The 118,575-nt window shown below is 45.8% G+C and overlaps 1 long non-coding RNA gene across 1 annotated transcript; it reads right to left on the bottom strand.

Moving 5' to 3' along the window:
• Positions 1-491: 491 nt before the first annotated feature.
• On the bottom strand, positions 492-62,604 carry LOC139274879 (uncharacterized). The gene is made up of 3 exons (XR_011595633.1): positions 62,524-62,604; positions 27,884-28,048; positions 492-668 (listed from the first exon to the last, which is right to left on the bottom strand). It is a non-coding gene; the product is annotated as an uncharacterized lncRNA (long non-coding RNA).
• Between the last annotated feature and the right edge of the window lie 55,971 nt (positions 62,605-118,575).

The following is a 118,575-nucleotide window of genomic DNA, read 5'->3' as shown; positions in this document are numbered from 1 at the left end:
CACCTGACCAGGCAGATAGGTTTATCATCATCCAATGGTGCAGAGCTCTCTCAGTATTGGAATGGCAGCCTAATTATGTACTCAAGTGGTGATGAGGGGCTTGAAACCACTGTCTTTTGACTCCTATGAAGCTGCTACCAACTGAACCAAGTTGATTATCAGATCTGCAAAAATAAATTTTCAAAGCATTCAAAATTACTTTTACAAAGAAAATTCCAGAAAATATCTTGAAATGCGTTTTTTTTTTACTTATATTAACAGCTTACATAAATCTATATTCACATTGAAAATATAATTCTAATCAATATCTATTAACTCTAAACCATCATTTTCATTAACGTAGGATACAGATTCCACCATCTTCTCTCCAAATACTCCTGAATATAAATCAGTGTTTGGCTTGGCGATGGTCGATTCTGCTGTGCTACTACCACGTGACAGTTTGACTTCTAATTTCAGAGGTTTTTCTTCAGCCAAACTGTCCATGTCTCCTGCACTTTCTACATCCTCCACCTTCATATCCTCTTTATTCAAGCCTGAAGCAACAGTACTGGATGATTTCCCAGAACACAGCCCCATCAGGTAGTGATGCAGTCCGTTGCCTCGTTTGTTCAAATAAGTTTCTTTGAAAAGTGCTGTATTTTTCAACTGAAATCCCATAAGAAAATCTATTTTTGAAGCAAAAAGAAAAGCAATACATAAGTATTTTTTTTACAATGATTAAATTGTGTATTATGCATAATTAAGAACACGAAAGCAGCAAAATTACATCAGATCATTTATGAATATAAAATTTCTCTTCCTATGGCTAATAGTTAGCGACCCAAAGATAAAAGGTCCCCACCCATCCAATAAATAGCTGAGTGTATCATCATCATCGGCAGTCCCTCGAAATAGAGGAGGACTTGCTTCTAAAAGTGAGTTCTCAAGTGACTGAACAGTCTCTCTCACAGGTGGGACAGACAGTCATTGGAGGAAAGGGTGGATGGGGAGTCTGGTTTGCCGCATGCTCCTTCCGCTGCCTGCGCGTGTTTTCTGCATGCTCTTGACGATGAGACTCGAGGTGCTCAGCGCCCTCCCGGATACTCTTCCTCCACTTAGGGCGGTCTTTGGCCAAGGTCTTCCAGGTGTCGCTGGACTTTGCACTTTATCAAGGAGGCTTTGAGGGTGTAATTGAAATGTTTCCTCTGCCCACCTGGAGCTTGCTTGCCGTGTAGAAGTTCCGAGTAGAGCACTTGCTTGGGAGTCTTGTGTCGGGCATGCGAACAATGTGGCCCGCCCAACGGAGTTGGTCGAGTGTGGTCAGTGCTTCGATGCTAGGGATGTTGGTCTGATCGAGAACACTAATGTTGGTGCATCTGTGTTCCCACAGGATTTGCAGGATCTTGCAGAGACATCATTGGTGGTATTTCTCCAGCGATTTGAGGTGTCTACTGTATATGGTCCACATCTCTGAGCCATATCAGGCACTGAGTAGGCCTCATGAGTAGGCATCAGATAATGCTGGAAGCATTACAGCACTTCAGACACTTGAGATTGCATTACAGGCTCTATTATGTCATCGGCCAATCACCTCAGCATCGCTTCATGTTGAAGAACTTATTTTTACTGAAGAGAAGATGAAGATCTTTAAAGGTCTTTTAAGTCTAATTTAGGTCTTTAAAGTGCTGTGATGTATAGATGATGCATATTTAAGCAAGGTTAATTTGACTGTTAGCACACAATTAAAAAAAAATTTCTATAGTGCATTATAATGCATCTTCATATCCGAAGTATTACTTTGAAGTGTAACCATTTTTACATAACAAGGTCACATGATAAGATGCATGACCAGTTAATTTTTTTGTTCTGTTGGAGAACCTTTGCTCTTTTTTGAGTACTGCCATGGCATTGTTGATATTAATCTAAATAAGCAGGCACGACATAGGTTTAATATCTCATTCCAGGAGAGTCCAAACTGCAATCCATGAGCCACATGTGGCCTCTGAGGCCTATCAATATGGCCCTTGAAGAACAGGCAACTCCATCCTATTTGCACTTGTATTTCTTGTCTATTGGTTGTTCCTGTTTGAATTTTTTAGGAATTTTGGAACATAGAAACATAGAAAATAGGTGCAGGAGTAGGCCATTCGGCCCTTCGAGCCTGCACCGCCATTCAATGAGTTCACGGCTGAACATGCAACTTCAGTACCCCATTCCTGCTTTCTCTCCATACCCCTTGATCCCCCTAGTAGTAAGGACTACATATAACTCCTTTTTGAATATATTTAGTGAATTGGCCTCAACAACTTTCTGTGGTAGAGAATTCCACAGGTTTACCACTCTCTGGGTGAAGAAGTTTCTCCTCATCTCGGTCCTAAATGGCTTACCCCTTATCGTTAGACTGTGACCCCTGGTTCTGGACTTCCCCAACATTAATAAGAACATAAGAATTAGGAACAGAAGTAGGCCATCGAGCCCCTCGAGCCTGCTCCGCCACCCGACAAGATCACGGCTGATCTGGCCGTGGACTCAGCTCCACTTAACCGCCCGCTCCCCATAACCCTTAATTCCCTTATTGGTTAAAAATCTATCTATCAGTGATTTGAATATATTCAATGAGCTAGCCTCAACTGCTTCCTTGGGCAGAGAATTCCACAGATTCACAACCCTCTGGGAGAAGAAATTCCTTCTCAACTCGGTTTTAAATTGGCTCCTCCGTATTTTGAGGCTGTGCCCCCTAGTTCTAGTCTCCCCGACCAGTGGAAACAACCTCTCTGCCTTTATCCTGTCTATCCCCTTCATTATTTTAAATGTTTCTATAAGATCACCCCTGATTCTTCTGAACTCCAACGAATAAAGACCCAGTCTACTCAATCTATCATCATAAGGTAAACCCCTCATCTTCGGAATCAGCCTAGTGAATCGTCTCTGTACCCCTTCCAAAGTCTATCCTTCCTTAAGTAAGATGACCAAAACTGAACGCAGTACTCCAGGTGCGGCCTCACCAATACCCTGTACAGTTGCAGCAGGACCTCCCTGCTTTTGTACTCCATCTCTCTCGCAATGAAGGCCAACATTCCATTCGCCTTCCTGATTACCTGCTGCACCTGCAAACTAACTTTTTGGGATTCATGCACAAGGAACTCCAGGTCCCTCTGCACTGCAGCATGTTGTAATTTCTCCCCATTCAAATAATATTCCCTTTTACTGTTTTTTTTCCCCAAGGTGGATGACCTCACATTTTCCGACATTGTATTCCATCTGCCAAACCTTAGCCCATTCGCTTAACCTATCTAAATCTCCTTGCAGCCTCTCTGTGTCCTCTACACAACCCGCTTTCCCACTAATCTTTGTGTCATCTGCAAATGTTGTTGCACTACACTCTGTCCCCTCTTCCAGGTCATCTATGTATATTGTAAACAGTTGTGGTCCCAGCACCGATCCCTGTGGCACACCACTAACCACCGATTTCCAACCCGAAAAGGACCCATTTATCCCGACTCTCTGCTTTCTGTTAGCCAGCCAATTCTCGCTCCATGCTAATACATTTCCTCTGACTTCGCGTACCTTTATCTTCTGCAATAACCTTATGTGTGGCACCTTATCGAATGCCTTTTGGAAATCTAAATACACCACATCCATCGGTATACCTCTATCCACCATGCTCATTATATCCTCAAAGAATTCCAGTAAATTAGTTAGACATGATTTCCCCTTCATGAATCCATGTTGCGTCTGCTTGATTGTACTATTCCTATCTAGATGTCCCGCTATTTCTTCCTTATTGATAGCTTCAAGCATTTTCCCCACTACAGATGTTAAACTAACCGGCCTATAGTTACCTGCCTTTTGTCTGCCCCCTTTTTTAAACAAAGGCGTTACATTAGCTGCTTTCCAATCCTTTGGCATCTCCCCAGAGTCCAGAGCATTTTGGTAGATTATAACGAATGCATCTGCTATAACTTCCGCCATCTCTTTTAATACCCTGCGATGCATTTCATCAGGACCAGGGGACTTGTCTACCTTGAGTCCCATTAGCCTGTCCAGCACTACCCCCCTAGTGATAGTGATTATCTCAAGGTCCTCCCTTCCCACATTCCCGTGACCAGCAATTTTTGGCATGGTCTTTGTGTCTTCCACTGTGAAGACCGAAGCAAAATAATTGTTTAAGGTCTCAGCCATTTCCATATTTCCCATTATTAAATCCCCTTTCTCATCTTCTAAGGGACCAACATTTACTTTCGTCACTCTTTTCCATTTTATATATTGGTAAAAGCTTTTACTATCTGTTTTTATGTTTTGCGCAAGTTTACATTTTAATCTATCTTCCCCTTCTTTATTGCTTTCTTAGTCATTCTTTGCTGTCGTTTAAAATTTTCCCAATCTTCTAGTTTCCCATTAACCTTGGCCACGTTATACGCATTGGTTTTTAATTTGACACTCTCCTTTATTTCCTTGGTTATCCATGGCTGGTTATCCCTTCTCTTACCGCCCTTCTTTTTCACTGGAATATATTTTTGTTGAGCACTATGAAAGAGCTCCTTAAAAGTCCTCCACTGTTCCTCAATTGTGCCACCGTTTAGTCTGTGTTCCCAGTCTACTTTAGCCAACTCTGCCCTCACCCCACTGTAGTCTCCTTTGTTTAAGCATAGTATGCTCGTTTGAGACACAACTTCCTCACCCTCAATCTGTATTACAAATTCAACAAAAAAACTGTAGGCATGAGTTCAGATCTTGTGGATATCTGAACGGAATATATGGAATTAAGGACAGTAAGGTAAACGGGATATATGAAAATGTATAAGCCATGGAAGAATAGCTGGGAGAATGTCAGATTGCAAATAGTGCAACATCAGCATAGCTAACAGTCTTTCTCAAGGTTTCAAGTCACTAATCCTGCCAATAATATATAATTGTAACATGAAATACATCTGCAGAATTGCAAGGTCTCAGTTAATAGTCACACCATTAGATTGAAACACTTAGAGGCAATGCTTGAGCTTTCAAGAAGAACATCTCATATAGATTGACTAATGAGTGGCTGAGTTGGACTGTCAATCCATTTGTATTTTGTTATCTGATTTCAAAACTGTATAACTGTTAACGCTTTACGATGTAACTTCACCGATCCGTAGGGAGTGTGTACGCTCTATCCAGAGAGTATATCTTCTGTCTGATAGGTCTTACTGGCCGGTAAAGACTGCTTTGTTCAAAGCACAAGAGGTATTCGACTCAGTAATTTTACTGAACCAGATTGAGGTAAAAGAATCCAGGAATTTACATTTGGTGTCAGAAGTGGGATCTCAACGGACGAAAACTTGCGAATTAAGAGCCAGACTAGCCTTGGACGAGACGAGGGGAAAGTGGCCACTGGAGTGAGTATGATTTCAATACTGCTCCAGTTTCCCCCGGTTTCAAAAGTCTGAGGAAAGTTTAGCCACTCGCTGGTTCTCAGGTAGTGTCTGAACGAGATCCAGGACAATCTGGTGAATACCTTTCAAACTTAGAATAGGGATAGAGATAGGGAAATTGCGCGATGACGCAAACCAAGTGGCGACTTGGAAAGATAGGTTATAGTTAGAGCTAGATAGGGATAGATGATCAATCATGGATCCAAAAATTAATAGGAAAGAAAAGAGACTCTTGTGAATGTCTGTTTAAATGAGAAATGCTTATGTGATTTTTACTGTAGAAAAAAAGCCGGGGAGTTGTGGTTTGTTTTATCTCAAACAGAATGAAAGTTTGTTTTAACCCTTCGTAGTGTTGTCCTGTATGTGGGAAGTTTAAGAGTGTGAACCTTATTGAATTACGTATATTCGGATGATAAGTTACGGAGCCAGGAAATGCCCAAAGGATAGGTTTGTTGGAAAAAAAAAGAAAAAATTACATGGTCCCGGTGGTTAAAAAAAAAAGAGAAAAACTTGTTGAAAGAAAACATTCAGAGAAGGCACAGCAAAACAACTGAGATGGATTCAAAAGGATTCAAAAAAAAAAATTATATTAAATAACACGACCTTGAGGCTGGAACAATTGAGATAACGAAAAGCAGTCCACAGCCTACGTGCCAGACTTCTCTCTAGTTATGAAAAAAAATGACGTACTAAATAGGTGCTAAAAAAAAATGTTCTGAGATTTTAAATTATGAGAAAAATTCCACTGCAGTAAAAAAAAATAAAATCAGTCCTGTCCAGTTGGCAGAAAAACTCCATTAAATTAGGACTTTCATTGGATTTAAACTGCGCAGTAACGCGAAAGGATAGGGAAATTTGGAGACTGAAAGAAATTAATTGAGGCTCATAAGAAATCAAATTTAGAAACTTAGGCTCACAGGGAATAAAATGGGGATTTAAATAGAGGATAGGTGTTCAACTCAGGTACGACGAAGGGACCTTGAATATCACTTGGCCCGTCTAGGCTCTGATTGAATTTTTTTTTTTAAAACCCCGCAGCAACTCGGAAGGTAGGGCCGACGCGAACGCGCAGCGGCGCGAGCGCGCGGCCGAGAGGAGAAGGGCCGAAGCGAACTTCGCAGTGACGTAAACGCGCAGTGAAGCGAACGCGCAGTGACGTCAACGCGCAGTGACGTAGACGCGCAGTGACGTAAACGCGCAGTGACGCAGAGGCGCAGCAACGCGAATCGCGAAAGTCAGTGCTAATGTCAGTAAGTCTTTGTAAGTCTTAAGTGTTTAGAGTTTTAAGTAAAGTTTTAAGTATCCTAAATCGCGCGGCGACGCGAACCGCGCGGCGACGCGGGTAAGTGTTAGAAGTCTTTGTCTATCTTGTATTGAAATCGCGCGGCGACGCGGGTAAGTGTTAGAAGTCCTTGTTTATCTTTTAAAGTTTTAAGTATCTTAACTCGCGCGGCGACGCGAGCCACGGGTCGACGTGGATTGCGTGGCGACGTGAACTGCGAGGCAACGCGGATTGCGCGGCGACGTGAACTGCGGGGCGACGTGGGAGTTTTAAGTATCGCGGCGACGCGGGTAAGTGTTAGCATTAGTAAAGTTTGTTTATTTGGAGTTAGTTAAAGTCAGTGTTAGTTTCTGTAAAGTCTGTGTCTATTTTTAAGTTTGTTTAAATTGCACGACGACACGAATGCGTAACGACACAGTAATACGAGGGGCAGCGTGAAAATGGGTAATCAGTTAGATAAAACCACGGATGTGGATAGTCCGCTACAAAAGTTATGTGAGGAATTCCCTGAAAGAGCTGAAGACTTTAGAAAATTATCAGGAGCCCTGAATAAATTATTGGGAGATGATCAATGGCCTCTAGGTGGCACTAGAAGCGTAGAGGTAGTAAAAAAAAAAGCACAGGGATTGTTAAAAAAAAAAATAATTAAAAGATGCATCACTTCTGTCAAGTTGGCAAACAAATGCTATTAAATTAGGACTTGCATTGACAGAGGGAACACATGTTAAAACTGTAGACGTCTTAAAGAAAGAATGTGCGCACAAGAAACTTATTAAGAGATCCTCTGGGACCTCTAAGAAAGGTATTGATCAACTACGAGTTAAAATGGCTGGCATTGTGTTAACCGAGGCTGATGATGAAATTGATGAGTGGCCACTGACTCAGCGTCCAACGGCGCCTCCCGCACCCCCTGGCCTCTTGCTCCAGTCCTCTTCCCAACACCCTCCACCTTACACTCCGGCGAGAGGAGTTAGGAACAACCCCATACCACCAAAGCAACAAACCCGAACTGACTCCTCATCCTCTGATAGCGATTCGGATCCCCAGTTTACAAGCAATATAGCCGAAAGGACCAGATCTCACACTCGAAAGGGCAGAACTATATCTCGACATCACAAACAGTCCCGTAAATCTTCTAGTCAATCTACCAGTCCAAGTTGTGAAAGACATAGCAAACACCCTCGCCGATCGAGACGCAGAACTGTCAAGCAGTCAGACAGCTCCGAAACATCCTCCGACCTAGAAATGATTTCCAAGATCCCAAAGTCCCAACACCAATTCCCTGTCAGACCAATGCCAAACCCTGATGCACAATAAGCTGCAGACCACCTCTCTATAGATGTCTGTGATCTTCAAACAACTATTTGATTGCTCACGCTATCCGGACAGATGGAGAGGACAGTTAGATATTATTGGCAGGAAAAGAAAGGGGAGGGGGGAGGTGCGCCACCAACCCGGGTCAAGACTGAATACGTGACTAGAAAGGAAGAGCCATCTCGGGAGGAAGGATCAATAGAACCGTAGTGTTGCATACAGGATTGGATGGATAAGCAAGGATACGGTTATACTAAACAATCAAACGGCCCGAGCCCTGCTAATAAACCTCCCTATTGTCCCCGGCATGGTATGGGAAGAGGCCGGGACTGGGTAAGAGGAATTGACTGTTTTAATTGTGGGCAGGAAGGACATTGGAATAAAAATTGCCCCTACCGTCAGCATGGAAAAGGAAGAGGAGGGGGGCAAGGGGGGAGAGGAGGATCTTACACTAACTTCTCCCAGAAACAACCCCTTTGGTCAATTGTCCCCCGATTGACTACGCAGCTTGATTGTGCAGGGATCCTCCCCGGACGACGAACCCATTCTGAATGAGTGGCAACCCTTTTTGATAGATACGGGAGCCTTCATGTCTTCTGTACAATCAAAGCTTAAACTCCCTGCCTCTACTGAAACACAGGAACTTTCAGGATTCCTGGGACAAATCTCGACATTCCCAGTGTCAGAACCGGTTAAAATGGGTTACCAGGAAGAATCGGTGGAACATCGAGTTGTTATCACAACCAATCTGGACTGTAACTTGATGGCTAGAGACCTTCTTTGCAAATTCCAGTTGCATTTGGAGTATGGAGATAATGGGATTATTGTAAAACAGGAAACCCTTAAGCGGCAGTATTATACCACTAGAACCCCTCAGTGGTGGTCTCTGGACCTGCCGCAGGCACCCTATCACGTGACCCTAGCATACGATCCCAGTGGAAAGAATCAGGACCTGCAGAACTTTTATCAGGATCACGAAGGGGAAGTGAAGGGAATTCTATTAAGGGCTAGAGTGACTGGACTGGAAAGAGAGGCAGATTTTGTGGAAGTGGATAAGAATCTGTGGAAACAGCCCCTAACAATGGCACCGCATATTGCTCGTGAAGTATTAGCCCCTCACCATGCTAAAGATTTGGGAGTTATGGTACGCAAGGCCATAGATGAGGCTGACCCTACCAGCTGGGATGTGCAAATCGTAAAACATGGCTGAACAGTCCAATTTCATGGGGACCCCGAGAAGGTCTTAAGGACTCTACAGCATCATACTGGCTCCGGCATACCTGACTATGTGGATCCTCATGTGTGGGCAGAGAACCCCTCCCAAGTGGGTTATACTCCCACTGATCCGATTGAGATCCCAGTGCAGGGCTGTGTGGACTGGCCCTCTATCCGACAGAACCCACTGAAATCACAGGCAATCCTAAACTGACCTTTCGGCACTGTACTGCAATTAATTCGGCCTGTTTCCTTACTGAGCCACCCCAAGATGAGGAAGAACCCAGTCATGATTGCTTGTCTTTAATTTAAGAGGCCACATCAGTCAGGGAAGATTTAGTTGATGTACCAATGGAAGATCCAGACTGTATTCTTACTGAGCCACCCCAAGATGAGGAAGAACCCAGTCATGATTGTTTATGTATGTTGACGGAAGTACTTCTATTAATCCAGAAGATACACGAATCTCAGGATACGCCATAGTAAACCAGGAGAATCAGGTCTTGGAATCTGCCGCTTTGAAACCGCCTATTCTGCTCAACAAGCTGAACTATTCGCCCTCACCCGAGCCTGTATCTTGGCCAAAGATCTCAAAGTTAATATCTATACCGACTCTAGGTATGCCTTTGGGGTGGCCCATGATTTCAGACAATTATGGAAAAATAGGGGATTCCTAACCTCACAGGGGAATGAGATATCTCATAAACAGTTAGTATCTGATTTGTTGCAAGCCCTCATGTTCCCCAAACGCATTGCCATTGTCAAATGTACCGCCCATACTACCGGAAATTCTTTGGTTGATATAGGGAATCGTTGTCCTGACCAAGAGGCCAAACAGGCCTCTCGTGACCAACAGATGGTAGTGCCCAAAATTATGAGTCAGACTAAAAATCCTGCGAAGGATAAATTAGCCTCGGAAAAACCAATGCCAACCATCCAACTTGTTATAAAAGCACAGGAGGACGCTCCTGAAAAAGATAAACTGTTGTGGAAATATTATGCATGTACTTATGACAATGTTTCTAAACTCTGGACCACTCCCGCGGAACAGACTTGCATGTCTGACGAGTTGGCCTCATGGGTTATAGAATGTCTGCATTTTGCTACTCATTGTGGAGCAAGGGCAACAAGTGATACGCTTTTGGCTACTTGGTGGCACCCTAGACTTCAGGCGCTCACCCAGAACATCAGTAGTCGTTGCCTGGTTGGCCAGCAACATAATTCAGGGAAGGGAGTCCCCTGTGATTGGGGTAAAAAGCCCCTACCTGAAGGTCCCTTTGAGACATTTCAGTTGGACTACATTGAGTTGCAAAAAGTTCAGTGTTACAAATATGTGTTAGTAATAGTAGATGTGTTTAGCAGATGGATTGAAGCCGACCCTAACCTGGACAATAAGACTCAGACTGTTGTTAAGGTGTTAATGAGGGAAATTGTTCCTAGATATGAGATCTCAGCTAGACTGATGACCACCTATGTTCTTTCTCTGACTCAGGCTCTACGACTAGTTCACAACCAGGTTCAAGATGCTCACCTCGACCTCCCAGTTTTACCCGAATTGTCCCTCGTGGCACCAGGGAAGTATGGATTCGGAAGGGATTAGAGCCACAATGGGAGGGGCCTTTTTAGGTGTCACTCACTACCCCCACTGCAGCCAAGGTTGAGGGGAAAAGTGCCTGGGTACACCTGCACCATTGCAAATCACCATTTAAACAAATTTTGCTGGTTAGTCTAATTCCTGTTTCTGTTCCAGATCTCCTCTTCCCCATAGCTGAACAAGGCAGTTGAAGGAGGATCAGTTTGAACTTTTACCCGTAAGACAGCCAAATACACTGACGGAGACCTGAAGAAGGGAAACGGGAAAACAGAACTCTTTTTATCAGCTAAATAATTGGACTATTTATAAGATGAGACTGTGTCTGTATGCTACTGTCTGCATAATAGTGTTGATATATGACAGTTTTGGTGCACGGGAAGGAACACAAAGGCGAGAGCTCCATGTAAACACCTTTTTGTATATGTCTTACGTTTATGCGGAAAAAGGGCACTTCACTAGATGCTGGGTGTGTTCACATATCCCTATACATTCCAAAGGGGGAATTCCTTTGCGCGCCGTTCCACTGACCCTAACTGAGACTGTTAGATGGATTCAAAGAAACGATATTGGAACAGGTAGCTAACCGCACTGCTGAGGCTCTGGAGGGCATCACAGCTGAAATGGTAGCGATAAGGACCGTAGCATTACAAAACCGAATGGCCCTCGATTACCTGTTAGCTGAGAAAGGGGGAACGTGTGCCCTGATAGGATCTGAATGTTGCACTTACATTCCTGATAGTTCAGAAAACATAACCCACCTTGCCGATCACATAAGGAGGGAGGTGAAAAAGTTATCCACACCAGCAAAAGAACTTAGCAGGTTTGATTGGTTTCTGGGTGGATCTTGGAGATCCTATCTAATTACCTGCTGTTTGATTGTTGGTTGCCTTAACCTCTGCTGTAAAGTAATGACAAGGTTAGCAGACCCTCTTGTGGTCAAGGGTTCCCGGGTTATGATCCAACAAACTAGAGAACTACTCAACAATGCAATACTCATAGAATGATCCTAAATGTTATCATAGAATGATAAAAGGGGGGATGTGGATATCTGAATGGAATATATGGAATTAAGGACAGTAAGGTAAACGGGATATATGAAAATGTATAAGCCATGGAAGAATAGCTGGGAGAATGTCAGATTGCAAATAGTGCAACATCAGCATAGCTAACAGTCTTTCTCAAGGTTTCAAGTCACTAATCCTGCCAATAATATATAATTGTAACATGAAATACATCTGCAGAATTGCAAGGTCTCAGTTAATAGTCACACCATTAGATTGAAACATTTAGAGGCAATGCTTGAGCTTTCAAGAAGAACATCTCATATAGATTGACTAATGAGTGGCTGAGTTGGACTGTCAATCCATTTGTATTTTGTTATCTGATTTCAAAACTGTATAACTGTTAACGCTTTACGATGTAACTTCACCTATCCATAGGGAGTGTGTACGCTCTATCCAGAGAGTATATCTTCTGTCTGATAGGTCTTACTGGCCGGTAATAAAGACTGCTTTGTTCAAAGCACAAGAGGTATTCGACTCAGTAATTTTACTGAACCAGATTGAGGTAAAAGAATCCAGGAATTTACAATCTCACCATGGCAGCTAGAGAATTAAAATTATATTAAATAGGGAGCAGCATTTACAGCACTAAACCTCTGAAAAGCAAGGTATGTGCATCTTTAGCTATATTAAATAAATAAATCTGGAATAAATTACCATTATTAGTAATGGTGACCATGGTTAATATAGTTACCGATTACTGTAATTAAGGTAACCTGCAAGGGGTTTAAAGTAAATTGCATTTTTTTAAATTATTTACATAATTGTTGTGCTGTGATTTGGAGATGCTGAACACTTGAAAAAATTAAATCAGTGCATTTTCAGATAAGGTCACTGGGGCAGACATTCAACAAGCAATGTTCCATTTGAATGCATCCAGCAAAGAATTAGGCAATTCGATGTCAGTAGTTCAAGGCATAAAATTGAATTGTAGCCATCTGGTCAGTCTGATGGAACTGAGTGCTTGATTTGTGATTAGCATCCTGAAATTGCTGTGAACTGGTAAACTTGATCAGGTATGCTGATAATTTACTGCTAGGCACAGGTACTTTAAATACACAGTGCGAGGAGCCACCGTTAATTTAAGAATTTACAGTAACCATGGATTAAAAATGAGTGCACAAAACAAAATGAGTGATTTACATTTTAAACAATTTAATTCATATGTATGAAAGATTTTAAAATGTAAATACAGCCCATGCATTAAAGTCAAATGTAGAGATCATTAAATATTGGGCTGGATTTTCAGCCTCTGGTAGCACCCCGGAGGGGTGTTTTAAGGCATAACGGTGGGCGGCCAGCATTAATGTCGGTCGGCAAATTTGGCTCAGGGTTTGCGGCGGCACAAAAACTTACCGCCCCGCCCTCTAGTTTCAATTAGATCATGATGGCAATGCTAGTGCCCCAGATGCAAAATTAGGCTCTAACGCCACATTATACGCCCGCCCTAAGAGGTGCCTGAAAAACCAGGCGGTCCCACGGTCCAGTAGGCGGTATTTGCGGCTGATTTAATTTGAGAGAGGAGAATCCTACATCTCAGGTCACATTGACTGCAATGTTTGCACACAGCACACTGCATGAAGCTCTGACTCGAAAGCGGTACTTTTATCTGCCATTACAGTGTCCTTACATCTTCAGTGAAATAATTTAATGGGGGCATTGCTAGTTCGCCAGCATATCATCCTCCATGCTATTGCAAGGTGACGTCAGGATACAACAAGGTCTCTTGGCCATGTCAGGCCACGGATGAGGAGAGGTCAAAGACATCTGGGAGGAGGGCTTACCTACCACGGGTTCACAGGCACCAACGCTCATACCTCCAGCTCTCTGAGGAGCAGTGTGTGAGAAGGCTGTGCTTCCAAAAGGAGGGGCTGACAGAGATATGCCATCTCCTACAGGCAGACTGATGCTTGGACTGCTCTGGAGGCAGCCTTCAATACTCTCCTCAACAGGTATCTGAATTCATTGTGGTGTGCTGCATGCTGCACAACTTAGCCATCATGAGGGGCCAGGCATTGCCAGTGTTGCAGCCCCACCTCAGGAGGAGGAGGATGACGAAGAGGAGCCTAGTGAGGCCCCGATTGGATAGCCCACCATCCATGGAAGAGTAGCGTGGAGATGCTGCCGAACCAAGAGCCACATGTTGCCAGCTCATAATGGACCGGTTCTCCTAAATGGAGGAAGCTGAGGAATGGAGCTAATATTGGCCATGCTATGTATCCCCATAAAGGCACATCTCTGGTGAACATTGGAATGATACACAAGCCACCAATGGCAAAGGATCAAAGTAATATTTTACTGCAACAAAGTAACAAACACTCCCCCCACCAAAAGAAAACCATACAATATACAATGTTCTGTTGCAGGGCACTGACCAACAATGAAGTGCATTAAATCAACGTAACTATTTACAGGCGTAATAAACAAAAATCAGGGCATCTCCACAACCTTGTTCTACACATTATTTGGACTTTCCCTGCACTTTGCCCCCCCTGCCCTTTAACCCATCTCTCACGCTTGTTGCTCCTCCTCAAATGAGGTCTTAGTGCCTACAGCAAGGCTGCTTGAGGGCTCCTGTGTTGGGGGTCAGAAAGGACAGATGGTCTGGGACAATGCCCTGGACGAGCTCAGGATCTGGAATGCCCGGCTGCGGGTTGCCGCACCTCAGCATCGGCAGCAGCAGTCTCTGATGGATCAGGAGTGGACCATGATAAGTGCATGGTCAGAGAGTCAGTAGTGGGAGCCGGAATGCTGTAATCTTGAGGAAGGACAACATCTTCCATTTCCTGGGGACCACTGACACTCGCACGGGGCCGGGCCTCAACATCCGGAGCATGATGTGTGACCACAACTTGCTGGCCTGTTTCAGCACCGTCACTTCTCCATTGGACAGTGGGGAACATAGAGAGGATGTCATCAGTCAGTGATTGCATGACATCACCAAGCTGGAGCATAGCTTGTGCCTGCGATGCAATCGCTGCTGTAACCTCACCCATGGCATGCATCACACACTCTGGAACACCACTGTCGCTGCTGGAGTCCATCTGCCTCTGTGAGTGGGCAAGGATGGGCTCGCTGGTGTCCTCAGATGCACGTGCAATTCATGAGGCGGCCTCCACCACACTCACAGCAAGTGCGTTTATGCTCTGCAGGACCCTACCCAATGCACCCATGAGCTTGCGGTGCATTTCCGTGTTCTCCCTAAACATAGCCAGGTCCTTTTCTGCCTGTCTCTCAGCAGGACCACTGTGACGACTCACCCTCCAGGGAGCTGGCCCACGAGCTTCCCCTCCCACTGGTCGTTGCTGAAGGCTACTGGGGCCAGGAGCCTCAGAGTCCTCAAACCCCTCGAAGTCACTGTCCTCCACCGGTGTAGTTTCCCCACATAGTGGGACTGATGGGGTCTGACGCTCAGGTAGCAGACTGTCCTCCCCTCCCTCATCATCTCCCCCATGGTCAGATATCAATGGCTCACGGGAAGGCTGGTGTGCTTCTGGCTGGTCATCTGTAAGCACAAAACAATAGAAGGGGCTAGGCAATTTGATATTAGGGATCAAGGAAGTCACATCAATCGCAAATGCAATTAGCATACTGTCACTGCCCGAAGGGGGCTCGAACTTGCCGTCAGCCACCGCACGAACTGGGGTCCCATGAGGGCCGACACTCTCTGCTCCACCTCTGTCAGCTCCTGCAGTTCAGGCTGTCTGCCTCAGGTGTGATGCTGCTCCCTCCTATTATGCGATAGCTTGACCTGCAATAAGAGCAAGAAGAAGGGTTGAGAACGTGTCCACCTCTTCTTGTGCCACATGGGCCTTCCATAGTTCAATAGCTGCTACTGTGTGGAAGTGCAAATGTGTTTAGTTCAATCTGTGCAGCTGGTAACTGTGGATGTGGAAAGACTGGGTGGAGAGGAGATCCAGGTAGCATAGTGACTCAGGGTGTCCTTTGGACAACAGTGGAAGGGGAGTGTGAGGAGGGTTGACAATGATTAGAGGACAAGAGAGTACATGCATCCTGAATGCAGAGGGCATGGCTGGAGAAGTGAGCCTCCAGCTTTCAGGTGGCTTCAACAACCCACACCATGGCCTGGAACACATAGAGAAGGGGCAACTCCATCAAAGACATAACATTGTGTGAGACACTGATCTTGCAACCATGACAGGCCGACATAAATGTGAGGGTACAAACCCTAATGACTCTTGTGAGGTCGTTAAACATCTTGTGGCATTGGGTGCCAGTTCTGGCCACCGTGTCTGCTGCTGACACCTCCTGGGCTATCTCTCTCCATATCCTCTTGAAGACACTGGGCACGAGCCTCCTTCCACCCACTAGATGCAATGCAGGCCACCTCCTCTCTATGGCCTGCACTAACGCCTCAGCAGCCGCTGGAGAGAAGCGCCGTGCAGGTTGTCTTCCCTCCTGCTGTGCCATCTCTCCCACTGTGATGGAAGTGGGCCGGTTCATCTGCACGTGCGCAAAGGAAATCGCCCCATCCTAAAGTTTCACCTGCATCCAGGAAGATTGGAACGCATCTGCGCATGCGCGAAATGTTGATCATTTTTAACACCGCGATTTTCAGCTGGGATGGAAAAAACTCCATCGTGTAACGTCTGATTTTGTGTCCCCGATCATGGAACCTCACTTTTTGCTGAATTTTGCTGACGAGGGTGCAAATTTTTTCCAGGTGGTATCAGGACTGCCCCGCCATTATAACCTGCTGCAAAATCTCAAAAGCCGAAAATTCAGCCCTTTATCTCTAGGCTAAACACGGTCTTTTCCAATGTAGAGTTTCTGGATCATAATATATTGGGATTTGTTTTTTTTTATTCTTTATAAGCACATTCATAAAATGATTAAAGGGAAGGACAGTCTACCAAATTTTCACAGAATCTGTCATCAAATCATAGTGCAGCACAGAAAGTAGGCTATTTTACCCATTGGGCCTTTGACAGCCGTTGGAGCAATTCACACTGATCTCATTTCCCTGCTCATTTCCCTTATCCTTCAATATTTGCTTTCAAATTGCTGGTGAGAAGGATCCTGGGAACAGACATTTTATGTAGAATCCCCTTTCTGATGACATCACATGATGTCACTGAACTGGGAATTTCATGGAAAATATTTACTCCCAGGCAAATTAGTTGGAAAGCAGAGAAACAGAACAATGAATGCAGTATTGAGAGGCACCAGTAGCTCTCTCTGTTTATGCATTAATTACTGCATGCTTCCTGCTCTCTCCATTCCAACATCAAAGACTGTCAATATATGCCCATCTTCTCTGGAAATCTCTCTCAAAGCCATTTCATCTGGCTACGTGTCTCCCTGCCTTCACAAGTCTCCTAACACATGAGTTCTTTGACAACACCTTGGGTCACTCCCTTAATTCTTCTTTTCTTGCTTAGCGTCCACCTCTCCTGCAAAGCACTCTAAGGGCCCGAACTTGGTCGAGGTTCCGCCCACAGCCGCCGAACTTCTGCCGGAAAGAGTTTTTTTGGGGCGATTCCTCCGGCCCCGCCCATCTGCCGCCCAGGTGCCGCCCGCCAGGAGATTCCTCGCGGAGGTTTCTCCGGCACTACTTGCTGCCGCCCGCACATGCCGGAGGTTGGAAATCCGGGATGTTCCTCAGGCACCATGGAGTAAGATCGCCCTGCTGCCCGCCAGAAGGATCGCTGGCAAAAAGCTGGTCTGAACTGGCTGTGAGTCGGGCAGCAGTGAGAATCGCTCAACACACTGCAGCGTTTCACATCCCGGGCATTGTGCGCATGCAGCAGCATTAACAGTGGCACAGGAATAGTAACATGATGGACCTCAAGCCGCACACAAAGATTTGTGATATGTAATTCCAAATTAGACTGTTGAAGGGAAGGTGTGGTAGAGGAAGCGGCAATGAATGTTGAAAGATGATAAAGCCTCAATGGAGATGCCCTACAAGAGTCTTGAAACAATTTCAGCCGGACGATTTTTAGTGACAGATTGTGACTACACAGATGGAATGATCTTAGGTCAGAGAAAATGGGCGAGAGTTAGAAGATGTAAAGCTCTGGCAGGTCTCGGCATAGGAGAGTGAGAACAGCATGACATGAGGTATGGAAGATGGAAAAATACATATAATGGACTGCAATTTCACTGATGCACATGTCATCTCGGGGGTCCCACTACATAATGCTTGGCATGAGAAAAAGTTGGGTGAAGTGCAAGCCTTAATGTGTGCCCTGCAAGGAGTTCAACTGACTCTCATTGAATGGAAGCCTTCCTGCATTGGTGACCCTTACTTGTTGTGGCAAGGTGGCCTGATGGAAGGACCCCATTATACAGTAGAATCATGGGTGGAGGGCAAGATATCCCTCATACAGGGGAACACCAGAGCGAGAGCTGTGTTTTTCTCAGAAGGCATCACACATTATGTAAAAATGAGACACTGAACAAGGTGTCCCATTATTGAAAAGTGCAGCATTCCTAACGTGACAGAACATTATACCATTAACGAGCATATACACCACCTCCCTTCCCTCCCCTCGATGTGAGGCCCATCGTCCTCTTCTTCGCTCCGCCTTCAACACGGTGCGCCACACCCTTCCCTCTCACCGCCTCTGCTTGATCAGGTGGGAGGGCAGACGGATCTCTGCGAAAAGGTAGGGGCGTGATTGATGGAGCCGGCATGTCCGGCTCCTCGAGATCTGTGTGCTTTGAGAGTGGGCTCGGGGGCTTGCACGACTTGCCCAGCAGCCATCGCTTGCCTCATCGCCTCGACAGACTCTGCGTTGCACTCTGCCGCACTAATGAGCCGCTCCATGCTGTCAGTATGGTGTTGAGCAAAGGTCGCGATGCTGGCAGCTATCCCAGCCATGGTCTACAGCAGATCGCAACCTAGCTCGGCATTCGTCCTCGATAGCTGGACTTTCTTGTTAATGGCCGCGAGCCGTCCTGCATCCTCAGGTGATTCTTAGATCTATGTGGGACACGACTGAGCAATGAGGGGTCCGGTCACCTTTACCCAGACTGTGTCAGTCTCTCCGGCTTCTGTCACTTACACAGTGAGCCAGCCTGGACTGGGGGAGAGCTGCCCTGGCTCACCGTCTGCCCTGGGACACTTTTGGACATTAGCTCCTGTCATTGCCGAGCTCACCAGCGGTCCTGATTTCCCCCCCCCCCACCCCCATCCCCTGGGGGCCCTCATGAAGATTGTAGTCGAGATGTTTTGTGTCAAGCATTAGATCCTAAATATGATCTTATGAAATATTTTATCTGAACGTAGATGTTATAATCATGCATCAATTGTTAATAGAAACCATATTAGCATATAACATTGGAACCTGTTGTCTTTCCATGATAGTACCTAGTCAATTAGCTTATCCCATGCTCTTGTCACGTTTGCAGAGGAAGATCTCTAAGAATCGCAGTGAGCAGAGGCCCTGCTCAGCTCGTCCTGCTCAGCGACCTTGAGGAACGAGCGGCAGCACTTATAGGCACCCACAGTCACTCGGCCATCACCCTTGCGTCCCTCCCTTGCGTCACGTGAGTAATGTGTAAAGCAGTGTTAATTCAAAGTAATGTAACGGCATTTCATTCTAATATACGAATCATGTCATGTTATGCTTGCAGCTTCTGTGCTACTCTCAGGTTAACAACATAAGAACATAAGAAATAGGAGCAGGAGCAGGCCATCTGGCCCCTCGAGCCTGCTCCGCCATTTAATAAGATCATGGCTGATCTGATGTAGGGCTCAGCTCCCCTTCCCTGCCCGCTCCCCATAACCCTTCAATCCCTTATCATTCTGAAGTCTATCTATCTCCGACTCAAATATAGTCACTGATCCAGCCTCCACAGCTCTCTGGGGCAGTGAATTCCACATAGATGTACTACCAAAGAACATAAGAAATAGGGGCAGGAGTAGGCCATACGGCCCCTCGAGCCTGCTCCGCCATTTAATATGATCATGGCTGATCCGATCATGGACTCAAGTCCACTTCCCTGCCAGCGCCCCATAACCCCTTAATCCCTGTCTATCTCTGTCTTAAATTTATTCAATATCCCAGCTTCCACAGCTCTTTGAGGCAGCGAATTCCACAGATTTACAACCCTCTGAGAGAAGAAATTCCTCCTCATCTCAGTTTTAAATGGGCAGCCCCTTATTCTAAGATTATGCCCCCTAGTTCAAGTCTCCCCTATCAGTACCATATGTACAACCATATGATGCATTAATATGTAACGTCTCTCGATCACATTTATTGTAGTAGTGCTGCTCCTCCTTCATATGCCAGCGCAGCGCAAGAATCATGTCTACTCTTCTGTTCTAATAAACTCAATTGTTTTTTGCAGGTCCAACTCCGCAGGCGCAAAGGGAGACTGCACCTGTCCCTGTCCCCTTACAGATGATTATCACCATGGGTGCTGAGGAGGAGACCACAGAGGGAGAGGAGGAAATGATGGAAAATACCGAGGAGGATGCCCCTGCGTACCTGCGGCCAGTTCGTCATCTTCGACGGAAGACGTAGCGGGCCCAAGCGGCTTGCAGCACGCGACCCCAAGGCATCCAACAGTGTCCACGCCGACCTCATGGAGGTGGAGTCAGCGAGGTCGGCACGCGCTGCGATGGGCAGGTCCAAACGAGGACATGGTTGCGCTGTGCAGGGAGAGCGTTGACCTCAGTCGAGAACTCCTCCAGGCATTTGGCGGGTTGACCAGGAACATTGGCAGAATGTCCGCTCGCATATTGGAGGGTATGGAGAGCATGATTATGGCAATGGGCCAACAGACCGCCGCCGTCCATGCCTTGCGGCATGCGTTAGTGACGCGAGATGGCACAGTACTCCAAGGTGCTGTCCCACCAACCGCCAGCACAGATGCGAGTCAGGAGGAAGAACTTCCTTCTGACTCGGAAGACGTTTCTTCCGAAACATCTTCTCCCCCTCCACCCCCTGAGAGTAGCTGCCACCATCACCATCCCCACAGCAGCAGGCCTTGAGGTCCCCTGCTGCAAGTCGTCCTGGTCCTGTTACTCGATTACAACGGGGGGCTAGGACACGGGCGGGGGGGGGCTGGTGTTGTTATTGTTATTATTGTTGTACTTTACATTTATTGTTGGGTGACTGTTGGGGGTGTGGTGTTATTTTACAGTAAAAAAAAATGTTAAATTATTAAAATATTTTATTGTATTTTACAATTGTTGTAAAGTGTCTTCTAGTAAGGTAATATAAAACATGAATACAGTTGTTGGAAAACAATGACTAGGCAAGGATGAAACATAACGCAATTGCACTGTTATCTTTCTGTATCTGTAACTTTAACTGTCACCAATGTAGGTTCATACAAAGCATTCATTTATAAGCTTCTGACGCAAGAGTTTTGCAGCTGCGTAACTCCCATGGGGCTTTTCCAGTCTTGCGGGGAGACGTGGGGGCATGGGTTCATTGCCAGGCTGATTGTCCTCCCCAGGTCCTCGTCATCCTCCTCCTCATCTTCCACTTGTCCTCTCTCCTGAGGTGGACCGGCGGTCCCATCTGGCAATTGTTGTCATCTCCTTATAGCTAGGTTATATAACATGCAGCACACCGCAATAAACTCAGCAACCTGGTCAGGGTGGTATTGTAGGTTGCCTCAAGAGTGGTCCAGGCATCTGAAGCGCTACTTCATCACTGCAATTGTCTTATCAACGATATTGCCTGTAGCTATATAGCTTTCATTGTAGCGCTTCTCGGCGTCCATCTGGGGATTACGCAGTGGGGTCATGAGTCAACTGGCAAGGCCATATCCTTTATTCCCCAGCATCCAACCATTACCTTGTGGCTGACTGTTAAACAGGTCAGAGACAGTGCTCTCACACAAGATGTGCGCATTATGGATGCTGCCTGGAAAATTACTGCCATGATTTACTGCCATGATTATTTGGTTGTGGTCAACCATGAGCTACACATTCAGGGAGTGGAATCCCTTTCGGTTACGAAACTCCTCCACATCCTGTAATGGTGCTCGCAATAGATGTGCATACCTGCACCTTGGGGAAGTTTTATATTCGCGAGAAACCCAAAGCCCTCCCAGTCTGTGCCTCCCTGGTCATAGGGAAGGTTATAAAGTCCAGCCTGCAAGTGTAAAGGGCTTTAGTCACCTGTCGAATGGAGCAATGTGTGGCGTGCTGAGAGATACCACAAATGTCGCCAGCTGATGCCTGAAAGGAGCCCAAGGCATAGAAGGAAAGTGCTGCAGTAACCTTTACCTCAACAGGCAGTGCGGTCCTGATGGTGCTGGTAGGCTGCAGATCTCCCTTGATGAGCTGGCATATCTCAGCGATGATCTCCTTTCGGAAGCGCAGCCTCCAAAGGCAAGTGTTATCGGACAAGTTCAGGTATGATTGCTTATCCCTGTAAGTGCGTCGGGTGTAAGGTCTCCTCCTCCGCAGCAGTCTGCCATCTCTTTGATTGGGCACATAATGCTCTTCAATGTACCTTCTTCAGTCTAAAGCATGTGATTATTGACCAATACTGACAGAGAAATTACAGACCCCATCACTACAAATCGCTCTAAATGCCCTTAGATTTGTCCTCAACACTGAAAGGTGATTAGATGATTGCCAAGAGTCATTACGGCCCTTAAAATCACTCACAAGTTAAATCTCCTCATAAGCCACAAGTTGAAGCAGCCTCTTTCAGTACCCCCGACGTTCAAAATGGCATCCATAGTGCTGAGTTCTGCCGAGTAGTGCCAGTGGGAAGCAGCTTTTCTCCAGCGACCTTCTCGGTGAGTGATCAGCCCGGCGATGTGTGGGCGATGTGACAAAAGTTGCGGTGAGCGATCACCTTGGTGATAGCAGATTCATGTGTGCCGAAAATTGGACCGGCGATCAGTGGGCGATGTTCAGGCCCAACTTTCCACTTTTAAGCTAAAATGGGTGATAGCCTGCCTATTTGGGCGATAGATGGGCAATAGCCCGGCGAGCATCAGTGGAAAGTCTAGCCCTATGACTTTGATTTTATGCAACGAACCTTAAATAAATGGAAGTTATTGCTCCCTTGATACTGATTTCCTCCACTATCCCATTCCAAGTGGAGAAAATTGGATGACGAAGCCTACTGCCACCTCCCTGCCTCAACCTTGGTTTCCCCCACGTGCCCATTGGGACCATTCCTGACTGCCAAGCACTGGTGATGATTTCTGCACAGCAGCAGATGGCAGATCACTTGGAGGACTCTAGTGCTCACATCTGTGGTATCTTGATGGATGGCTTTACAATACTGTATAAGAATGCAGGGCGCCTGTAACCTTCATGGCCACTGGCCAATGTTGGAGGTGGGCTGCAGGTTGATTTGAAGCATGTGGCTCACTCACTGATGGCTTTCTTTTGTGAAGTCCAGCCTCTGCAAGCGCTGTTCTGAGGTCAATTAGAGGTAGAAGTGTGAATGTTTAAAAATGTATAGAGACATTGAAGTTGAGAACGTGGGAATTGTATAGGGACAGTATAAGCTAACAAACAATTCATGGAGGAATAGCCATGACATCTCAGACTCGAGACTGCGAAATATATTGAACTAACACATATTGAAACAAAACCCACAGCTTGCAGAAAAACCTCAAGGTCGTATTAAATCATGTTATTAACCTGAAACATTGACAGAAGGTCTTTGTTTAAAATCGGACCATGCTTGGGTCGGCTTATGAGTGGACAAAGGGAAGGAGGGATCAAAAGAGATGGGCTGAGCTGGGATGTCACTCTAGCCCTATCTTGTTATCTTTTGCCGAAAATGTATAACCATTGTGCCTTGACAATGTAACGTTACTTATCCGTAGGGAGTGTGTACGCTCGATCGAGAAAGTATATCTTCTGTCTGATAAGTCTTGCCGGCCGGTAAAATAAAGACTGCTTTGTTCAAAGCACAAGAGGTATTCGACTCAGTAATTTTACTGAACCAGATTGAAAGAAAAGAATCTACATTTACATTAGCACCTTGGTCTGTATATTCTGGTTTGGGGGTACCGTGGCTGGGTGCCTCCCCAGCATGGTCTCCCTCTGCTTCTTTTCTTTCTCTATAAACAAATATGCAGGGTATTCCCAATAGCAGACTCTTTGTAGCTCCTTTACAATTGGTTGTGGCAGGGGGAGAGGGGAATTGGGAAGTCCTACCGCAGTAAGCACATAGCATATGGTAAAGAAGTTTTCGGCAGTGGAAAAAAAGTCAAAATTGGCTGAGAAATCAGATTCCTGTGAATCGTGGTTAAAGGAGCTATCTACTGGGCATTTTAAATCAGCTTGCTTTTTTTCACCAGCATTGCCACTGCCTGTTTCTTACAGGCATGATGGATGCTCAGTTATAGAAAAAGATGGTAATGATGAAAAATGGAACAGTTGACGTCAGCACATTATTACTGCCTCATTTAAATATGCCTTAAGGGCAGGCACTTTCACTGTCTGCTGGAATTGACAATGAAAAATTGGGTGGGAATCAAAAAATAAGCAGGGATCCAAACATTATGGAACCTACTCGCCCAAATGTGAGGCTGTGTTAATAAGAAGAGCTAAGGGAGGATTTTACTCTTGATGTTTCCCTGCTGGACACTAGAGAGGTGCAGTGTGCCAGAGGTATGATTTGCCTATGATGGGAGGAGGAACTCCTTCAATTTTTCTAGCCCGAGCACCCTTCCAACGCAAGAGCCCCTGACAGAACCGTGCTCGGTGTTAGAAACATAGAAACATAGAAAATAGGTACAGGAGTAGGCCATTCGGCCCTTCGAGCCTGCAACGTCATTCAATGAGTTCACGGCTGAACATGCAAATTCAGTACCCCATTCCTGCTTTCTCGCCATACCCCTTGATCCCCCTAGTAGTAAGGACAACATCTAACTCCTTTTTGAATATATTTAGACAATTGGCCTCAACAACTTTCTGTGGTAGAGAATTCCACAGGTTCACCACACTCTGGGTGAAGAAGTTTCTCTTCATCTCGGTCCTAAATGGCTTACCCCTTATCGTTAGACTGTGACCCCTGGTTCTGGACTTCCTCAACATTGGGAACATTCTTCCTGCATCTAACCTGTCTAAACCCGTCAGAATTTTAAACGTTTCAATGAGATCCCCTTTCATTCTTCTGAACTCCAATGAATACAAGCCCAGTTGATCCAGTCTTTCTTGAAATGTCAGTCCCGCCATCCTGGGAATCAGTCTGGTGAACCTTCGCTGCACTCCCTCAATAGCAAGAATGTCCTTCCTCAAGTTAGGAGACCAAACCTGTACACAATACTCCAGGTGTGGCCTCATCAAGGCCCTGTACAACTGTCGTAACACCTCCCTGCCCCTGTACTCAAATCCCTTCACTATGAAGGCCAACATGCCATTTGCTTTCTTAACCGCCTGCTGTACCTGCATGCCAACCTTCAATGACTGATGTACCATGACACCCAGGTATCGTTGCACCTCCCCTTTTCCTAATCTGTCACCATTCAGATAATAGTCTGTCTCTCTGTTTTTATCACCAAAGTGGATAACCTCACATTTATCCACATTATACTTCATCTGCCATGCATTTGCCCACTCACCTAACCTAACCAAGTCACTCTGCAGCCTCCTCGCAGCTCGCACTGCCACCCAACTTAGTGTCATCCACAAATTTGGAGACACTATATTTAATCCCCTCGTCTAAATCATTAATGTACAATGTAAACAGCTGGGGCCCCAGCACAGAACCTTGCGGTCCCCCATTAGTCACTGCCTGCCATTCTGAAAAGTACCCATCTACTCCTACTCTTTGCTTCCTGTCTGCCAACCAGTTCACAATCCATGTCAGCACACTACCCCCAATCCCATGTGCTTTAACTTTGCACATTAATCTCTTGTGTGGGACCTTGTCGAAAGCCTTCTGAAAGTCCAAATACACTACATCAACTGGTTCTCCCTTGTCCACTCTACTGGAAACTCCTCAAAAAATTCCAGAAGATTTGTCAAGCATGATTTCCCTTTTACAAATCCATGCTGACTTGAACCTATCATGTCACCTCTTTCCAAATGCACTGCTGTGACATCCTTAATAATTGATTCCATCATTTTACCCACTACCGATGTCAGGCTGACCGGTCTATAATTCCCTGTTTGCTCTCTCCCTCCTTTTTTAAAAAGTGGGGTTACATTGGCTACCCTCCACTCCATAGGAACTGATCCAGAGTCTATGGAATGTTGGAAAATGACTGTCAATGCATCCGCTATTTCCAAGGCCACCTCCTTATGTACTCTGGGATGCAGTCCATCAATTTATCGGCCTTCATTCCCATCAATTTCCCCAACACAATTTCCCGACTAATAAGGATTTCCCTCAGTTCCTCCTTCTTACTAGACCCTCTGACCTCTTTTATATCTGGAAGGTTGTTTGTGTCCTCCTTAGTGAATACCGAACCAAAGTACTTGTTCAATTGGTCTGCCATTTCTTTGTTCCCCGTTATGACTTCCCCTGATTCTGACTGCAGGGGACCTAAGTTTGTCTTTACTAACATTTTTCTCTTTACATATCTATAGAAGCTTTTGCAGTCCGTCTTAATGTTCCCTGCAATCTTCCTCTCGTACTCTATTTTCCTTCTCTAATCAAACCCTTTGTCCTCCTCTGCTGAGTTCCAAATTTCTATCAGTCCCCGGGTTTGCTGCTATTTCTGGCCAATTTGTATGCCACTTCCTTGGCTTTAATACTATCCCTTGATAGCCATGGTTGAGCCACCTTCCCTTTTTTATTTTCACGGCAGACAGGGATGTACAATTGTTGTAGTTCATCCATGCGGTCTCTAAATGTCTGCCATTGCCCATCCACTGTCATCCCCTTAAGTATCATTCGCCAATCTATCCTAGCCAATTCATGCCTCATGCCTTCAAAGTTACCCTTCTTTAAGTTCTTTAATGTAGAATTCCACCATATTATGGTCACTCTTCCCCAAGGGGCCTCGCACAACGAGATTGCTAATTAATCCTCTCTCATTACACAACACCCAGTCTAAGATGGCCTCCCCCCTAGTTGGTTCCTCAACATATTGGTCTAGAAAACCATCCTTTATGCACTACAGGAAATCCTCCTCCACCGTATTGCTTCCAGTTTGGTTAGCCCAATCTATATGTATAGTAAAGTCACCCATGATAACTGCTGCACCTTTATTGCATACACCCCTACTTTCCTGTTTGATGCCCTCCCCAACATCACTACTATTGTTTGGAGGTCTGTACACAACTCCCACTAACGTTTTTTGCCCTTTGGTGTTCTGCAGCTCTACCCATATAGATTCCACATCATCCAAGCTAATGTCCTTCCTAACTATTGCATTAATCTCCTCTTTAACCAGCAATGCTACCCCACCTCCTTTTCCTTTTATTCTATCCTTCCTGAATGTTGAATACCCTTGGATGTTGAGTTCCCAGCCCTGATCATCCTGGAGCCACGTCTCCGTAATCCCAATCACATCATATCTGTTAACATCTATTTGCACAGTTAATTCATCCACCTTATTACGGATACTCCTTGCATTAAGACACAAAGTCTTCAGGCTTGATTTTTGTAACACCCTTTGTCCTTTTAGAATTATGATGTAGTGTGGCCCTTTTTGTTTCTTGCCTTTGTTTACTCGGTCTTCCACTATTGCTTTTTACCTTTCTACCATCTGCTTCTGACTCCATATTACTTCGCCCTGTCTCGTTGCATAGGTTCCCATCCCCCTGCCATATTAGTTTAAACACTCCCGAACTGCATTAGCAAATGTTACCCCCAGGACATCAGTTCCAGTCCTGCTCAAGTGCAAACCGTCCCTTTTGTACAGGTCCCACTTCCCCCAGTTGCTTGTTGTTTGCTACATCTCATGGGCCATAGGGCAAGTGCATTATGATGGCAGCACTGCACAGTGACCTGGTAAAACAGGGATATCCCGCGGCATTTTAAAAATAGATAAACCGCTACTAGAGTGCAGTGCATTGTCTCTTTTTAATGCTGCAACACTTTTACATTCAAGTGCTAATAAGATGCCTTGTAAGATAACAGTGTTAAATTATACAAAGTGCCTTTGCACTTACCTTGCATGGGCCAGTAAATTTCTCCTTTGCCTGCTTCCAGGTTCGAGTCACAGGTGAAGCAGCATTAAATCTCTGTGCTACTTCCATCTAGGCTGCTCTGGCAATACTGTTGACTGGACGGTACTCCTCCACTCAGAAAGGATCAACCCTTCTCTGTCGTATCTCCTACAGAAGCAAAGCCAAAACAGTGTTTTGAAATGGTGCTGTTCTGCCTCTGTGTTTTCTTTCTGACATTTTCCAAATTTGGATCAGTTTTAGGGTGACCATCAGCCCTTTGACAGCTACTAACACTATATTCCACCCCCTGACACCTATGTGTTTCGAACATATCCTACATTATTCATTGATAATTTATTTTAAAAGAGCTGACCTTGCTTTCTGGAACAAGGTCAGCAATAAATGCTGCAGGTGAATGCAGTGCGCTCAAAGGAGCACTAGCCCTAGTGCGTCTGTGACAGAACAGCATTATCATCTACAGATAAGATATTGAACAAAGATATTAAAGGGTATGAGGAAAGAGCAGGGAATTGAGATTAGAACAGATGGGATGAAATTGTTCTTGGGTAGTATCACAAAACTGAAAACGCCCCTTTTACACCCTGCTCGATTTCTTTTCCATTAACTTCCAAAGTGTGGGGGATGTAAAACGAGCTGCCAATTCGCTATCGGCCATTTTGCACGACTGCCAACCAAGGTTTCACCTTCGATAACTCTCCAATTGTTTTTCCCTCCCCAAAGTGCTGATTGCTGCTGGGTTGTGATTTCACTGGTGCCGTCATTCTTCTGCGACCTTACTGGAGTGACCTTACTGGAGTTACATAAGACCATAAGAATTAGGAGCAGGAGTAGTCCATGCGGCCCCTCGAGCCTGCTCCGCTATTCAGTAAGCTCATTGTTGATCTTCGACCTCAACTCCACTTTCCCGCCCAATCCCCATATCCCTTGATTCCCCTAGAGTCCAAAAATCTATCTAACTCCAACCTTGAATATACACAATAGCTTAGCATCCACAACTCGTTGGGGTAGAGAATTCAAAAGATTCACAATCCTCTGAGTAAAGACATTTCTCCTCATCTTAGTCTTAAATGGCAGACCCTTTATCCTGAGACTATGGCCCCTAGCTCTAGACATTCTTCTAAACTCCAGAGAGTATAAGCCCATTCTACTCAATCTCTCCTCATATGACAACCCTCTCATCCCAGGGATTAGTCTAGTGAACCTTCATCGCATCGCCTCCAAGGCAAGTATGCCCTTCCTCAGATAATGAGACCAATACTGTGTACAGCACAGCAGGTGTGGTATCACCAAAGCCCTGTACAATTGTAGTAAGGCTTCCTTACTCTTGTACTCCAACCCCCTTGCAATAAAGGCCAATATGCCATTTGCTTTCCTAATTGCTTGCTGTATCTGCATACTAACTTTCTGTGTTTCCTGTATGAGGACACCTAAATCACTTTTCATTTGTCTTCTGCTTCCCAGTGGGAGGAGGAAGTGAGGTAGATATCTGCTGCTTCTCAATGTATTACTTAGAGATGGATGTGGCCAGGACTTTTTTGTGCTGGATTAGTCGTTGACCATGTAACTGCAGGTGCCACAGATATTGATGCAGTAGCTGACCAGGCCTGTATGTTACATCGGTATCCAATTGAACAGAGTGGTTGGATGTTATTGAGATGGACTTAATCTGTGAGACATCTCCATCATCCGGGACAGATCCTGCCATTCCTCTGCTGCTTGGCACTATGCAGAACATCTAAATATCTGTGTGAGAGCAGGCCACTGAACAGCAATGAAGCCTGCATTATGCTGTCTCAATCTGATTCCACAATCGACAGCATCTGGTTTAGTATTGAGCTGTACAAAGCAGGAAGATCCCAAATTCAATCCCTGATCTACAGTGAATTAGCCAATCTCCACTTAGAGGGAGGGGTGCAAAGCATTAGCAACTCTGCCAGAAAGTTCAAAGGAATCAGCCCAGTTTAACAGCAAAGATCCAACGTTGGGAAGGGGAGTCCCTCGCTGCTCTCATTTCATACAGACACCGAGCACTGTTCAAAGCTTTTCAACCATATTATGGGGCCTTAATGAATCTAGCATACAACATATGTATACAGTCTGAGTGCCAAGATTGCTTCTGGAGCGCATCGGACACTCAGCAGACCACAGCATCCCATAATTCAGATGCTGATGTCAGAGGCACAGCAATGCTATGGGGACCAAGATTGCATTATAAGTCTACTGTTCCCTGTCCAACATCGACTCAGCTTCCACTTTCAGTAATGCATTCCATATCGTAATCGCCCTCTTCATGAAAACAGTTCTCCTCATGTCTTCCTTTATGCTTTTAGTACTAATCGACAATTTATGCCCCCTTGTTCCTAATCACTGACCAGTGAAAGTATTTGTGGCCTACTTGCTCTCATGAATTCAAAATTTTGATAATTTCTATTAAGCGCTCCATTAAGCTACACTGCTACCTTGACATCCTGATATAAGAGAAACATAGAAAATACTTGCAGGAGCAGGCCATTCGGCCCTTCGAGCCTGCACCACCATTCAATATGATCATGGCTGATCATGCAACTTCAGTACCCCACTCTTCCCTTCTCTCCATACCCTCTGATCCCTTTAGCCATAAGAGCGACATCTAACTCCCTTTTGAATATATCCAACGAACTGGCCTCAACAATTTTCTGTGATAGAGAATTCCATAGGTTCACAATTCTCTGGGTGAAAAAGTTTTTTCTCATCTTGGTCCTAGATGGCTTACCCCTTATCCTTAGACTGTAACCCCTGGTTCTGGACTTCCCCAACATCGGGAACATTCTTCCTGCATCTAATCTGTCCAATCCTGTCAGAATTTTATATGCTTCTATGAGATCCTCTCTCATTCTTCTAAATTCCAGTGAACATAAGCCTAGTTGATCAAGTCTTTCTTCATATGCCAGTCTTGCCATCCCGGGAATCAGTCTGGTGAAACTTTGCTGCACTCCCTCAATAGCAAGAATGTCCTTCCTCAGATTAGGAGACCAAAACTGTACACAATATTCAAGGTGTGGCCTCACCAAGGCCCTGTACAACTGTAGCAAGACCTCCCTGCACTTATACGCAAATCCCCTAGCTATGAAGGCTAACATGCCATTTGCCTTCTTCACCGCCTGCTATACCTGTATGCCAACTTTCAATGACTGATGTACCATGACACCCAGGACTCATTGCACCTCCACTTTTCCTAATCTGTCACCATTCAGATAATCTGCCTTCCTGTTTTTGCCACCAAAGTGGATAACCTCACATTTATCCACATTATACTGCATCTGCCATGCATTTGCCCACTTATCTAACCTGTCCAAGTCACCTTGCAGCCTCTTAGCATCCTCCTCACAGCAAACACTGCCACCCAGCTTAGTGTCATCTGCAAACTTGGAGATATTACATTCAATTCCTTCATCCAAATCATTAATGTATATAGTAAATAGCTGGGGGACCAGCACTGAACCTTGCGATACCCCACGAATCACTGCCTGCCATTCTGAAAAGGACCCATTTATTCCTACTCTTTGCTTCCTGTCTGCCAACCAGTTCTCTATCCGCGTCAACATATTACCCCCCAAATACCATGTGCTTTACTTTTGCACACTAATCTCTTGAGTGGGACCTTGTCAAAAGCGTTTTGAAAGTCCAGATATACTACATCCACTGGTTCTCCCTTGTCCACTCTACTAGTTACATCCTCAAAAAATTCTGGAAGATTTGTCAAGCGTGATTTCCCTTTCATAAATCCATGCTGACTTGGACCGATCCTGTCACTGCTTTCCAAATGCGCTGCTATTACATCTTTAATAATTCCAACATTTTCCCTAATACCGTTGTCAAGCTAACCGGTCTATAATTCCCTGTTTTTGCTCTCCCTCCTTTTTTAAAATATGGGGTTACATTGGCTAGCCTCCAATCCATAGGAACTGATACAGAGTCTATAGAATGTTGGAAAATGACCACCAATGCATCCACTATTTCAAGGGCCACTTCCTTAAGTACTCTGGAATGCAGACTATCAATCCCATCAATTTCCCTAACACAATTTCCTGTCTAATAAGGATTTCCTTCAGTTCATCCTCGCTAGACCCTCGGTCCCCTAGTATTTCCGGAAGGTTATTTGTGTCTTCCTTAGTGAAGACAGAACCAAAGTATTTGTTCAATTGGTCTGCCATTTCTTTGTTCCCCATTATAAATTCACCTGATTCTGACTGCAAGGGACCTACATTTGTCTTCACTAATCTTTTTCTCTTCACATATCTGTAGAAGCTTTTGCAGTCAAATTTTATGTTCCCTGCAAGCTTACTCTGACACTCTATTTTCCCCCTCCTAATTAAACCGTTTGTCTTCCTCTGTTGAATTCTAAAATTCTCCCAGTCCTCAGGTATGCTGCTTTTTCTGGCCAATTAATATGCCTCTTCCTTGGATTTAACACTCCCTTATTTCCCTTGTTAGCCACGGTTGAGCGACTTTCCCCATTTTATTTTTACGCCAGACAGGGATGTACAATTGTTGAAGTTCATCCATGTGATCTTTAAATGTCTGCCATTGCCTATCCACCGTCAACCCTTTAAGTATCATTCACCAGTCTATTCTAGTCAATTCACGTCTCATACCATCGAAGTTACCTTTCCTTAAGTTCAGGACCCGAGTCTCTGAATTAACTGTGTCACTCTCCATCTTAATAAAGAATTCTACCATATTATGGTTACTCTTCCCCAAAGGGCCTCGCACAACAAGATTGCTAATTAATCCTGTCTCATTACACAACACCCAGTCTAGGATGACCAGCTCTCTAGTTGGTTCGTCGACATATTGGTCTCAAAAACCATCCCTTATACACTCCAGGAAATCCTCCTCCACCGTATTGCTACCAGTTTGGTTAGCCCAATCTATATGTAGATTAAAGTCACCCATGATAACTGTTGTACCTTCATTGCACGCATCCCTAATTTCCTGTTTTATGCCATCCCCAACCTCACTACCACTGTTTGGTGGTCTGTACACAACTCCCAGTGACGTTTTCTGCCTTTTGCTGTTCGACAGCTCTACGCATACAGATTCCACATATCCAAGCTAATGTCCTTCCTTACTATTGCGTTAATCTCCTCTTTAACCAGCAACACTACTCCATCCCTTTTCCTTCCTGTCTATCCTTCCTGAATATTGAATACGCTTGGATGTTGAGTTCCCAGCCTTGGTCACCCTGGAGCCATGTCTCCGGAATCCCAATTACATCATACCCATTAACAGCTATCTGTGCAGTTAGTTACATAGAAACATAGAAAATAAGTGCAGGAGCAGGCCATTCGGCCCTTCAAGCATGCACCACCATTCAATAAGATCATGGCTGATCATTCACCTTATTGCCCCTTTCCTGCTTTCTCTCTATACCCCTTGATCCCTTTAGCCATAAGGGCCATATCTAACTCCCTCTTGAATATATCCAATGAACTGGCATCAACAACTCTCTGCAGTAGGGAATTCCACAGGTTAACAACTCTCTGAGTGAAGAAGTTTCTCCTCATCTCAGTCCTAAATGGCTTACCCCTTATCCTTAGAATGTGCCCTCTGGTTCTGGACTTCCCCAACATCGGGAACATTCTTCCTGCATCTAACCTGTCCAGTCCTGTCAGAATTTTATATGTTTCTATGAGATCCCCTCTCATCCTTCTAAACTCCAGTGAATACAGGCCCAGTCGATCCAATCTCTCCTCATATGTCAGTCTGGCCATCCCGGGAATCAGTCTAGTGAACCTTCGCTGCACTCCCTCAATAGCAAGAATGTCCTTCCTCAGATTAAGAGACCAAAAACTGAACACAATATTATAGGTGAGGCCTCACCAAGGCCCTGTACAACTGCAGTAAGACCTCCCTGCTCTTATACGCAAATCCCCTAGCTATGAAGGCCAACATACCATTTGTCTTCTTCACCGCCTGTTGTACCTGCATGCCAACTTTCAATGACTGATGTACCATGACACCCAGGTTTCATTGCACATCCCCTTTTCCTAATCTGTAACCATTAAGATAATATTCTGCCTTCGTGTTTTTGCCCCCAAAGTGGATAACCTCACATTTATCCACATTATACTGCATCTACCATGCATTTGCCCACTCACCTAACCTGTCCAAGTCACCCTGCATCTTCTTAGCATCCTCTTAACAGCTCAAACCGCCACTCACCTTAGTGTCATCTGCAAACTTGGAGATATTACACTCAATTCCTTCATCTAAATCATTAATGTATATTGTAAATAGCTGGGGTCCCATCACTGAGCCCTGCGGCACTCCACTAGTCACTGCCTGCCATTCTGAAAAGGACCCATTTATCCTGACTCTCTGCTTCCTTTCTGCCAACCAGTTCTCTATCCACATCAGTACATTACCCTAATACCATGTGCTTTCATTTTGCAAACCAATCTCTTGTGTGGGACCTTGTCAAAAGTCTTTTGAAAGTCCAGATACACCACATCCACTGGTTCTCCGTTGTCCACCCTACTAGTTACATCCTCAAAAAATTCTAGAAGATTTGTCAAGCATGATTTCCCTTTCATAAATCCATGCTGACTTGGACCGATCCTGTCACTGCTTTCCAAATGCGCTGCTATTTCATCTTTAATAATGCCAACATTTTCCTAATACCGATGTCAAGCTAACCGTTCTATAGTTCCCTGTTTTTGCTCTCCCTCCTTTTTTAAAATATGGGGTTACATTGGCTAGCCTCCAATCCATAGGAACTGATACAGAGTCTATAGAATGTTGGAAAATGACCACCAATGCATCCACTATTTCTAGGGCCACTTCCTTAAGTACTCTGGAATGCAGACTATCAGGCCCTGGGGATTTATCGGCCTTCAATCCCATCAATTTCCCTAACACAATTTCCTATCTAATAAGGATTTCCTGCAGTTCCTCCTCCTTGCTAGACCCTCGGTCCCCTAGTATTTCCGGAAGGTTATTTGTGTCTTCCTTAGTGAAGACAGAACCAAAGTATTTGTTCAATTGGTTTGCCATTTCTTTGTTCCCCATTATAAATTCACCTGATTCTGACTACAAGGGACCTAGAACATAAGAACATAAGAACATAAGAATTCGAAACAGGAGTAGGCCATCTAGCCCCTCGAGCCTGCTCCGCCATTCAACAAGATCATGGCTGATCTGGTCGTGGACTCAGCTCCACTTACCCGCCCTCTCCCCGTAACCCTTAATTCCTTTATTGCTTAAAAATCTATCTATCTTTGACTTGAAAACATTCAAAGAGCCAGCCTCAACTGCTTCCTTGGGCAGAGAATTCCACAGATTCACAACCCTCTGAGAGAAGAAATTCTTTCTCAACTCGGTTTTAAATTGGCTCCTCCGTATTTTGAGGCTGTGCCCGCTAGTTCTAGTCTCCCCCACCAATGGAAACAACCTCTCTGCCTCTATCTTGTCTATCCCTTTCATGATTTTAAATGTTTCTATAAGATCACCCCTCATCCTTCTGAACTCCAAGGAGTAAAGACCCAGTCTACTCAATCTATCATCATAAGGTAACCCCCTCATTTCTCAAATCAGCCTAGTGAATCGTCTCTGTACCCCTTCCAAAGCTAGTATATCCTTCTTTAAGTAAGGTGACCAAAACTGCACGCAGTACTCCAGGTGCGGCCCTACCAATACCCTATACAGTTGCAGCAACACCTCCCTTTTGTACTCCATCCCTTTCGCAATGAAGGCCATCATTCCATTTGCCTTCCTGATTACCTGCTTCACCTACAAACTATCCTTCTGTGATTCATGCACAAGGACCAATTGTGGAGCAGTGGAGGCGTGTCCTGCACAGTTGGAGCTGTGCTGCTGAGAGAGGAGCAGCTACCAACCTTAGCTCCTGCCTGGAGAGCCCTGAGAACAGCCCAGGAAGAGAAGGAAGGAAGGGGCTTCACCACCAACTTTCACCCAGAGGGAGAGGAGGAAAAAGCAGAAAACCTTTACTAACTTTTACCATTTCTGCAAAGAGTTGGAGAGAGGGGGAAAGACCAACAACAACATCCAGTGTGGAAGGAGGGAGACTCTACCATTCTACAGGTGGGTGTATTGGTGCAGTCCCCAATAGACTTTGTTGTATCAGTGGGGGGAGGAAAGAAGACCACTGAGGGCCGGAACATCACGGGGGGTGTGTGTGTGTGGAAGTGTGTGTGGGGGCTTTGCTTACAACTAGGCCCCACACATAATTGAACCCCCCCCCAATTGCCTAGCCTGGGGCAGCTGGAGCTACCAGGCTGAAGATTTTATTTACCACCTATTTAACATCGTTAGGAGTGTGTGCCTGGTGGCTCTAGCTGCCCCAGGTGAAGACATCTTCTCCCCTCACCCGAAGACCACCCCAAAGACTATTTTGTGTTTTGCCATCTGGGGATTGCACCCACCCACAGCTGCGAGGGGAGACCTGCCCTCGCAGTTCCCCCCCCCCCTTCCCACCCCCCTTTCCACCCCCCTCTCTCTTTCTCTGTTACTCTCTGTTTCTCCCCTCTCTCTCTGAGACCCCTTCCTCCTAATTTAAAAAAATATAAAACAATTAAGACAACTGAGCAGAGGGAGCAAGGCCCCTCCCCAATTGCCAACTAGGGGAGAGGTGTGCCTCGTTAAGAGCTCCTCTGCTCAGTCTTATCAAACGAGGCCTAATTAAGACCATTAAGGCCTGTGACTTTGGGGTGGGTGTAGCCCTTAAAGGGACCCCGTGATGGCGACCCCATCCACGCCGGTGGCGGGGCCAGCGAGGACATATGCGCAGGCGGTGTCCACATCCACGGCACCTCCTGCGCCACCCGCTGCCCTGCCACCTTTTCAACTAATCACGAAAAAACACGGGGTCAAGAGCTACACTCACCCCACAATGAGCATCGAGGAGTGCGTGCGGGCGATGGCTGGGGTAGTCAGCCCCTCGGCCATTGTCGCAGCCTCCAAGATGTCTGGGAAGGCCGTGTTCTTCCTGGGGTCGGAGCGGGCGGTGTCCCTGGCCATCGAAAAGGGGCTCACGGTGGGCGGGACGTTCCTGCCGGTGGACCCTCTCGAGGCCACCGCGCAGAGGGTCATCGTGTCAAACGTCCCGCCCTTTGTTCCCGCTGAGCTCCTCCTCCCTCACCTACACCAACTGGGGGAGGTAAGGTCGGGGATCAACCCCATACCGCTCGACCTCAGGGAGAACAGCCTGCGCCATGTGTTCTCCTTCCACCGCCAGCTCTTTGTCCGGCTGGCACAGGAGGACATGACGGAAGGGCACTTTAATGTAGTGCACGAGGGGACTGCCTACTGCGTCTTCTGGACGTCGGACGGCGTGCGGTGCCATGCCTGTAGGGAGGTGGGGCACGTTCGTAAGAACTGCCCCGCCTCCAAGGACGCCAAACCACCGAAGGCGGCCAAGGCTGGCGCCGCCGCCACCCCTCCCCCTAGTTGCGTCCGCGTGCCGGGAGCCATGGGTGCGCGGGCATCGTCGGGGGCCTTTGTTTTCACGGCCTCCGGCGGGGGGGAGGGAGAGCGTCCGGCCGGAAAGAAGGCGCGGAACAAGGCGAAACATCTAGAGGCGGATCCCCTCAGTGCGGCAGAAAGATTGACCACCGCGCTCAGCCCAACCCAGTCACCGGCGAGCGCGGGGTGCCCTGAGCCCGTGCCCAAGCCCTTGAACAACACCGCAGAGGGGCCCGGGCGCGGGCAAGAAAAGGAAAAGGGGGGGGCGGAGCGGGAGGCCTCGACAGACATGGAGGTCTCCCTGCCTCAGCGCACCCCCAGCAACAAAAGGAGGCGCCGCTCCGTTGAGGCGGAGGGGGAACAACATCCCTCCGCGGAGGAGTCGGTGTCCGCCGCGTGTCCCGCGTCCCCCACCAGCGCCCCCAAGCAGCGCCATAGGCGGGAGGAGTCTGTCCCCGGGGAGGGTGAGACAGTCGAGGCTGCCCAGCCTCTGCCTCCCGGGGATGGCGTGGAAGATCTGCCTGTCGTGGGGGGCGTGGGGACCGCGGAGGAATGCATTGCCGCCAGGCCGGGCGTCCCGGGGACTGAGGCGGGCGGGGCCGAAAAGGCCGAACCTGAGCCCGCCCAGCCAATACCCAACTTCCCCCGGGAATTGCTCGACCCGGCAGAAACCGAAATCAAGAAATTTTATGATACTGTAGATGCTGGGCCGGGGGGTGGCAGCGGGGAGGGGGAGGAACACCCACCCTCGCCCCTTACTTTGGAGCTGGAGCACTTGGGGAGCCTGGGGATTTCCTATGGCCGGGTCTCTCCTTGTTCCCCGGTTCCTGGGGCGGAGGGGGAACCCCTTCCACTGTCGTTTCCCGACCCAGCACCATTTTTAAATGAGCCCAGTGGGGACTCCTCTGCCGACGATCCTGGGGGTGGGATCGGGGCAGAGCCAGGGCCGGTTGGAGCGGCCGGGTCATTTGCCGTACCTTGTGCGGTCGATGGGCCGGCTGCTGGCAGCCACCTCCCGGAGGAGGACGGGGACTCGGTGGGGGACGCGGGAGAAGAACTAGAGACCACCGCCAGGGAGGCGGTGGATCTGCTCGCGGCCGCCGCTGAGGCCCTCCTCATTCCTGCAAAGGAACTCCGGGACTTTTTGGCCCAGAGCCGGGGTCGCTGCGACCAAGCCCGACTGGCCCTGGAAAAATGGTCCGAGCCAGAGCTGATCAAGGGGTCCGTCCGCGCCGCCGTTAAAACCTTGGCCGCGGGTGGGCCCTTGACAAAGGAGCAACACCTTGAGCTGCGCGAGCTCGAGGGACTCCTCGCTGGGCTGCGGAGGGAGCGGAGTTCAACAAAAGACTCCGCTCCCTCCCCCACAATAGGTTAAGGTAGAGGTTGCACTATGCTTTTGCCATGAAGATAACCATAGCCAGCCTCAACATCAACGGCGGCAGAGGGGCACGCCGTAGATTTGACAATTTTTCGCTCCTGCGGGAGGGGAAATATGCGGTGTGCTTCCTGCAAGAAACCCACACCGTTCCGGGAGGCGAAGCCACGTGGCTCCTGGAATGGCAAGGAGAGGTCCGCATGAGCCACCTCACCGCCATTTCTAGTGGGGTGGCCATCTTGCTGGGCCCGCATTTTCAGCCGGAGATCTTGGGGGTCGAGGAGCCCGTGCCAGGCCGCTTGCTGCACGTAATGGTTCGCCTGGGGGACGTGCCGCTCCATCTCGTGAACGTGTACGCCCCTCAGCCCGGCCCGCAGCAGGCGCGCTTCTTCGAAGAGGTGTCCGCTCTTCTTGGCTCCGTCGACGTCGGCGACTGCATTGTCCTCGGGGGGGATTTTAACTGCACCCTCGAGGCGAGGGACTGCTCCGGTGCCCCGCAGTGCATGACGGCGATGGAGAAGTTGAGGGACCTGGTCGGGTCCTTCGACTTGGTGGACGTCTGGCGAAATCTCCATCCCGACTCCAGCGCCTTTACTTGGGTGAGGCCTGGAGTAGGATGGTCCAGAGTCGACCGCCTTTACGTGTCTCGGGCGTACGTTTCCTGCGTCTCGGCGGCCTCCATGCGGCCAGTGCCATGTTCGGACCACCACCTGGTGTGGGCGGAGCTCGCTTCGCTCCGCGCGGGGAAGGGGTCCGCGTACTGGCACTTTAACAACCGGCTGCTGGAGGACGTGCGGTTCCAGGACTCGTTCCGTCGATTCTGGGCCGACTGGAGAAGGAAGCAGGGGGGCTTCCCCTCCTTGAGGCTATGGTGGGACGTGGGCAAGGCTCACGTCCGCGTCTTCTGTCAAGAGTATGCGAGAGGGTCGACCAAGAGGCGGGCGGCCAGGGTCGGGCGCCTAGAAAAAGAGGTGCTCGACCTGGAATCCGGTCTCAGTCAAGTCGTCCAGGACCCGGCCCTGCGGACGGTGTACGAAGCGAAGAAGGCCGCGCTGAAGGACCTGCAGCTCGTCGGGTCCCGAGGCGCGTTCGTGAGGTCGCGGATCCGGTTCCTGCGGGATCTGGACCGCGGCTCCCCCTTCTTCTACTCGCTGGAAAAAAGGCAGAGTGTCCGTAAGCAGCTCTTGACGCTGCTGGCCGACGACGGCTCTCTCGTCTCGGATCCGGAGGGCGTCAACAACAGGGCCCGTGAATATTACGAGGCTCTGTTCGCTCCGGATCCGTCCAGCGAGGAAGCGCGTAGAGTTTTGTGGGAGGACCTGCCGAAGGTCAACCCGGAGACCGGTGAAAACTTGGAAGCTCCGCTAAGCCTGGCGGAGCTGACCGGTGCCCTCGACCGGCTCTCGAGGGGAAAAACCCCGGGGCTGGACGGGCTGACCGTGGATTTCCACAGGGCGTTCTGGGATGTCCTGGGGAGCGACTACGCGCGGGTCCTGGGGGAAAGTCTGGCGACCAGGGAGATGCCCCTCTCTTGGCGCAGGGCAGTCATCGTCCTGCTGCCTAAGAGGGGCGATCTCCGCCTCCTTAAGAACTGGCGCCCGGTCTACCTCCTCAGCACGGACTACAAAATCTTCGCCAGGGCGATGTCTGCTCGCCTTGGTGCCGGGCTGGACCACATGATCCACCCCGACCAGTCCTACACGGTCCCGGGCCGGACAATCCACGATAACATCCATCTGGTCCGGGACCTCATCCATTGTTCCCAGGAGGCTGGTCTGTCGGTCGCCTTCCTATCCCTCGACCAAGAGAAGGCGTTCGACAGGGTGGATCACGACTATCTGCTCGGAACTCTGCGCGCTTTCGGGTTCGGGACGCATTTCGTCGCCCGGATCCGACTTTTGTACGCCGCCGCAGAGTGTCTGATTAAGGTTAACGGGTCCTTGACGGCGCCCCTTCGCTTTAGGAGAGGGGTGCGCCAGGGATGCCCCATGTCCGGCCAGTTATACGCCATTTGCGTGGAGCCTTTCCTGCGCCTCTTGCGGACGAGGTTGACGGGACTGGCTCTGCAAGGGCCGGGCGTGGAGGTCGTCCTCTCGGCTTACGCTGATGACGTGCTCCTCGCGGTAGAGGATCCCGCTGACCTGCAGAGGATGCGTGAGTGCCAGGAGATTTACTCGGCCGCGTCCTCAGCCAGGATCAACTGGGAGAAATGTTCCGGACTCCTGGTGGGTCAGTGGCGGGTGGACTCCCTGCCGGAGGAGCTCAGGCCTTTTGCCTGGAGCACGACCCATCTCCTCTATCTGGGAGTCTATCTTAGCCCCGACGAGGGAGCCTGGCCGGCGAACTGGCAGGAGCTGGAGGCCAAGGTCGCCGCTCGCCTAGGGCGCTGGACAGGACTGCTCCGAGTGCTGTCCTACAGGGGTCGAGCGCTAGTCATAAACCAGCTGGTGGCCGCAATGTTGTGGTACCGGCTGGTCACTTTGACCCCTCCCCTGCGTTTGTCGCCAAGATACAGAAGAAGCTGGTGGACTTCTTCTGGAACAACAGGAAGCACTGGGTCTCTGCCGCGGTCTTGAGTCTCCCGCTTGAGGAGGGCGGTCAGTCGTTGGTGTGCGTCAGCGCCCAGCTCGCGACTTTCCGTCTTCAGACCCTGCAGAGATACCTTTACGTCGAGCCCCCTCCTAGGTGGTGTGCTCTGGCGACGTATTTCTTCCGCCAGCAGCGCGACCTCAATTACGACACGCAGCTCCTGTTTGTGAACTTGGGGGGGTGTCAGGACCGCCCTCCGGGAGCTGCCTGTCTTTTACAAGGAACTCATCAGGGTCTGGAACAAAGTCTCCACCAAGCGCAGCTCTCCGTCGGCTGGAGTGGCGGCCGTCCTGCAGGAGCCGCTGCTCGGGAATCCGTACCTCCACAACCGAGGTTTTATGTGGCGGTCGGAAGAGAGGGCTGTGGCTGGTGAGGTGACCAGGGTCAGGGACCTGCTCGATGGCGGAGGAGCGGGCTGGATGGCGCCAGACACACTGGCGCGGCGCCTAAATTCTGCCAACGTCCGCCACGCGGCCGATGCCATCGAGTCGCTAAAAACAGCTCTGGGCCCTGACTCCGTTTGGTGCATCGAGGAGGCTCAAGCACGTGGGGAGATCCCGTCCGAACTGACCCCCGTCCGGACGGAATTCCTCATTGGCGCCAAACCCCGGAACCTCCCTCGGGGGCCGGCGCCTCACAACTTGAGCCGCCTCGGGGAAATCCCCTCCGTGCCCTTCAGTTCCGCGCGGAGGGGTTTCCTGTACGGGCTGCTCCTGCACACTCTCAACTTTGCCATCCTCGCCTGCCGTCCGGACACGCAATGGCGTACCATCCTGCCGTCCGGAGGAGGCGGGGGTCCCCGATGGAGGGCACTCTACGCAGGGGTCCTCCCACTATTCATCGGGGACTTGGCCTGGAGGGTGGTGCACGGAGCAGTGCCGTGCAATAAATTTTTAAGCCGGTTCACGGACTCCCAGGCCGCCTGCAATTTCTGCGGTCTGGAGGAGTCCGTGTTCCATGTTTTTATTGAATGCACGAGGTTGCAGCCCCTGTTCCATTATATGAAGGGGCTGCTCCTGAAATTCTGGCTGCACTTCAGTCCCACTCTCCTGATCTTTGGGCACCCTGTGCGGAGGGGAGCGGGTAGGTCCGAAGGCCTCCTCGTAGGACTGCTCCTGGGCACGGCCAAGGGTGCCATCAGCCGGTCCAGGCAGCGGGCGGTCGAGGGGGTCGTTCAACCTGACTGCCTGCCTCTCTTCCGCTCTTACATCCGGTCCAGGGTGTCCTTGGAGATGGAGCACGCGGTGTCCACCGGTACGCTCGCGGCCTTCTGCGAGAGGTGGGCACCGGAGGGACTGGAGTGCATCATCACGCCCGGCAACCAAATTTTAATTTGATTTTACGTTTTAAAGTTTAATTCGTTTTAATTGCCGGTGCTTTTAGTGTCCCCCTTCCCTTTTATAGGGGGCACTGGGGACAAATTGTGATTTTAGTGCCCAAAAAAAAAAAAAAAAAAAAGAAAAACACACAAAAAAAAGGAGAAAATAAAAAAAAAAGGGCCTTGTAAATGTCTGGTGTGTCACCCAGGTCGGGTGGCACGGTTTAATGTTTTTTGTTTTGCAGATAAACTCCAAAAAGAGTTTCATGCACAAGGACCAAAAAGAGTTTCATGCACAAGGACCTCCATGTCCCTCTGCACCGCAGCATGTTGTAATTTCTCCCCATTCAAATAGTATTCCCTTTTACTGTTTTTTTTCCCAAGGTGGATGACCTCACACTTTCCGACATTGTATTCCATCTGCCAAACCTTAGCCCATTCGCTTAACCTATCCAAATCTCCTTGCATCCTCTCCGAGTCCTCTACACAACCCGCTTTCCCACTAATCTTAGTGTCATCTGCAAATTTTGTTGCACTACACTCTTTCCCAGCCTCTAGGTCATCTATGTATATTGTAAACAGTTGTGGTCCCAGCACTGATCCCTGTGGCACACCACTAACCACTGATTTCCAACCGGAAAAGGATCCATTCATCCCGACTCTCTGCTTTCTGTTCGCCAGCCAATTCTCTATCCATGCTAATACATTTCCTCTGACTCCGCGTACCTTTATCTTCTGCAGTAACCTTTTGTGTGGCACCTTATCGAATGCCTTTTGGAAATCTAAATACACCACATCCATCGGTACACCTCTATCCACCATGCTCGTTATATCCTCAAAGAATTCCAGTAAGTTAGTTAAACATGATTTCCCTTTCATGAATCCATGCTGCGTCTGCTTGATTGCACTATTCCTATCCAGATGTCCCGCTATTTCTTCCTTAATGATAGTTTCAAGCATTTTCCCCACTACAGATGTTAAACTAACCGGCCTATAGTTACCTGCCTTTTGCCTGCCCGCTTTTTTAAACACAGGCATTACATTAGCTGCTCTCCAATCCGCTGGTACCTCCCCAGAGTCCAGAGAATTTTGGTAGATTATAACAAATGCATCTGCTATAACTTCCGCCATCTCTTTTAATACCCTGGGATGCATTTCATCAGGACCAGGGGACTTGTCTACCTTCAGTCCCATTAGTCTGTCCAGCACTACCTCCCTAGTGATAGTGATCATCTCAAGGTCCTCCCTTCCCACATTCCTATGACCAGCAATTTTTGGCATGGTTTTTGTGTCTTCCACTGTGAAGACGGAAGCAAAATAATTGTTTAAGGTCTCAGCCATTTCCACATTTCCCATTATTAAATCCCCCTTCTCATCTTCTAAGGGACCAACATTTACTTTAGTCACTCTTTTCCATTTTATATATCTGTAAAAGCTTTTACTATCTGTTTTTATGTTTTGCGCAAGTTTACCTTCGTAATCTATCTTCCCTTTATTGCTTTTTTAGTCATTCTTTGCTGTTGCTTAAAATCTTCCCAATCCTCTAGTTTCCCACTAACCTTGGCCACCTTATACGCATTGGTCTTTGATTTGATACTTTCTTTTATTTCCTTGGTTATCCATGGCTGGTTATCTCTTCTCTTGCCGCCCTTCTTTTTCACTGGAATATATTTTTGTTGCGCATTATGAAAGAGCTCCTTAAAAGTCCTCCACTGTTCCTCAATTGTGCCACCGTTTAGTCCTTGTTTCCAGTCTACTTTAGCCAACTCTGCCCTCATCCCACTGTAGTCCCCTTTGTTTCAGCATAGTACGCTCGTTTCTGACACAACTTCCTCATCCTCAATTTGTATTACAAATTCAACCATATTGTGATCACTCATTCCGAGAGGATCTTTTACGAGGAGATTGTTTATTTTTCCTGTCTCGTTACACAGGACCAGATCCAAAATGGCTTGCTCCCTTGTAGGCTCTGTTACATACTGTTCTAAGAAACAATCCCGTATGCATTCTATGAATTCCTCCTCCAGGCTACCCCCTGCGATTTGATTTGACCAATCGATATGTAGGTTAAAATCCCCCATAACTACTGCCGTTCCTTTTTCACATGCCTCCATTATTCCCTTGATTATTGCCCGCCCCACCATGAAGTTATTATTTGGGGGCCTATAAACTACGCCGACCAGTGACTTTTTCCCCTTACTATCTCTAATCTCCACCCACAATGATTCAACATTTTGTTCATTGGAGCCAATATCATCCCTCACAACTGCCCTGATATCATCCCTTATTAACAGAGCTACCCCACCTCCCTTCCCTTCCTGCCTATCTTTCCGAATCGTCAGATACCCCTGTACGTTTAATTCCCAGTCCTGGCCACCTTGCAACCATGTCTCTGTAATGGCCACCAAATCATACCCATTTGTAATGATTTGTGCCGTCAACTCATTTACTTTATTTCTAATGCTGCATGCGTTTAGGTAGAGTGTTTCCATCCTAGTTTTTAAACCATGATTTTTAGTTTTTACCCCTCCTGCAGCCCTTTTATATTCAGTGGCCCTTTTTGTTTCTTGCCTTTGGTTTCTCTGCCCTCCACTTTTACTCATCTCTTTTCTGTCTTTTGTTTTTGTCTCCTTTTTGTTTCCCTCTGTCTCCCTGTATTGGTTCCCATCCCCCTGCCATATTAGTTTAACTCCTCACCAACAGCACTAGCAAACACTCCCCCTCGGACATTGGTTCCGTTCCTGCCCAAGTGCAGACCGTCCGGTTTGTACTGGTCCCACCTCCCCCAGAACCTGTTCCAATGCCCCACGAATTTGAATCCCTCCCTGCTGCACCACTGCTCAAGCCACGTATTCATCTGTGCTATCCTGCGATTCCTACTCTGACTAGCACGTGGCACTGGTAGCAATCCCGAGATTACTACTTTTGAGGTCCTACTTTTTAATTTAACTCCTAGCTCCTTAAATTCGTCTCATAGGACCTTATCCCTTTTTTTACCAATGTCGTTGGTACCAATGTGCACCACGACAACTGGCTGTTCTCCCTCCCTTTTCAGAATGTCCTGCACTCGCTCGGAGACATCCTTGATCCTTGCACCAGGGAGGCAACATACCATCCTGGAGTCTCGATTGCGGCCGCAGAAACGCCTATCTATTCCTCTTATGATTGAGTCCCCTATCACTATCGCTCTCCCACTCTTTTTTATGCCCTCCTGTACAACAGAGCCAGCCACGGTGCCATGAACTTGGCTGCTGTTGCTCTCCCCTAATGAGTCATCTCCCTCAACAGCACTCAAAACAGTGTATCTGTTTTGCAGGGGGATGACCAGATGGGACCCCTGCACTACCTTCTTTGTACTACTCTTCCTGCTGGTCTTCCATTCCCTAGCTGGCTGTGGATCCTTCTCATGCGGTAAGACCAACTCACTACACGTGCCACTTATGTCATTCTCAGCATCGTGGATGCTCCAGAGTGAATCCACCCTCAGCTCCAATTCCGCAACGCGGTCCATCAGGAGATGGAGGCGGATACACTTCTTACACATGTAGTCGTAAGGGACACCGGAAGCGTCCCTGAGTTCCCACATGGCACAGGAGGAGCATATCATGTGACCGATCTCTCCTGCCATGCCTTAACCCTTAGATACCCTTAAATTGGTAATAACAATGTTACAGTTTACTTACTGATATAAAAATAAAAAGAAAAGCTACTCTCCAATCACCAGCCAATCACTTACTCCATTGGCTGTGACGTCACCATTTGATTCCTTTCTACTTCTTTTTTGCTTTCTCTCCCGCTGTAGCTGCACAAGTACGCCTTTTATAGGTCGCTCCGACCTACATTTGTCTTCACTAATCTTATTCTCTTCACATATCTATCGAAGCTTTTGCAGTCAGATTTTATGTTCCCTGCAAGCTTACTCTGACACTCTATTTTCCCCCTCCTAATTAAACCGTTTGTCTTCCTCTGTTGAATTCTAAAATTCTCCCAGTCCTCAGGTTTGCTGCTTTTTCTGGCCAATTTATATGCCTCTTCCTTGGATTTAACACTATCCCTTATTTCCCTTGTTAGCCATGGTTGAGCGACTTTCCCCGTTTTATTTTTACGCCAGACAGGGATGTACAATTGTTGAAGTTCATCCATGTGATCTTTCAATGTCTGCCATTGCCTATCCACCGTCAACCCTTTAAGTATCATTCACCAGTCTATTCTAGCCAATTCACGTCTCATGTCATCAAAGTTACCTTTCTTTAAGTTCAGGACCCTCGTCTCTGAATTAACTGTGTCACTCTCCATCTTAAAGAAGAATTCTACCTTATTATGATCCCTCTTTCCCAAGGGGCCTCGCACAACAAGATTGCTAATTAATCCTGTTTCATTACACAACACCCAGTCTCGGATGACCAGCTCTCTAGTTGGTTCATCGACATATTGATCTCGAAAACCATCCCTTATACACTCCAGGAAATCCTCCTCCACCGTATTGCTACCAGTTTGGTTAGCCCAATCTATATGTAGATTAAAGTCACCCATGATAACTGCTGTACCTTCATTGCACGCATCCCTAATTTCCTGTTTTATGCCATCCCCAACCTCACTACCACTGTTTGGTGGTCTGTACACAACTCCCAGTGGCGTTTTCTGCCTTTTACTGTTCTGCAGCTCTACGCATACAGATTCTACATATCCAAGCTAATGTCCTTCCTTACTATTGCGTTAATCTCCTCTTTAACCAGCAACACTACTCCATCCCTTTTCCTTCCTGTCTATCCTTCCTGAATATTGAATACGCTTGGATGTTGAGTTTCCAGCCTTGGTCACCCTGGAGCCATGTCTCCAGAATCCCAATTACATCATATCCGTTAACAGCTATCTGTGCAGTTAATTACATAGAAACATAGAAAATAGGTGCAGGAGCAGGCCATTCGGCCCTTCAAGCATGCACCACCATTCAATAAGATCATGGCTGATCATTCACCTCAGTACCCCTTTCCTGCTTTCTCTCCATACCCCTTGATCCCTTTAGCCATAAGGGCCATATCTAACTCCCTCTTGAATATATCCAATGAACTGGCATCAACAACTCTCTGCGGTAGGGAATTCCACAGGTTAACAATTCTCTGAGTGAAGAAGTTTCTCCTCATCTCAGTCCTAAATGGCTTACCCCTGATCCTTAGAATGTGCCCTCTGGTTCTGGTCTTCCCCAACATCGGGAACATTCTTCCTGCATCTAACCTGTCCAGTCCTGTCAGAATTTTATATGTTTCTATGAGATCCCCTCTCATCCTTCTAAACTCCAATGAATACAGGCCCAGTCGATCCAGTCTCTCCTCATATGTCAGTCTGGCCATCCCGGGAATCAGTCTAATGAACCTTTGCCGCACTCCCTCAATAGCAAGAATGTCCTTCCTCAGATTAAGAGACCAAAACTGAACACAATATTCCAGGTGAGGCCTCACCAAGGCCCTGTACAACTACAGTAAGACTTCCCTGCTCTTATATGCAAATCCCCTAGCTATGAAGGCCAACATACCATTTGCCTTCTTCACCGCCTGCTGTACATGCATGCCAACTTTCAATGACTGATGTACCATGACACCCAGGTTTCGTTGCGTGTCCCCTTTTCCTAATCTGTAACCATTAAGATAATATTCTGCCTTCGTGTTTTTGCCCCCAAAGTGGATAACCTCACATTTATCCACATTATACTGCATCTGCCATGCATTTCCCCACTCACCTAACCTGTCCAAGTCACCCTGCAGCTTCTTAGCGTCTTCCTCACAGCTCACACCGCCACCCAATTTAGTGTCATCTGCAAACTTGGAGATATTACACTCAATTCCTTCATCTAAATCATTAATGTATATTGTAAAGAGCTGGGGTCCCAGCACTGAGCCTTGCGGCACCGCACTAGTCACTGCCTGCCATTCTGAAAAGGACCCATTTATCCCTCTCTGCTTCCTTTCTGCCAATCAGTTCTCTGTCCACGTCAGTACATTACCCCCAATACCATGTGCTTTAATTTTGCAAACCAATCTCTTGTGTGGGACCTTGTCAAAAGTCTTTTGAAAGTCCAAATACACCACATCCACTGGTTCTCCCTTGTCCATCTTACTAGTTACATCCTCAAAAAATTCTCGAAGATTTGTTAAGCATGATTTCCCTTTCATAAATCCATGCTGACTTGGACCAATCCTGTCACTGCTTTCCAAATGCACTGCTATTTCATCTTTAATAATTCATCCCAACATTTTCCCCACTACTGATGTCAGGCTAACCGGTCTATAATTCCCTGTTCCATAATTACCCATTTTCTCTCTCCCTCATTTTTTAAAAAGTTGTGTTACATTAGCTACCCTCCAGTCTATGGGAACTGATCCAGAGTCGATAGACTGTTGGAAAATGATCACCAATGCATCCACTATTTCTAGGGCCACTTCCTTAAGTACTCTGGAATGCAGACCATCAGGCCTCAGGGATTTATCGGCCTTCAATCCCATCAATTTCCCTAACACAATTTCCTGCCAAATAAGGATTTTCTTCAGTTCCTCCTTCTCACTAGACCCTCAGTCACCTAGTATTTCCGGAAGGTTATTTGTATCTTCCTTCGTGAAGACAGAATCAAAGTATTTGTTCAACTGGTCCGTCATTTCTTTGTTTCCCATTATAAATTCACCTGAATCTGACTGCAAGGGACCTACGTTTGTCTTCACTAATCTTTTTCTCTTCACATATCTATGGAAGCTTTTACGAATGCTCCTCGCCTTGTGACACAGTGCCTTCAGGCTTATTTTTTAACACTCTTTGTCCTTTTACAATTATGTTGTAATTTGACCCTTTTTGATTTTTGCCTTTGATTTCTCTGCCCTCCACTTTTCCTTATCTCCTTTCTACCTTTTGCTTCTGCCCCCATTTTACTTCCCTCTGTCTCCCTGCATAGATTCCCATCCCCCTGCCATATTAGTTTAAACCCTCCCCAATAGCACTAGCAAACACTCCCCCTAGGACATCAGTTCCAGTCCTGCCCAGGTGCAGGCTGTCCGGTTTGTACTGGTCCTACCTCCCCTAGAACTGGTTCCAATGTCCCAGGAATTTGAATTCCTCCCTCTTGCACCATTCCTCAAGCCACATATTCATCTTAACTATCCTGCTATTCCTACTCTGACTAGCACCTGACATTACTACCTTTGAGCATATGGAATACTTGCCTTTATTAGTCGAGGCATGGAATACAAGAGCAAGGAGGGTATGCCTGAACTATATAAAACACTGGTTAGGCCGTAGCTGGAATACTGAGTGCAGTTCTGGTAACCATATTACAGGAAAGATGTGATTGCACTGGAGATTTACAAGAATATTGCCTGGACTGGAGAATTTTGGCTATGAGGAAAGATCGGAGATGCTGAGTCTGTTTTTTTTGGAACTGAGGACGCTAAGGGGAGACCTGATTGAGGTGTATAAAATTATGAGGGGCTTGGATCGAGTGGATAGGAAGGACCTGTTTCCCTTGGCAGAGGGGTCAACAACCAGGGGGCATAGATTTAATGGTGATCGGGGGGAGGTTTAGAGAAGATATGAGGGGAAATTCCTTCACCCAGAGGGTGGTAGGTGTCTGAAACTCACTGCCTGACAGGGTGACAGAGGCAGGAACCCTCATCACATTTAAAAGATACTTGGATGTGCACTTAAAGTGCCATAACCTACAGGGCTACGGACCAAGAGCTGGAAAGTGGGATTAGGCTGGATAGTTCTTGGTCGACCGGCATAGACATGATGGGCTGAAATGGGCCTCCTTCCATGCTATAAATTTCAATGATTCTATGATTAAGCCATATCTCTCTAAGTGTTCACTGATGGTTATCGCTATTGATATTCTCTGGCAAAATATGTTATAATGTTAAAATATGATGGAAGTCAACAAGGTAGAAGGTAGGTGTATAAAGAAATTCCTGGGAGAAAATTACAGGATTATAAATTGCTAAAAGCCACTTCCAAATGAAAGTATAATTTCTTCACAATGATCAATGTGTGGCATAGACTGCCACCTAGTGCACTAAAATATCACAAAGCTAGACCCATTATACCAACTAAATTACTGATCAGATTAGTTACAATTAAATGAATAACAGAAGCAAAGGTATAGATAAAATACTATGCTGTATTAGTGGTAATTTTTCAACACTTACAGCAAGGATGACAGTTTAAAAGAATCTGTGATCGTCTCAGCTTCTTCTGTAAGCCTCTTCAAAATTATACAATCTCGGTTGATAAGACATAAGCATCAGTTTACATAATTATATATACCCTGAACAATAAACCGAATTGAAAACGAATAGATAATCTTGGGACCCTTTTTCCATTTGATCTCCAGTCATATAGGAGCAATCTTTATGAAGGTTGCCTTCAGCAAACAGAATCTTAACAGTCTAATATTGCAGCAGATACTACAATGATAATCTGGAACCTTCCTGTCTCCTCCCTGTGATTTTCAAGCATCTCGATCAGAATCTCTTAATCTGTGGCAACAATAGCAAATAATATTTTAGAGTACCAGAATAACTGCACATACAATATTCATGACTGCTAGCAGATCTTCACAAACATCTTAATTGTTAGCTATGACAGGGTACAATATTTCAATTTGTCACCTTCAAAGAAAGTTAACTGAATTATGCTAATTCAGGATAACTGGTTTAGACCATAACTGGGTTAGATCTCTGAAATATGAACAAAGCAGTCTGCTGCCTTGCTGGGAGTTTTCTCTTTAGTACATTCAAAATAAAATAATAATCAATTACCTCATTATAACTAGGGTTTTTTAATTAATTTTATTCCTAACCTATCCATTGCCTAATGATTTTTTTAAGTGGTGTTCACATATTTATAAACCAGTATGGTCTTAATATATAAAAGCAAAATACTGCGAATGCTGGAAACTGGAATAAAAACAGATGACGAAGGGTTATCAACCTGAAACGTTAACTCTCTTTTCTCTCCACAAATGCTGCCTGACCCGCTGAGATTTCCAGCAATTTTCTGTTTTTATATGGTCTTAATATATGTTTGAAATATTTCTTATCACCAACTACCTGGAGTTAGCCTGAAGATTTTGCAATAATATCTCAAGTCCACCTCCAGATCTCACAAAATGTAATATGTGAAATAAAATTTGCTGTTAAACTATGTATACCAGTATATGATCCCTTGTTACAGTTCAGCTGTTTTATCAAAATAGAGGGCTACCAAGTTGGAATCAAAGAATGTGTGCTTGTGTTTTTTTAATGCATTCTTGGAATGTGGGCTTTGCTGACAAGGCCAGCATTTATTGTTCAACCCCAATTGCCCTGAGAAGGTATGCAGCATGTGTGGTTTGTAGCTGTTTGGTACAACTGAGTGACTTGCTAGGCCACTCCAAAGGACTGTTGGTGTGGGATCTTTTTTTACTGAATTCAAATTCTCAAATTGCCATTCTCAGGATTATTAGACAAACCCTCTAGGTCACTAGTAACCAGGGGCCCAAGGTTCGACTGGATTTGCTACTATTTTTTTGGAGCAACTAGTTTTTTTTGGAGTATCCTAGAAATTGCTATTCTCCACCTTTAGTTTGCTCCAGTTTCAGCGAGTTAGTTTAGTTTCATTTTAGTTCAGTTTTTTTTCAAAAGGGGGCATGTCCAGCCACTTACGCCTGTTTTGCAAGTTTAGACTGCGAAAAGTTACTCCAAACTAACTTAGTACAGAGTAAGCATCCATATTTGTACGCCTTGTGTAGAATTAAGAAATCAGCACAGCTAACCAGAGATGGGCAGCGGGGGGGAGGGGGGGGGGGGGAGGGGGAAGGGGAAGAGAGAGCACTAAACACCTTCACTTTTAAAAATAAAGAACCATCATCAATAATAAATGGTCAATCAATAAATCAATAAATAAAAAATAAATTTTAAAAAATCAATAAATAAGAAATTAAAAGTTCCTCCCTCACCTACCCATTCGGGAGCACCAGGAGCCCTCCAGCAGCATACACAGCAGCAAGCACACAGGCAGCAAGCAGCGGCAGGCCACTCGACCAGGGATAGGGTCATGAGCGCGGCCAGGGGGGCGGGGAGGGGGTGAGAGGAGTGGGAGAGGGGGCAACATTAAACAGACGAGCCTGCCCAGATTCCATCCTACTCACATCTTGCCCCCAATCTCTTTGCTTTCTTGCTCCATCAACCCCTCTGAACATCTCCGAGACAATCCCAAAGAACACTCGATGGCCTCAATCAGTGAGAGCAATCGACACCTTCCTTCTTGATGGTCACTTTTGCCAGCTCCTTTTCCCTTTCTTGTTTTCCATCTCCAGGTCCAAGCTCAGGCTCTCCTCCTCCTCCGCATAGTCGGTCATCTGCTCCAGGAGCCCATTCGGCCAGGGCTAGGGGAGGCAAGCTTTGCGCACGCGCGCAGCTGCTGGCAGTCTTTTAGGCGCAAGGCTGTAGTTCCGTCCCCTGCTGTTGCTGCTACGCTATGCCGAGGCCACAGGAGACCTCATGGAAGTCGAGAATAGCAAGTTGGAAACAGGTGCACTTTTTATTCCAGGAAATCGGCGGATCTCTCAGAGATGCGCCGTTCTAATCCTCAACTGAAACTTGGGCCCATAATCACTATGTCACCGTGCACTGTGTGCAAGCACTGATGCTATAAGCTACAGAGGAACACAAAGTGTGCAGATAATATAACCTGCCTGGCATGAGTGAGGCAGCACTGTGCAATATGCTTTACTTGCACTGAGATATAACATGAGCTAGCGCATGTACCATAGCAGAGTCTCAGCTCCTCACTCATACTTATTACAATGCATATTGACCAAATACCTGGAGGACTAAGTGGGGCAGTGGGTTAGCATACTGGTCCTTCACCTCTGGAACCTGGATCTGAACTCATTCCAGATTAATGGGTATAAAGGTTTGATGTGAATAGGGTTTGAGCTTTCCCGATCCAGTTCCTGGTTGGTCTGGGCCCACAGAACAACAGCCATTAATTGACAATCTAGTTTCTGGCTTCCATGTGGATTATTGGTGTGGGAAACAGAAAAAAATCTCTTTCATAAGCGGAAAGGATGCTACCCTGAAGGTGGGGTTAAAGCACATTAAAGACAGCTTTACTTTGTAGCCAGTTGTTCTATACCGATTCTGGGAATGCCAGATACTGGGTGAAAATTCACAGAACTGATATTCTTCACCTTGACAATCATCCAAAATGAAACTAAATCAGATACCTGAGTGTGTTTGCAATGCTGGTCTTAAATAGGAATTTGGAAAATGTCACAAAATTTAAGTGAAATGCAATTAGCTTGTATCCATCAGCTGAATCGGAAAATAAGATGATAACATTGAAGTTATTCCTACATACATTTTACTTTTTTCTGCCTCCATAAACTCCACCAGTGTGATCAAACAGTTTTGCTTTGCTGATTTTGTTGTCATGGCAGCCACCAGCAGGCAGGATGTTCCTTGCAGTAAAAATGAAGGATTGGCAATTTTGATCTAATCACTGAAAGTTTATAGTGTAGTATTTCATAGCTGACGACCAGAAATAACAATGATCATAACTTAGTATATGCCATAGAAATTAGCATCTTAACACCCAAGAGAGGGGCAGCATTATTGCTGTGTTGAATATTAAGGAAGCAGTATCACTGTGGAGCTTAAATCAACAAGTTTTAAAGCAAGGATGCTGGAAATCTCAGCGGGTCAGGCAGCAGCTGTGGAGAGGAAGCAGAGTTAACGTTTCGGGTCGGCGACCCTTCGCCAGAACAGGAGCATGTTCAGAAAGAACAGATTCTTAACAAGCACTGAAAGGGGGAGGGGAAGAAAGAACAAAAGGGAAGGTCTGTGATAGGGAAGGCAGGAGAGATTGGAGAGACAAAAGGGATGATGGGCCGCATTGAAATGGTAATGCCAGGAATTAGAGAAACATTAGTCAAGATAGGGTGTGAATGGTGGGATAATGACCAGCTGCCATTGGAGACAAGGAGAAAAAAAAACAAGGTGGTGGTGGGAGGTGGGGGGGTAGCAAAAAGGGAGTCAAAGATTGATGGTCTCCTCCACATTGGGGAGACCAAGCGTAGATTGGGTGACCGCTTTGCGGAGCACCTCCATTCAGTCCGCAAGTGTGACCCTGAGCTTCCAGTCGCCTATCACTTTAATTCTCCGCTCCACTCCCACTCTGACCTCTCTGTCCTCGGTCTCCTACACTGTTCCAATGAAGCTCAACGCAAGCTCGAGGAACAGTATCTCCTCTTTCATTTAGGCACTTTACAGCCTTCTGGACTCAACATCAAGTTCAACAATTTCAGAGCGTAACCACTGCCAATCTTTGGCTCCCTCCCAGCCACCACCCCCCACACCCCCCCCCCCCCACCCCCACCCCCACCCCCACCCCCGAGCCTGTTTTTTTCTCCTTGTCTCTATTGGCAGCTGGTCATTATCCCACCATTCACACCCTATCTTGACTAACGTTTCTCTAACTCCTGGCATTACCATTTCAATTCGGCCCATCATTCCTTTTGTCTCTCCAATCTTTCCTACCTTCTTTCCTATCACAGACCTTCCCTTTTGTTCTTTCTTCCCCTCTTCCTTTCAGTGCTTGTTCAGAATGTGTTCTTTCTGAACACTCTCCAGTTCTGATGCAGTATTTTGCTTTTGTATAAGTTTTAAAGCGATATTTGCAGAGTAGGGTATTTTATATGGTTTCACCTGCTAATTTAAGTAGTGGTATGATAGCCTTGCGGAATGGTGACCATTGTGGTGATACTGTATCCATTGTACTGGGAGATTTCGGCAGTTCCCACTAAGCCTTTTTTAAGGTAACTCGAGTTTATTTTCATCTGTGCACCACTTTTAGCACGCTGGTTATTGTGATTGTGTTAAATTACTGTCTGTGCTATTTTAACATATTTGTTAAGTCATTTATTTTAAATGACTACTTTAAGATAATGTAAACAGAAATTTATCACCAATGTATTAAAAATAGCATACAGAAGCTAAAACTCCATGTACTGATGTGATCAGGTCACGATATACTGCATGTTATGTACAGAATTTTGGCAGTCATGGAAAATACTGTAAAAAGCACTTATGTGTCAATACCCCCATCCTTATGAAGATTTTTTTTAAAAGCTTTGGTTATCCATATACAAACATTTTCCAGTACTACTCTTTTGTTTTTATCAATACAGTAGTATAAATCATAAAAATATTTACAGCACAGAAACAGGCCATTTGGCCATTTAATGTAACAAAGTGGCCCACAGCGCTGCATCATTGTGGGTCAGGCCTGATCATAATTGCCTAGTTTCTCCTTCCCTCACTTCTTAAATAATTGAGCGACATTTGCAATTTTCCAATCCAAAGGTACAATTTCTGAAACAGGAGAGTTTTGGAGAATGATGACTAATTAATTGGCAATTTCTTTCCCTACTTCTTTTAATATCCTGGGGTGGAAACTGTCAGGTCCTGAATATTTCGCTATCTTAAGTCCCATTATTTTCTCTGTTACCTTTATTTCTACTTTATTAAATCCATTAAGTTCCTCCCCTCGACTTATATTTAGGGTCCCTTGTACCGTGAGTATTTTATCCTATTCCACCACTAAGGAAAAATGTATTAATTTAGCAAGTCTGCCATTTTTTTATTGCCCATTGTACTCTCAACTACATCTGTCTTTAATGGGCTCACATTTCCCATTACCATTCTCTTTTTCTTAAATTTATGAAAGCCTTTGCTGTTAGTTTTGATATCCCTTCAAGTTTATTTTTCATAGTCCTTATTACATTCTTTGTATCCCTTTGTTGCTTTTTATAGCTCTCCGAGTTCACTGCATTTTCACTTTTCCTTGTGTTTGCATAAGCCTTTTCTTTTAGCTTGACACTGTTGTTTAACTTATTTGTTGCCCATGGGTCGACACAAGTAGAGTCTTTGCCTTTTAGGGGTATGTACTGGTTTTGATTGCAGCAAATACTTCTTTGAATACTTCCCATTGTTTATCTGTAAGTTTACCCATTAACAATTCAGCCCAGTATACTGTAATCAATTCATTTCTCATCCCATTTAAATTTGCCTTACTTAAATGTAAAACCTTGGTTTGTGACTATTTCTTTTCTGTCTCAAACCTAATAACAAATTCAATCATGGCTTGAGCAGTGGTGCAGCAGGGAGGGATTCAAATTCCTGGGGCATTGGGACCGGTTCTGGGGGAGGTGGGACCAGTACAAACCGGACGGTCTGCACCTGGGCAGGACCGGAACCAATGTCCTAGGGGGAGTGTTTGCTAGTGCTGTTGGGGAGGATTTAAACTAATATGGCAGGGGGATGGGAACCAATGCAGGGAGACAGAGGGAAACAAAAAGGAGACAAAAGCAAAAGACAGAAAGGAGATGAGGAAAAGTGGAGGGCAGAGAAACCCAAGGCAAGGAACAAAAAGGGCCACTGTACAGCAAAATTCTAAAAGGACAAAGGGTGTTAATAAAACAAGCCTGAAGGCTTTGTGTCTTAATGCAAGGAGTATCCGCAATAAGGTGGATGAATTAATTGTGCAAATAGATGTTAACAAATATGATGTGATTGGGATTACGGAGACGTGGCTCCAGGATGATCAGGGCTGGGAACTCAACATTCAGGGGTATTCAACATTCAGGAAGGATAGAATAAAAGGAAAAGGAGGTGGGGTAGCATTGCTGGTTAAAGAGGAGATTAATGCAATAGTTAGGAAAGACATTAGCTTGGATGATGTGGAATCTATATGGGTAGAGCTGCAGAACACCAAAGGGCAAAAAACGTTAGTAGGAGTTGTGTACAGACCTCCAAACAGTAATAGGGATGTTGGGGAGGGCATCAAACAGGAAATTAGGGGTGCATGCAATAAAGGTGTAGCAGTTATAATGGGTGACTTTAATATGCACATAGATTGGGCTAGCCAAACTGGAAGCAATACGGTGGAGGAGGATTTCCTGGAGTGCATAAGGGATGGTTTTCTAGACCAATATGTTGAGGAACCAACTAGGGGGGAGGCCATCTTAGACTGGGTGTTGTGTAATGAGAGAGGATTAATTAGCAATCTCATTGTGCGAGGCCCCTTGGGGAAGAGTGACCATAATATGGTGGAATTCTGCATTAGGATGGAGAATGAAACAGTAATTTCAGAGACCATGGTCCAGAACTTAAAGAAGGGTAACTTTGAAGGTATGAGGCGTGAATTGGCTAGGATAGATTGGCGAATGATACTTAGGGGGTTGACTGTGGATGGGCAATGGCAGACATTTAGAGACCGCATGGATGAATTACAACAATTGTACATTCCTGTCTGGCGTAAAAATAAAAAAGGGAAGGTGGCTCAACCGTGGCTATCTAGGGAAATCAGGGATAGTATTAAAGCCAAGGAAGTGGCATACAAATTGGCCAGAAATAGCAGCGAACCTGGGGACTGGGAGAAATTTAGAACTCAGCAGAGGAGGACAAAGGGTTTGATTAGGGCAGGGAAAATGGAGTACGAGAAGAAGCTTGCAGGGAACATTAAGGCGGATTGCAAAAGTTTCTATAGGTATGTAAAGAGAAAAAGGTTGGTGAAGACAAACGTAGGTCCCCTGCAGTCAGAATCAGGGGAAGTCATAACGGGGAACAAAGAAATGGCAGACCAATTGAACAAGTACTTTGGTTCGGTATTCACTAAGGAGGATACAAACAACCTTCCGGATATAAAAGGGGTCAGAGGGTCTAGTAAGGAGGGGGAACTGAGGGAAATCTTTATTCGTCGGGAAATTGTGTTGGGGAAATTGATGGGATTGAAGGCCGATAAATCCCCAGGGCATGATGGACTGCATCCTAGAGTACTTAAGGAGGTGGCCTTGGAAATAGCGGATGCATTGACAGTCATTTTCCAACATTCCATTGACTCTGGATCAGTTCCTATGGAGTGGAGGGTAGCCAATGTAACCCCACTTTTTAAAAAAGGAGGGAGAGAGAAAACAGGGAATTATAGACCGGTCAGCCTGACCTCAGTAGTGGGTAAAATGATGGAATCAATTATTAAGGATGTCATAGCAGTGCATCTGGAAAATGGTGACATGATAGGTCCAAGTCAGCATGGATTTGTGAAAGGGAAATCATGCTTGACAAATCTTCTGGAATTTTTTGAGGATGTTTCCAGTAAAGTGGACAAAGGAGAACCAGTTGATGTGGTATATTTGGACTTTCAGAAGGCTTTCGACAAGGTCCCACACAAGAGATTAATGTGCAAAGTTAAAGCACATGGGATTGGGGGTAGTGTGCTGACGTGGATTGAGAACTGGTTGTCAGACAGGAAGCAAAGAGTAGGAGTAAACGGGTACTTTTCAGAATGGCAGGCAGTGACTAGTGGAGTGCCGCAAGGTTCTGTGCTGGGGCCCCAGCTGTTTACATTGTACATTAATGATTTAGACGAGGGGATTAAATGCAGTATCTCCAAATTTGCGGATGATACTAAGTTGGGTGGTAGTGTGAGCTGCGAGGAGGATGCTATTAGGCTGCAGAGTGACTTGGATAGGTTAGGTGAGTGGGCAAATGCATGGCAGATGAAGTATAATGTGGATAAATGTGAGGTTATCCACTTTGGTGGTAAAAACAGAGAGACAGACTATTATCTGAATGGTGACAGATTAGGAAAAGGGAAGGTGCAACGAGACCTGGGTGTCATGGTACATCAGTCATTGAAGGTTAGCATGCAGGTACAGCAGGCGGTTAAGAAAGCAAATGGCATGTTGGCCTTCATAGCGAGGGGATTTGAATACAGGGGCAGGGAGGTGTTGCTACAGTTGTACAGGGCCTTGGTGAGGCCACACCTGGAGTATTGTGTACAGTTTTGGTCTCCTAACTTGAGGAAGGACATTCTTGCTATTGAGGGAGTGCAGCGAAGGTTCACCAGACTGATTCCCGGGATGGCGGGACTGACCTATCAAGAAAGATTGGATCAACTGGGCTTGTATTCACTGGAGTTCAGAAGAATGAGAGGGGACCTCATAGAAACGTTTAAAATTCTGACGGGTTTAGACAGGTTAGATGCAGAAAGAATGTTCCCAATGTTGGGGAAGTCCAGAACCAGGGGTCACAGTCTGAGGATAAGGGGTAAGCCATTTAGGACCGAGATGAGGAGAAACTTCTTCACCCAGAGAGTGGTGAACCTGTGGAATTCTCTACCACAGAAAGTAGTTGAGGCCAATTCACTAAATATATTCAAAAGGGAGTTAGATGAAGTCCTTACTACTCGGGGGATCAAGGGTTATGGCGAGAAAGCAGGAAGGGGGTACTGAAGTTTCATGTTCAGCCATGAACTCATTGAATGGCGGTGCAGGCTAGAAGGGCTGAATGGCCTGCTCCTGCACCTATTTTCTATGTTTCTATGTTTCTATATTATGGTCAGTATTTGCAAGATGTTACCTTACTGTCAGATTGTGCTTCATTACTCATCACTAAATCTAGTATAGCCTGTTCACTTGTCGGCTCCAAAACATTGTCCGAGAAAACTATCCCGAATATAGTCTAGAAACTCATAGGGGAGAAATTCGGGATCACCTCGTTTGGGGAGTTGAAAGTTGAAAAAATTAGCATCAGGCACTAATGATTTTCAACTTTTACAAAATTTGGGGATTACGCTCCAGGAAGGAAGTGTAGTATGAAATCAAGCGCTAAACTTCCTTCATGGAGCACGATGCAGGCGGGGCAGTAGATGTGCAGTGCTGCACAATGGGCCGTGCAGCGCTGCCACGTTTGGAAGCTCCTTCCCTCCCTTAAAGGGAAGGGCCATCACTTCAGGCTCTGCACTAGAAAGACTTACTTGGTCCCCGACGGCAGCTGCGATTCAGACCGATCAGCCCGATGCACTGCGGTAGAGTGCCGGGCTGATCGATCGCGGCCGAAGAGGAAGCAAAAAAAATTATAAAGACCATTTGCAAAATGTTGTTACCTGCCTCGACCACCTCACCTTTTAAGTTTCATCCCAAAAGTACCCGGCCTCCCGATCAACACCTCCTGCAGCTGCCGGTGTTTTCGCCTGGCGATGCTGCAGGGTACCAAAGTTCGGGTCCAGGGCACTACTGGAGCGATGCGCACGGTGATGACGTCACGATCCCCGGGCGAAGGAGATCGGGGCGCAATGTCCTACCACTGCTGCAAACCTCCCACCAAATTTAGCAGGAGTCGGTAATTGGTTCGCACCCTGTTATCGTTCCCCGGAGGCGATAACGGGAGGCGCTAAAGGGGCCAATTTCTAGGCCATTGCCTTTACTACTTGAGCTGTTCTGCTTCTCCCAGACTGTGAAAATAAAAATTTTCCATTATGACCACATTGTTTTTGCTACATGCTTCCCTGATCTCTGTATTTAAGTACATTGCCCACAACATCACTATTATCAGGAAGTCTGTAGACAACTCCTACCAGTGACTTACTTCTTTTATTACTGGAGAACCTTCTGGTTATGACACATTATTTAAAGTAAACTTCAATAAATGTCACATTTTGAGATATTGAACAGAGTATTTGTATGAAGAAAGATATTTGGGCCGTTATCAATCTCAGTTACACACATGCACACAAACTGACACTGTAGTAATTTGTGGGCTGGTACTCGTAAAATTATTATAAAAGCTGGTGGATTGTGGAAAAAAAATGTTTTGCTAATGCCCTTCATGAAGGAAACTGGTCAGCGCTTTCTGGTCTGGTTTATATGTGACTCCAATCCCGCACTATAGTGGCCTAGAAAGCCACTCAATTGTGAAAAGAATTGTGTTAGAAGGCCAACCACCGCTTTTCCATGGAAATAAATGTGGCCAGGGCAACATTGTCCTCATCCAAAGAACATGGGCTGAATTTTCACCACTATTCTGCGCCGTTTCTTTGGCCAACCCTTTTTTTTGGAGCAGAGTAAAATCTGCAAGTTTCGCCAAAGTTTCTGCGCCATCCTAAACTACTTACGGACGATTTTTTTATTTCTCAATTTTTTGACGTCACTGGGGTGCTGGCTGCCATTTCTGGCAATTTAAGCAACTTTGGCCAAGTAGGATATTTTCAAAAACGGCGCAGTGCACTGTTCTGAAAAACCTTACCTACGCTTAAGAAAATCGCCGCAGAGAAGAGAAAATCACATAGAAGACGCCATTGTTTTAGCGGAGCTGAGGTTTTGGAGGGTGGGAAGAAGACATGGCACCGGGGGCAGGGGGCCTTTCGACCCAGGATAGCAGCGGCACCGGGGGCGGGGGGCCTTTCGACCCGGGATAGGAGCGGCACTGGGTCTCTACAAAAAAGCAATAACCTAATGTGTGTGGAATGACTTTCATTTTATCAGGCCTGTTTCATCTAAAATTAAATAAATCTATATTGCCGAGTATGATAGTTTGTCACGACAATCTTCCAATAAACAGAAGTGAAGAGATCTTAGCAATGGTAATATGTACCTGCATCTGTCTTGCTGCAACTTGTATGTTTACCTTTGCAGTCTCAGCCCTTCAGTGTGTCCCTCATTACCGTGGCAACCTCAGTTTTTCGGCGCAGACCTTAAGCTCCACCCACAGAGCTTGAGGACAATCTGCGCCGCTGCAAGATGAAAGGTTATTCTGGCGAAACTTGGAACTTTTTTTTGCTGCAGTCGGCCACTAAAAGATCGCACGTACCTCTATAACTGCGGCACAAATTGGCCATGTGGAAAATTGGCCCCCATATTTTTTAAATGTTGCTATTTTAATCGGTCTGTAAAATGAAAGGTTTTCAGTTTCCTCAGTTGTAGCAGCTAGTGTTAATATCAAACACTGCTGGAGACTGTGTTTTCTGTTACATTCATATACTCATGCCTTGTAAATTATATAGAGCATGCTCACTCACCTTAGATCCAGATTTATTTTTCTTTGAAAGACACTGAAATCTCATTCCTCTTTCTCAACTGATTCTGAAATCAGATTTCTGTCCATCAATTTCAATTTTAAGTCAGGAGAAGCAACGTTTTCTGCGCTGGATGAGATCTCGTGTCTACAAATGGATAATGTCTGTACACTAATGGTAGGACACTCTGTCCTTTAATAAGGTTTGTTTGGATTCCATGGATACTGTAATAACCTTTCATGGTTAACCTTGCTAAGGGGGAATTCACATTTAACAAATACTGGCTGATCTCCGTCACTGAGCATTTAATCGTTTATCATTAACTAGAGCATTCTGTAAAAGGCGGAGGTACATGGTGCACACTCAGCCATTGAAAGGAATAATTTGTTCCATGGCTTTCAGCTAACCTCGGATCTTTCTGGCACACAACACCACATGCAAAGTTAAAGAGAGTGAGCATTGTATATCTGTGAAATTAAATCAGACAGATTTGGTCAGAAATAACAGTTGGGGATAGTTACATAGACAGTACAGTGCAGAAACAGGCTGTTCGGCCCATCTAGTCCATGGCAGGTTTTATGCTCCACACGAGCCTCCTCCCACCCCACTTCATCTAACCCCATCAGCATAACCTATTTATTTCTCCCTCATGTGTTTATCTAGCTTCCCCTTCAATACATCTATGCTATTCACATAGTAAAGGAACAATTCCAATGTCTGGCATTGTTTGACAGAAACCCACCTGGATCACTAACCTGTTGATGAATGATTGGGTTTAATATCTGAAATTCTCAACCAGGCTGACTGGGAGGGCTGCCAAGTGGAGGGAAAGGAAAATTAATGAGTTATATCAATCCAGGCTGTGCCTACCTTCTAGAAATTGTTTAAAGAATGGTGCTGGCAGAGGTCTAAGGGCACCTTGCCCAATTATCTGGCACATTGTGGCAGTGACCTTAAGTAAAGAGTGATATAAATCAATAAATAAAAATAAGAAAATTGTGTTTCCAGAATTGAATATATATGGGCTTCCAAGGATTGTATTGCACTTTTATAAATTAATTTGCAAAACGCTGAAATGCCTTCAAGGTGCTCGTTGGTGATATGGAGGATATGGAATTGTACACACCCATATGTCACCCAGCTCTCTGTAGTCTACCCAAACATCAAACTCAGTAGAGTACTTCTTGATGCTTTGTGATATTTCCACTTCCAACAACACTCATCCTTACAGCCTCTCAACTTGGAGGGTAGAAATTCCCTTGTGCACATCTTTTAACCAACTGATTGATTCATTTGGATGACATTCCTCTGTTTTCTATTTTACTACAGCTGTTAACCCATTCATTGAAAACAGGTTTGTCAATTCCATTAAATAGTGAATAGAGAAAGTTCAACCCAACACATTAATAAAATTGTTAAAAATTCATGCACAGATGTAAGGTTCTGAATTACAAGCAGCTTGTACTTTTTAAGAACTGCAATGTAGTGAGTCCCCCAAACTCATTTTAATTAGATTCCTTACATTTGGAAGAATGAGAAGATTTTCATCCCATTAGTCTAACCTGGATTTGAACCCCGGGCCCAGAGGTGAAATAAGTGTATCTTAATGTATTGCCCACCTGGTCCCCCTTATCTTAGTGTCAGCAGTAACACTCTCACCTGAGTCTGAAGGTTATGGGTTCAAGGCCCACCCCAGAGACTTGAGCACAAAATCTAGGCTGACACTTTAGTGCAGTATATGGAAGTGAGTGCTGCACTATTAGTGGTGACATTCATTGGATGAGATGTTAAACTGAGGCCCGTCTGTCCTCTTGGGTGGATGTAAAAGATCCCATGACACTAGTCGAAGCAGAGAAGGGGAGTTATCCCTGAAGTCCTGGCCAATATTTGTCCCTCAACCAACATCACTAAAGTAGATTGCAACAGTGACTGTACTTCAAAAAGTGTACTTCATTGACTGTAAAGCGATTTGGTACATTCTGAGGTCTTGAAAGGCACGACGTAGGTGCAAATTCTATCTTTTAGAGTAAGAATACTGCATGTAACATTGGGAGTTGACATCTTCTAAGCTGCATTTAACATTACAGAAACATTACAAGTTTTCAAAAATACAGCTCGGGTAACATAGACAAAATCCAAATTGCTACACAGGGGTTAAACTAATATGGCAGGGGGATGGGAACCTATGCAGGGAGACAGAGGGAAGTAAAATGGGGGCAAAAGCAAAAGATAGAAAGAAGAAAAGTAAAAGTGGAGGGCAGAGAAACCCAAGGCAAAAATCAAAAAGGGCCACATTACAGCAAAATTCTAAATGAACAAAGTGTGTTAAAAAGACAAGCCTGAAGGCTCTGTGCCTCAATGCGAGGAGTATTCATAATAAGGCGGACAAATTAACTGCGCAGACAGCTATTAATGAATATGATATAATTGGGATTATGGAGGCATGGCTCCAGGGTGACCAAGGCTGGGAACTCAACATCCAGGGGTATTCAACATTCAGGAAGGATAGACAGAAAGGAAAAGGAGATGGGGTAGCGTTGCTGGTTAAAGAGGAAGTTAACACAATGGTAAGGAAGGACATTAGCTTGGATGATGTGAAATCTGTATGGGTAGAGCTGCGGAATACCAAAGGGCTGAAAACGCCGGTGGGAGTTGTGTACAGATCACCAAACAATAGTAGTGAGGTTGGGGACAGCATCAAACAAGAAATTAGGGATGCGTGCAATAAAGGTACAGCAGTTATCATAGGCGACTTTAATCTACATATAGATTGGGCTTACCAAACTGGTAGAAATACGGTGGAGGAGGATTTCCTGGAGTGTATTAGGGATGGTTTTCTAGACCAGTATGTCCAGGAACCAACGAGAGGGCTGGCCATCCTAGGCTGGGTGATGTGTAATGAGAAAGGACTAATTAGCAATCTTGTTGTGCGAGGCCCCTTGGGGAAGAGTGACCATAATATGGTAGAATTCTTTATTAAGATGGAGAGTGACACAGTTCATTCAGAGACTAGGGTCCTGAACTTAAGGAAAGGTAACTTCGATGGTTAGAGACGTGAATTGGCTAGAATAGACTGGCAAATGATACTTAAAGGGGTGACGGTGGATAGGCAATGGCAGACATTTAAAGATCACATGGATGAACTTCAACAATTGTACATCCTTGACTGGAGTAAAAATAAAACGGAGAAGGTGGCTCAACCGTGGCTAAAAAGGGAAATTAAGGATAGTGTTAAATCCAAGGACAAGGCATATAAATTGGCCAGAAGAAGCAGCAAATCTGAGGACTGGGAGAAATATAGAATTCAGCAGAGGAGAACAAAGGGTTTAATTAGGAGGGGGGAAATAGAGTATGAGAGGAAGCTTGCTGGGAACATAAAAACTGACTGCAAAAGCTTCTATCGATATGTGAAGAGAAAAAGATTAGTGAAAACAAACGTGGGTCCCTTGCAGTCAGAATCAGGTGAATTTATAATGGGGAACAAAGAAATGACAGAGCAATTGAACAAATACTTTGGTTCTGTCTTCACGGAGGAAGACACAAATAACCTTCCGGAAATACCAGGGGACCAAGGGCCGAGCGAGAAGGAGGAACTGAAGGAAATCCTTATTAGTCAGGAAATTGTGTTCGGGAAATTGATGGGATTGAAGGCCGATAAATCCCCAGGGCCTGATAGTCTGCATCCTATGGAACTTAAGGAAGTGGCCTTAGAAATAGTGGATGCATTGGTGATCATTTTCCAACAGTCTATTGACTCTGGATCAGTTCCGATAGATTGGAGGGTAGCTAATGTAACACCACTTTTTTAAAAAGGAGGGAGAGAGAAAACGGTGAATTATAGACTGGTTAGCCTGACATCATTAGTGGGGAAAATGTTGGAATCAATTATGAAAGATGAAATAGCAGCGCATTTGGAAAGCAGTGATAGGATCGGTCCAGGTCAGCATGGATTTCTGAAAGGGAAATCATGCTTGACAAATCTTCTAGAATTTTTTGAGGATGTAACTAGTAGAGTGGACAAGGGAGAACCAGTGGATGTGGTGCATTTGGACTTTGAAAAGGCTTTTGACAAGGTCCCACACAAGAGATTGGTGTGCAAAATTAAAGCACATGGTATTGGGGGTAACGTATTGATGTGGATAGAGAACTGGTTAGCAGACAGGAAGCAGAGAGTCAGGATAAACGGGTCCTTTTCAGACTGGCTGGCAGTGACTAGTGGGGTGCTGCAGGGTTCAGTGCTGGGACCCCAGCTATTTACAATATACATCAATGATTTAGATGAAGGAATTGACTGTAATATCTCCAAGTTTGCAGATAACACGAAGCAGGGTGGCGGTGTGAGCTGTGAGGAGGCTGCTAAGAGGCTGCAGGGTGACTTGGACAGGTTAGGTGAGTGGGTAAATGCATGGCAGATGCAGTATAATGTGGATAAATGTGAGGTTATCCACCTTGGGGGCAAAAACACGAAGGCAGAATATTATCTGAATGGCAACGGATGAGGAAAAGGGGAGGTGCAACGAGACCTGGGTGTCATGGTTCATCAGTCATTGAAAGTTGGCATGCAGATACAGCAGGCGGCGAAGTAGGCAAATGGCATGTTGGCCTTCATAGCTAGGAGATATAAGAGCAGGGAGGTCTTACTGCAGTTGTACAGGGCCTTAGTGAGGCCTCACCTGGAATATTGTGTTCAGTTTTGGTCTCTTAACCTGAGGAAGGACATTCTTGCTATTGAGGAAGTGCAGCGAAGGTTCACCAGACTGATTCCCGGGATGGCAGGACTGACATATGAGGAGAGACTGGATCGACTGGGCCTATATTCACTGGAGTTTAGAAGAATGAGAGGGGATCTCATAGAAACATATAAAATTGTGATGGGATTGGACGGGTTAGTGGCAGGAAGAATGTTTCTGTTACTGGGGAAGTCCAGAACCAGGGTCACAGTCTAAGGATAAGGGAGTAAGCCATTTAGGACCGAGATGAGGGGAAACTTCTTCACTCAGAGAGTTGTTAACCTGTGGAATTCTCTACCGCAGAGAGTTGTTGAGGCCAGTTCGTTAGATATATTCCAGAGGGAGTTCGATGTGGCCCTTACGGCTAAAGGGATCAAGGGATATGGGGAGAAAGCAGAAAAGGGGTACTGAGGTGAATGATCAGCCATGATCTTATTGAATGGTGGCGCAGGCTCGAAGGACCGAATGGCCTACTCCTGCACCTATTTTCTATGTTTCTATGTTTCTATGAGTAAGGAGGATTGCAGGATCCAGAAGGAGGCTGGAAGGCTCACTTCAGAAATTCTTCAAATGATGAATTGTGGGTAAAGTGTCAAGGAAAACCTACCTACAACAACAACAACAACAAATATAGGGCTAGAACCTCCACTTTTGAGCTTAGCGCCCAAAAATGGGCGTTATTTCCGGCGTGGGCGTTAAAAAAGGGTTTTCAGATCGCCGGCTTCTTGCCCATTCTGAAAACACCTAGTTTACATTTTTGAAAATGGCTGTTACCGCAAGTGATATCAAATGGGCGGTAGCATTACATTTTTCTGACCTTCTGCCGTAAAGTGTGGCCGTCCTTAGCAACGGCATGGCAACGTTCAATTCCCACAATTCTGGAGTCAAGGGTCACCATGACATGCGCAGAAGAGACAGAGAGAGAGGGAGTTCAGAGGGATTGAAAGCATGTATGGCTGTGGTGTGTGCTTGTTTGGCTGTTGTGGGAGGAACGACGGAGATTCACCATCAGCAAAAAGTCCACTAAGCACCAAGAACATAGTTGGCACCGAGTTTTTTTCCAGCAAATAACATATAAAATCGAAGGGATGGAGGAGGCCCTGGAGCTGGTAGCCAGGAGCCCTGGTGGCAGAGGGCTCCCAGTGGTCCTGGAGCGCCGCACTGCACTCCACGATGACGCACCCCCATTGCCAACCACACGAGAGCCAGCAGCAAAATCTTGGAACCGTCCTCTTCCGTGTCCGTCCAAGCAGCGCTGCGGCTGTCAGCCCCCCACCCCAATGAAGCATCGCCTGAGGACCTCCTCAGCCAGGCGGCTTGGAGTCAGGAGGAGAAGGGGAAGGGGTAGAGGTGGGGAGGAAACATAGAAACATAGAAAATAGGTGCAGGAGTAGGCCATTCGGCCCTTCTAGCCTGCACCACCATTCAATGAGTTCATGGCTGAACATGCAACTTCAGTACCCCATTCCTGCTTTCTCGCCATACCCCTTGATCCCCCTAGTAGTAAGGACTACATCGATCTCCTTTTTGAATATATTTAGTGAATTGGCCTCAACAACTTCCTGTGGTAGAGAATTCCACAGGTTCACCACTCTCTGGGTGAAGAAGTTTCTCCTCATCTCGGTCCTAAATGGCTTACCCCTTATCCTTAGACAGTGACCCCTGGTTCTGGACTTCCCCAACATTGGGAACATTCTTTCTGCATCTAACCTGTCTGAACCCATCAGAATTTTAAACGTTTCTATGAGATCCCCTCTCATTCTTCTGAACTCCAGTGAATACAAGCCCAGTTGATCCAGTCTTTCTTGATATGTCAGTCCCGCAATCCCGGGAATCTGGTGAACCTTCGCTGCAATCCCTCAATAGCAAGAATGTCCTTCCTCAAGTTAGGAGACCAAAACTGTACACAATACTCCAGGTGTGGCCTCACCAAGGCCCTGTACATCTGTAGTAACACCTTCCTGCCCCTGTACTCAAATCCCCTCGCTATGAAGGCCAACATGCCATTTGCTTTCTTAACCGCCTGCTGTACCTGCATGCCAACCATCAATGACTGATGTACCATGACACCCAGGTCTCGTTGCACCTCCCCTTTTCCTAATCTGTCACCATTCAGATAATAGTCTGTCTCCGTTTTTACCACCAAAGTGGATAACCTCACATTTATCCACATTATACTTCATCTGTCATGCATTTGCCCACTCACCTAACCTATCCAAGTCACTCTGCAGCCTCATAGCATCCTCCTCGCAGCTCACACTGCCACCCAACTTAGTGTCATCCGCAAATTTGGAGATACTACATTTAATCCCCTCGTCGAAATCATTAATGTACAATGTAAACAGCTGGGGCCCCAGCACAGAACCTTGCGGTACCCCACTAGTCACTGCCTGCCATTCTGAAAAGTATCCATTTACTCCTACTCTTTGCTTCCTGTCTGCCAACCAGTTCTCAATCCACGTCAGCACACTATCCCCAATCCCTTGTGCGTTAACTTTGCACATTAATCTCTTGTGTGGGACCTTGTCGAAAGCCTTCGGAAAGTCCAAATACACCACATCAACTGGTTCTCCCTTGTCCACTCTACTGGAAACAACCTCAAAAAATTCCAGAAGATTTGTCAAGCATGATTTCCCTTTTACAAATCCATGCTGACTTGGACCTATCATGTCACCTTTTTCCAAATACGCTGCTATGACATCCTTAATAATTGATTCCATCATTTTACCCACTACCGATGTCAGGCTGACCGGTCTTTAATTCCTGTTTTCTATCTCCCTCCTTTTTTAAAAAGTGGGGTTACATTGGCTGCCCTCCACTCCATAGGAACTGATCCAGGATTAATAATCAATCTCCTAGTAAAATAATTTTTTGAGGATGTAACTGGTAGAGTGGACAAGGGAGAACCAGTGGATGTGGTGCATTTGGACTTTCAAAAGGCTTTTGACAAGGTCCCACACAAGAAATTGGTGTGCCAAATTAAAGCACATGGTATTGGGGGTAATGTACTGTCGTGGATAGAGAACAGGTTGTCAGACAGGAAGCAGAGAGTCGGGATAAACGGGTTCTTTTCAGAATGGCAGGCAGTGACTAGTGGGGTGCCGCAGGGCCCAGTGCTGAAACCCACGCTATTTACAATATACATTAATGATTTGGATGAGGGAATTGAGTGTAATATCTCCAAGTTTGCAGATGACACTAAGCTGGGAGGCGGTGTGAGCTGTGAGGAGGTTGCTAAAAGGCTGCAGGGTGACTTGGACAGGTTAGGTGAGTGGGCAAACGCATGGCAGATGCAGTATAATGTGGATAAATGTGAGGTTATCCACCTTGGGGGCAAAAACACGAAGGCAGAATATTATCTGAATGGCGGCAGATTAGGAAAATGGGAGGTGCAACGAGACCTTGGTGTCATGGTACATCAGTCATTGAAAGTTGGCATGCAGGTACAGCAGGCGGTGAAGAAGGCAAATGGTATGTTGGTCTTCATAGCTAGGGGATTTGAGCATAGGAGCAGGGAGGTCTTACTGCAGTTGTACAGGGCCTTAGTGAGGCCTCACCTGGAATATTGTGTTCAGTTTTGGTCTCCTAATCTGAGGAAGGACGTTCTTGCTATTGAGGGAGTGCAGCGAAGGTTCACCAGACTGATTCCCGGGATGGCAGGACTGGGATATGAGAAGAGATTGGATCGACTGGGCCTGTATTCACTGGAGTTTAGAAGGATGAGAGGGGATCTCATAAAAACATATAAAATTCTGACAGGACTGGACAGTTTAGATGCAGGAAGAATGTTCTTGATGTTGGGGAAGTCCAGAACCAGGGGTCACAGTCTAAGGATAAGGGGTAAGCCATTTAGGACTGATATGAGGAGAATCGTCTTCACTCAGAGCGTTGTTAACCTGTGGAATTCCCTACCACTGAGAGTTGTTGATGCCAGTTCATTGGATATATTCAAGAGGGAATTAGATATGGCCCTTATAGCTTAAGGGATCAAGGGGTATGGAGAGAAAGCAGGAAAGGGGTACTGAGGTGAATGATCAGCCATAATCTTATTGAATGGCGGTGCAGGCTCGAAGGGCCGAATGGCCTACTCCTGTACCTATTTTCTATGTTTCTATGTTTCTATCCCCTTGCAATGAGTGATCATAGCATGATTGAATTTCAAATTCAGATGGAGGGTGAGAAAGTTGGATCTCTAACCACCATACTAAGCTTAAATAAAGGAGACTATGAAGGTTTGAGGGCAGTGTTGGCTAAAGTGGACTGGGAAAATAGATTCAAGTGTAGGATGGTTGATGAACAGTGGTGTACATTTAAGGAGATATTTCACAACTCACAAGAAAAATATATTCCAGTGAGGAGGAAAGGATGTAAGAGTATCAAGAGCCATCTGTGGCTAACTAAAGAAATAAAGGACGGTATCCAATTAAAACAAGGGCATACAATGTGGCCAAAACTAGTGGGAGGACAGAAGATTGGGAGGCGTTTAAAAGCCAGCAAAGTGTCATGTATCTCACATTACTGTATATAACTGTATCTTACCATGCTATACATGACTGTAACTGGATATGACCTGTAACAATAAGCATACCTTACCACCAGAGGTGCACTTGCAGGAGACACTCCATACTTGTCCCACTGAGGTATATAAAGGGAGGTCTCAGGCAAGTGCAGCACTGGAGAGCTGGAATTAAAGGTGCAGGTCCTGAGTGACCTTGACTTCAGCATGTGTCTCGTGTAAGTCAGTACATTAGAGTCAGGACTTAACACAAAGAATGACTTAAAAATTATTAAGAAAGGGAAGATAGACTATGAAAGTAAACTAGCACGAAATATAAAAACAGATAGCAAAAGTTTCTATAGGTATATATAAATGAAAAGAGTGGCTAGAGCAAATGTTGTTCCCTTAGAGGACGAGACCGGAGAATTAGTAATGACGAACATGGAGATGGCAGAAACTCTGAACAAATATTTTGTATCAGTCTTTGGGTAGAGGACACTAACAATATTCCAACAGTGGATAGTCAAGGGGCTATAGGGTGTGAGGAACTTAACACAATCACAATCACTAAGGAGGTGGTACTCAGTAAGATAATAGGACTAAAGGCAGATAAATCCCCTGACCTGATGGCTTGCATCCTAGGGTCTGAAGAGAAGTCTCGGCAGCGATTGTGAGTGCATTGGTTATAATTTACCTAAATTCTCTGGATTCTGGGGAGGTCCCAGCAGATTGGAAAACTGCAAATGTAACGCCCCTATTTAAAAAAGGAGGCAGACAAAAAGCAAGAAACTGTAGACCAGTTAGCCTAACATCTGTGGCTGGGGAAATGCTGGAGTCCATTATCAAAGAAGCAGTAGCAGAACATTTGGAAAAGCAAAATTCGGTCAGGCAGAGTCAGCATGGATTTATGAAGGGGAAGTCATGTTTGACAAATTTGCTTGAATTCTTTGTGGATGTAACGAGCAGGGTGGATAAAGGAGAACCAGAGGATGTGGTGTATTTGGACTTCCAGAAGGTATTTGACAAGGTGCCACATAAAAGATTACTGCACAAGATAAAAGTTCACGGGGTTGGGGGTAATATATTAGCATGGATAGAGGATTGGCTAACAAACAGAAAACGAGAGTCGGGATAAATGGTTAATTCTTGAGATGGCAGGGATCAGTGCTGGGACCCCAACTATTTACAATCTATATTAACGACTTGGAAGAAGAGACCGAGTGTAACATAGACAAGTTTGCCAACGATACAAAGATGGGAGGAAAAGCAATGTGTGAGGAGGACACAAAAAATCTGCAAAAGGACATAGACAGGCTAAGTGAGTGGGCAAAAATTTGGCAGATGGAGTATAATGTTGGAAAGTGTGAGGTCATGCACTGTGGCAGAAAAAAAATCAAAGAGCAGGTTATTATTTAAATGGAGAGAGATTGCAAAGTGCTGCAGTACAGAGGGACCTGGGGGTACTTGTGCAAGAAACACAAAAGGTTCGTATGCAGGTACAGCAAGTGATCAGGAAGGCCAATGATATCTTGGCCTTTATTGCAAAGGGGATGGAGTATAAAAGCAGTGAAGTCTTGCTACAGTTGTACAGGGTATTAGTGAGGCCACACCTGGAATACTGTGTGCAGTTTTGGTTTCCATATTTACGTAAGGATATACTTGCTTTTGAGGTAGTTCGGAGAAGGTTCACAAGGTTGATTCCGCAGATGAGGGAGTTGTCTTATGAGGAAAGGTTAAGTAGGTTGAGCCTCTACTTATTGGAATTCAGAAGAATGAGAGGTGATCTTATTGAAACGTATCAGATTATGAAGGAGCTTGACAAGGTGGATGCAGAGAGGATGTTTCCACTGATAGGGGAGACTAGAACTAGAGGGCAAAATCTTAGAATAAGGGGCTGCCCATTTAAAACTGAGATGAGGAGAAATCTCTTCTCTCAGAGGGTTGTGGATCTGTGGAACTCACTGCCTCAGAGAGCTGTGGAAGCTGGGACATTGAATAAATTTGACAAAAATAGACAGTTTCTTAAATGATAAGGGAAAAAGGGGTTATGGGGACCGGGCAGAGAGGTCGACCTGAGTCCATGATCGCATCAGCCATGATCATATTGAATGGCTGAGCAGGCTCAAGGGGCTGTATGGCCTACTCCTGCTCTTATTTCTTTTGCTCTTATTTCAACATTCTATCCTAGATGGGATTTTGGATTCCCTTTTATTAAGATGCTGCTATTAAGTTAAATTCAGCACACAAGGGATTAAATCTACACAACATATAAGCTATTTCGAAATGTGTATTCAACCCAGTGGCCATAGTAAGATTAAAAGCTGGCAACGTTGAGTTTCTTGCATACCATATCAGTTTGAGACAATGACTGCCGTTAGTACATCACATAATATTGGAATGGCTTCATTCATTTGAGCACATTGAGAGGTGGCTGCCAGGGGACCCACACACAGGCAGATTTAATTTGCAGCCCCACTACCTGATCCCTGACAGAGGGTTAAGGCTGTCAAGTTTTTGGCTTTCTGTTGAGCTGGAAAGCAGTCTGCTAAAGTCGATTTTAAAGTACAAGCAGGCAAAGAACTCTCCTCTGCTAGTCAGTTCAGTAAATATTGACTTGTAACTTGAAGCTAGATCTGTATCACAGGCTATGTTTGTGTAATTTTATTATTTTTGATGTTGTGGGAGCAATCATTAATTAGATTAAATTTCACAGAGAACTGTATTATGTTTATTCATGTGTTACATTAAAATAAACCAGTCCCTTCATTCACAATTGGCCTCATCTCACTCGATTGCTTATCAATCCACCTTCCAAAATATAGGTGAAATGCACATAGGGCATTGGCAAGATTGTATACAATGAGTGTTCTCACTATTACAGCCCCCAATTCATGCTATCATAGATATTGGGCAGTAGAGGTAAACTCCTGATCATAGGGAATGCATGGTCCATTTACATGAGAGACCGCTGATGCTGAACTCAAGAAAATATTTAGTGCAGACATGAATATTTTTAACAAAAGCTTGGGCTCCAATCATTATAAGTCCATCCTTGTAGGGTTCCCCATGCTGGAAGATCATCTGCATAGGACTATGAGGAGGTCAGCGGCAGAGCGGGACTACAAAGGGCGGCGACTGAGAGGGAGCAGATAGCTGCAGCTGCAGCAGAGGCAGGAAGTAAACAAAGAAGTAAAAAGTAATCGAAGTGTGATGTCACAGCCAAGTGATTGGCTGGCTGGTTGGTGAGTAGTTTTTCCTTTTTATTTACCTTTTTCTTATCAGTAGGAAACCTTTGTCATTGTTTCCAAATTAAGTAAATTAAGTAATTTAAGGGTTAAGTCATGCAATTGAGCACAGCACCATGCCATGCTCCTCCTGTGCTATGTGGGAAGTGAGGGACATTTCCAGTGTGCCTGACTACTATGTGTGCAGGAAGTGTGTCCAGCTGCAGCTCCTGACAAACCGCATTGCGGAACTGGAGCTGCGGGTGGATTCATTCTTGAGCATCCGCGATGCTGAGGATGTTGTGAATAGCATATTTAGAGAGTTGGTCACACCGCAGACAAAGGGTACAGATAGGGAATGGGTGACCATCAGGTAGAGCAGTAGTAGGAAGGTAGTCCAAAACAGCTATACCGCTTTGGATAATGTTGGGGGAGATGGCTCATTAGGGAAAGGCAGCAGCAGCCAAGTTCATGGCACCATGGATGGCTCTGCTGCCCAGGAGGGCAGGAAAAAGAGTGGGAGAGCTATAGTGGTAGGGGAGTCTATTGTAAGGGGAATAGGTAGGCATTTCTGCGGCCGCAAACGAGACTCCAGGAAGGTATGTTGACTCCCTGGTGCAAGGGTCAAGGATGTCTCGGAGCATTCTGGAGGGGGAGGGTGCATATAGGTACCAACAATACAGGTAAAAAGCTGGATGAGGTCCTACAAGCTGAATTTAGGGAGCTAGGAATTAAATTAAAAAGTAAGACCTCAAAGGTAGTAATCTCAGGATTGCTACCAATGCCACGTGCTAGTCAGAGTAGAAATAGCAGGATAGCTCAGATGAATACGTGGCTTGAGGAATGGTGCAAGAGGGAGGGATTCAAATTCCTGGGACATTGGAACTGGTAATGGGGGAGGTGGGATCAGTACAAACCGGATGGTCTGCACCTTGGCAGGACTGGAACTGATGTCCTGATGTTTGCTAGTGTTGTTGGGGAGGATTTAAACTAATATGGCAGGGGGGTGGGAGTCTATGCAGGGAGACAGAGGGAAGTAAAATGGGGGCAGAAGCAAAAGGTAGAAAGGAGAAAAGTAAAAGTGGAGGGCAGAAAAATCAAAGACAAAGATAAAAAAAAGGGCCACATTACAGCATAATTCTAAAAGGACAAAGAGTGTTAAAAAAAAAAACCTGAATGCTCTGTGTCTCAATGCAAGGAGCATTCATAATAAGGTGGATGAATTAGCTGTGCAGATAGTGGTAAATGGCTATGATGTAATTGGGATTAAGGAGATATGGCTCCAAGGTGACCAAGGCTGGGAACTCAACATCCAAAGGTATTCAATATTCAGGAAAGATAGACAGAAAGGAAAAGGAGGTGGGGTAGCATTGCTGGTTAAAGAGGAGATTAACGCAATATTAAGGAAGAACATTAACATGGATGAGGTGGAATCTGTATGGATAGAGCTGCAGAAAACCAAAGGGCAGAAAATGCTAGTGGGAGTTGTGTACAGACCACCAAACAGTCATAGTGAGGTTGGGGATGGCATCAAACAGGAAATTAGAGATGCATGCAATAAAGGCACAGCAGTTATCATGGGTGACTTTGATCTAATATAGATTCGGCTAACTGGTAGCAATAAGGTGGAGGAGGATTTCCTCGAGTGTATAAGGGATGGTTTTCGAGACCAATATGTAGAGGAACCAACGAGAGAGCTGCACATCCTAGACTGGATGTTGTGTAATGAGAGAGGATTAATTATCAATCTTGTTGTGCGAGGCCCCTTGGGGAAGAGTGACCATAATATGGTAGAATTCTTTATAAAGATGGAGAGTGACACAGTTAATACAGAGACTAGAGTCCTGAAGTTAAAGAAAGGTAAATTCGACGGTATGAGACGTGAATTGGCTCGGATAGACTGGCGAATGATACTTAAAGGGTTGACGGTATATAGGCAATGGTAGACATTTAAAGATCACATGGACGAACTTCAACAATTGTACATCCCTGTCTGGCGTAAAAATAAAACGGGGAAGGTGGTTCAACCGTGGCTAACAAGGGAAATTAGGGATAGTGTTAAATCCAAGGAAGAGGCATATAAATTGGCCAGAAGAAGCAGAAAATCTCAGGACTGGGAGAAATTTAGAATTCAGCAGAGGACGACAAAGGGTTTAATTAGGAGGGCAAAAATAGAATATGAGAGTAAGCTTGCAGGGAACATAAAAACTGACTGCAAAAGCTTCTATAGATATGTGAAGAGAAAAAGATTAGTGAAGACAAATGTAGGTCCCTTACAGTCAGAATCAGATGAAATCATAATGGGGAACAAAGAAATGGCAGACCAATTGAACAAATACTTTGGTTCTGTCTTCACTAAGGAAGACACAAATAAACTTCAGGAAATACTAGGGGAACAAGGGTCTAGCAAGAAGGAGGAACTAAAGGAAATCCTTATTAGTCAGTAAATTGTGTTCAGGAAATTGATGGGATTGAAGGCTGATAAATCCCCAGGGCCTGATAGTCTGCATCCCAGAGTATAAACGGAAGTGGCCCTAGAAATAGTGGATGCATTGGTGGTCATTTACCAACATTCTATAGACTCGGGATCAGTTCCTAAGTACTGGAGGGTACCTAATGTAAACCCACTTTTTAAAAAAAGGAGAGAGAGAGAAAAAAGGGAATTATAGACCGGTCAGCCTGACATCGGAGGTGGGGAAACTGTTGGAAACAATTATTAAAGATGAAATAATAGCGCATTTGGAAAGCAGTGACAGGGTCGGTCCAAGTCAGTATGGATTTATGAAGGGGAAATTATAGAAAACATAGAAAACATAAAAAATAGGTGCAGGAGTAGGCCATTTGGCCCTTCAAGCCTGCACCGCCACTCAATGAGTTCATGGCTGAACATGCAACTTCAGTACCCCATTCCTGCTTTCTCGCCATACCCCTTGATCCCCCTCGTAGTAAGGACTACATCTAACTCCCTTTTTGAATATATTTAGTGAATTGGCCTCAACAACTTTCTGTGGTAGAGAATTCCACAGGTTCACCGCTCTCTGGGTGAAGATGTTTCTCCTCATCTCGGTCCTAAATGGCTTACCCCTTATCCTTAGACTGTGACCCCTGGTTCTGGACTTCCCCAACATTGGGAACATTCTTCCTGCATCTACTCTGTCTAAACCCGTCAGAATTTTGAACGTTTTTATCAGATCCCCTCTCATTCTTCTGAACTCCAGTGAATACAAGCCCAGTTGATCCAGACTTTCTTGATATGTCAGTCCCGCCACCCCGGAAATCATTCTGCACTCCCTCAATAGCAAGAATGTCCTTCCTCAAGTTAGGAGACCAAAACTGTACACAATACTCCAGATGTGACCTCACCAAGGACCTGTACAACTGCTGTAACACATCCCTGCCCCTGTACTCAAGTTCCCTCGCTATGAAGGCCAACATGCCATTTTCCTACTTAACCGCCTGCTGTACCTGCATGCCAACCTTCAATGACTGATGTACCATGACACCCAGGTCTTGTTGCACCTCCCCTTTTCCTAATCTGTCACCATTCAGATAATAGTCTGTCTCTGTTTTTACCACCAAAGTGGATAACCTCACATTTATCCACATTATACTTCATCTGCCATGCATTTGCCCACTCACCTAACCTATCCAAGTCACTCTGCAGCCTCATAGCATCCTCCTCGCAGCTCACACTGCCACCCAACTTAGTGTCATCTGTAAATTTGGAGATACTACATTTAATCCCCTCGTCTAAATCATTAATGTACAATGTAAACAGCTGGGGCCCCAGCACAGAATCTTGCGGTACCCCGCTAGTCACTGTTTGCTAATCTGAAAAGTACCCATTTACTCCTACTCTTTGCTTCCTGTCTGCCAACCAGTTCTCAATCCATGTCAGCACACTATCCCCAATCCCATGTGCTTTAACTTTGCACATTAATCTCTTGTGTGGGACTTTGTCAAAAGCCTTCTGAAAGTCCAAATATACCACATCAACTGGTTCTCCCATGTCCACTCTACTGGAAACATCCTCAAAAAATTCCAGAAGATTTGTCAAGCATGATTTCCCTTTCACAAATCCATGCTGACTTGGACCTATCATGTCACCTCTTTCCAAATGTGCTGCTATGACATCCTTAATAATTGATTCTATCATTTTACCCACCACCGATGTCAGGCTGACTGGTCTATAATTCCCTGTTTTCTATCTCCCTCCTTTTTTAAAAAGTGGGGTTACATTGGCTACTCCATAGGAACTGATCCAGAGTCTATGGAATGTTGGAAAATGACTGTCAATGCATCCGCTATTTCCAAGGCCACCTCCTTAAGTACTCTGGGATGCAGACCATCAGGCCCTGGGGATTTATCGGCCTTCAATCCCATCAATCTCCCCAACACAATTTCCCGACTAATAAGGACTTCCCTCAGTTCCTCCTTCTTATTAGACCCGCTGACCCCTTTTATATCTGGAAGGTTGTTTGTGTCCTCCTTAGTGAATACCGAACCAAAGTACTTGTTCAATTGGTCTGCCATTTCTTTGTTCCCAGTTATGACTTCCCCTGATTCTGACTGCAGGGAACCTACGTTTGTCTTTACTAACATTTTTCTCTTTACATATCTATAGAAGCTCTTGCAGTCCATTTTAATATTCCCTGCAAGCTTCCTCTCTTACTCTATTTTCCCTGCCCTAATAAAACCCTTTGTCCTCCTCTGCTGAGTTCTAAATTTCTCCCAGTCCCTGGGTTCGCAGCTATTTCTGGCCAATTTGTAAGCCACTTCCTTGGCTTTAATACTATCCCTGATTTCCCTTGATAGCCACGGTTGAGCCACCTTCCCTTTTTTATTTTTACGCCAGACAGGGATGTACAAATTTTGTAGTTCATCCATGCGGTCTCTAAATGTCTGCCATTGCCCATCCACTGTCAACCCCTTAAGTATCATTCGCCAATCTATCCTAGCCATTTCACGCCTCATACCTTCAAGGTTACCCTTCTTGATGTCCTGGACCATGGTCTCTGAATTAACTGTTTCCTTCTCCATCCTAATGTAGAATTCCACCATATCATTCTTGACAAATCTTCCAGAATTCTTTGAGGATGTAACTAGTAGAGTGGACAAGGGGGAGCCAGTGGATGTGGTGTATTTGGACTTTCAAAAGGCTTTTTATAAGCTCCCACATAAGAGATTAGTGTGCAAAATTAAAGCACATGGTATTGGGGGTAATGTATTGATGTGCATAAAGAGCTGGTTGGCAGACAGGAAGCAGAGAGTAGGAATAAACGGCTCCTTTTCAGAATGGCAGGCAGCGACTTGTGGGATACGGCAAGGTTCAGTGCTGGGGCCCCAGCTCTTTACAATATACATTAATGATTTAGACAAAGGAATTGAATGTAATATCTCCAAGTTTGCAGATGCCACTAAGCTGGGTGGCAGTGTGAGCTGTGAGGAGGATGCTAAGAGGCCAAAGGGTGACTTGGACAGGTTAGGTGAGTGGGCAAATACATGGCAGATGCAGTATAATGTGGATAAATGTGAGGTTATCCACATTATAGGAGGGCTGATTGTTATCTGAATGGTGACAGATTGGTAAAGGAGGAGGTGCAACGAGACCTGTGTATCATGGTACATCAGTCATTGAAGGTTGGCATATAGGTGCAGCAGGTGGTGAAGAAGGCAAATGGCATGTTGACCTTCATAGTGAGAGGATTTGAGGATAGGGAAGTCTTACTACAGTTGTACTTGATAAGGCCACACCTTGAATATTGTGTACAGTTTTGGTCTCCTAATCTGAGGAAGGACATTCTTGCTATTGAGGGAGTGCAGCGAAGGTTCACCAGACTGATTCCCGGGATGACAGTACTGACATATGAAGAAAGACTGGATCGACTAGGCTTGTATTCAATGGAATTTAGAAGAATGAGAGTGGATCTCATAGAAACATATAAAATTCTGACGGGTTTGGACAGGTTAGATGCAGGGAGAATGTTCCTGATGTTGGGGAAGTCCAGAACCAGGGGTCACAGTCTAAGGATAAGGTGTAAGCCATTTAGGACCGAGATGAGGAGAAACTTCTTCACTCAGAGAGTTGTGGGCATGTGGAATTCTCTACCATGGAAAGTTGTTGGGGTCAGTTCGTTAGATATATTCAAAAGGGAGTTAGATGTGGCCCTAACTTCTAAAGGGATCAAGGGGTATGGAGAGAAAGTAGGAATGGGGTACTGAAATGCATGATCAGCCATGATCATATTGAATGGTGGTGCAGGCTCGAAGAGCCGAATGGCCGACTACTGCACCTATTTTCTATGTTTGTATGTTTCTATGATGCAGAGTTTCCCTGACCTCACAGCAACTCTATAGTTTGTACCCACACTTATGGCTGAATATGCTGAGGCTATGCCCAGCATCAGTCATATAGAAAGAAAGAAACATGTTAGAAATATGGTGGGTTTAAGCTAATTTCCGCAACTTTAATAATCAGGATCAACTGTAAACTAATCTGGTGGATATATTGGCCCCAAGCTTGGTGGAAGCTATGTTCCAACCAAGTGCCACCCAAAGAGCTACTGAGATCCTGACGGTACTTTGGGCGGAAGTTTCATGAAAAAATCCTGGAAAGACCACCCGGCGGCAAAAATGCGATTTACGCCCTGAATCTGGGCGGCAGCAGGCAGGTGCTCCCATTCTTGGCTGCAAATGCAATCCTCGCTAAAGTACCGCTGAGGATTGAGTCGGGCCTAGGGAGGGGGGGAACTGATTAAATTTTAAAATTTCAAAAGATAAAAAAAAATTGGAAATCCTTCAGTGGACCCCATCCACTTGAATCGCTGCAATAAAAATAAAGAAAAGAAGTGTACTAGCCTTTTTTTGCAGGTCTTCATACTTACCATTGAGGTTAGACCTGCCTCCACGTGGCGGTCTTTTCCCCTACTGCAGCGGATGACGGCCCAGACCAAACCGGCAGCTCGATGGACGGGAGGACACTTACGCGCATTGCACGCCAGCGGACATCAGTAGGCGGTCCCCAGCAGTCTTCCCTCCTCGCCGGTGGGAGGCCTCCACCAAACTCGCTCGGAGGGGAGACCGCCCAGAAAATTCAGCGGCAAGGGACAGTAAGACCACCAATTTCAGCCCCATTGTGTTTAATCAGAGTTTAAGACGGAATATAACACATTAGTTATACAGCAAAAACACACAACCGTAACAGATAGTTAATACCCACCCCGATCGGACAAATGGCTGGCACACATAAGCAGTTCTCTTTCTCTTGTCTCGAGCTCTCTTCGGTAAAGCATGGGATCACTCAAAACTCGACTTCGGTTTCACTCTGCCCTCCACTGTCTGTGACTACAAGTTTCCGGGAGGTCACTTTTAATTTATTTTTAGAGGTGGGCATGAACCTGGATATTGACAAGACCTTTTGACCTATAGAGGTTCCCCTTAAACCTTAATATCTAATAAGACTTCTAGTTCTTGTCTTGATCCTTGTTTCAAGAACCTACCTTAAACATGTCGTACGATTCTGGCCATATGTCACTATCTGTTTACACTAACCCAGGGGTTCTTCCTGTGGAAATCTCTCTCATATCTTTCTTCCTGATCCTCTCTTTGATCCCAGATGCCAAGCCAGAAAACTGCTCATTATCTCGTTTACGACGTAGCAACATGTTTATGTTAACTTTTACAATTTCCATCGATTCTAAGCCGTTTCTTTACAAATTGTCTCCAAGATACATAAACAAACTGAAGCTTTAACTTGAAAACCACAGTTAATGGTTGCCATAGTGCAAAATACTATAACATCTCAACAGGGTACCAAGACATTAGCATTTCTGAGCATCTTCAAGAGACAATTCCTCTCCAGTTTAAAACAACGATCTAAACACGGCATTTTTAGGCATCCCTGATTTCTAACAAGACGTACATTTACATAGCGCCTTTCACGACCACCGGATGTCTCAATGCGCTTTACAGACAATTAAGGATTTTAGAATTGTAGTCACTGTTGTAATAAGAACAAAAGAACATAAGAATTAGAAACAGGAGTAGGCCATCTAGCCCCTCGAGCCTGCTCCGCCATTCAACAAGATCATGGCTGATCTGGCCGTGGACTCAGCTCCACTTACCCGCCCGCTCCCCGTAACCCTTAATTCCCTTATTGGTTAAAAATCTATCTATCTGTGATTTGAATACATTCAATGAGCTAGCCTCAACTGCTTCCTTGGGCAGAGAATTCCACAGATTCACAACCCTCTGGGAGAAGAAATTCCTTCTCAATTGGTTTTAAATTGGCTCCCCCGTATTTTGAGGCTGTGCCCCCTAGTTCTAGTCTCCCCGACCAGTGGAAACAACCTCTCTGCCTCTATCTCGTCTATCCGTTTCATTATTTTAAATGTTTCTATAAGATCACCCCTCATCCTTCTGAACTCCAGCGAGTAAAGACCCAGTCTACTCAACCTATCATCATAAGGAATCATCCTAGTGAATCGTCTCTGTACCCCCTCCAAAGCTAGTATATCCTTCCTTAAGTAAGGTGACCAAAACTGCATGCAGTACTCCAGGTGCGGCCTCACCAATACCCTATAGAGTTGCAGCAGGACCTCCCTGCTTTTGTACTCCATCACTCGCGCAATGAAGGCCAACATTCCATTCGCCTTCCTGATTACCTGCTGCACCTGCAAACTAACTTTTTAGGATTCATGCACAAGGACCCCCAGGTCCTTCTGCACCGCAGCATGTTGTAATTTCTCCCCATTCAAATAATATTCCCTTTTACTGTTTTTCTTTTCCAAGGTGCATGACCTCACACTTTCCGACATTGTATTCCATCTGCCAAACCTTAGCCCATTCGCTTAACCTATCTAAATCTCGTTGCAGCCTCTCTGTGTCCTCTACACAACCCGCTTTCCCACTAATCTTTGTGTCATCTGCAAATTTAGTTACACTACACTCTGTCCCCTCTTCCAGGTCATCTATGTATATTGTAAACAGTTGTGGTCCCAGCACCGATCCCTGTGGCACACCACTAACCACCGATTTCCAACCTGAAAAGGACCCATTTTTCCCAACTCTCTGCTTTCTGTTAGCCAGCCAATTCTCTATCCATACTAATACATTTCCTCTGACTCCGCGTGCCTTTATCTTCTGCAATAACCTTTTGTGTGGCACCTTATCGAATACCTTTTGGAAATCTAAATACACCACATCCATCGGTACACCTCTATCCACCATTCTCATTATATCCTCAAAGAATTCCAGTAAATTAGTTGAACATGATTTCCCCTTCATGAATCCATGTTGCGTCTGCTTGATTGCACTATTCCTATCTCGATGTCCTGCTATTTCTTCCTTAATGATAGCTTCAAGCATTTTCCCCACTACAGATGTTAAACTAACCGGCCTATAGTTACCTGCCTTTTGTCTGTCCCCTTTTTTAAACAGAGGCGTTACATTAGCTGCTTTCCAATCCGAAGGTACCTCCCCAGAGTCCAGAGAATTTTGGTAGATTATAACGAATGCATCTGCTATAACTTCCGCCATCTCTTTTAATACCCTGGGATGCATTTCATCAGGACATGGGGACTTGTCTACCTTGAGTCCCATTAGCCTGTCCAGCACTACCCCCCTAGTGATAGTGATTGTCTCAAGGTCCTCCCTTCCCACATTCCTGTGACCAGCAATTTTTGGCATGGTTTTTGTGTCTTCCACTGTGAAGACCGAAGCAAAATAATTGTTTAAGGTCTCAGCCATTTCCATATTTCCCATTATTAAATCCCCCTTCTCATCTTCTAAGGGACCAACATTTACTTTAGTCACTCTTTTCCGTTTTATATATCTGTAAAAGCTTTTACTATCTGTTTTTATATTTTGCGCAAGTTTACTTTCGTAATCTATCTTTCCTTTCTTTATTGCTTTCTTAGTCATTCTTTGCTGTCGTTTAAAATTTTCCCAATCTTCTAGTTTCCCACTAACCTTGGCCACCTTATACGCATTGGTTTTTAATTTGATACTCTCCTTTATTTCCTTGGTTATCCACGGCTGGTTATCCCTTCTCTTACCGCCCTTCTTTTTCACTGGAATATATTTTTGTTCAGCACTGCACTGGAGTGTCATGGCACGAGGAGCAGAGAAGAAATAGTTCTTGCTCAGGATGACTCACCCAGCTGGCCCACTGAAATGACTCTTCCTGTGCTGGAAGGCAGACAGATCCACGCAGCCACAGCAGCAACAAAAGTGGCGCTTGCAATTGCAGAAACACCTCGACGACATCCAGCAGCCGGGTACATCATTTCCTTTCCCTATGAGGGTAGCACTTTGAAGGACCATTAGAATTAAGCAACAGGACACACACAATATTAAATGTTATGAAGGATAAACACCAGGAAAAAGTAGAGCCCACCACACAAAAAAACACATGACATAAAAAACACAAAACACTGGAAATGAAAGCAAGGATTCCTTAGCGGTGCACTCCCCTTTATGTTGTACTATATGCCTAGCTGTGAAATGGTTAAAGATGAAATCAATGCAATTGTAAGGAAGGACATTAGCCTGGATGATGTGGAATCGTTTTGGGTGGAGCTGTGGAATTCCAAAGGGCAGAAAACGCTAGTGGGTGTTGTGTATAGGCCACCAAATAGTAGTAGTGAGGTTGGGGACAGCATCAAACAAGAAATAAGGGATGTGTGCAATAAAGGTACAGCAGTAATCATGGGCAACTTTAATCTAGATATTGATTGGGCTAACCTAACTGGTAGCAATGCGGTGGAGGAGGATTTCCTGGAGTGTATTAGGGAAGGTTTTCTAGACCAATATGTCGAGGAATCAACTAGAGAGCTGGCCATCCTAGACTGGGTGATGTGTAATAAGAAGGGACTAATTAGCAATCTTGTTGTGCGAGGCACCTTGGGGAAAAGTGACCATAATATGGCAGAATTCCTTATTAAGATGGAGAGTGACAAAGTTAATTCAGAAACTAGGGTCCTGAACTTATGGAAAGGTAACTTCGACGGTATGAGGCGTGAATTGGCTAGAATAGACTGGCAAACGATACTCAAAGGGTTGACGGTGGATAAGCAGTGGCAAACATTTAAAGATCACATGGATGAACTTCAGCAATTGTTCATCCCTGTCTGGAGTAAAAATAAAACTGGGAAGGTGGCTCAACCATGGCTAACAAAGGAAATTAAGGATAGTGCTAAAGCCAAGGAAGAGGCATATAAATTGGTTAGAAAAAGCAACAAACCTGAGGACTGGGAGAAATTTAGAATTCAACAGAGAAGGACTAAGGATTTAATTAGAAGGGGGAAAATAGAGTATGAGAGGAAGCTTGCAGCAAATATAAAAACTGACTGCAAAAGCTTCTATAAATATGTGAAGAGAAAAAGATTAGTAAAGACAAATGTAGGTCCCTTGCAGTTGGATTCAGGTGAATTTATAATGGGGAACAAAGAAATGGCAGACCAACTGAACCAATACTTCGGTTCTGTCTTCACGAAGGAAGATACAAATAACCTTCCGAAGGTACTGGGGAACAGTGGGTCTCGTGAGAAGGAGGAACTTAAGGATATCCTTATTAGGCGGGAAATTGTGTTAGGGAAATTGATGGGATTGAAGGCCGATAAATCCCCGGGGCCTGATAGTCTGCATCCCAGAGTATTCAATGAAGTGTCCCTAGAAATAGTGGATGCATTGGTGATCATTTTCCAACAGTTTATCGACTCTGGATCTATTCCTGTGGACTGAAGGGGAGCTAATGTAACACCACTTTTTAAAAAAGGATGGAGAGAGAAAACGGGGAATTATAGACCGGTTAGCGTGATATCAGTAGTGGGGAAAATGTTGGAATCAATTATTAAAGATGAAATAGCAGGGCATTTGGAAAGCAGTGACAGGATCGGACCAAGTCAGAATGGATTTATGAAAAGGAAATCATGCTTGACGAATCTTCTGGAATTTTTTGTGGATGTAACTCGCAGAGTGGACAAGGGAGAACCAGTTGATGTGGTGTATTTGGACTTTCAAAAGGCTTTTGACAAGGTCCCGCACAAGTGATTGGTGTGCAAAATCAAAGCACATGGTATTGGGGGTAATATACTGACGTGGATAGGGAACTGGTTGGCAGCCAGGAAGCAGAAAGTCGGGATAAACGGGTCCTTTTCAGAATGGCCGGCAGTGACTAGTGGAGTGCCGCAGAGCTCGGTGCTAGGTTCCCAGCTCTTTACAATGTACATTAACGATTTACATGAAGGAATAGAGTGTAATATCTTCAAGTTTGCGGGTGACACTATACTGGATGGTGGTGTGAGCTGTGAGGAGGATGCTAAGAGGCTGCAGGGTGACTTGGACAGGTTAGGTGAGTGGGCAAACACATGGCAGATGCAGTACAATGTGGATAAATGTGAGGTTATCCATTTTGGGGGCAAAAACATGAAGGCAGAATATTATCTGAATGGCAGTATACTAGGAAAAGGGGAGGTGCATCGAGACCTGGGTGTCTTGGTTCATCAGTCACTGAAAGTGGGCACGCAGGTACAGCAGGCGGTAAAGAAGGCAAATGGTATGTTGGCCTTCATAGCTAGGGGATTTGAAAATTGAAGCAGGGAGGTCTTATTGCAGCTGTACAGGGCCTTAGTGAGGCCTCACCTGGAATAGTGTGTTCAGTTTTGGTCTCCTAGTCTGAGGACGGACGTTCTTGCTATTGAGGGAGTGCAGCGAAGGTTCACCAGACTGATTCCAAGGATGGCTGGGCTGTCATATGAGGAGAGACTGGATCAACTGGGCCTTTATTCACTGGAGTTTAGAAGGATGAGAGGGGATCTCATAGAAACATATAAGATTCTGATGGGTCTGGACAGGATAGATGCAGGAAGAATGTTCCCGATGTTGGTGAAGTCCAGAACCAGGGGACATAGTCTTAGGATAAGGGGTAGGCCATTTAGGACTGAGATGAGGAGAAACTTCTTCACTCAGAGAGTTGTTAACCTGTGGAATTCCCTGCCGCAGAGAGTTGTTGATGCGAGTTCACTGGATATATTCAAGAGGGAGTTAGATATGGCCCTTACAGTTCAGGGGATCAAGGGGTATGGAGAGAAAGCAGGAAAGGGGTACTGAGGGAATGATCAGCCATGATCTTATTGAATGGTGGTGTAGGCTCGAAGGGCCGAATGGCCTACTCCTGCACCTATTTTCTATGTTTCTATGTTTCTATGGTGGTTGCTGAAGGATAGTGGGAATTCACCATAAATGTTGTTTGTGTGTTGTGTAAAAATGGCCTTTTAAGTAAAGTGGGCAGTGACCTTCTAGGTAACGTGGGTTTGGATTAATAGCTATGTCAATAAGAACAAAAGAACATAAGAACTAGGAGCAGGAGTAGGCCATACGTCTCCTCGAGCTTGCTCCGCCATTCACTAAGATCATGGCTGATCATCGACCTCAATTCCACTTTCTCACCCGATCCCCATATCCCATGATTCCCCTCTACTCCAAAAATCTATTTATCTCGGCCTTGAATATACTCAGAGACTCAGTATCCACAGCCCTCTACGGCAGAGAATTCAAAAGATTCACAGCCCCCTGAGTGAAGAAACTCCTCCTCATCTCAAATGGCCATCTTAAATGGCCTACCCCTTATCCTGAGACTGTGCCCCCTAGTTCCAGACTCTCCAACCAGGGGAAACAACCTCCCAGCGTTTGCCCTGTCAATCCCCTTCAGAATCTTGTATATTTCAATGAGATCACATGAGGCCCATTCTACACAATCTCTCATCAAAAGACAGCCCTCTCATCCCAGGAATCAATCTCGTGAACCTGCATTGCACCGCCTCCAAGGGAAGTATATCTTTCCTTAGATAAGGAGACCAAAACTGTGCACAGTATTCCAGGTGTGGTCTCACCAAGACCCTGTACAATTGTAGCAAGACTTTCTTACGCTTATAATCTAACCCCCTTGCAATAAAGGACAACATGCTATTTGCCTTCCTTACTGCGTGCTGTGCCAGTATGCTAGCAAGTTGCGAGCAAGTTCCCGTGTTCTGGCTCATTTTCAGATTCTTCCCCTGAGCCTTCTCTCCTTCTGCAAAATACATAATTATAAAGCATGCAACATACAATTATAACTTTGGACACCTCGATGGGGCTGTATAGTCAATATCTGGCATCAGCCTGGAACTTTGATGACTGTGGTCGCAAAAAAGCTGAACATTTACTGAATGGAACCCATTCCTGTTCATGAATGCCTCTGGATTAATAGAAGATGCTCATATAGACATTAATTAGGGCTTAGACCTGGGGATTCCTACCACCCTGTACAAGTGATGGATCCTCTCCTTTTGCTTCTGCTCTTCCTTGGAGCAGGTGATAAAGTTATTTGCCCTTTTAAACATGCCATCAGTGGCCTGATGGATTCAGTGGTACATTGCAGACTGGCTTATCTGACAGATTTTTTTTTGGCACTGTTATTTGTGTCAGTCTTGGTGTGTGGGCATTTCTGGCAAGGCCAACATTTATTGCCCATCCCTAGTTACCCTTGAGAAGGTGATTGAGGGCCGTCTTCTTGAACCCCTGCAGTCCATGTGGTGAACATGTTCTCACGCAAAACCTAGGACAACCATATGGTGTTGATTTGCAAGGTTATCAGAAGCTAAGTGCGATGAACCTCATCCCCTTCCAGATACATGACTGAGTCAGGTTGGTGAGCCAATTACCAACAGTGCTCTGGAGTACTGAATTGAATACCTGCCTGGCTCAAGTATCAGATTACTGAGTCTGTCATAGAGGATTAACATGGTTCCATTGTCTGAATGTAAAAGTTAACTTGGACTCATCAGAAATATTTCATGGAAGATGGCACAGATCTAGCTGAATGTAACAAGGTAACATAGAAACATAAAAACATAGAAAATAGGTGCAGCAGTAGGCCATTCGGCCCTTCGAGCCTGCCCCACCATTCAATAAGATCATGGCTGATCATTCACCTCAGTACCCCTTTCCTGCTTTCTCTCCATACCCTTTGATCCCTTTAGCCGGAAGGGTACTATCTAACTCCCTCTTGAATATATCCAATGAACTGGCATCAACAACTCTCTGCGGTAGGGAATTCCACAGGTTAACAATTCTCTAAGTGAAGAAGTTTCTCCTCATTTCAGTCCTAAATGGCTTATCCCTTATCCTTAGACTGTGTCCCCTGGTTCTGAACTACCCCAACATCGAGAACATTCTACCTGCATTTAACCTGTCCAGTCCCGTCAGATCCCCTCTCATCCTTCTAAACTCCAGTGAATACAGGCCCAGTTGATCCAGTCTCTCCTCATCTGTCAGTCCTGCCATCCCAGGAATCAGTTTGGTGAACCTTCGCTGCACTCCCTCAATAGCAAAAACGTCCTTCCTCAGATTAGGAGACCAAAACTGAACACAATATTCCAGGTGAGGCCTCACCAAGGCCCAGTACAACTGCAGTAAGACCTCCCTGCTCCTATACTCAAATCACCTAGCTATGAAGGCTAACATACCATTTGCCTTCTTCACCGCCTGCTGTACCTGCATGCCAACTTTCAATGACTGATGTACCATGACACCCAGGTCTCGTTGCACCTCCCCTTTTCCTAATCTGCCGCCATTCAGATAATATTCTGCCTTCGCGTTTTTGCCAACAAAGTGGATAACCTCACATTTATCCACATTATACTGCATCTGCCATGCATTTGCCCACTCACATAACCTGCAGCCTCTTAGCATCCTCCTCACAGCTCACACCACCACCCAGCTTAGTGTCATTCCCAAACTCAATTCCTTCATCTAAATCATTAATGTATAGTGTAAATAGCTGGGATCCCAGCACTGAGCCCTGCGACACCCCACTAGTCACTGCCTGCTATTCTGAAAAGGACCCGTTTCTCCCAACTCTCTGCTTCCTGTCTGCCAACCAGTTCTCTGTCCATGTCAGTACATTACCCCCAATACCATGTTGCTTTTATTTTGCACACCAATCTCTTGTGTGGGACATTGTCAAAAGCCTTTTAAAAGTCCAAATACACCACATCCACTGGGTCTCCCTTGTCCACTCTACTAGTTACATCCTCAAAAAATTCTAGAAGATTTGTCAAGCATGATTTGAGGAAATAACAAAGGAAATCCCTTTCATAAATCCATACTGACTTGGAAAATGATCACCAATGCATCCACTATATCTAGGGCCACTTCCTTAAGTACTCTTGGATGCAGACCATCAGGCCCCAGGGATTTATCAGCCTTCAATCCCATCAATTTCCCTAACACAATTTCACGTCTAATAAGGATTTCCTTCAGTTCCTCCTTCTCACTAGACTCTCGGTCCCCTAGTATTTCCGGAAGGTTATTTGTGCCTTCTTTCGTGAAGACAGAAACAAAGTAATTGTTCAACTGGTCTGCCATTTCTTTGTTCCCCATTATAAATTCACCTTAATCTGACTGCAAGGTACCTACATTTGTTTTCACGAATCTTTTTCTCTTCACATATCTATAGAAGCTTTTGTAGTCAGTTTTTATGTTCCCAGCAAGCTTCCTCTCATACTGTATTTTCCCCCTCCTAATCAGACGCTTTGTCCTCCTCTGCTGAATTCTAAATTAATCCCTGTCCTCAGGTTTGCTGCTTTTACTGGCCAATTTATATGCCTTTTCCTTGGATCTAACACTATCCTTAATTTCCCTTGTTAGCCACGGTTGAGCCACCTTCCCCGTTTTATTTTTACTCCAGATAGGGATGTACAATTATTGAAGTTCATCCATGTGATCTTTAAATGTTTGCCATTGCCTATCCACCGTCAACCCCTTAAGTATCATTCGTCAGTCTATTCTAGCCAATTCACGTCTCATACCATTGAAGTTACCTTTCCTTAAGTTCAGGACCCTAGTCTCTGAATTAACTGTGTCACTCTCCATCTTAATGAAGAATTCTACCATATTATGGTCACTCTTCCCCAAGAGGCCTCGCACAACAAGATTGCTAATTAGTCCTTTCTCATTACACATCATCCAGTCTAGGATGGCCAGCCCTCTAGTTTGTTCCTCGATATATTGGTCTACAAAACCATCCCTAACACACTCCAGGAAATCCTCCTCCCCCGCATTGTTACCAGTTTGGTTAGCCCAATCTATATGTAGATTAAAGTCGCCCATGATAACTGCTGTATCTTTATTGCATGCATCCCTAATTTCTTGTTTGATGCTGTCCCCAACCTCACTACTACTGTTTGGTGGTCTGTACACAACTCCCACATCAATATTTTTAAAATTGTATATGTATGTGAAATTACAAATTTCTTGCTTTATTCTCCTCGAAAAGAAAATGGTTTTCAAAATGCTCCTTTTCAATTAAAGCGATATTAGTATGGAGATCTATTGTTGCTGATTTTCTGATGCAGCGCTTGAAACTTCAATACATAATAGTTGCTGAGCAACATTAATGAGATTGTAAGGCAAAATACTGTACAGGCTGGAGGTGGGAAGGGATTAATTAACTGATGTATTATAGTTATAACCATTGTTAATCATGTTTTAATGTAATCAGTAGTGGGGAAAGTAGCATTAACACTCTCACAATACGCTGTAATTAAATCACAATTTTAATTATTCAATCACCACAAACCAGTGACACCGACAATTAGACCTTGAATTTTAATTATTTGTAAGCATTTCTATATATAATTGTAGATGACATGAGATAGAACAATGTGTCCTTCTACTCAACAAGAGATCCACTCGTATATGTTAAATAAAATACTCTCCATTGATTTTAATAGAAAGTAAAATCAGGCAGGGTGTATGTAATATATGCACTTGTGAGTATGCTCACAGGTGTGTAGAGTTGTTGCATTGTGAGTGGCTTTATTATAATGTGCTAATGACATATAGGCACCATTATGCTGTCTCTCACATCTTTTTGTGGCTATACCATTTCAATACCACTTATGCACTTGGACAGAGTTCCTAAACGCTGAGGAACAAATGGAAGGTACATTTAAAGGGCCAGAAAGAAATGTAATTTAGCAGTTTTGAGACCAGTACAGACCCATTTATCCAAAATGTTGTATTGTGTTTTTCCCTCTCTTAGTCCTCTCCTGGTTGCCATGAGCCTTTGTGCCAATTGTTTTGATTATTTTGTCTCAAGCTGTTATATATGTGGACTTGTATTTACTTTGTACAGCCACCAGAGGGCTCTTCTCCCGTAGTCCCAAGAGATCCCATAATCCCTTGGGAGCACAGGTAATTAAGGAGTCTTCACAGGTTGGATTTGCACTCTGGAGACCTGCAATAAAAGACTAAGGTCACACTTTACTTTGAGCTCACAGTGTTCAGTCTGACTCTTTTTCCATACACAACAAATGGTGATGAGATACAGATAGTGAACCCAACGATGCAGAGAACAGTGGGCATCCTGGAGAAATTCTCGGAGGGAGATGATTGGGAAACTTTTGTGGAGTGACTCGACCAATACTTCGTGACCAACGAGCTAGATGGGGAAGAGAGTGCTGCCAAAAGAAGGGCGATCCTCCTCACCATCTCTGAGGCACCAACGTATGGCCTCAGGAAGAATCTGCTCACTCCAGTGAAACCCACGGAGAAATTGTATGATGAATTGTGCACACTTGAGCATTTGATCCCGAAGGAAAGCATTCTGATGGCGAGGTACCGGTTCTACACCTACAAACGGTCTGAAGGCCAGGAAGTGGTGAGTTATGTCGCCGCGCTGAGACGCCTTGCAGGACATTGCGAATTTGAAGAACATTTGGAGCACATGCTGAAAGACTTTTTCATACTTGGCATTGGCCACAAAACCATACTTCGCAAACTGTGGAGACCCCAACCTTGAGTAAGGCCATAGCGATAGCCCAGGTGTTCATTGCCACCAGTGACAATACGAAGCAAATCTCTCAGCACACAAATGCTGCTACAAGTACTGTGAACAAAGTGATGTTGTTTTCAAATCATAACGTACAGGGTAGGTCACACATGCCTGCAGCTACACATCCGCAGATGTCTCAGAGTCCACCATCAAGGGTGCTGAATGCAAGGCCATTAACACCTTGTTGGCGCTGCGGGGGTGATCATCGTTTCCATTCATGCCGCTTCAAAGAATACGTTTGCAAGGGCTGTGGAAAAATGGGACACCTCCAACGAGTGTGCAGGCGAGCTGCAAAGCCTGTTAAACCTGCAAACCACCATGTTGCAGAGGCGGACAGATCCACGGAGGATCACGACGAACAAGAGCCTCAGATCGAGGAGGCAGAGTACATGGGGTGCACACATTCACCATGAATTGTCCCCCTATAATGCTGAATGTTGAACTAAATGGACTCCCGGTTGAACACGGGTGCAAGCCAGTCCATCATGGGCAAAAAGACTTTCGAAAGGTTGTGGTGCAACAAGGCCTCAAGGCCAGTCTTAACTCCAACTTGCATGAAACTAAGAACTTATAGAAAAGATCTGATTCCTGTAATCGGCAGTGCTACCATAAAGGTCTCCTACGATGGAGCTGTGCACAAGCTACCACTCTGGGTGATACCGGACGATGGTCCCATGCTGCTCGGCAGGAGCTGCCTGGGAAAGATACACTGGAACTGGGATGATGTCCGAGCGCTACCGCCTGCTGACGACACTTCGTGTGCTGAGGTGTTCAACAAATTTCCTTTGCTGTTCGAACCAGGTATCGGGAAATTCCAAGGAGCAAAAGTGCAGATCCATCTAATTCATGGGGCACGACCCATCCATCACAAGGCGAGAGCAGTACCATATATGATGAGAGAAAGGGTAGAGATCAAGCAAGACCAGCTGCAAAGAGAGGGCATCATTTCACCGATCGAGTTCAGCGAGTGGGCCAGTCCTATTGTCCCAGTCCTCAAGGGAGATGGCACCGTCAGAATCTATGGTGATTACAAAGTAACTATTAATCGTTTCTTCCTGCAGGACCAATACCCACTACCAAAGACCGATGACCTCTTTGCAATGCTGGTGGGAGGAAAGATGTTCACGAAGCTGGATCTGACTTCAGCCTACATGATGCAGGAACTAGAGGAATCATCGAAGGCCCTTACCTGCATCAACACGCACAAAGGTCTTTTTGTTTATAACAGATGCCCGTTTGGAATCCGATCAGCAGTGGCGATATTTTAGAGAAACATGGAGAGTTTATTGAAGTCTTTCCCGCACACCGTGGTCTTCCAGGATGACATCTTGGTCACAGGCCGGAACACAGTTGAGCACCTGCAGAACCTGGAGGAGGTTCTTAGTTGATTCAACCACGTGGGGCTCAGGTTAAAACGCTCGAAGTGCATTTTCCTGGTGCCTGAAGTGGAGTTTTTTGGAAGGAGGATTGCAGCGGACGGCATCAGGCCCACCAATGCGAAGACGGAGGCAATTGAGAACGTACCGAGGCCACAGAACATGACGGCGCTGCAGTCGTTTCTGGGACTCTTGAACTACTTTGGTAACTTCTTACCAGGTCTCAGCACACTGCTAGAACCATTGCACGTTTTACTACGAAAAGGGGACGAATGGGTTTGGGGCAAAATCCAAGAAAATGCCTTTGTAAAAGTGAGAAAATTGTTATGCTCAAACAAATTGCTTGTGTTGTATGATCCATGTAAGCGTTTGGTACTAGCATGTGATGCGCCATCATATGGCGTCGGGTGTGTATTGCAACAAGCTAATGATTTCGGGAAATTGCAACTGGTTCCTTATACATCCAGGAGTCTGTCTAAGGCTGAGAGAGCCTGCAGCATGATTGAAAAAGAAGCATTAGCATGAGTCTATAGGGTAATGAAAATGCATCAATACCTATTTGGGCTAAAATTCTAATTGGAAACTGACCATAAGCCACTTATATCCCTGTTTTCCGAGGGTAAAGGGATAAATACCAACGCATCGGCCCGCATCCAGAGATGGATGTTCACATTGTCCGCATACAACTACACCATCCACCACAGGCCAGGCACAGAAAACTGCGCCGATGCTCTCAGTAGGCTGCCATTGCCCACCACGGGGGTGGAAATGGCGTAGCCCGTAGATCTAGCCATGGTTATGGAAGCATTTGAGAGTGAGCAATCACCTGTCACTGCCCGGCAGATCAAAACCTGGACAAGCCAGGACCCCTTATTATCTCTAGTTAAAAGCTGTGTGCTTCACGGGAGCTGGTCCAGTGTCCCAGTGGAAATGCAGGAAGAGATAAAGCCGCTCTAGCGGCGCAAAGATGAAATGTCTATACAGGCAGACTGCATTCTGTGGGGCAATCGAGTACTGGTCCCCAAGAAGGGTAGGGACACCTTCATCAATGACCTCCACAGTACCAACCCAGGCAGTGTAATGATGAAAGCGATAGCCAGATCCCACATGTGGTGGCCCGGTATTGATGCGGACTTAGAGTCCTGCATTCACAGACGTAATACATGTTTGCAGTTAAGCAATGTACCCAGGGAGGCGCCGCTAAATTTATGGCCTTGGCCCTCCAAACCGTGCTCTAGGGTACACGTTTACTGTGCAGGTCCGTTCTTGGGTAAAATGTTCCTTGTGGTTGTAGACGCGTACTCCAAGTGGATTGCATGTGAGATAATGTCGGCTCACACGTCCGCTGCCACTACTGAAAGCCTGCGGGCCATGTTTGCCACTCACAGCTTATCCATTGTCCTGGTGAGCGACAACGGGCCATGTTTTACCAGTGCTGAGTTCAAATAATTCATGACCTGTAACATGATCAAACATGTCACATCTGCCCCGTTTAAACCAGCATCCAATGGTCAGGCAGAGAGCAGTGTAAACCATCAAGCAAGGCTTGAAGAGGGTAACTAAAGGCTCACTGCAGACTCGCCTATCCCGAGTCCTGCTTAGCTACGGCACAAGACCCCACTCACTCACTGGAATCCCACCTGCTGAACTGCTCATGAAAAGAACACTTAAGACAAGGCTCTCGTTAGTTCACCCTGATCTACATGAACAGGCAGAGAGCAGGCGGCTTCAACAAAGTGCATACCATGATAGCGCAAATGTGTCACATGAGATTGAAATCAATGATCCTGTATTTGTATTAAATTATGGACAAGGTCCCAAGTGGCTTCCCGGCACTGTCGTGGCCAAAGAGGGGAGCAGGGTGTTGCGGGTCAAACTTTCAAATGCACTCATTCACCAGAAACACTTGGACCAAATCAAACTCAGATTCATGGATTATCCAGAGCAACCCACCTTGGACCCTACCTTTTTTGATCCCCCAACATACACACCAGTGGCAACTGACACCACGGTTGACCACGAAGCAGAACCCACATCCACATGCAGGGCCCAACACATCAGGCAGCCTGATACGTCCTTACTACACAGTATAAATGTACACAAGGCCCATGCTTGAGAGGTCAGTCTGTGACCTATCCTTTATTCCTTAGCACTCAAGTGATGAAAGTGGGTGGAGATTCCCCTTTTATACCTAGTGGTCATTGTTCTCACAGTGCACAACTTAGGTCAGTTTATACATGGGTTACAATGCTGGTTGAATACATGACACAGCCCAGCAAGGCCAGCTGCACAGCAGCCCAGCGAGGGCCCAACAAATGATTCAACAACACCAGCTTTCACACCGAGACAATCAACCAGGGCAAGAAGGGCCCCAGATCGACTCACATTGTAAATAGTTACACTATTGACTTTTGGGGGGGTGGGGAGGGAGTGTTGTTATATATGTGGACTTGTATTTACTCTGTACAGCCACCAGAGGGCTCACCCCTCAGAGTCCCAAGGGATCCCATAATCCCTTGGGAGCACAGGTATTTAAGGCGGCTTCACAGGTTGGAGAGGCACTCTGGAGACCTGCAATAAAAGACTAAGGTCACACTTTACTTTGAACTCACAGTGTTCAGTCTGACTCTTTCTCCATACACAACACTAGCACTTCTTTTTAGTCCCCCAGTGTCGAGGATGACTTGGTTCCACAGCAAAATGAGTTCGAAGGTGACTGATGTCAGGTCCCGAACTTAATTTTAAAGGGTGGAAGATGCTTGTGCATGAATTCTTTTAAGGTGAGGAGGTCGTTGCACACCAGCTACCACACAGACTTGATAGAGCTAGATCTTGGTCCAATGTCAAGGGGATCCAAGATGACTGGAGACCAGGCTCTGCTGCATGGGCCTAGCACACACACACATATTCCAACTGAATCCCTCCCTCAGGACCTCTCTCCCTAGTTTTCAGAGATCGCAGTGTAGGTGAGCACGTTGATTTTGGGGCAGCTTGTGTAATTTGTCCATAGAACACTGATACTGTACCCTTGCCCCCCCCCCCGGCTCCAGCTCCAGCATGCTGCTCACGCTTTGGTCATTGGTTCTTTACTAGTGACCACACGTATTCTAACCTTGTGTTCCAGCCTCACCGCTGGCATCAGGTCCCAACCTGGCTGCTGGCCCATGCTATACCTTCCCTGGTCCCGAGCTCATTGCTGGCCATGCTGTACCTTTCCTCGTTCCCGATCTCCTTGCTGGCCCATGCTGTGCCTTTCCTGGGTCCCGAGCTCCTTGCTAGCCCATGCTGTGCCTTTCCTAGTTCCCGACCTCCTTGCTGGCCCATGCTGTGCCTTTCCTAGTTCCCGACCTCCTTGCTGGCCCGTGCTGTACCTTCCCTGGGTCCCGACCTCCTTGCTGGCCCATGCTGTACCTTTCCTGAGTTCCGAGCTCCTTGCTGGCCCATGCTGTACCTTTCCTAGGTCCCGACCTCCTTGCTAGCCCATGCTGTATCTTCACTGGGTCTCGAGCTCCTTGCTGGCCCATGCTGTATCTTCCCTAGTTTCCGACCTCCTTGCTGGCCCGTGCTGCATCTTCCCTGGGTCTCGAGCTCCTTGCTGGCCCATGTAGTACCTTTCCTGGGTCCCGACCTCATTGCTGGCCCAAGATGTATCTTTCCTGGGTCCCAATCTTGTTGCTGGCATGAGATGAACCTTTCCTGGACACCGATCCTCCGATCCTCGCTGCCTGCTGATTCCTGCCGGTCCAACCCGCTCTCTAGCACTATTACTTGGATCACAGGTTTCCTAATGGGAATCCCTCTATCTGAGGTTCTGATAAGAAGGGGTGCCAAGAGGCTGGTTTGTACAAGAGAGGCTCTGTACCACCCACTGGTATCCACACACTTGTATCTGAAAACAAAGGTGATTTTTATTTAATAGATGATTAGTGCTTATGGATGTTCCAACTGTCAAGATAAGGTGTGACAGCAGGCCAGATGGCACAGATACATGCCAGTATTCTACTGGTTATTTTTTCAGATACATTCAGTCACAGCATGTCATGTTGCTGCATGAAAGAGGTATACCAGGGTGATCATCAGACAGCACAGCCTGTTTGGCTGCATCCGCCAAGATGCGGCAGTCATACTTTCAAGCAATGTCACACTCATTTGGCAATGGCTGTGCGGAGGTGTCTTCACATGCTCTGGTTGGCAGAGCTGTTCTATTTTTGTTGATTCATCGCTGGCAAGGCCAGCATTTATTGCCTATCTCTAATTGCCCTTGAGAAAGTGGTGGTGAACCGCCTTCTTGAACTACTGCAGTCCGTGTGGTGAAGGTGCTCCCACAGTGCTGTTATGGTGTTCCAGGATTTTGACCCAATGATGATAAAGATATAGCGATATATTTCCAAGTCAGGATGGTGTGTGACTTGGAGGGGAACTTGGAGGTGATGATGTTCCCATGCCCCTGCTGCCCTTGTCCTTCTATGTGGTCGAGGACGCATGTTTGGGTGGCGCTTTTGAAGAAGCCTTGGCGAGTCTCTGACCTGCTCTTGTAGCCACAGTATTTATGTGGCTGGTCCAGTTAAGTTTCTAGTCAATGGTAACCCCCAGGATGTTGATGGTGGGGGATTTGGTGATGGAAATGCCGTTGAATGTCATGGGGAGGTGGTTAGACTTTCTTTTATTGGAAATGGTCATTTCCTGGCACTTGTGTGGTGCAAGTGTTACTTGCCACTTATCAGCCCAAGCCTGAATGTTGTTCAAGTCATGCTGCTTGCAGGCATGGACTGCTTCATTATCTGAGGAGTTGCGAATGGAATTGAACATTGTGCAATCATCAGCAAACATCCCGACTTCTGACCTTATGATAGAGGGAAGGTCATTGATGAAGCAGCTGAGAATGGTTGGGCCTAGGACACTGCCCTAAGGAACTCCTGCAGCGATGTTCTGGGGCTGAGGTGATTGGCATCCAACAACCAAAACCATCTTCCTCGGTGCTAGGTATGATTCCAGCCAGGGGAGAGTTTTCCCCCTGACTTCAGCTTTATTAGAGTCCCTTGATGCCACAGTCGGTCAAATGCTGCCTTGATGTCAAGGGCAGTCACTCTCGCCTCACATCTGGAATTTAGCTCTTTTGTCCATGTTTGTACCAAGGCTGCAAAGAGGTTTGGAGCCGAGTGGTCCTGGCAGAACCCAATGAGCATCAGTGAGCAGGTTATTGATGAGTAAGTGCTGCTTAATAGCATTGATGATGGCACCTTCCATCACTTGGCTGATGATTGAGAGCAGACTAATGAGGCAACAATTGGCTGGATTGGATTTCTCCTGCTTTTTGTGGACAGGACATACCAGGGCAATTTTCTACTTTGTCAGGTAGATGCCAGTGTTGTAGTTGTACTGCAACAGCTTGGCTCGAGGTGCGGCTAGTTCTGGAGCACAAATCTGCTGTAAGCACACCTGCTTGTTAACATGCACGTTCGGGCTGGCACAGCCAGTGACAGAACTGATCAGTGCCACCTCCAACCTGCATTCATGTCCCTCTTTGGGTGTCACTTCTAGTCCACTGCCCTTTCTGCCTTGGGTTGCTAACTGGTTTGAGCCCCTTTGAGCCTTTCTAAAATCTTTAAAATGCTTGTCCTCCCACTGTGACATTTTCCTTTAATTCTTCCAACCCTTTAACATTTTGCTTGTACACAGTTTTCCACGCCCATCTCTTGTTTGGTACCTAATTCTACCTATGGCCGCACCTTGGTCTGTGAATAAGTATACAAATGAGCAGACCCAGGAAATTTAGCACACTTTACCATTCAGATGGGATTAGCAACAGTTCTTTTTCTTTTAGACATGGCACATCAGTAGAGGAAAATCGTCCTCAATAAGTAAGATTTGCGAAAACCAAAACAGAATTTGTTACAAATGGAAACATGACATTACTAATATAACTTCTTAAATGATGTCCCTTCTTCATCAAGGTGCATTATTTCCCTACCAGATTCTATGGTGCTCTTTCAACTTCAAAGCAAGTTCTTGGCTTAAGGTTTCCAGATGTTTAGCATGCTTTGGAAATTGCTCAGCAAGTAGTCTGAGATTCAAATGGATGGAAGGTATAACAAGCCAGAAGGATCTTGCAGATCACAGTTGGAGAAACGTTGCAGCCATCAGCAGCATAGAGTTTAATCATTTTTAATGGTATACTGCACCTTTCCCTGCACATTTGTAAGCTTTAATATTTGTGGGATCCTATCATTGTTGTGATTGATTTTGCTAACATCCATTCTAAGCATAGGTAGGTGCTATTTCTAGAACCTCACTATCTTCTTGCCCAATTGAGTAAAGAATCTGGAGTGCAGCACAGCTGGAAGCAGCAGATATGGGGCTACAATTTCCACTTTTGTGCATATCGTCCAAAAATGGGCGTTATTTCCGGCGTGGGCAGTAAAAATGGGCTTTCAGATCGCCGGCTTCTCACCCATTCTCAAAGCACCTAGTCTCCATTTTTGAAATTGGGCGTTACCGCGAACGATATGAAATGGGCGATAGTGTTAAATCTCGCTGACCTTCTGCCGTAAAGTGTCGCCATCCTTAGCAACATAGAAACATAGAAAATAGGTGCAGGAGTAGGCCATTCAGCCCTTTGAGCCTGCACCGCCAATCAATGAGTTCATGGCTGAACATGCAACTTCAGTACCCCATTCCTGCTTTCTCCCCATACCCCTTGATCCCCCTAGTAGTAAGGACTACATCTAACTCCTTTTTGAATATATTTAGTGAATTGGCCTCAACAACTTTCTGTGGTAGAGAATTCCACAGGTTCACCACTTTCTGGGTGAAGAAGTTTCTCCTCATCTCAGTCCTAAATGGCTTACCCCTTATCCTTAGACTGTGACCCCTGGTTCTGGACTTCCCCAACATCGGAAACATTCTTCCTGCATCTAACCTGTCTAAACCCATCAGAATTTTAAACATTTCTATGAGATCACCTCTCATTCTTCTGAACTCCAGTGAATACAAGCCCAGTCGATCCAGTCTTTATTGATATGTCAGTCCCGCCATCCCAGGAATCAGTCTGGTGAACCTTCGCTGCACTCCCTCAATAGCAAGAATGTCCTTCCTCAAGTTAGGAGACCAAAACTGTACACAATACTCCAGGTGTGGCCTCACCAAGGCCCTGTACAATTGTCGTAACACCTCCCTGCCCCTGTACTCAAATCCCCTTGCTATGAAGGCTAACATGCCATTTGCTTTCTTAACCGCCTGCTGTACCTGCATGCCAACCTTCAATGACTGATGTACCATGACACCCAGGTCTCCTTGCACCTCCCCTTTTCCTAATCTGTCACCATTCAGATAATAGTCTGTCTCTCTGTTTTTACCACCAAAGTGGATAACCTCACATTTATCCACATTATACTTCATCTGCCATGCATTTGCCCACTCACCTAACCTATCCAAGTCACTCTGCAGCCTCATAGCATCCTCCTCGCAGCTCACACTGCCATCCAACTTAGTGTCATCCGCAAATTTGGAGATACTACATTTAATCCCCTTGTCTAAATCATTAATGTACAATGTAAACAGCTGGGGCCCCAGCACAGAACCTTGTGGTACCCCATTAGTCACTGCCTGCCATTCTGAAAAGTACCCATTTACTCCTAATCTTTGCTTCCTGTCTGACAACCAGTTCTCAATCCATGTCAGCACACTACCCCCAATCCCATGTACTTTAACTTTGCACATTAATCTCTTGTGTGGGACCTTGTCGAAAGTCTTCTGAAAGTCCAAATACACCACATCAACTGGTTCTCCCTTGTCCACTCTACTGGAAACATCCTCAAAAAATTCCAGAAGATTTGTCAAGCATGATTTCCCTTTCACAAATCCATGCTGACTTGGACCTATCATGTCACCTCTTTCCAAATACGCTGCTATGACATCCTTAATAATTGATTCCATCATTTTACCCACTACCGATGTCAGGCTGACCGGTCTATAATTCCCTGTTTTCTCTCTCCCTCCTTTTTTAAAAAGTGGGGTTACATTGGCTACCCTCCACTCCATAGCAACTGATCCAGAGTCTATGGAATGTTGGAAAATGACTGTCAATGCATCTGCTATTTCCAAGGCCACCTCTTTAAGTACTCTGGGATACAGTCCATCAGGCCCTGGGGATTTATCGGCCTTCAATCCCATCAATTTCCCCAACACAATTTCCCGACTAATAAGGATTTCCCTCAGTTCCTCCTTCTTACTTGACCCTCTGACCCCTTTTATATCCGGAAGGTTGTTTGTGTCCTCCTTAATGAATACTGAACCAAAGTACTTGTTCAATTGGTCTGCCATTTCTTTGTTCCCCGTTATGACTTCCCTTGATTCTGACTGTCGAGGACCTAAGTTTGTCTTTACTAACCTTTTTCTCTTTGCATATCATAGTAACTTTTGCAGTCCGTCTTAATGTTCCCTGCAAGCTTCCTCTCGTACTCTATTTTCCCTGCCCTAATCAAACCCTTTGTCCTCCTCTGCTGAGTTCTAAATTTCTCCCAGTCCCCGTGTTCACTGCTATTTCTGGCCAATTTGTATGCCACTTCCTTGGCTTTAATACTATCCCTGATTTCCCTTGATAGCCACGGTTGAGCCACCTTCCCTTTTTTATTTTTACGCCAGACAGGGATGTACAATTGTTGTAGTTCATCCATGCGGTTTCTAAATGTCTGCCATTGCCCATCCACAGTCAACCCCTTAAGTATCATTCGCCAATCTATCCTGGCCAATTCATGCCTCATACCTTCAAAGTTACCCTTCTTTAAGTTCTGGACCATGGTCTCTGAATTAACTGTTTCATTCTCCATCCTAATGTAGAATTCCACCATATGATGGTCACTCTTTCCCAAGGGGCCTCGCACAATGAGATTGCTAATTAATCCTCTCTCATCACACAACACCCAGTCTAAGATGGCCTCCCCCCCAGTTGGTTCCTCGACATATTGGTCAATTCCCGCAATTCAGGAGGTCAAGGGTCATCATGACATGCGCAGAAGAGGAGAGAGAGAGAGAGAGAGAGAGAGCTGAGAGGGACTGAAGGCGTGTGTGGGTGTGGTGTGGCTGCTTTGGAAGGAAGGAGGGAGACTTTAGAGCTTTAGAGCCAATAGGGAAACAAAAGTTAGCTGTTACCAGCCACATATTTGCCTGAATTTGGCCTATAATGAAAGGAGAGGAGGAGGCATCACAGCCCGCTGTGGAGACTGACACTGGCGAGAGCAGTGAGGTGGGAGAGGAGAACATTAGAGGACACAAAAGGGCGAGGAGATTCTTGGATGAGGCAAATACCTCCCTCCTTCAGCAGGTCGAGTTACTCTGGGGTGATTTGACACACGGAGGGCATGGGAAGCCCACCCCAAAGGCCTACCAGAAGATATGAACCAAGATAGCAGAGGTGGTCTCGTCAGCGACCAACGAGGTGCGTGAGGGCAACCAATGCCACAAACGATGGAACGACCTTGTGGGATCCGCAAGAGTAAGTATCACATTTATTTACATGTACATATGTGTTTGTATAATTTGATTTGTAACAGTCATGCGTGACTATCAGCAGATGTGAGGTCTTTCACTTTTACCGGGAATGTTGTTAACAAAGCCTGTGGTCACAGCGCACGTCTTTCGGTAAAGAATGATAATTATCATAATAATCATGACTATATCTGTCGGTTGTGTTGTATCAGTATCTGTAACCGTACCTAGCAATGATATCACGCAATGATCTCATGCCATATCGTCCTGTTATCTTTTACAGAAGAAGCTATTGCCGATGTGGTCCATGCAGAGGCGAACGGGTGGGGGGGCCACCAGTCCCCAGCGACATCACTGAGATGGAGGAGCGGGTGCTCGCACTCGTGGGGAAGCACCCCCGGACAGCCAAGGAAACATTTAGAGACCCTGAAGTGATGCCACATGAGTAAAATTTACACCATTGCGTGATGTAAAGTCAATAGATGCCACACCCACTCATATCCGAACAATCATATATGATAGATGATTTGTAAAATGGTCCTAGAAATAATGCTGGCCTAATGAAAATCATTGCAGTACAAATGTGTTGATGGTCATGAACTGTGATGACTATGATGATTTTGATAGCGGTAGTGCTTTTGTCGTGCATATGCTGTGTGTAGTGCTGGACTCAGCTTGTGACCCTAGCAACCACTTCTCCTCTAGTAACCTCATTTGTGTTTTGCAGCTCAGCCAGCAGCGTGGCCCCAGGCAAGATCACAGAGGCCAGAAGGTGGGGGCGTGGGGCCCGACTCTCCAGACGATCCTACATCTGGTGCTGAGGAGCTCCGATTCTCACCCGTCAATCCGCTGGGTCTGTTCTCCACAGATGAGAGCGCGGACTTCGAAGAACCTGCATCGCCACGTTCCAGAAGCCATTCCACCCCAAGGCCATCTAGTGGTCCTTCAGTCATTCCCGCCTCCACTCTGGAGGAACCGGCCCCAAGCACCTCACCACAGGGCACCCCATTTGTCCCCAGGACGGCGCCGACCCCGCGGAGGCCTCGTGGACGTGGTAGGTCTGGTCTACGAGCACCACATGAGAGCGGAGAGATGGTACAGCTGTCCAGAAGGACTGTAGACATTGGTGACCAGCTCATTCAAGCATTGGGGGGGCATATCCCGAGAGCTGGCCACCATGACTGAGTACTTTCCGCGGATGACGGAGGCCCTGGATACGATAGCCAGGAATACTGCTGCCACAGGCCTCTCAGTGGTCTCAGAGAGCGGCACTCCAAACCTAGGTTTCGCACCACCACTGCGAACGAAAGATGAGAGGCAGGACCAAGATCCTGCTTCTGCATCAGAGAATATTCCCCCTCGGCACCCACCGCTCCCATACCCGTGAAACCACCGCTTCTGCCTTAATCCCCCTCCCCCCAATGGGGCACCACCTGAGGAGCTTCTCGGCCAGGCACCATGGAGCAAGGAGAGGAAGGCATAGAGATGGGGAGAAGAAGGGGAAGGGGGAAGAAAAGTGAGGTGCTTGTCCGCAGGTGATGGCTGTGTTATATCTCCATCTGGGTGAATGCAATTTGTTGTAATGTATGGGGGGAGGGGACCACCCACCTGTTTTGCCTTTGTATTCTGTGTTGCTGGACATGTTGAACATTTGATTGATGTCAACGGTGGAAAAAATGGGGTGTGGGCGGGTGTTGGTGTTTTTGCCTGTGATACTTATGATTTCAGACCAATGTTGGTATAAAAGTTTTTTTATTGAATATAACTGGAGCAAGCACGATGCTGAGAATGATGTGAATAGCACATTTAGTGAGTTGGTCTTACCGCAGGTAAAGGGTACACAGCCAGATAGGGAATGGAAGACCAACAGGAAGAGCAGTGCAAGGAAGGTAGTGCAGGGATCCCCTGCGGTCATCTCCCTGCAAAACAGATACACCACTTTGAGTACTGTTGAGGGGGATGACTCATCAGGGGGGAGCAGCAGCAGCCAAGTTCATGGCACCATGGCTGTCTCTGCTGCACAGGACGGCAGGCAAAAGAGTGGTAGAGCAATAGTGATAGGGGATTCAATTGTAAGGGGAATAGATAGGCGTTTCTGCGGCCGCAACCGAGACTCCAGGATGGTGTGTTGCCTCCCTGGTGCAAGGGTCAAGGATGTCTCGGAGCGGGTGCAGGACATTCTGAAAAGGGAGGGTGAACAGCCAGTTGTCGTGGTGCATATAGGTACCAAAGATATAGGTAAAAAATGGGATGAGGTCCTACGAGGCAAATTTAGGGAGCTAGGAGCTAAATTAAAAAGTAGGACCTCAAAAGTAGTAATCTCAGGATTGCTACCAGTGTCATGTGCTAGTCAGAGTAGGAATCGCAGGATAGCTCAGATGAATACGTGGCTTGAGAAATGGTGCAGAAGGGAGAGATTCAAATTCCTAGGACATTGGAACTGGTTCTGGGGGAGATGGGACCAGTACAAACCGAATGGTCTGCACCTGGGCAGGACCGGAACCAATATCCTAGCGGTAGTGTTTGCTAGTGCTGTTGGGGAGGAGTTAAATTAATATGGCAGGGGGATGGGAACCTATGCAGGGAGACAGAGGGAAATAAAAAGGAGGCAGAAGCAAAATATAGAAAGGAGAATAGTAAAATGGAGGGCAAAGAAACCCAAGGCAAAATACAAAAAGGGCCACATTACAGCAAAATTCTAAAGGGGCAAAGTGTGTTAAAAAAAAACAAGCCTGAAGACTCTGTGCCTCAATGCAAGGAGTATTCGGAATAAGGTGGATGAATTAACTGCGCAGATAGCAGTTAACAGATACGATGTGATTGGCATCACGGAGACATGGCTCCAGGGGGACCAAGGCTGGGAACTCAACATCCAAGGGTATTCAGCATTTAGGAAGGATAGACAGAAAGGAAAAGGAGGCGGAGTGGCGTTGCTGGTTAAAGATGAAATCAATGCAATTGTAAGGAAGGACATTAGCCTGGATGATGTGGAATCAGTATGGGTGGAGCTGCGGAATTCCAAAGGGCAGAAAACGCTAGTGGGTGTTGTGTATAGTACAACAAATAGTCGTAGTGAGGTTGGAGACAGCATCAAACAAGAAATAAGGTATGTGTGCAATAAAGGTACAGCAGTAATCATGGGCGACTTTAATCTACGCATTGATTGGACTAACCTAAGTAGTAGCAATGCGGTGGAGGAGGATTTCCTGGAGTGTATTAGGGATGGTTTTCTAGACTAATATGTCGAGGAACCAACCAGGGAGCTGGCCATCCTAGATGGATATTGTGTAATGAGAAGGGACTAATTAGCAATCTTGTTCGAGGCCCCTTGGGAAAAGTGACCATAATATGGTAGAATTCTTTATTAAGAGTGACAAAGTTAATTTGGAAACTAGGGTCCTGAACTAAAGGAAAGGTAACTTCAACGGTATGAGGCGTGAATTGGCAAGAATAGACTGGCAAACGATACTAAAAGAGTTGACGGTGGATAAGCAATGGCAAACATTTAAAGATCACATGGATGAACTTCAGCAAATGCACATCCCCGTCTGGAGTAAAAATAAAATGGGGAAGGTGGCTCAACTATGGCTAACAAAGGAAATTAAGGATAAGGAAGAGGCATATAAATTGGTTAGAAAAAGCAACAAACCTGAGGACTGGGAGAAATGTAGAATTCAACAGAGGAGGACTAAGGGTATAATTAAGAGGGGGAAAATAGAGTACGAGAGGAAGCTTGCAGGGAATATAAAAACTGACTGCAAAAGCTTCTATAAATATGTGAAGAGAAAAAGATTAGTAAAGACAAACGTAGGTCCCTTGCAGTCGGATTCAGATGAAATTATAATGGGGAACAAAGAAATGGCAGATAAATTGAACCAATACTTCGGTTCTGCCTTCACGAAGGAAGATACAAATAACCTTCTGAAGGTACTAGGGACAGTGGGTCTCGTGAGAAGGAGGAACTGAAGGATATCCTTATTAGGCGGGAAATTGTGTTAGGGAAATTGAGGGGATTGAAGGCCGATAAATCACCAGGGCCTGGTAGTCTGCATCCCAGAGTACATACGGAAGTGGCCCTAGAAATAGTGGATGCAATGGTGGTCATTTTCCAACATTCTATAGACTCGGGATCAGTTCCTATGTACTGGAGGGTACCTAATGTAACCCCACTTTTTAAAAAAAGGAGAGAGAGAGAAAAAAGGGAATTATAGACCGGTTAGCGTGACATCAATAGTGGGGAAAATGTTGGAATCGATCATGAAGGACAAAATAGCAGCGCATTTGGAAAGCGGTGGCAGGATCGGATCAAGTCAGCATGGATTTATGAAAGGGAAATCATGCTTGACGAATCTTCTGGAATTTTTTGAGGATGTAACTAGCAGAGTGGACAAGGGAGAACCAGTGAATGTGGTGTATTTGGACTTTCAGAAGGCTTTTGACAAGGTCCCGCACAAGAGATTGTTGTGCAAAATCAAAGCACATGGTATTGGGGGTAATATACTGACGTGGATAGGGAACTGGTTGGCAGACAGGAAGCAGAGAGTTGGGATAAACGGGTCCTTTTCAGAATGGCAGGCAGTGACTAGTGAAGTGCCGCAGGGCTCAATGCTGGGACCCCAGCTCTTTACAATATCCATTAACGATTTGGATGAAGGAATAGAGTGTAATATCTCCAAGTTTGCAGATGACACTAACCTGGGTGGCGGAGTGAGCTGTGAGGAGGACGCTAAGAGGCTGCAGGGTGACTTAGGCAGGTTAGGTGAGTGGGCAAATGCATGGCAGATGCAGTATAATGTGGAAAAATGTGAGGTTATCCATTTTGGGGGCAAAAACACGAAGGCAGAATATTATCTGAATGGCGGTAGACTAGGAAAAGGGGAGGTGCAACGAGACCTGGGTGTCATAGTTCATCATCACTGAAAGTGGGCACACAGGTACAGCAGGCGGTAAAGAAGGTAAATGGTATGAAGGCCTTCATAGCTAGGGGATTTGAATATAGAAGCAGGGAGGTCTTACTGCAGTTGTACAGGGCCTTTGTGAGGCCTCACCTGGAATATTGTGTTCAGTTTTGGTCTCCTAGTCTGAGGAAGGACATTCTTGCTATTGAGGGAGTGCAGTGAAGGTTCCCCAGACTGATTCCAGGGATGGCTGGGCTGTCATATGAGGAGAGACTGGATCAACTGGGCCTTTATTCGCTGGAGTTTAGAAGAATGAGAGGGGATCTCATAGAAACGTATAAGATTCTGACGGGACTGGACAGGTTAGAGGCGGGAAGAATGTTTCCGATGTTGGGGAAGTCCAGAACCAGGGGACATAGTCTTAGGATAAGGGGTAGGCCATTTAGGACTGAGATGAGGAGAAACTTCTTCACTCAGAGAGTTGTTAACCTGTGGAATTCACTGCCGCAGAGAGTTGTTGATGCCAGTTCACTGGATATATTCAAGAGGGAGTTAGATATGGCTCTTACGGTTAAGGGGATCAATGGGTATGGAGAGAAAGCAGGAAAAGGGTACTGAAGAAATGATCAGCCATGATCTTACTGAATGGCGCTGCAGGCTCGAAGGGCCTAATGGCCTACTCCTGCACCTATTTTTCTATGTTTCTATAACCTTGTTGCGCATTGTCTCAGATAGCTGGACTGTTACATACTGGTGATTCCTTAACATGAAAGGGTTAAATAAAACTTAACGCCAATCAACTTTAACTGGCACCAAGGTGATGGCCACCATTGATGTCTGAGCTGCACACAGAGCAGTGTGTCAGCATTGTCACTCACATCAACGTTCTTGCAGGCAAATAATTCAGATATCAGCTGTAAGAATCTTGCAGCTATGTAGCCACCACGGGCCCTTTCCTGCAGTCTGGAGGGGGTCGTGGGCATGGTTGCGTAGCCAGCCTGATTGTCTGGCCCTCAGTCAGCATCCAGCCTCTTGTCATCCTCTTCCTCTCTCTCCTGAGGTGGAGCATCAGTGCCTTCTGGCAATTCTTGGCCCCTCCTGATCACCAGGTTGTGCAGCATGGAGCACATGACCACAAATTTACCTACTTGCTCAGGGTTGTATTGTAGCTCCCCTCCTGAGTGGTCTAGACATCTGAAGCGCTGCTTAAGCACAGTTATTCTTTTGTGGACCACATTGCCTGTGTTTCTGTGGCTCTGGTTGTATCACTTCTCGGCCTCGGTGTGGGTGTAATGCAGGGGGGTCATCAGCCAGGTGGCTAGGCCATATCGGTTATCACCAAGCATCCAGCATTGTCCTTGTGGCTTACTGTTAAAGATGTCAGATACAGCGCTCTCACGCAGGATGTGAGCCTCATCGAAGCTGGCCGGACATTTGGCATTCACTGCCATTATCATCTGGTTGTGGTCGACAAATGGTTGAACCTTCAGGGAGTGAAATTCTTTGCTGTTACGAAAAAACTCCGGGTCCTGAGAAGGTGGCCGCATGGCGATGTGAGTGCACTATATTGCTCCCTGCACCCTGGGGAACTTAGCAATGTTCCAGCCCCGTCAGTCTGAACCTCCGTGGTCATGGGGAAGCTGATAAAGTCCATCCTTCGCTTGTACAAGGCCTCCGTGATCTGTCTAATGCAGCGATGGGTGGCATGGTGAGACAGAGGGCAAATCTCGACTGCGGAGGCCCGAAAGGAACCAGACGCGTAGAAAGACAGTGTCGCGGTGACCTTGACCTCGACCGACACTGATGTCTTGATGGCAGGCTGCATATGTAGCCTGATGAGCTCACATATTTCATTGATCACCACCTTGTGGAAGTGCAGTCTCCGAAGGCAGGTGTGGTCGGACACGTCGAGGTAAGACCTCTGTTCCCTGTACATGCAAGGTGTGTATGATCTAGCCCTCCTCTTCATTCTTGCATGCCTTAAATTGGGCATATAATGATATGCATCACACATTGAGCCATCTGCACTCTGCAGCATCTGCTTATTAATCAATGCAGACTGATAAATGGCTGACCCTATTGCAATGAAAGTATAATAGCGATTGATCAGAAGCAATAATTTCCTCACTAAAATACACCTACAGTAAACCCTCAATAGTCCAGAGTCTGAAAATATGTCTGTTGAGATGGTCACTTCATCTGAGAAGAAACTCCAGAGTCAATCCAAACTCCCCCGAAATTGAAGCAGCCTTTTGAATGAAGCGACCTGCGATTTAAAAAATGGCAGCCACACTGCTGGCTTTAGTTCAGAACAGTTCCACTTTTTCCGGGGCGGTTTTTTGAGCGAGCGATATTGTGGGCGATATGTGTGCGAGGTGGTGAAAGTGACAGTGGGTGATCTCCTGGGCGTTAGTTTTTCCAAATGTGCTTTTTATGACAAAAAAATGGATGGGTGGTATTATTGAATCTCGGCATTAATTCTGTGCGGAAAGTAATGCTGGGCAATATTATGGGCGTTGATTTCGCCCATTCTGATGATTCCGTCCCAAAAAAGTGGGCGGGCGGTATTATTTTTTCCCGGCATTACGCATATGGGGAAAGTAACGCTCGGTGCTAAGTTTCTGAAAAATTCCCGTCAGTTTCCATTTTGTGCCAGAAAAAAATCAAAGAGCAAGTTATTATTTAAATGGAGAAAGATTGCAAAGTGCCGCAGTACAGCAGGACCTGGGGATATTTGTGCATGAAACACAAAAGGAGTGTTATGTATATAAACCTGTAATTACCATGTCTAACCACTAGCGGGCTTATCCCCTGGAGTCCTAAGGGATCCCACAATCCCTTGGGAGCATCTGGTATATAAGGAGGCCTCACAGGCTGGAGAGGCACTCTGAGATCTGTAATAAAGGACTACGGTCACACCTACTTTAAGCTTGCAGTATCTAGTCTGATTCTTTATCTAAGACATAACAACTGGTGATGAGATACAGATAACGAACCCCAACGCAACGATGCAGAGAACTCTGGGTATCCTGGAGAAATTTTCGGAGGGAGATGATTGGGAAACCTTCGTGGAGCAACTTGACCAATACTTCTTGGCCAACGAGCTGGAAGGAGAAGCGAACACTGCCAAACGAAGGGCGATCCTCCTCACCGTTTGCGGGGCATCAACGTATGGCCTCATGAAAAACCTGCTCGCTCCAGCAAAATGCACAGGCATGTCATACAATGAGTTGTGCACACTGGTCCGGGAGCATCTAAACCCGAAGGAAAGCGTTCTGATGGCGAGGTATTGGTTCTACATGTACAAAAGGTCTGAAGGCCAGGAAGTGGCGAGCTATGTCACTGAGCTAAGGCACCTTGCAGGACATTGCAAATTTGAAGAACACTTGGAGCACATGCTCAGGGACTTCTTTGTACTTGGCATTGGCCATGAAGTAATACTTCACAAGCTACAGAGACCCCAACCTTGAGTAAAGCCATAGTGATAGTCCAGGCATATATCTCCACCAGTGACAATACCAAACCATTTCCCAGCACACTAGTGCTGCTGCAAGTACTGTGAACAAAGTAACGTTGTTTTTGAATCGAAATGTACAGGGTAGGACTTACACGCCTGTAGCTGCACGTCCGCAGATGACTCAGAGTCCACCATCAAGGGTGGTGAATACAAGGCCATTAACACCTTGTTGGCGCTGCGGGGGTGATCATCGATTCCATTCATGCCGCTTCAAAGGATACGTTTGCAAGGGCTGTGGAACAATGGGACACCTGCAACGTATGTGCAGGTGAGCTGCAAACCCTGCTAATCCTGCAAACCACTATGTTGCAGAGGAGGACAGATCCACAGTGGATCATGATGAACTAGAGCCTCAGACCGAGGAGACAGAGGTATATGGGGTGCACACATTTACCACAAAGTGTCCCCCGATAATGTTGAAGGTTGAATTAAATGGACTCCCGGTATCCATGGAGCTGGACACAGGCGCAGTCCATAATGAGTAAAAAGACGTTCGAAAAGTTGTGGTGCAACAAGGCTTCAAGGCCAGTCCTGACTTAGAATGTACACAAAGGAACTGATTCACGTAATTGGCAGTGCGATGGAGTGGTGCACGATTTACCACTCTGGGTGGTACCGGGCGATGGCCCCATGCTGTTCGGCAGGAGCTGGCTGGGAAAGATACGCTGGAACTGGGACGACGTCCGAGCGCTTTCGTCCGTCGACGACATCCCATGTGCCCAGGTCCTAAGCAAGTTTCCCTTGCTGTTCAAACCAGGCATCAGGAAGTTCCAAGCAGCAAAAGTGCAGATCCATTTGATTCCAGGGCCGCAACCCATCTATCACAAGACAAGAGCGGTACCTTACATGATGAGAGAGGGGGTGGAGATCGAGCTGCAATGAGAAGGCATAATTTTGCCGATCGAATTCAATGAGTGGGCCAGTCCTGAAGGGAGACTGCACCGTCAGAATCTGTTGTGATTACAAAGTAACTACCAATTGTTTCTCGCTGCAGAATCAATACCCGCTACCAAAGGCAGATGATTTATTTGCGACGCTGGCGGGAGGGAAAACGTTCACGAAGCTGGACTTGACCTCGGCCTACATGACGCAGGAGCTGAAGGAATCTTCAAAAGGCCTCACCTGTATCAACATGTGCAAAGGTCTCTTCGTTTACAACAGATGCCTGTTTGGGATTCGATTGGCCGTGGCGATATTCCAGAGGAACATGGAAAGCTTGCTGAAGTTGGTCCCGTGCACCGTGGTCTTGCAGGACAACATCTTGGTTACAGGTCGGGACACCGTCGAGCACCTGCAGAACCTGGAGGAGGTTCTTAGTCGGCTTAATCGGGTGGGGCTCAGGCTAAAATGCTCGAAGTGCGTTTTCCTGGTGCCCGAAGTGGAGTTCCTGGGGAGAAGAATCACGGCGGACGGCATCAGGCCCACCGATTCGAAGACGGAGGCAATTAATAACGCACCGAGACCACAGAGCGTGATGGAGCTGTGGTCGCTTCTAGGACTCCTGAACTATTTTAGTAACTTCTTACCGGGTCTTAACACATTGTTAGAACCCCTGCACTCTTTACTGCAAAAGGGAGATGAATGGGTATGGGGTAAAAGCCAAGAAAATGCCTTTGAGAAAGCTGTTATGTTCAAACAAATTGCTTGTGTTGTACGATCCATGTAAACTTTTGGTACTAGCATGTGATGTGTCGTCGTACGGGGTTGGGTGTGCGTTGCAACAAGCTAATGAATTTGGGAAATTGCAATTGGTTGCTTATGCATCCAGAAGTCTGTCTAAGGCCGAGAAGGCCTACAGTATGATTGAAAAAGAAGCGTTAGTGTGTGTTTATGGAGTAAAGAAAATGCATCAATATCTGTTCGGGCTCAAATTTGAATTGGAAACTGGCCATAAGCCACTGATATCCCTCTTTTCTGAAAATAAGGGGATAAATACGAATGCATCGACCCGCATCCCGAGATTGGCGCTCACATTGTCCGCATGCAACTATGCCATCTGCCACAGGCCAGGCACAGAAAACTGTGCCGATGCTCTCAGTAGGCTACCATTGCCCACCACCAGGATGGAGATGGCACAGCCCGCAGATTTAGTTATGATAATGGAAGCATTCGAGAGTGAGCAATCACCTGTTACCGCCTGACAGATTAGAACCTGGATGAACCAGAATCCCTTACTGTTCTTAGTAAAAAACTGTGTGCTCCACAGGAGTTGATCTAGTGTCCCTTTAGAGATGCAGGAAGAAATAAAGCCATACCAGCGGCGCAAAGATGAAATGTCTATACAGGAAGACTGCCTCCTATGAGGTAATCAGGTAGTTGTGCCAAGAAAGAGCAGGGACACTTTCATTAGTGATCTCCATAGTACCCACCCAGGCATTGTAATGATGAAAGTGATAGCCAGATCCCATGTGTGGTGGCCCGGTATCAATGCAGACTTAGAGTACTGTGTGCACAAATGTAATACATGTTCCCAGTTAAGCAATGCACCCAGGGAGGTGCCACTAAGTTTATGGTCTTGGCCCTCCAAACCGTGGTCTAGGGTTCATGTCAACTATGCAGGCCTATTCTTGGCAAAAATGTTTTTAGTAGTTGTAGATGCGTACTCCAAATGGATTGAATGTGTGATAATGTCAGCAAGCACGTCCGTTGCCATCATTGAAAGCCTACGGGCCATGTTTACCACGCACGGCCTGCCTGATGTCCTTGTAAGTGACAATGGGCCGTGCTTTACCAGTGCCAAATTCAAGGAATTCATGACCCGCAATGGGGTCAAACATGTCACGTCTGCCCTGTTTAAGCCAGCGTCCAATGGTCAGGCAGAACGAGCAGTTCGAACAATCAAGCAGAGCTTGAAAAGGGTAACTGAAAGCTCACTGCAGACTCGCTTATCCCGAATCCTGCTTAGTTACTGCACAAGACCCCATTCGCTCACCGGGATCCCTCCCGCTTAACTGCTCATGAAAAGGGCACTTAAGTCAAGGCTCTCGTTAGTCCACCCTGATCTACATGAACAGGTAGAGAGTAGGCAGCTTCAACAGAATACATATCATGATCACGCAAATGTGTCACGCAAAATTGAAGTAAATGATCCTGTATTTGTGTTGAACTATGGACAAGATCCCAAGTGAATTGCTGGTACTGTTTTGGCCAAAGAGGGGAGTAGGGTGTTTGTGGTCAAACTCGCAAATGGACTCACCTGCAGAAAACACTTGGACCAAACCAAACTCAGATTTACGGACGATCCAGAAAAATTCACAATAGACTCTACCTTTTTCGACCCTCCAACACACACACAAGTGGCAACCAACCCAGCGGTTGACCATGAAGCAGAACCCATCACCCGCAGCAGCCCAGCAAGGCTCACCACCCCCAGCTGTATAGCAAGGCCAGCTGCACACCAGCTCAGCAAAGGCCCAACAAACGACTCACCAACACCAGCATTTTCACTGAGATGATCAACCAGGGAAAGGAAGGCCCCAGATCGACTCGCATTGTAAATAGTTACACTATTGACTTTGGGGGGGAGGGTGTTGTTATGTATGTACACCTGTAATTACCATGTCTAAGCACCAAAGGGCTTAATCCCTGGAGTCCCATGGGATCCCACAATCCCTTGGGAGTACCTGCATATAAGGCTGGAGAGGCACTCTGAGATCTGTAATAAAGGACTACGGTCACACCTACTTTGAGCTTGTCTAGTCTGACTCTTTATCTAAGACATAACAGATAGTATACAGGTACAGCAAGTGATCAGGAAGGCCTATTACAAAGGGGATGGAGTATAAAAGCAGGGAAGTCTTTCTACAGCTATATAAGGTATTGGTGAGGCCACAAATGGGATACTTCGTGCAGTTTTGCTTTCCATATTTACGAAAGGATAAACTTGCTTTGGAGGCAGTTCAGAGAAGGTTCACTAGGTTGATTCCGTGGATGGGGGGTTTAACATCTGAGGAAAGGTTGAGTAGGTTGGGCCTCTACTCATTGGAATCCAGAAGAATGAGAGGTGATCTTATCGAAACGTATAATATTATGAGGGGGCTTGACAAGGTGGATGCAGAGATGATGTTTCCACTGATGGGGGAGACTAGAATTAGAGGGCATGATCTTAGAATAAGAGGCCGTCCATTTAAAACAGAGATGAGGAAAAATTTCTTCTCTCAGAGGGTTGTAAATCTGTGGAATTTGCTGCCTCAGCGAGCTGTGGAAGCTGGGACATTGAATAAATTTAAGACAGAAATAGACAGTTTCTTAAATGATAAGGGGATAAGGGGTTATGGGGACCGGGCGGGGAAGTGGAGCTGAGTCCATGATCAGATCAGCCATGATCTTATTGAATGGCGGAGCAGGCTTGAGGGGCCGTATGGCCTACTCCTGTTCCTATTTCTTATGTTCTTATATGGGCGTTATACGTCATTTCAGCGGTAAAATGGACGTTAAGTGGGTGTTAAGCATGCAACAAACATGGAAAATCTAGCCCCATGGACTTTACAATTTAGTTTTAGTCAGGAAATCAGAATCCAGCTTCTCCTAGGGAACCTAGACCAACGCCTGGAGCTGTATTTTCTTTGGACTCCCCTTGCTGCAGTACCTTAGGCATATCTATGCCTAGGCATTAATTTGGCCCTGTATTGGCTACTTGCTTGCTCCAAAGTGCGTGTTCACCTTTGAATAACAAATGATGGTTTACACACCAACCTCAACATTGCAGTACAACAAAGTTAGTGTGTAAACAGAGACTGACACCTATAATCTCAGAGTGGATCCTAGGAGAAGCTGGATTCTGATTTCCTGACTAAAGCTAAATTGTAAAGTCCATGGGGCTAAGCAGATCTTAGACAACAGTGTGAGCATGATTTTCTGCAGTGTGCGTTGAAAAGTCCACAACAAAGTGAAGGCATGGATGGAGCTTTGCTAGCATGACACGCAAAATGGGAAATTTAATGAAAAATCTTGAAACAATTGGATGTCCCTCCTAAGTATAATGAATGAAATATTTTTCATTGCTGCTAAGTTTTTCAAATTGTGGTGGGTGCATGTGCTCTGAGCATTGTGACATTATCATGCATATGTAACAACAGAATAATGACAACAAGCTTCAGACCAATTTAAAAGCCAAGAAGTAAGAAAAGCTTTTGCCTGAACCAGTGTAAATTAGATCTCCAAACCAGAAGTGAATTCAGGAACAAGTTGCTCTCAGTTTGCTTGATGCAATATAAATGTATCTTAGTTTTTACAAACACAAATACAATTGTTCATTTTTTTTGGTATGAGTAGATCATACATAAATGTGAGTCACTGAGGTTGTTAACATCAGTCACAACAGTTGAAGCTATCATTAAGGAAGAAATACTGGGACATCTAGATAGGAATAGTGCAATCAAGCAGACGCAACATGGATTCATGAAGGGGAAATCATGTTTAACTAATTTACTGGAATTCTTTGAGGATA

This window comes from Pristiophorus japonicus, chromosome 10 (genome assembly GCF_044704955.1).
Source record: "Pristiophorus japonicus isolate sPriJap1 chromosome 10, sPriJap1.hap1, whole genome shotgun sequence".
NCBI lineage: Eukaryota > Metazoa > Chordata > Chondrichthyes > Pristiophoridae > Pristiophorus > Pristiophorus japonicus.
This window is presented reverse-complemented; position numbering and strand designations above follow the sequence as displayed.